General features: G+C 40.4%; 2 protein-coding genes and 1 long non-coding RNA gene across 3 annotated transcripts in view; 2 read left to right on the top strand and 1 right to left on the bottom strand.

Annotated features, from left to right (window-relative positions):
- The first annotated feature begins 2,567 nt into the window (after positions 1–2,567).
- On the top strand, positions 2,568–98,970 carry crppa (CDP-L-ribitol pyrophosphorylase A). Its single transcript, XM_048261434.1, has 10 exons — positions 2,568–2,907; positions 5,371–5,647; positions 25,525–25,674; positions 42,128–42,232; positions 53,556–53,601; positions 69,429–69,526; positions 75,210–75,281; positions 77,192–77,281; positions 92,114–92,245; positions 98,453–98,970. The coding sequence occupies exons 1-10, from the start codon at positions 2,678–2,680 to the stop codon at positions 98,555–98,557; spliced, it is 1,305 nt and encodes a 434-aa protein (XP_048117391.1). The 5' UTR covers positions 2,568–2,677; the 3' UTR covers positions 98,558–98,970.
- A 20,776-nt stretch (positions 98,971–119,746) lies between these two features.
- Positions 119,747–120,858, bottom strand: LOC125305496. Its single transcript, XR_007195425.1, has 3 exons — positions 120,655–120,858; positions 120,457–120,540; positions 119,747–120,113 (listed from the first exon to the last, which is right to left on the bottom strand). It is a non-coding gene; the product is annotated as an uncharacterized LOC125305496 (long non-coding RNA).
- An 8,884-nt stretch (positions 120,859–129,742) lies between these two features.
- agmo (alkylglycerol monooxygenase) overlaps positions 129,743–144,179 on the top strand; it is a 262,745-nt gene continuing 248,308 nt past the window's right edge. The window contains exon 1 of the mRNA XM_048260252.1: positions 129,743–129,899. Within this exon, the coding sequence (XP_048116209.1) occupies positions 129,780–129,899 (120 nt within the window). The 5' untranslated portion in view covers positions 129,743–129,779. The remainder of the gene's footprint in view (positions 129,900–144,179) is intronic.

Below are 144,179 nucleotides of genomic sequence, written 5' to 3' on the forward strand. Positions count from 1 at the left end.
ATGACTACCGCCCAGTAGCCCTGACGTCTACAGTGATGAAGTGTTTTGAGAAGCTTGTGAAAAACATTATCTGCTCATCCCTCCCTGCCTCCTTCGACCCCCTCCAATTTGCTCCAATAGAGCCAACAGGTCTACAGAGGATGCCATCTCAAACCTCATGCACACCACCTTAACTCACCTGGAGGAGGGGAATGGGAATTATGTGAGGATGCTGTTCATTGACTTTAGTTCAGCATTCAACACGATAGTACCTCTCACCTTGGTCACAAAGATGAAGGTCTTAGGACTGAACACCGCCCTGTGTCACTGGATATTTGACTTCCTCACCAACCGTTCACAAGTGGTTAGAGTGGGGGGTCTGACATCTGACTCATTAACCATCAGCACTGGTGCTCCCCAAGGCTGTGTTTTTGAGTCCACTGCTGTACAACATCTACACACATGACTGCAAAGCCAACAGTAGTCATACCTCCATCATCAAGTTTGCAGATGACACAGTGATCTTGGGCCTGATTAGTAACAACAATGAACAGCTCTACTTGGATCAGGTTGATGAGGTGGCACAGTGGTGTCAATCTAACAGCTTGACACTGAATATCATTAAAACCAAGGAAATGGTAGTGGATTACAGAAGGCAGCAGCAGAACTACAGTTACACCCCACTAATGATCAGCGGGCAACCTGTAGAGAGAGTCACAAGTTTTAAATACCTTGGTGTCCACATTACTGAAGACTTAACATGGACTGTTAACACTCAATATGTTCTGAAGAAGTCCAGACAACGACTCTACTTCCTTCGTCAGCTAAGGAAATTTAAAGTTTCTACATCCATCATGAAGGCCTTCTACACTTCAGCGGTTGAGAGTGTTCTAACTGGTAGCATCATCACCTGGTATGGGAACTCCACAGTTAGAGATTGTAGTACTCTGCAGAGAGCAGTGCTCAGCTGAACGCGTGCTATAAGAACTCAACTCCCTGCTCTACAAGATATCTATTCCAGAAGAGTACTCCTAAGAGCCCAAAAGATTCTGAAGGACTCTTCTCATCCTAACAATGGATTATTCCTACCGCTGAAATCAAGAAGACGCCTATGTAGTCACAAAGCCAGAACTGAGAGACTCAGGAGAAGTTTTTATCCCCAGGCCATCCGAACTCTGAACTCACACTATACTGACTTTGCACACATTCACTTCTCAGCACTCTCAAACATTTCCCAACTCTGAACTCACACTATACTGACTTTGCACACATTCACTTCTCAGCACTCTCAAACATTTCCCAACTCTGAACTCACACTATACTGACTTTGCACTCATTCACTCCTCAGCACTCCTCAGCCAAGACCCCTGGCAGTTGGGTTAGCAGACATCCCAAGTCTCCCGGAAGTTCCGGGAGTCTCCCGCATATTGATAGCGGCTCCCTGACGCCCGCAAATTAGATAAAATCTCCCGGAATCTAGAGTGAGCGATCAAGAGCGCGCATGCGAGACCGCGTGTGCATCTGAGTGTAGCGCGCACACGAGGGGAGAGAGAGAGAGAGAGGTGGTGCGTGTGTGTCTGAGCGCATCAAAGACAGAGAGCATCCTGATTGGCCTGTTTCGCTAAATCAACCAATCAGTTTTCAGTGTAGGCTGGCTTTTATGTCTTTTCTCCCGAACTTAATTAATCAGTTCAGTAGAAACAGGAGCGTCAAGGTAGAGTCAGTGCCTCAAAAAAAGGAGACCCATTTCAAAGTGTAGGCTACCCTTGTCTCATAAGAGTAAAACATAATGATGGACCTAGTCTTGCACGCTGCACTGTTTGTAAACAGTGACTTTAGCATTGCCCACAGCGGGTTAAATGATTTCAAAAGACATGTTGAGGTGAGTTTAACAAGTGTCAATTCATGTGCATATATTATTCAGGCCTATAGCCTACTAGATGGCTAGTTGCCAAGGCTACATGAAAAGACCAAACTACCAAAATCTACATATTTTATTTTCACAATTTCTATCTATAGGCCTTCCTTATTTGTTGTACTGACATACTGGGCTTCGTGATGCCTCCCTGAAATGACTTTTTGCAAGTTGGGATGTCTGGGTTAGCCCCTTGAGCCTTGGATCTGCCCAAGGTTTCTTCCTTGGTAAGGGAGTTTTTCCTTGCCCCTGTTGCTCTTGGGTGCTCCTTGTTGGTGCCCCCCCCCAATTCAATCCGTCCACCTTTCTTTTGCAGCCCACTTCATCTACTAAACCCCTCTTCTACTGCACTTTTTACCCCCCCCCCCACTTTGCACAAATAGACTGACACCAGACATAATTTCACTGCATTTCTTACTTCCAGTAACTATATGCATGTGACAATAAACGCCCTTGTATCCTTGTATCATAAACTAAACACATTTTTGAACATTTAGCCAGTCTTTTTCTAATAAATTATTTATTTTACATAGGTTTATGTTATAGGGTTAGTCAAATCAAAAGTTTGTTTCATTATTCTGAACGATCTCCATTAAACCCAACGTGGTTAGCGGGACTTTTATTTTGAAAGAAAAAGCTAACTTTTAGCGGCCATCCGGTACGAACATTCTATTTTCGCTAGGTTCACGGTGCTTCAGCATCTAGAGCCCGTAACACTGTTGTAAGCGTTAGATAGTTTCTCCCGTTGCTTTTGGATTTCTGCATAGAACATTGTCACGTGGAATGGAGGAACATGAAACATGTTCAGAGAGGACTGTCGAACGACAACGGGATGCGACAAATGAGGACTGTTTGAGCGAGCTCACGAAAGGACGCTGTCCAGTGAATTTCCCTGTAGCTGTAGTTCTGCCAGCCGCTGGCTCCGGCGAGAGAACTGGACTATCAACACCCAAACAATTCTGCAAGATTCTAGGAAGGCCTTTGATAAGTTACACAATTCATGCCTTTGAGAGGTAATTTAATTGTTTCACGGGCATATCATGGTGGTGTGTTGAAGGTGAAACACCCGATTTCGTTCCCTATTGGAATTTGTATTCCCCCTATCTTTAGGCTACGCAGAAACTATAGAGGTTTCCATAGCTGAAAATACGGAACACGTAATGCAGAACAGAGAATACGCACTGTAATCTAGCAACAACGCAAGCTTTTAAATACAGGGGCGTAAAGAAACAGGAATTCCGGGGCAACCAAATCAGGCGCTTCACCAGTCCGCGATTAGCACGTCTCTGGCGGTCCGCTGGCGGGTTGCAGACAAATTACCCAATATTTTGCCACTATTGGTCTAAAATAAGTTTTTCTAAATAACTTTTCTTAACATTCATGACAAGTTACATTTAAAGAGATGGTGGTCCAACGGTGGACCACAAGTACATAGAAGTAGCCTACTTCCTATTGAATTAAAAAATCCAATCAGATCAGACGTATCTTGTGTAATTTCCCTTCTGCAAAGCTCTGAAAATGGCTATGAATTCATTATGTGAAGACATCATCACCTTTGAGGGCTTCTCATTCAAAAAGTATGTGACACAAATTTGTTTCCCCCACTCATGTATTATAAGGTCATGTCCATGTATTAACTTTTTTTTTTTTTTCATCTTCTCATTTCACCACGTGGACAGTTAACAGGATTTTTTTTTTAATTTTTAAAAAGAGTTTCTTCATTCAGATAAGATTTTTGAAAAATCTTGTCTATAAATCCACTGAATTTGTACTGGATTTGCAGTACCACTTTGCACCATGTGGTGCTCTTTTAATACTGTAATGATTTGATAGCGACACACACAGTTGTCCACAGTTGGTTTATTCGTGGAAGCGGGAATCACACACATACCAAGACCAAGATACCATTACATAGGAAACACAAGGGAAGTCAATAAAACAAGCACGATACACGAACAGGGTTGTCACATACAATACACCGGGTAAATCACGTGAGGTAAAACCTAAAGAAAGACTACACAAGCTAACACATACATGACAAGAAAATCCTCTTGCTGCATGTGTGATGACCAGTCAGTCTTATGTGTTTATAATTTACTTGATCAGTTTATTTTCTCTAAATATTTATTTATGTGTAGTATGTTGTTAATGTTGCAATAATTATTTGGAGCGATTCAACTATGAACCATAAACTGTGTGTTTAGATTGGACATGTGCAGCAAACAAGTGACTTATTCTAGATTGACTTCCATTGTATTAAAAGAGCACCACATGTGGTGCAAAGTAGTACTGCAGATCCAGTACCACAGTACCCAAATCTTATCTCAATAAAGAAACTCCGCAACAAACCCAAATTTTGGGCAGATTATGCTCACATACAGAATGATATATGGTAAAATGTTTAATAATCCTGTTAACTGTCCACATTGTGAAATGAGAAGATGAAAACAGCTTTTTGAAAATCAAGCCCAATTTAAAATATGATGAATTTGTGTCACATACTTTTTGAATGAGAAGCCCTCAAAGGTGATGTCTTTTCACATAATGAATTTATAGCCATTTTCAGAGCTTTGCAGAGGGGAAATTACACGTCTGATCTGATTTGGATTTTGAAATTCAATAGGAAAATGTACTTCTATTCACATAGTTTCACTAATGTGTGTGAAATACCAAAAGAACCAATAATAAGTATAAGTATATATACTCTTTTGATCCCGTGAGGGAAATTTGGTCTCTGCATTTAACCCAATCCATGAATTAGTGAAACACAGCACACAGTGAGGTGAAGCACACACTAATCCCGGCGCAGTGAGCTGCCTGCACTCGGGGAGCAGTGAGGGGTTAGGTGCCTTGCTCAAGGGCACTTCAGCCGTGGCCCACTGGTCGGGGCTCGAACCGGCAACCCTCCGGTTACAAGTCCAGAGTGCTAACCAGTGGGCCACGGCTGCCCGTGAATGTTGGAAGTTGAACAAAAAGGATTGTTCACCACGATGCTTAAAATGACTTGAAACTTCAAAGGGCTGTAGTTTTGGAACCATTACTGATACAGATATAGTATTTAAGATCTATGCATAGATTTGGTCTACATCTGTGATTTTTTCAGATTTTTTTGGAGAGGGTGACCTGTCAGCCACTGGGTGATTTGACACAGAATGACCCATAGTTGAATGGAATTGGGTCCATAAAGGAGGTCATCGGAATATAATCTTACAATGGGCAATTTTCATGCACTGTAATAAAAACAAACATCACCAAATTACAATAAAGAAAGTAAATGTAATAAAAAATAAAAATGAATAGAAAATAAAAAAATAATGTAGGCCTATTCATGATCACACACTTTATGCAGATATTACACTTACACTTTATGTTACTATTAGATGAGGTCTGTGTAGTAGGTTGGTAACTTGTATAAGGCATGTATGGATGAATCTGAATTTTGAAATTAATAATACATTTGTTATTTCTTTTTTCAGAGTGTTTTGGATTGACAGTATTGTTGTTGTGGTTGCCAAGGAGAGTCATGACTTGATGACAGACATTATTCAGAAATACAACCACACTAAAGTCAAAATAGTTGAAGGAGGATCAACTAGACACCGGTCCATTTTTAATGGATTGCTGGCCTTCAGTGAACAAGGCTTTGGTCCAAAATTGCAAAAACCAAAGGTGGTAATCATCCATGATGCTGTCCGTCCCTTCCTTGAAGAGGACTTCCTCCTCAAGATAACACTGGCTGCCAACAAACAAGGGGTATACATATACATATATCATCTCTTCATGACCGCTAGCTGCCCATTCCTTTAGCAAACTGTAAAAAACCTGGTCTTTGTAGGCAGCCCAGGTTCCGAAAACTGGAAACAAAGTAGGGACAGCCCCAAACAAAAAATAGTGTTTCCTATGTTGACTTGTGACGGCTCTCCTTTCCTTGCCCCGCTCTCTCTCTCCCTTTCTTTCGCGACGAATCTACCCCTCATCTGCATGCACGTTTAAAGAACACATAAAACAGTTAAGCAAGGATTGTTGTTGGCATAGAAGATGAATGGCTAAATCATGCGTAAATCCGGTTAGATTCATAATCACGCCGCGCAAATTTGTTCAACTGTTGCATTCAAGTTAACTAAGCTCTTTTTTACAACATAGTCAATTGTGATTACCGATCACTGAAATCAGTATCTGCCTTATGCCTTCATGTAGTAAGGGGTGAGGGGCTTTTCATTTGAACCACACCTATAATGTTATATTTTGCATATTCCAGCCAATCCCTTAACTGGACTAAAATGCATATTACAGCCCTTGAATTTGATAACTAGCAACTGAGAAACTTCAGGTAACACAACTGCTGAAACTGCACACCCGGCGAAAAGTTTATTTTTTTATTTTGAACGTCTATTTTTTAAACAATGCACCCAGGGGTATGGTAATTAACAACCTAGGGAGTGGCCTAGCGCAGTGGTTCTCAAATGGGGGTACGTGAAGGCACTCCAGGGGGTACGTGAGATTTTAACCCTTTTAACCTAGAAGCCGATTGACGCAAAGTGCGTCAAAAACACACCCTTTCTTCTCTGTTAAATTGCTCCGCAACTGTTCATAACAGTGAGAAGCCTTTATTGTGTTACAGAGCAGAAGTGGGGCTTTCCAACGAGACCACGCACTTGTCTGTACGTTAACGTATGAAGATAAAAAAAAAATCATGAAATGAAATCAAATTGCATCATATTTACAGTCTCTGCGTCCCTGCGCACCTATTACTCACGTTTAAATTACTCGCAAACCTGTGAATGCATAGATATGGCAAGCATATCAGATGAAAGAGGAGACACAGGGCTATCCATTGGTACCAAGTATGTCGATCCTTCTGGCTTATGAAAACAGACAAAGTGACTGCAAAATAATGTCATGTACAAAAACCAATGCTGCACACCCATTACTCTCGTTTGAATTACTCGCGGACCTGTGATAGAAATGCCACGCATGTCAGATGAAAGAGGAGACACGGAGCTATCATTTGATAGCAAGTAAATCCTTCTGGGTTATGAAACAGACGAAGTGACGGCAAAATAATAACTTCATATAGCTCGACTTACCTCACTTTTTTGTCTGTTTTTGTGGCAAAGCATGTTTATAATCCAAGGCTATTGTGTGTTTCTCTATGGCAAAGTAATAGTAGGCCTAATAGTAAGGCATAATCCGGTTTTGAGATCCTAGCAAATTCCTGCATGGCATTCAATTCAAGGCTCACATTGCATCCCAATTTGTTCGACAAAGAAACACCTTTTTTGCCTTTACTTTGTTCATGGCAATGCAGTAAAAAGTTGTAGAGAATCATGAGTGCAGACAGGCACACACAGGCTAACACGTAAACTCGGGTCAAGTCAGGTCAGATCAGTTTGTGGTACAGATATGGAGCGCAGAAAGGTCATTTTTAATCACTAAATAAAAAAAGGCATTTATTTCTGTAAGGCGCACACCACATATGTCTGTAAATTGCTCAGCCCCAGAGAATCCCTCCACCGTGGCAATGATATTGCCAGATTCAGGACGGTTTGCCCTACACACACATGAAATGCATGTAGAGCTATTTTTTATAATACGCTTTTTATATTTTAATTCTTTAAAAATCAAAATAAAATCAATGCTAGTACTAATACATGAAAAAAATAAAGTATACATATATTTAAAAAGTAGACTCCATGCAAAAATACTTTAAAAACAATTATTTAATAAATATTTTAGGAAAATGTAAGTTCATAAAATGAATTTTATATTTCAGTAGGCTATTCAATTTAATTATCCTAAAAACCCAGAGTCACCCCCATACCAGGATGGTTCGAACCAACCTGTTACATGCAGTGGCGCAAAAAGTGGGTATGCGCTATATGCGGCGCATGGGGGCACCAAAGCGATGGTAAAAAAAATAAAATAATATATTTGGTATTTTCTATATGTACAGTTAAGAATTGACACTTCATTCACCATCAAGGTGATTCACGCAGCTGGGTGAAATGTAAGTACAACTGCAGCCGCAGGGGCAGCATAGTCCGCTGTATGCGTTCCACGGTCGAACCGACGGAGCATTCGACAGCAAGGGCTGTGATTGGCCGAAGTTTTCAGTGCGTTTCTCTGTGTTTTTAGCAGCCCCTGCAACATGCTAGTCCACTGTAGCCTATAAGCTTTGTACATAATGTTAAACATAGTTTTTGATTCAGTGGCAAGATGTCTTGATTGTACAGTGCCTGTCTCTCAGTAATGTTTTAAAATGAGAGCTTGGTCAGCTGGCAGTAGGCTACTTTGTCGGTAGTCATGAGAAGTCCGCTTGCTAACAGAACATAAATATGCTGCCCAGAAACCTTGTGAATAGTTCTGATTTGTTTTACTACACTAACGAGGTTAAATATAGCCTTTGCCTACAGCATCTCCTTAACAGTAATGTTAACAAAATGACAGCATTCATATGACAAAGGAAAACGAATTCGGTCACTCAAGACTGTGCCACAGCAACCAGTGTAGGCTACAGTCCTACCCAATAGGCCTACTCGAAGCAGACAGCGTTGTCTGGCGGTCGAGTGGGTTAATGCGTGTATTTCCAGAACAGGTCTGCAACTTTCAGGCAGTTCTGAGTTCGAATCTAGGCAGGAGCAGAGCCATAAAAAGGCCTATTTTCATCATTTTTTGCAAGTTGTTGCTCCTGGCAATACTTGTTATAAGACGTTTGGTGATTAGTTGATATCTGTTTTTGGGACACGTTAAACGTTCTTTATAATGGCGCTATCACGGGAGTAAAAACGACTGTTACGCGTTGTTACAACTGTAGGCTACAATGATTGCAATACAAAAATATGCGCATGTTAGTTTAGTTTAGTTAATTTTGTGATGTTTTGCACGTTTCCCCTCATGTGTTTTCAGGTTTGAGGGCTTTTTGGCAAGATTGACCTTGGTTAGACTCTGCATATGTTATTTCTCCGTATGGAAATAAAGTCAATTTTCGACACACGTCTGTTATTAGTTCAATAACAAGTGTTCCTTGTTAAAACATGTGACTAGTGAAACTCAAATGATTTTAGAAATATTTAGCCAAAGCCAAAAGTGTTAGAGAGAAGGCGCCCGGTGCAGCTCAGCTGTCTTCTTAATTTTCTTTATTCTTTAGTAAAAGGTGCAGAACATTATTAAACGTTGACTAACGTTTCGATGTTCGTTAGTCAAAAACATCGACACATCGAAACGTTAGTCAAAGTTTAATAATGTTCTGCACCTTTTACTAAAGAATAAAGAAAATTAAGAAGACATCTGAGCTGGCCTGGTTGCACCGGATTGTCGCCAAACGACTGAAGCGCGGAGAACCCTCCTTTGTCTACCAAAAAGTGTTACTTTGTGCCCCGTGCTCCCCCACTGCTTGTGAAAGAAGGGAGTGGGGGAGGGGGGCTTAACGTGAAAAAGCTTAATGTCCCAAAACGGCAACAAGTCATAATGGTAGGCTACAGGAAGTGGGGGGAGGGTATGGGATGACCAGAGCCGTCTTCGCTGTGCTATTCAGAAAGCATCTTCTATTGTCTTTCCAGGCGCACACAGCTCGTTACCAGGGCCGTTTCAAGGAATTTGGGGGCCCCAAACAAAATGGACATGGAGGCCCCCCCCCACCGCACGCAAAGCCTACAGGAACCACCGCATAGCCATACAGTTTAAGTTCACCCACAGTTTATATAAACACAAAATTTTGACAGTGCAATACTGCAGTTGCATATATATATACTGTGCATTAGTTTTGAACATTTGCAAAAACACCACAGTACCATAAAATCCAATATAAATGTAAAAAAGTGCACAATAACTAAATCCAACATACTTAAACACACACACACACACTCACATTAACATTTTTCAGTTCTAACAAAGCGAGAAAATAAAACACTGCCATCTTATGCAGAAAAAGGATGCATTGTTCAAACTATAAAGAGTGCAGGTTGTATAGCAATTTAAAAATCCAACATAAATACAAGTACACACACACACACACACACACACACACATAAGATTAACCTTTCAGGCCATCTTCATCAGTGGAGGTATCCTTAGGAAGAGCCTGAGGGCTGAGAAATTTAAGCAAAGCACCTTGAGGGAGAAAGAAAAGGTATGTTAGCATTTCCATATTTTGATATTTAGAAGGGATGCAGCTGTTTTCACAACTACCAATGCTTACTGTAAAAACATCCCAAGCTAATGTTATACATTGACCTAGGCCTACTTGTAGCTTAACATAGCATTTAAGCATTCTGCGGTTTGAGAATTAGACAGACGCACCTGATGCTTTAAAGACAGTAAACAGCTGGCGTGCATGAACTACTACTACTACTAGACATGAATGTTCCAGTCTGCTTTGATGCACGGAATTTATCGTGTGGTTTTCCTAACCCCCATTTGGTAAATAGATTATCACGGTCGAATAGTTAGTATAGCAGAGAAGCTATGCCACTTTCATCAAAACCTATTACAAAGCTATAGCAATGTTATGTCATTAAATACGATAAATAGTGATTCTGGAACAGATCTGCGTCTTCCTTATCCCGTTAATAAACATATTACAGTATGTAACCATATTCCATCCGTTCTAAAAAAAAAGTTGCGCTAACTGTTCTAGTTTGTTACAAGCAGCATGGGGCGTCAGCCAGGTAGTTAACATAAACATTTTTTGCTAGGCTAGCCTTCCTGCTGCGACATTACACCATTTGTACAAGACAAGTAGAGCTATTTTATCCAGTGTAATTTATAACTTACCACTATCTTGTTTTTTCTTGTATATTTTCCCCATATGGCCTATCGAGTGCCTTAACAGATAGGCTCTGCTCTTGGGTTTGGCCTCACAGCGAACTCAACCCTCTTGTTGCTCGCAGTTTGTTAAATAAAGCGATGCAGATTACATTATTTATTTCTGATTAATTGCGTCTTTTGATGTCTTTTGCAACATCTGCTTGTTAGGCTGGGCTACTGTCAATGTCCTGTACAGGTAAATGTTCAACAATTGCTGGTGTAGGCCTACAGGCTATAATCAATTAGGGACTGTTCGTTATTTATTTAAGGGGCTACCGGAGGAGTTTTGGGAGTGTTAGTCAAAAAAGACGTGACCCTCCCTCGACAGCAAGACATTTTTCTATGACCCTCCAAAGTGATTGAGAAAAAACGCATGACCTTCCCCAGTCCCAACAATTTATTGATGCCTTCTGTAGGCTACTGGGTCAATTTGGGAGCTTGCATGCTACTACACCTTCCTTGAAATGCCTTGAAAAGGCTGTCGTTTGCACAATGTCACAAATAATCACCGGGACCGAAATAAACAACTTTTCCCGGGTTTATCGCGTATTTTAACTTTTTCCTCACTGTCTTAGGAGGAGCTGCAGGGCCGTATAGCCATTAACATTAGCTGAGTCACTTATTTGGCCATATGGTGTATCATAGGCTACATCAAGAAACCAAATAGTGTAACAAAGGCGAACACTTTAACATGGGAAATTAATTGGGCATGAATCATTGTGCTGAACGGTATTTGTCAATGAGCAGAAACACACACGACATTCAAACTGTTGATAAGATGTGTACTATGGAAACTGGTCTGTAGGCTAACATCGCCATATCCTGACTCTGAAAAAACATTGTCTTGCTTTGCCGCAAACTCAGCAATGAAATAGGCCAGTTTGCAGGTAGCATAGCGTCTTTTTCAATTCATAGAAGGGAGAGCCCAGTCTCTCCTGTGACATTGAGGTGTAAAATAGTTTTTAATAGCCTGTTCAACCCGAAAAGCTTCACCCGATGCCAGTCACTGATCGCAATTTCAAATTTTCGGGGAAGCTTCGTTCAATCTTTTTAAGTTTTAAGTGCAGTAGGCCCCTATCTGCCCCCTTTGGAATTATATCTCGAGCCTATTATAAGGTCCAGTGCGTTATGTCCTGGAATTCGGACGTGCTCAAAAAGAAAAGAAAAAACACTTTTTTTATAGATGGTTATGAGGAGCAATATGAGTCTGAACTCCGTGTCATTCAGACTCAACCCTCTTGTTGCTTTGATATCTTTTTCGTTGTCATTTGAACGTCGGCAAGCAGGCATGTTGCGGTTGCAATTTAAGTGAAATTTCTACAGTAGGCCTACAACATGCATAATGCTTGTTAGGCTGGGCTACTGCCTTGTACAGGTAAATGTTCAACAATTGCTGGTGTGCAGGCTATAATCAATTAGCTAAATCATTTGTCCAGCTGTTTAAAACAAATGTAAATGCAATTCAAATTCAAATGCAAAAGGTGCTTTGATATCTTTTTCTTTTAAACCTCGGCAAGCAGGCATGCTGCGGTTGCAATGAATGAGGATAATTGGTTTTATCTGCGGATTTATTTTTTGCATTATTTTGAATATGACTCTCTCCAGTCTCAACAGCACGTCTACTTTTTCCACACGCATCTAAGTTCTAACACACATCCCCTCTCGTTTTCTCTCTTTCCATCCCTGCGCACAGGGGCTTTCTTAAAGGAGCTGCACCATTTTACAACAATTGCATCTACATTCTCATATTAGAATGTTTTGTCTGTTTAAGTGTACGCTTAAACTACCGTGATCAATTTAAGTTCCCGTGCCCCTGCTGAAAGTCTCATGCGCTTATCGTTACACTATCAAATCTATAAGTAACCGTGACAAATAGGGTATAAGATATATAAACTCACGCTATTGTATTATCATATATGTTTAGTAATGGCTCACTGCGTCATGGAAGCAGTTAAGTCGCATCAAAAATAGTAGTGGCAGAACTCCCAAGTGACACCTTGTGGTTGTTTGTGTCAACTGCAGTTTGTGCCATTTCTGCTGAGAAAATGGGGTGTGTGATTCATGAAGGAACCCATCCAAACTTAACTGGGACCCACTGTAGCTACTGCTGTCCGTTTCTAAATCCTTTCAACATTTTATCAATGTTCTATAACATTTTAGAGGACTAACAGGCTAGAGTAGGCGCCCTATAACATTTTAGAGGACTAACAGGCTAGAGTAGGCGCCCTATCTCATAAGATTCCATCATAGAATTTTGACATAGAAGAGAGAGAGGGGGATGTGAGTGGCTTAGGCGAGCTGATAGGCCGACAGTAGTGAGTTGCCGTCTATGGAAAAAAGGTGGATACAGCAAAAAAAAAAAAAAAATTGTTGACGACTAAAAATAGAAAAAGAAAGAGTGAAAAGGAGATGGCATGTCAAGGGATGCAGGTAAATAAGTGGACGGTGAAAGGCAACAGGTAGGATTTAAAGTGATGACGTCTGTACTTGGAGGCTTGCAAATATGAATGTTAACATACTAACTAGCGTTTGTTAAGGAATGCCGATTGAAACATAGCCTATTCCATTCAGATAGCTAGGTGGCTACCATGCTCATACTGCACTTTTAAAGGAATTATCCGGAGTAAAATGCACTTTAGATCGATTTACGGATGATTGGGAGTACATACGTTGAGTTGACATCCAAATCATGTCATTCGGATGTGTTTTGAGAAAGTTCGATGTTACCGTTTTTAGTCAAAGCTCGTTAGCGTGGAAGTGAGAAGGGCATATTATTGAAGTTGTGCTAATGTGACAAAAATGCATTTCCAGAATACCACAGACCCGACCTACATATTGTTAAAGGGATCACATATTAATCTTTACTGAAATTCAATCTTAAGTTACAATAACAAAGTGACACTAAAGGCTAAATATGTGTGTTGTTGTGTAATTGATATGTGATTTATATTGATACATCACCCCATCAATGACTATCCAAAACAGACCAAACCTGTGAGTAGAACTAGTGCTGACAGTTATAGACAGACACAGATCTGTATCTGGAAACCATACATACAGATACCCTGTCTCTGCTAAGTTACTGAAGCTATCTCTGCCAAGTCACTAAGGCTAAATGAGCTTGATTAGGATTTGTATGGGTGCTCTCCTTGCAACTTATGTTGCTACTAGAAGGATGTTAGTGGCTGTCCATTAAATGGCACTCTCCTTTCTGGTCAGGATATTAATATCAACCCCAATGCCTTCACAACATCATGGATACACTGAAAGGCAGAAATCAGGCCAAGTCCTGACTCACTGTGGACATCAAAGATTGAGGTTTCCCTGGCCCGCAGGACAAACCCAGGTGTGTGCCACATATTGGTAGTACATAGAGGAGCATCCCCTTCATTGTGCAGTACTTCCAGAGGGTAGTAACTTGCTGATGTTCTACCCACAACATTAGAGTGTTTTGGATAGTCATCTACTTGATGGTGCGATGCATCCACATAAATTACACACCAACAGTATATATAACAGGGTTCCCGCGGATCCTTAAAAAGTCTTAAATACAACTTTCGGTTTTTAAGGCCTAAAAAGTCTTAAATTGTCTGGGATGTCTTGAATTTTCGAAAGGGAGGTATTCAATTTGCGTATGGGACCACCAGCGAGTGCAAGAGAGCGAGTGAAATGTCTCCATCAGGTTTTGTGTATTTAGTAATTGTATAAGTGATATGAGGCTACGGGAAAAAGTGTAGTGGTTGCAGAGTGAAGATGTTTTTCACTGGTGTGGTTAAAGGTGTGAAAACGGTAATAATACAGTAGGCTATGAACAAATATGCCTGACGTTTTCGTGCAGAGGTAAGACAGTTGGTAAGCCAGTTCACATTTATTTATTAAATAATCGATTGCGACTGACTGTCCACAAGATCTGCCAGTCAGCTGGAAGGAGCTTGTGATTCACTCATAGGGACTCACAGCAGATACTGCGCAAAATTTTGGTTTATGGCTATCGTTTAGGTGTCCTTTCTATTCATTAACATGAACATGATGACTGACTAAATAAATGACTATGATGTTTAATAAACCATTGTAGGCATACAAGTTATCATTATATCACATCAATTAAGTGTTTTCTGTAGGCTAGGCTACTGTGTGACATGCTTTAGGTTACAGCATATAAATCAACAATAGGCTATCAACACGTTTGCAGTATCACTGTTGCAGAAATCACATACAAGAAGGCATCCTCTTGATTGTTTGTACATTTTTGCACATTCCAACATTAGGAAGCAGCACGAGGAAACTTGTCGTTTTTCTGCCTTATTTTCTAACTACTTTTACGAGTCTGCAGTATCACTGAGTACAGCTGTTACAAGAGGGTCTGGCGTCCCATTGTACCACGGACCAAGGAACCACGGACTGACATAAAAAGAAGACAAACGTTTTCGCAGTCAGGAGGAAATGTACATGTTAAGTTGATCTTTCCAGCGTGTGTTGCTGGCCTAGCCTAGGGAAGAAAATATCTGTCTAAGTTATAATACCTGTAATATCTGTCAGCAGCTTTCTTGCCAGCGTTTCCCAGTAGGCCTAGCCTACTTCGCAAAAGTTGTGAAATATAACATATTTTTTGAATGTCGGCGAATGAACGGCGACTGGCTACATAAAAAAAAAACATGCGTTCATAATACGTGCGTGTTTGAGATGAAACCAGCAGTTTTCAGCAGGATCATGCCAGGAGGACCTCTTAATTTAAAACAAGTCAATGGTTTTACAATGTTTCAGTCAAGCTTTGATTGGTTTAGATACAACTGGTTTGCAAAATGTAAAGTAGTGGATTAACTTTAATTTGCTGTGCTGCATGGGACAACAGATGCACATACTAAATTATATAAAGTAGGCCTATTAAAATATTTAAATAGCGTAGCCTAACTTTGAAAAAAATATTGAAGGGAATCCAGTCCAGTGTCTTTGGCAAGTAGCCTAGTCTACTACAGACACAGGTGAAGAACAGTCAGCCTCAGCCAGTAAGCACAACCAGATATGTACAGCCAGCTTCAAAAGCAAGCAGCCCAGACCCTAAAATTGGGCATTTATAGCTGTGAAGGTAATTCACACACAATTATTTATTTTTTCGCCAAAATATATTTGGTAACTTCTGTAGACATCCAAAATGGGGTGGGGGTTAAAATTAGTAGAAAAACTATTGCATAAAACAGTTTTAAGTTGTCGTATGTATCTTTTTGCCGTGGTATAGTCTTACTTTTTTCATTTAGATCTCTTGAAAAGGTCTAAAAAGTCTTTAAAATGTGCAGATACCCTGATATAACCGTTAGTGTCACTGTCACTTTATTGTAATTTCAGATTGAATTTCAGTAAGGATTAATATGTGATATCTTTACAAATATGTGGGCCAGGGAGGTGGCATTCTGGAAATGCACTGTAGGAAATGTAACATCAGTTAGCACACCTTGTGTTGTTTTGCTTTAGTTGTTTGTGTTTTTTTTGGGGGGGAGGGCGCCAATATTGTTGTTGCATACCCCTCAAAAATCTGTAGCTACGCCCCTGGTCACATGCCACCCGCCATCACCTGTCAATCACTGTCAAAACTCAAACGATGGAGTCGTGGTTGAAGCATATAGCGGTAATTCTTGTGCGCTGGTTAGGGGGTACTTGGCTGAAAAAATATTTCACAGGGGTACATCACTGAAAAAAGGTTGAGAACCACTGGCCTAGTGCATTGTTAAATCGCTATTGTACACCACCTAAAACACATTACACCACTGACCAAGAGAAACCTGGTCAGAAGTCTATGGTGAGTTGTTTATATGTTATTATGACCGCCGCGCAGAGAAGGTTTAGTCAGATTTTTTTCATTTTTTTCTTTTTTGCATGGCCAATTTTCTGTCAAGGGTTCCCAGGACACTGAAAGACCAGGGTGCACGAAACTTGGTGGGCATATAGCCCCACAAGGATAGCATGGAACCATTGTTTTTCGTTTTGATCTGTAGCCCCCCCGCTGGACTGGAAAGGAGGGTAGGGCGGACACAGTTTTCTGTGAATATCTTGAGAACCACAGGGTTTAGGAGGGCCACCTTTTTTTGTATGTTGATCTTAAGGGGCCATGTCAACCCATTCCATAACCACTCATTTCATGTATAGCGCCACCTAGTTAAAAATTAAAAAGCAAAAATATTAGGTGTTGTAATCACAATATCTCTGGCTGACATGGTCAAAACTGCACGAAATTGAAAGTGTAGGATCATTATGACACCCTCTGAATGCATGCCAAGTTTCGTGGACTTTCGTTCATGGGGGGGCCATACAATAAATAAATAAATAAAAAACATGAATAAATTTATGTGCACATTTAGTGACCGTACAACAACAGAGTTTTCTGTGAATATCTTGAGAACCATAGGGCCTAGGATGACCATTTTTTTGCATATGTTTGCCTCCAGGGGTCATGTTAACCCATTCCATATGCACACATGTGCATAAACAGATATTCACACTCTCACATACATTCGGTCCGACCGGTTGTGGATGCTGGCTGGTGTCTTGTTTGTGCGATACACTACAGACTGTACATTTAACAATTATTTATTAAACAGTTAGCAAAGTAATAACACCAAACAAACTATACAACAGTACACAAATATTTCAAAATATTTGTGTAATTTGTGCAATTTTAACAAAGACTATTACAAACTATAGAACAAATGCAAAAGAAAGTGCAACACAACAAAATGTGCAAATGTGATCAGTCACTACAAGCCATCCTCCTTGGCTTTACACTCACCTTCTTAAAAAGACGTGCAAGTCAACACTGCGCTAGGCACAGGTGGCCGTTTACTCGGCCGCTCTTTCGCTCAAATTCGTGTCAGGTCGCACCACCTGCTCCACTTAAAAATCATCCCACTGCAGTGAAATCACTCCATGCTCGCTCCAATTTAAAAGAGGGAGAAATAATCTACAAGCCGAATTACTGTTTTTTGCAGTAGCCTGCTAGTAGGCTACACATTATTTCTTAAAAGTTATTTCTCCACTACTGGCTCAGATGGATGTGATTGAAGCTAGGCGGAGCTAAGCAGAACGAAATTCATCTGGCTAGGGTCAGGTTAGTTCGGTAGAGCATTGGTTCTTAAAGTGGGGTCCGCAGCACATTGTCAGGGGGTCCCTGACAAAGTTTGCTACAAAATATGAAATTGTCTTATATGGCGAAAAATGCTACAGTATCAGTATTTGCCCAATTGATCTGCTGATACGTTACATCAATACGTCAAAACACTACTATTAATTAACCGCCAACAAAATTAAAGTTTTGTGAAGCAAACACTATGTGTTCAACACAATAGGCCTACATTTGACAAAGAAACAACAATCCTTAAAAAATCCTACATACCGTCAAAGTTTGCTAACATGACTATTGTGGTATTAGCACTCTATGAAATAATGTATCTAGGCTAATCTATATTTTAAATAAGCTATGGAAACAATAAGTCAATATATTAGAGATAGTGTGAGTAACACTGGAATGGACATTACAGTTATTTAGTAACTGTAACTAATTACTGAAATTTGAATTGTAGGCTAATGCGTTACCCCAAGAAAAATATATATACAAAACCTAACAGCAGCATTTACCTATCTAATTTAAACTTATTAAAGTTAATCAGAGTGCGAACTTTCAGAAGTAGTTCATGACTTTCCTTTTCACTAAGGTATGAAAATAAAGTGGCAGAAGCTAATCCTCTAGTCATTTTTCAACATCAGAAAGACAAGAGAATATACTCAAATTAAATAAAAAGAAAGTGAATGTCTATAAACACTACAGTAGGTACTTACCTAATGCCTATATTTACAGTTAAAACAATGATTAAAAGGTTCTAATCAACTGAAAATGTGACAAACATGCTTGGACAAATACTAGTGCTGGGCGGTATACCGGTTCACACCGTATACCAGTGTATATTTTCGTTATGATATGCGACAGTGTTTCAGACGGTACTTTTTTCGCACGCACGCATGGTGCCACTGCGAGGCATAGTGAGGGTAACACAAAACACCTTAAGTTTTTCCCTTGAAGTATGACCCTTAAGGCTTAATTTCTCCTGAGGTAAGGGGTTTATTTAAGGGTGTTGCACAGAATACCTTTAAATTGTTTCTTTAGTTAAGGAAAAACGTTAAGGGATACTGCATTGAAAGAGATTTACCGTCACAAAATTCTATTGAGATTGTTCAACAGCTGTAGCTAGCTAGTTGGTGATGTCGTTAGCAACCCACCGAACACAGTGAAGTTTAATGATCTTATCATTCATCTCACCTCATCTCATCCCGCTGAAATTATCCAGGTGGCAAGTAAAGCATGTTATAGACATGCACTGAGCAATAGCTGGCTAGTTAGAAATTATGCTGACTGTCATCAGTGCACCAAAACAAACTTTTTTGTTAATGTTTTGCCTAACGAACCGAATCGAAGCTCATGGCAGGCTAACAAGACATCACATCCACATGAAGTTAACGTTAGTCTACCACTAACGTCATGTAGGCTAAACCACACAAGGCATGTTTCTGATAGGCCTATTTGACAGCGTAAGCATATTAGCAGAGAGGTTTTATTTTAAATTGTATAATTTTCAAAAAATTATAATTATTGCAGGTTGCACTACTCTTTGTATTGGTTTTATACAAGATGTTTGTGAAATTTGCACAGTAAAAGTTCTGTATTTTGACTGCAATTGTCTTTGCATTCTGATTAGATTCTTCATTAGAATCATGAGTGGCTCTTTGTAAACAGCATCATTTTCTGGGGCCATGCAAAACTGCATTACCACTAGTGTGGAATTATTCTACATCATGACAGTACAATAGACCATAGTCAATGTACCATAGTTCCTCTCTCAACCTGTAGAAAATGCTGTGAACAATAAAAATACCGTCATATACCTTGAAACCGTAAGAATTTTGAAAAATACTATATATATATATATATATATATATATATATATACCTATAAAATATATATATATATAAATACCTATATATACATAATATACATTTTTGGTCATACCGCCCAGCACTAACAAAGACCCATGGTTTTTGCCCCCACGTACAGTATGGAGGATGGTAAGATAGGCAAAAAATTCCATAAGAACCACTGTTAGAGAGTTACAGACAAAGGTATCATCTTGGGGTCACCAAGTCCCCAAAATTGTTTTCAAAAGTGACCTCACTGCTAATAGATTATTTAGAGGCCATGCCAGGTAAAAGCCTTCCAGTCATTTAATTACCAATGTAAACAGTAGGAGTTACTGAGTGACAGTGAAAATTGCGCTCTTTGGCTAGAAACACTTTAAGGTGTGTTTGTTGTACATAGCCTTGGGAACCTAATTAAGGTGCATGGTGTCATGAACACCAAGAAAAAAACTGAAAATTTTTAAAGGAAATCTGTCATTCTCTGTCAAGACACCTGACGTACCACACGTACCAAACCCATCTTTTTTTTCCTCCGTCTTCCCTGGAACCGTATCAAGAATATTTGCGTCCAAACGAATCCATCTCAACACGACTCAACACGTTACTTCATACCCCAGGCCTATAGGTGGCACTGTGTCTACAGAAATTCACCAAAACTTGCAAAACTTGCGCTTTAAAAACAGACAGAATAGGCTCTGGCCGAAATGGCTAGTGCAAGGGAAACCAGAATTGGTTGTGTGGACTGATGGTGAACTGTCAACTGTAAAACTAATAAACTTTATTTTACGGTTTGTGAAGGGTGCAGTCCCGTCCTTTATTTGCCTAACGCAGGTAGGCCTACTAATCACCTTTACTTTCTTTGGTTGTAGGATAGTTTTGGCTATCACCGCAATTAGGCTACTAAACGCAAGGCTTACCCAAGTTCTAGGCTATTCTGTCGCCACATTTATAATATTGCTATAAAACCTTTGTTAGTAACAGTCAATACTTTTGCCTGCATCAAATTGTGCATTCGCATTCAGTGTGCTACCATCGGCTTAACGTGAGTTCTAAGCGTCTTTGTATGCTTATATCTGATTTTACTCGACTGTGAATGCATGTATATATGTTGTAAGACATGTAAAATAAATGAATGACACTGGCACTCACGCACAAATTAATGTAGCCTAAACTTACACCAAGACTTTCCTAATAACTTAAGTTCTCTCAGCGTCACTGACAGTAGCTAGAATGCATAAAAAAACACCGGGAAAAACAGTGTTCAGTCCACCAAGTCATAAGCTATCGGCGCTGCGCAGCATCAGTTGTGATATTTATCTTAACAGAGTGTAATCGTAGGTAATTGTTAGGCAATACTATAAGTGCAAGTCCAGGGCAGCTGAGGTGTGGCGATGACATCATCGATACGCAAGCAGGATGTGCGGTTTAAGCTGTCTAAACGAACTCAAAGCGGACTCACGGTTTCAGATTTCTCCACTCTGGGACCAGGTTTCAGAAAAGTGCGGTTTCGGGCAGTGCGTTTACAGGATTCGTTTGGACGCTCGGCCAAGACGAAGCAAAACCTCTGCGTTTAACCTAGAAAGCGTCTCCGTGTGGACAGTGGGTCATGAACAGTGTTGGGAGTAGCGCGTTACAAAGTAATTCCACTACTTTTAAGCATGTAACAAAGTAAAAAAAAGTAACACATTTTTTTTTTTTTGGGAGTAACACAATTACAATTACTGAAATTGAAATGAGTTTGTTACTTGTGTTAAGACAAGGGGTCCTATCATGACAGTCTAAAGCGCATTGTCACTCGTCAAAAGCTATTCAAATTTAGTAGGATGTCCAGTCCACATTGGGAGTGTTTTCGTTATCAAACATCGAGCGCATGGCGCAACAAGGTGTTCCTACAGTGTAGATTTCTTAATCAGTCATGGGTGTGAGTTGTAACATTATTTAAACCAATGAGAATGACATCTGTCATTCCCTTTAATGGTGCAATGCGTAATGTCAAAGAATGTATCGGTATTTTGACAGACAACGGCGCATTTGAAGGAGGCTGCTTGTGAGACCGTATGGAATAGTCATTCCACTAAACCATGCTTTACTGAAGCCTTCACGCATTTGCACTCGTCTATTTGAACTCATAGGCAAAGTGAAACTAACTTCACCATGGTGTCAGTCAACGGCAAGACAGTTATATGCAGTAACTTTCACTATTGACTGACAATGGGTTACCATCGAAAACATAGGCTGGAAAAAAGCAACACTTACCCTAATAACTACTTACTAGTTAGCTACTTACTAATAACTACTCATAATGAGATGTAATTCGTAATATCTTTATTCTAATTATGTTTCCCATTGTAATCGTGCAATTTGTAATGTTTTGCATGGACGTGTGCTGGTGTGTGTTCATGGATGATAGAAGGATGGTGCGTTGTGCACCCGCCAATATGACTGTTGACAATGCACTCTTAAAATAACATATAAACAACTCGCCACAGACTTCTGACCAGGTTTCTCTTGGTCAGTGGTAGGGCTGGGCGATATGGCTGAAAACTGTATCACAGTATAAGTATTTCATATCAGTCGATATCGATAATTATTGATTTTTTTTTAATTTTTTTATCTATTTCAGATAAGGACCAGAAGGGAAAAAAAAGTTTTTTTTTTTTTTTTTTTTTAAATTAAACACTTTTATTTTAAACTTAACCTTCCTCTGATTTTATTCACCTCAGTTATCAATCAAAGCAAACAGGGAAAAGAAATAGCAACACAATCATGAAAAACACTCAAATAAATAAATGTGCACATAAGTCTGAATGAAAAGCAGCACTGGTTGAAGCCTGGAAATATTGTAAACAAAGTAGCTTAATTTGCTAGTTTATCATAGTTTACTGGTAAGACTTTCCCCACGTGTGTTTAAGATTCAAATGAATACTTTTTCTCCTTGGGACAGGCCCGTTTGAGTCTTGGAAAATACTTTTCCATTTGCATCGGGATTGAGATGATTAACTTAGTAGTCAATTTGAATGCAACAGTTTTGAACAAATTCGTGCAGCGTGCTAATGATGCTAACCGGATTTAATAGCAATTTAGCCAGTTGTCTTGCACGATTGTGAATGTTTGAATTACATGTGCATGCTGAGGAGGGATGCGCCTGTTAAGAAGGGAGAGAGAGAGAGAGTGCACGGGGCAGGGACTCATTGAGAGTCTGTCTTGAGGTAGGCCTACTTCTATCGCCTACTCTGGCAGAGTTGCACATACAATGCAAGATATATTTAGCCTATTTATTTATTTATTTATTTATTTATTTATTCATTCATTCATTCAGGGTGCAAAATACTGCCCAAGATGACAGACGCACATTTGCTGCTTCTGATCTAACGTCTCCCGACCTTAGCTGTGTTTCCCATGATTGTATTTCATGTTTCGATTGCAGATGCATTCTTTACAGCAGCCTCCTCACAATCCTCCTTATTTCAGATTTAAAACACGGAAGAGTGCATTAGGTTACAATTTAAATGGACATGTTAAATGCCTTTTCCCTTTAGTTTCTATCTTAAGTCCCTGTAGTGGGGTAAGCCCCACTACAGTAACATTGCATTGTTGTTTATCTCTCTGCTCTTTTTCGCCTATTGCGCAAAAGCCTCGTTATATCAATTTCACATTCTTACAACATAGCCACAACACAACACCAATAGGCCTACATATATAGCCTTGGCACAGGGAAGCGCACGTTTAACTCACAACAGGTTGAGCACCGTAACCTTCTGCATAGTGTGCGACAATATCCCCAAACTCTCGGATGCACATTAGAACTTATTTTGGTAGGTCAGTCACTTGTGCAGCGCAGGCTTTTCCTAAACTGATGGTGCTTAAAATGCTATACAACTGTGTTCAAAGCAGGATGAGGACAACCTAAGGTTGTGTGTGTGTGTACAAAATTGAGCAGCAATAACCACTTTGAAAATAGGCCATTTAACATTGTTTCACATTGCATCCTCATTGAACTCATTCCATGTAGCCTATAGAAGGATTGCAATAATAATGATGATAATAATAACTTATTACTATATTGCAGAATTCAGTGTCAGTTAGGCCTGCACAATTCGGGGAAAAATATGAGCCTAGCCTAGAATTGATATCTTGATTCTCTGCCACGATTTCCCCCTCTCAAAGTGTAATATTTATAGCACACATGAACCATGACAAAACAAAACAATGTGGCAGTACCAAACATAGATTTTGGCACCTATAGCACATTGTGCATCATCACCACAAGCCTGTAAACATAGAGGCTTCAATGAATAAAAAAAATACTGGCCATTTAAGTACAGTGGGCTACCAAAAATAGTAAATATAACACATTGAACTAAATATGGTCCTGATACAGGCTCTATCTTAACTCCTTGACCATGTCTTTACATAACTAAAACATGCCAATCAACATACTGCAGCTACAGCTTAACTCTCTAGCGCAATGGAGCTTGTCAATTGTCAATTTAAGTACACCTACAGTATCAAAAACAGAATGATTTCTTAGCACACTCTTGAACCGCTTGTCTTTTAGAGAATTAACATTCAACTGGCCATTTAGTTCGGTTTGAGTGGTTGGCTGATTCTCGTCACTAGTAGCCTACCCAAAGTTTTTTGCAGTAGTCTACTCTAGGCCTCAGATTGTTTCTTAAAAGTTATATTTCCACTACTGGTTCATTTATCAAACTGGTGCTTTCTCTACTATGTCCTTTGCCAATTAAGCCACGTAGTTCGGTAGGGAGACGTTTGAATAAATTAACGTTTGCGATTGACAACGCGATTGACAATGTTGTGATAAGTAGGCTATACAATTTTGAACAAAATTGTCTAGGCTACACCGCGGCAGTTGTAGTCTGCATGAAAAGTCCTTGCACAAGCGGTGCGGGCTGTAGCGGTTTGAGGGAGAGCAGTACAGGGAGAGAATGCATGCTCTCTCTACAATGAAAGAATGCATCTAGGCTAATATATATTTTAAATAAGCAATCACTGCGTTTTCAGTATCTTGCCCAACACTGGTCATGATCGGATCATTCATCAGGTCAATTAAACAAAACAAACATCCAGATCAAAGCAAAAATGGTTTACTGAACACAAAATCAAGCTGCGACCATTGCCATCTCAGCCCCCTGTTCAAAACTCCAAAGATAAACAGTGGGGGTGAATTAAAGAGGAGAATGCACAAGTGTGAACCTTTGAATCTGGACGATCTGGGGAGATTTTGTAAAGACGAATGGTCTTAAATCCCTTGCTTTGTATTCTCCAACTTTATGAGGCGTCATAGGAGAATATTACAAGCTGTTTTATTGGCAAAGGGAGGCTTAAGAAGGTATTACAAGCAGGGATGCCAATAATTGTGAGCGACGTGTTTTTGTAAAAAATATTTCTTTCTTTATGAGATTGTCCTTTTTCTCAAAATAAATGTACTTCCCATCAGGGTTGCTTTTTTCCTCATTGTTTTCATTGTGAGAGTACAATAGATCAACTAGTTTTTAAGTCAACTTTAGCAGAGGTGCCAATAATTCTGGAGGGTACTGTAAACTGGCATGACCAACGTCATCTCAGCAACCTGGAAGGATACCTGAACCTGGAAGGATACCTGAACCATTTGATTAGTCAGGGCAAAGAGAAAACATACACAATTTTACAAAATATTTCATGAAGGGGAATGCAAACATTTGCACTGGATAATTTCATTATTTTCTATCACTTTGTCGTTATACACCCTTTAGCCATTTTTATTTCTTTTGATTTGTGTGGCATAAAGGTTGTCTGGCCATAGTAAATGTTAATGATGCATGACTTCTTGTTGGATTTTTACTGATGGGGATATGCATTTCAATTAGGCCTCAGGAGCTGTCCGACCACTTGTCTCCACAGTGGTTGCAGCAACTACTGGGGGATACCTTGACCACTCCCTGGAGAGGGCCAGATACAGAGCCAGTGAAATGCCACAAGGATTTATTTATGATATAATCTACCAGGCTTATCAGCATGTAAGTAATCTACAATCTTCATCCCTTTTTCACAGGTTGAAATGAGCTAGTGCATGTTTGGTCATGTCCGAAAAGTGAGTATTGGTTCTAAATGGCAGTTGCATTAACATGTTGTCCCCAAGTTTGAAGACATTTGAATGCCACTTTTGAATCACAAAATACCACTGCCCATATCACATCCCATATCATATCCCTAGACCTTCCTATAGTACACCAATTTTTTTTTTCAGGATGTGTCTGCTTAAAACCGATGTACACAGGCCCTTACTTTGACGATCTAAAAGGCATGGTCAGAAACGTTTGGTTTCAGACACATGGTTCCAAAGGGTTGCTCTTATGTTTCTTAATGGGTGTGTTTTGGGCATAATATCCATTAAACCAATGAAAGTGACATCTGCTAGCCTGACGAGCCAGACCCACATGAAGATGTAGGGTCTGGGAACTTTCCATAGCCACTGCTCAATTCGAGGGGCTGGATAAACAGTTCTCTTTCAGATTTTCTCTGCACGCAATAGGATAGCGCTACAACTCATGAGTCCCATGCATTTTCCAACCAGCGGCGCTAGTTGATCAAACTTCTGGCAATTTGAAAAAAGCTTAACTCGAGTCGCGATTCAAAGGCCGCTGTTCGCCAGCAGCAGCATCCATCATCTTTGTTTTCAAGTAGCAGGAAATTCATGCGGAACCGTCACCGACTCTATACGCAATGTGATTGGCCTGATAGAAGTTTCATTTTTCCAGCTCGCAAGCCAATGGAGAGTTGCTAGATTACCCTGGCTGCAAATTACATTTGCTGCCACTAGGGTGTGTCTAGATTTGTAGGCTAGACATCTGCCATTCCCTTTAAAAAAGAAGGAGCACAAAATCCCATAGCACAATGATATTTTAGAGATGAGCGCATCTCTGCAGAAAGAATCTGCTTGCACCCGCAACCATCTATGCAACAGCAGGATTCCACCAAAGCTTGCTTTGCTAAACATGTGTGTGTGTGACAAGCAGAGTATACACACATTTCTACTTGCCTAATTTAATTCGTAGGTGGTGAAAAATCAAAGTTACACTGACAAGGGGTTACAATCAGAAACATTGCCTTAAAAAAACACTTACCTCGATAACTGATTAAAAATCCTAAGAACATTTATTTCCCCAAGACAAACAGCAGCTTAGTCTATGCCTCCACCGAGCAGTGAGTTCAGGCTATAATGGAGCTAAATAGTAGATTGATAAGAGGAAGGACTTCCCTTTATGTCGGAATAGAGAGTGGAGAATGTTGACATAATAACACATGCCGTTGAGTGGAGGATGTGGACCACACACTGTTGATCACACACTTCTCCCAGTTGTTGTGCACACCGTGTCGGTTGTCCGCTTCCCCCAGCAGGATGTCTACTTCACTGCAACACAGCGGTAATCAGGACACAGTCTGCTATGCAGAGTGGCTCTTATAGGTACAGATACACAATATTAAAACACAAATACTTACTTAAAATATATACTTAGCTTGCATTGAATAGCATCCCGGCGTTGGCCACCCAGCCGTCTGTCCTCATTCAGCCTTCCGCATTGCACCTCCAGTCTAGACCTCCGCTCTCTACAGTCCATTATACACAGAACACAGTACAGCCCATATTTGTCCATAGATACCCACAACACATTCATCCAAACACACAAGCACAGTCTTTGCAATCACATTGCCAGGTTTTCTAAGGTCTTGCCATTAAGCAGTTAGTTTTCCTAACAGTCTGCCCTCAAAACAACTTAAATATTTTGCATTTGACTTCAGGCCATGTTTTCCTTGGTCAGTGGCGTTATCATTTTTAATGTTGTCGGAATAGTAATTTGTGATCATGCAAGGTGATCTCAAACAAGGAAAAACACTTGCATCATGCTTTGCGCTTCAATGCATTGGGTATAAGATGGGGTCTGGGCTATAATATTTTAGATCACTTACTCAGAAATCTAAGTTCAAATTCAATGTGTACTTTAAAAATCTACAGTAGATTATTTCACAGTGTAGTGTTTTCAAAACGGCTCTGGTCATCCCATCTTACCCTCCCCCCACCATTCAGGCAAGACCTGCGGGGAGTAAAACGACTTGTTGCTGTTTTGGGACATTAAGCTACGCTAAGCTTTTTCACGTTAAGCCCCCCTCCCCCACCCCATTCTTTCACAAGCAGTGCAGCTTTCTGAAGCGGTGCTTTCTGAAGCTAATGTAACAACAAATACCACCAATATTGTTGTGTGGCAATAAAAGTATCCAGGGTTTGCACAAGTAGCCTAAATATATAAATAAATGAATAAAATCCTTAACGTGGAAAAGCTTAACGTAGCTTAATGTCACAAAATGGCAACAAGTCGTTTTAGTCCCCGTATGCGCTCATTAGGCCCTATAAAGAAAGTTTAACGTGTCCCAAAACCAGCTATCAATTAATCACCAAACGTCTTATAAATAAGTCTTGCCAGGAGCAACACCTTGCAAAAAAAATGATAAAAAATAGGCCTAGGCCTAATAATGGTTGGAATGGAAAGATGCAAGTTATGTTTTAAAAACAAATGGTCCCGTTATCCCGCAGAAGTTTCAAAGTAGCCTACACCCAGCCTAAGCCTACTTCAGAACACCTCATTGACTGTCTGTAGTAGGCTCCAACTTCGATTCAATAAAAAGATTTCTAAAGAAAAACGTTGCATCATGGGTACAACCGGGACGATTGAAACGCGGGACGAATGAAACATTCCCGTTTTCTCCCGAGTGCAACGACGATAAACTGACATAATTTGGACAAAACATAGAGCATAATAACCTCCGTTGATCAGCCAAATGCCTTCCTGTTATGTCCTGTTATCACGGAATTACAGGCGATACCGATTTTTGATGGTCACAAGTTTACTTCATCAGCGGTTTCTTTTTTGATTATTAAAGAATGTTTTTCATTTAAAGGTTTGACTTCATGCTTATTCAGTAGAGAATTTAGTGCTCTCCCCAATCCCAGACATTCACATTGCATGTTTGTTTGTAATGGATGCAAAACAGCCTATAATGCCAAATGTCTATGGCGGGACGATTGAAACACCTGTTTCATTTGTCCCGACCAGGCAGTAAACCCCATTTATTCTAAGTCAATGCACATATATCTGTGTTTATACTATATTTTATGCAGGTGAGACATGGAAAAGCTGTTTTAGAAAGATGCAAATATATTTGGGGCTATCAGGTAGGGGGTCAAGTTTTGCCATGTTAACCTATGGAGACTAACGGCCTGTGGGTCACGAAGGGCATTTATTTGGATGTGTGGTGGCTTTAACCACGTGACAAGAGTGAAATTTTGCACTATAGAAACATTATATAATTCGAAACATGCATTATTCTAGCTATATTAATGGCATAGTGCATGGTATTTCCATAAATGCGAGATACAAGCTTCACCATGACGGCAATGAGTTGTTAACAGGCATGAACCAAGACATATAGCCCAGCAGAAATCTCTCTAAAATAACACATACTTGAAGTACCATTCATGATATGTTGTCAAATATTCAAGTTGTGGGAAGTTTACATGATCAAGCGTCACCAAGTAGCCCATTTGTTTACAACGAAAATTACATTTAATTAAACTGCTTGGATGCCGAAATAGATAGATAGATAGATAGATAGATAGATACTTTATTGATCCCCAAGGGGAAATTCAAGGGTCTCAGTAGCATACAGACATCACACACAACATGCACTTACAGCAGAAATGGTAAACATAAGTATAAGTATAAACATATAACTAAACTCCACTGTACAATAAAGACAGTAAAAGATAAGAAAACTAACAAAACTAAATACTGAATACACTATATAAATTAAATTTAGAAAGTCCATTGTGCTTGAGGGTGATCAAGCATAAGACGCTTGTAGGCAGGGCCGGGACTGGTAAGGTGCTAAAGGGAGTGAGTGTCATATGAAGGTGCAAAAAGTAGTCCAACCATAGTCCTTTAGTTATGTGTGCATGGCAAGGTGCTCAAGAGAGTGAGTGTCATGGTGAAGGTGCAAAAAGTAGTCCAACATTAGTCCAACAGTGCAAGAGTAAGGTCTACAGATCAGCATAAATAATATGGACAAATAGGAGAGTAAAGTATAATGTAGACAAGGTAAAATAAAAAAAAAAAACTATTTCAGTGCAAGAAGGTTGAGGTAATAGGGTTATAGCCATTCATTCATTCAGTATTGTAGCGGAAGCCTGACCACAGCCATTGATCATGTGTGCTAATATAGCATGAAAAACAGTGAAGCAGTAAAACAGTAGTGAAAACATTGGGCTGTGTGCATTAGTAAAACAGTAGTAAAACAGTAGTAAAGCAGTAGTGGGGCAGCCAGTACTCAAACATGGAGAGGGTGGAGAGGCAGACAGACTAAGCAGAGAAGTCTATCTCTCCTTTTCCCTTTAGTGAGGCATTGAACAGTTCAATGGCCCTAGGAACAAATGACTTCCTCAGCCTTTCAGTTGTGCATGGCAGTGGCTGAGAAGTCTCCAGCTGATCAAGCTCTTTTGCTTTTTGATAGTGCTGTAGAGTGGATGACATTCATTGTCCAAGATGTTGATCAGTTTGTTTAGGGTCCTTTTGTCAGATATTGAAGTGATGCACTCCAGTTCAGCTCCCACTACAGAGCCAGCCTTCCTCACCAGCCTGTCAAGTCGCCCAGCATCCTTCTTCTTCGTGCTTCCTCCCCAGCATACCACTGCATAGAAGAGGGCGCAGATGGACATGGAGCCCAACCCCCCCCCAAACCGCACGCAAAGCCTACAGGAACCACCGCATAGCCATACAGTTTAAGTTCACCCACAGTTTATATAAATACAAAATTTTGACAGTGCAAATACTGCAGTTGCATATATATACTGTGCACTAGTTTTGAACATTTTGAACATTTGAACATTTCCAAAAACACCAGCGTACCATAAAATCCAATAATATTTAAAAAAGTGCACAATAACTAAATCCAACATACTTAAACACACACACACACACTCACATTAACATTTTTCAGTTCTCACAAAGTGAGAAAATAAAAAACTGCCATCTTATGCAGAAAAAGGATGCATTGTTCAAACTATAAAGAGTGCAGGTTGTATAGCAATTTAAAAATCCAACATAGTACACACACACACACACACACACACACACACACACACACACACATAAGATTAACCTTTCAGGCCATCTTCATCAGTGGAGGTATCCTTAGGAAGAGCCTGAGGGCTGAGAAATTTAAGCAAAGCACCTTGAGGGAGAAAGAAAAGATATGTTAGCATTTCCATATTTTGATATTTAGAAGGGATGCAGCTGCTTTCACAACTACCAATGCTTACTGTAAAAACATCCCAAGCTAATGTTATACATTGACCTAGGCCTACTTGTAGCTTAACATAGCATTTAAGCATTCTGCTGTTTGAGAATTAGACAGAGGCACCTGGTGCTTTAAAGACAGTAATGAGTACTACTAGACATGAATGTTCCAGTCTGCTTTGACGCACGGAATTTATCGTATGGTTTTCCTAACCCCCATTTGGTAAATAGATTATCACGGTCGAATAGCTATAGCGGAGAAGCTATGCCACTTTCATCAAAACCTATTACAAAGCTATAGCAATGTTATGTCATTAAATATGATAAACAGTGATTCTGGAACAGATCTGCGTCTTCCTTATCCCGTTAATAAACATATTACAGTATGCAACCATATTCCGTCCGTTCGGAGAAAAAAAAATTGCGCTAACTAGTTTGTTACAAGCAGCATGGGCCGTCAGACAGGTAGTTAACATAAACATTTTTTGCTAGGCTAGCCTTCCTGCTGCGACATTACACCATTTGTACAAGACAAGTAGAGCTATTTTATCCAGTGTAATTTATCACTTACCACTATCTTGTGTTTTTTATTGTCATCCTCTTCCTTTCTCTTCTAGCTTCCGGACGCATAACTCTGCTTCATTATGACTGCCGAGGTTTTATATTTTTGCGGCAGCAGCAGAGACCATAAACCTGGCTGGCTGGCTGCTGTCAGCGACTACTGAGAGGGGCCCCCTTGAGGGGGATCCCGGTATTGCCGGTAACAGTGTTGTTGCACTTTATTGCATTGACAATCAAAGGGGCGCTCACAGTTTGTCGTTGCATTTTATTCTTAACCAGTCGTTGTCTTGGGGCCCCTGGCCAGCTCGGGGCCCCAAGCAATCGCTTGGTTTGCTTGCCTTCTAACGACGGGCCTGAGTACAGCCTGCTCTGTCGTTTCTTGTAGAGTGCATCAGTGTTGGCTGACCAGTCCAGTTTATTGTCCAGATGGAGACCCAGATACTTGTAGGTGCTTACCACCTCCACATTGACCCCATCAATGGAGACTGGTAGCAGAGCGGGCTTAGACCTGCGGAAATCCACCACCATCTCCTTGGTCTTTGAAGTGTTGAGTTGAAGGTGATTGAGTTTGCACCACTGCACAAAGTCCTCCACCAGGCTCCTGTACTCCTCCTCTTGCAAACTGTAACGGGTCTAGTGTATGGCGTACCTGGGGTCTGAGCATACCTAAGACCAGTCGCCCCATTGTTTTCATCACATGTGATGTTAGAGCGACAGGCCTGAAGTTATTAAGCTCACTGGGGTGTGGTTTCTTGGGGGACGGGTGAGACATGATGTCTTCCACAGTGTTGGAACTTGTCCGAGACGTAGACTCCAGTTGAAGATGTGCTTCAGTGGCTCCCCCAGTTCAGCAGCACAGGCCTTGAGCAGCCTTGGACACAGTCTGTCAGGCCCGGCTGCCTTACGAGGATGAAGTTTTTTTAAAAGATAACTTACTTGATCAGCTGTAATGATGGGGGGGATGAGGGGAGTGGAGGGTGAGGAGGAGGAGGGGTGCTTCTGAGAGGGTTGTCGTGTGGCTAGAGACTGATGGCCATTGGCTGAAGCCATTGTTTTGCCGCACTACTCGTGGTCACCATGTGGGGGAGAGGTGCGATAGCCTGATCAGCAGTGATGATGGGGGAGGGAGGGGGCAGTATCTGGGGTCTGTGTGTCTGATGGCTGTTGACTGAGGTTGTTGTCACCTCGTTGTTCGTGGTCGCCATGTGGGGGAGGGGTGCAATATCCAGTGATGGTGGGGGTGAGTGTTACAAGGATACAAGGAAGTTTATTGTCACATGCATATAGTTACTGGAAGTAAGAAATGCAGTGAAATTATGTCTGGTGTCAGCCTATTTGTGCATTAATGGGGGGTAAAAAGTGCAGTAGAAGAGGGGTTTAGTAGATTAAGTGGCAAGGGCTGCATAAAAAAAGGTGGGGGAGGATTGGGATTGGGTGGGGGGCACCAACAAGGAGCACCCAAGAGCAACAGGGCAGGAAAAACTACCAAGGAAGAAACCTTGGGCAGATCCACGGCTCAAGGGGCTACCCAACTGCCAGGGTCTTGGTGTGTGTGTTGGGGGATGACAGGGGAGATGGGATAGTGTGCTGTGTATGTGGGGAGAGGGCAGTGTGCAATATGTGTGTTGGAGAAGCTTCCTCATGAGACAATGTGCTGTGTATTGGGGGCAGTGTGCTGTAAGTATGTTGGGGATGTGTGTTGGAGAAGCTTCCTGATGAAATAATGTACTGTGTATGTGGGAGGGGGGCAGGGACTTAATATTGCAAGCAGAGTACTGTATGTAATGTATGTGAGTGATGACAGTGAAGATGTGTGTGTGTGGTAGGGGGGAGTGGAGCAGTGACTGTGTGTGTGTGTGTGTGTAGTGTGTGTGTGGGTAGGTGGGGGCAGTGTGCTGTAAGTATGTAGAGGATGTGTGTTGGAGAAGATCCTGAAGACAATGTGCTGTGTATGTGGGGTGGGGGGGCAGTGTGCAGCAAGTATGTAGAGGAGGCTTACTGTAGCAAGCAGTGTGCTGTATGTATGTGAAGTGATGACAGTGATGATGTAAGTGTGTGTGTTGGGGTGGGGGGCAGAAAGGCTAGGCAATCAAGGACATGGGTAGATGGAGGAGAAATCAAAAATAATAAATAAAAAGTGTGCAAAATTTGGAGAAAGTCAGATATGTGTGTGTGTGTGTGTGTGTTTTTGGCGTGTGATGAAATAAGAAAATAAATAAAAAGGTCTGTAGCATAGGAGAGGGATGTAAAAGTGCTAAAAAGTCTTGTAGGTGTGTGTGGGTATGTGTGTGGGTGTGGGGGGGGGGTCATGAGTGCTGAGGAGTGAATGAGTGCAAAGTCAGTATAGTGTGAGTTCAGAGTTGGGAAATGTTTGAGAGTGCTGAGGAGTGAATGTGTGCAAAGTCAGTATAGTGTGAGTTCAGAGTTCGGATGGCCTGGGGATAAAAACTTCTCCTGAGTCTCTCAGTTCTGGCTTTGTGACTACATAGGCGTCTTCTTGATTTCAGCGGTAGGAATAATCCATTGTTAGGATGAGAAGAGTCCTTCAGAATCTTTTGGGCTCTTAGGAGTACTCTTCTGGAATAGATATCTTGTAGAGCAGGGAGTTGAGTTCTTATAGTACGTTCAGCTGAGCGCACTACTCTCTGCAGAGTACTACAATCTCTAACTGTGGAGTTCCCATACCAGGTGATGATGCTACCAGTTAGAACACTCTCAACCGCTGAAGTGTAGAAGGCCTTCATGATGGATGTAGAAACTTTGAATTTCCTTAGCTGACGAAGGAAGTAGAGTCGTTGTCTGGACTTCTTCAGAACATATTGAGTGTTAACAGTCCATGTTAAGTCTTCAGTAATGTGGACACCAAGGTATTTAAAACTTGTGACTCTCTCTACAGGTTGCCCGCTGATCATTAGTGGGGTGTAACTGTAGTTCTGCTGCTGCCTTCTGTAATCCACTACCATTTCCTTGGTTTTATTGATATTCAGTGTCAAGCTATTAGATTGACACCACTGTGCCACCTCATCAAAACACTTCATCACTGTAGATGTCAGAGCTACTGGGCGGTTGTCATTCAGACATGATGGACTTGATGATGGAGTGTTGCACTGGTAATGAGGTAGGCTGGGGGATGGGCAATCGAACCTGTTGTAAAAGTGGTTCAGCTGGTTTGCCCTGTCCAGGTCTCCCTCCACAGAGCTGCTGCTCTTCTTAAGGCCAGTGATTTCATACAGTCCCACACCTCCTTCATGTTGTTTTCTTGCAGCTTCTGTTCCATCTTCCTTCTGTAGTCCTCCTTTGCTTCTTTCAGCTTATTCTTGAGTTCCCCCTGTATAGTCCGGTGGACAGCCCATAGAGCCCCATTGTGGACCCGGAAATGTTGAGTACACCAACGTTTTATGATGGAAATATATAGTATGGGTTCCCAGCATGCAGAAACTGCCGGATGCTAATGTTGGGCAATTTGTGTAATTGAGCTAATTAGCATAAATTAGCATAATAGTCTATATTGATCATATTATAAGAGCTGCTTGGCCAAAATGGACAATGTTCGTATGTTTTTAGGGGTTACTGGAGATGCTGAGTCCATATCTGACATTTTCAAGATTCAAAATCACTATTTAAACTTGGTTTGGTCACATTTTACTCTCATTAAGCTGAGTTTTTTGGAACAATTTAGACAGATTTTTGGAGGATAGGGCTGTAACGATACACCAACCTAACAATTCGATTCGTATCACTATTTTTGACCCACGGTTTGATACGAACCTCGATTTTTCTTTTTTTGGAGGAGGGGGCGGGTGGGCTAGACATTTCAATAGCCTACCTTAGAATACCAGAGGATTACAATGTAATATATCTGTATTATTTTATATCCTGATATAAAAAGAGAGAATACTGAATGTCTGATATTTATGACAGCACACTTTATGCAGATTAGCCTATAGCTTAGGCCTACTATTTCTATTACAACTCTACCACATTCAGCTGTCTGGTTGAAGCCTGGAAATATTGTAAACAAAGTAGCATAGTTTGCTAGCTTATCCTAGTCTACTGATTGGACTGTTCAGTTTCCTTATGTGTGTTTAAGGTAATACTGTTCTCCTTGGGACAAGCCTTTTGGGAAACATTGGTATTGAGATGATCAATCAGTTCTCCAAGAATCCCCAGCGCAAAACATCGTGGGAATCTCAAGCACAGTCCAGCACGCTGGCGTTGCACAGCTCCCCCAGCAAGCCATTGCCATCCTCGACGCGGGCGTTCCCACATTCAGTCCAGCAATTAGTCTCTGGCACTGCCACACAGCAGGTGGGGTGCACACACCGCAAGAGCCCTACTCACCCTGGGGAACCACAACCACCAGCGGCCCAATGCCGGGCGTGCTAGCAGTCACCTGGTCTGTCGCCTCTCGTTCCCAGCTACCTTCAGAGAACGCCCTCAGGTCGCACTTTCGCAGTGTGCACCACCCCAACGTTCCTCCAACACCTGGCGGGGCCTAGCCTCCACTGCCACAGACTCCCCGGCGCTGAGCACCGTAACTGGCACTGCACCTCCGATGCTCCACTCCGTCGTCTCGCCAGTCGGGGCAGCAGACTCCAGTTCCATCGCGAGCCGGACCACGCTGCATAATCAGGCTACAGCTACCGACGTTGGCGTCCCTCCTCTGCTGCCTTGTCGCAGAGCTGTCCTCCGCTGTTCCGGCCGCTCCACACCGCCATGATCGCGTCAAGGCCTAGACCTTCTCTCTGGCTCGTGCCAACCGTCCGTCCTCAAGGCACCACCTCCTTGCCGCTCCACCTCTGCTCTGCTCCGCAGCCAGGGCCACCGCCAACTCTAGCCTAAAGCTGTCCGACCGGGGCAGGGGCTCAAGGTCTGAAGGCCTCTGTAAGCTTTTAAGCTTTTTCGGTAGGCCCGTGCAGTAATTCATCCCTGGCAGTGAGGTCTTGCTCCTCCATGGAAAACGTGCCCATCTACAGGTGCTGCTTTGGAAAGCAGCAGACCGTCCTGATCCACCGGCTGTGGATATAACCGCGTTTGGAGGGAGTATGAAGAAAGAAGAGGAACTTGCCCACCCTCGATTCAAGTCCTGTGCTCCTCCTGATTTGTTAGATGTTATCAGCTGTAACTGCAAACATCTGCAAATTAGCATCCGGCAGTTTCTGCATGCTGGGAACCCATACTATATATTTCCATCATAAAACTTTGGTGTACTCAACATTTCCGGGTTCACCTTTCTGTCCACTGGACTAGTACTCGCCTCAGCTCTGCCATGTCCCCCTCCTTAAACGCCATCTTTTTCCTATTGAGAAGGGTCTTGACATTACTGGTGTTATTTGGATAGCAGCGTACAGTCCTTGTGGGAACAACAATGTCCATACAGAAGTTCAGATAGTCAGTAGTGCAATGTGTGACCTCCTCTAAGTTCTCTCCATTCAGTAGCACACTCCAGTCAGTGGACTCAAAGCCTCATCCGCTTCCGGTGTCCTCTTCCTGAAGGTGCGCGTGGCAACTGGTAGCCTCTGAACTTTTGGCTTGTACATTGGCTGAAGATGAATGAGGTTATGGTCCGACTTCCCCAGTGGGGGAAGGGGGGTGGCACTGTAAGCATCCCTCACGTTTGCATACATGAGATCTATTGTCCTGTTTTTCCTAGTTGGGCAGTCAACAAACTGGTAAAAGTTTGTGAGGGTAGAATCCAGTGTAATGTGGTTGAAGTCACCAGAGATCGCAAAAAAGGCATCACTGTGCTGAGTTTGGAGCCTAGCGACTGTAGAGTGAATGACGTCACACGCTGTGTCCGGGAGGGCTTGAGGCGGAACATAGACACAACAACAATGGCGTGCGAGAACTCCCTCGGCATGTAGTATGGTCGTAGACTGACCGCTAGTAACTCCACATCCTTACAGCATACAGTCTCCTTCACTGTAACATGTCCGGGATTGCACCATCTGTTGTTAATGTATAGCACCAGTCCGCCTCCCTTCTTTTTGCCAGAAAGTTTATTGTCTCTGTCCAAACGAGCTACACTGAAGCCGGGCAGCTCAACGTTAGCTAGGGGGATATGGCTTGTTAGCCACGTCTCCGTAAAGCATAGCAAACTACAATCCCTGTACAGCTTCTGATTTCTTACCAGGGCAGCCAGTTCGTCAGTCTTGTTGGCCAGTGAGTTCACGTTTCCCATAACCATCGAAGGAACTGAGGGCTTGTGACGGTAGAAAAACACAAAGACACAGAGCTACCTCAACAGGCTGCCTCTCTCGTCGGCACCGGAACCGGAAATAGTTTTCAACATTTTGAATATCAGTGCCGGGTGAATTAGGAAATGTTCTCAAAGTAGCCTTATGGCTGAAAGCTGCTTGTGATCTCCCCCCTGTCAACAAGGGCGTAGGTTTGGTCTCAGCTTTGGTGGGGACACATCCCCAACTCCTGTTGTCACGATACCAACATTATTCTTTCAATACCAATAATAAGTGAAGAATCTCGCTGAGAATCTTCTTGAGAACTTTTGTGATTTTTTAACATTTGATTTAGTTTGTGTGATTTGTGAGATCATTCCCATAGAATTTGATTGACCCTCCACACACATAGACACACACACACACACACATAGAAAGTGATGGTTGTCATAGGTTTCTATTTCATATTTTGGAATTGATAAAAACTTTATATTGTTAATTATTTATAGTATTTTATGATCTGCATAATTACTAATAGCAAAACATATTTAGTAATTTGAATACTAGGCTACACTTGTCTTTTAATATCACATCTGTGGTGTGTAGGCTAAATCTAATTGAGTGATAGAAAGATAGATAGATAGATACTTTATTGATACTTTGATGATTTATTTGAACGTTTATTTTGAAGTGTTTCAGTTGATTTGATGTCAGATTTACATGATTCAAACGTCCCTACCAAGCCAGGGTACTTGCTGTAGGGTTTAAGATTTTTTTTTTTTTTTTTGCTTCCTAAGCCCAAGTAATGTATCCATAGCCTACCATTCAAATATGTGTTTCGGAAACCCAAACTGACTTTTTTAATATAATTTTTTAATCATTAGTAAAACAAAAGCACACAGTTTATGTCTATGAGCACAGTTTGTAATAATTAATTCTGAGCTGCATGACATCTGCTGCAGCTCTAATTATGAAAAGCCAAGTGGATTGTATGTGATTCGTCTGTTCTGAAAACCTATAACCCTTATGAAAAACAATTGGTCTATTTTAAGGAGCTCTGAAATCTGCTAAAGAGGTGCCGTCACTTGTCTGAAAATAGTATTGCCAATATTTAGAGGATGAATAGCCTACAGTACGTACCGTAAATCCTCAAATTATGGCCGGGATTCAGGGACGTGGGAAGTATTTTCTGAGAGGGGGTGCAGATGATGTAACCAGGGGTCCGGGGGTTTGACCCCCTGAAAAGAAATACATTTTGACTGCTAAAAACACCATTTTAACACAGTTTTCTGAGGGACAGAAATACCAACAGCGAAAGCAGTGCCCGTCATATGTCTGAACATTGCCTAATAGGCTATCACTTCACTGCTTGACACTACCCCACATGGAGAAATGTCGCACGTTAACAATGAACCTTTCATAAATTATTTATTGTGCGAATGGGTTAGCAAAACTATAGCGTTTGGTGAACGGAGATGCAGATCACCCTAATTGATTTGTTTGCGCAACAGCCCGTTCTGCCTTCACTCCAGCGAGAGTGAAATACCGTTAGGCTAAATGTTTAAAGGCTGTGTCATCACCATATACCCTGGAAATCCAGAGTTCTCGCGAGAGCACAATGGAATTGTCTCTGCAAGACACTCTGGCAAAGAGCAATGATGCACGTTACTTTTTCCCCAATATTCCGGGGAACCTGCTGAACTGATGAAGACAGCGCTGAAACATTGGAGGACAGTACACATTGGTCGTAGTGTTATCCGATTTCGTCGAAGTCCCAAATTATTCAGAGTAAATATGGTCTAGTGTTATCCAATTGCGTGCAATGTGATTTTTAAATGCATGCTTGTTGCCGCCCCTCGAGTTGGACCATTACATTGCTCTTTGCCAGACCCTTAATCTTTCTAGATTATCAGGGTCTGGATTTTCCAGGCTAATCACCATAGGCTATTTGCTACGATATTTAGCTCTGTTTCAACAAGTCGTGACTTATGCCCATTCAACTTTTAACTTAGGCTATAGCCTACAGCGGTCTAATTTCGTGTGTCAATTCAAAGACCTGTCATTTCCATTTTTGGATTAGACTAGCCAGTCTCTATGCTGTTTTCATGGACAGCAAGACCCGCTTCATTTTAAATAACGTTGTTTGTTGCTTACACAAGCCACCTCCAGTGGTTCACTTTTACTTGCGCAGCAGACTCGCAGATTGGATGAGCGCTGACACCACTACCCCCTAATTGCATGTATCTTTATTTGAGAACACTTTGTATGGGACCGGGGAACATAGGACCCTTTTTTAAAACCCTAACCATTAACCCTAACCCTGAGCGGGGAACATAGGACCCGGGGAACATAGGACCTGGGGAACATAGGGATGACCCCGAATTTTGTAGTTAGGCTACTGCAAATGTACCACCCTCGTTTCTATGAAACTGGACACATTTGAACCAGGAGACTTTGTCACAAGACAAAGCAGATGTCTTAAAGCCCATTAGATTAACATGAGCCTAATGTGCTTTAGATTTGTATGGCAGTAAGACAAATATTTGGTTAGACTAGGCTAGCTAACTTTACACTGACACAACGTAACTTAATGCTCTGAAGTCGCGGTCAACATGAAATCCAAAACTTTTTGATTACCAAGTTGAAATTTCCAGGTCAACCACAAATAATTCCGATTCTTTTTAATATCATCCAATAACTAATTCAATGTTGATTTAACTCGCTTTAACTCTTAGCAACACCACTTAAAACTTCAACGAAGAGTTGCCATTGCTGCTGCTGTGCTGAAGAGATGTGGACGGCACGGCAGGGCACGCTTAATGAAAATAAATTAACGCAACACAACACAGACCCTGCTTCTCTCACGTCAGTCACTGAAATGAACGCAACACAGAACCCGCTTCTCTCGCGTCAGTCACTGACGGTAGAATAAATGCATGGGGAAAAACACTTGTGATAAGTGTGATAAGCGCAGCGCAGCAGCAGTTTGTGACGTTGTTTATTGGTGTAACCCTTATGTATGAAAACTAGTATTGCCAGGCAATACTAGCCTACTTTGAAAAGTAGTATTGCCGTGGCAATACTGGCAATACTGGTGAGGCTAATGATTCCTAAAACATACCTATCAAGTTAACTGTAACCCACCCTCAGAAGCCTTTCGTGACACATAGAAAATACTTTTTAATGAACCTGACGTGTTCTTCATTTTCTGATTCTAAAAATATAATTTTTGAGTCATTAAAACTTAATACAAAGTGGTTTTAAGCCATTTTAAATCGCTGAGCTGCAGCTTCGCGCGTTTGTAGACTGTGCGCTCCTCCTCCGTCTACTGACAGCCAGGGTGTATACATTTCTTCTACGGCTGCAAACGGGATTCACTCGCAGTTAACCAAATATTTCTTTATTAGGGCAGGGCAGGGATATTTCTGGCTATTAAATTATTTCTAAACCAGTCTGCTAAAGTCTATAGTGAAGTCTGTGTAGGGTTTTCCAGGCTGCATTTCTTTTTACGAGACACCCTGCTCACAAGAGCCATCTGGTGGTTGTTTGGGTTGTTTCAGTGTCGTTGCAGCGTCACTGGAGAAATACAAATTAAAGTCACGTGATCGCGCGTAAGGTCACTGGAGCGGGATGATTTTTAAGTGGAGCGGGGAGTGAAATTGAGCGGAGCGACCTGACACGAATTTAAGCGGCCAGCTGAGCGAGGAGCGGGATATTTGCACCGCTCAGCTCCGCTCACTAGCTCTGATTAGGAGGCATATCACATGTAAAGATTATAAAAACGGATTATTTTTTGATTCATGGCACGTTTTTTATTATTTTTTAATGCGTTCTGCTGAGAAGGGAGACGGGCGTTGGTCACGGTTTGGAATGAAAGGGAGAAAACAAGACAGAGTAACTTGGCGGACTACTTTTTTTTTTGACGACGTACTTAAGGCGGCAGGCGTGTTTTGCCAAGGCAGCTGCCTTGACTGTAAAGTGCTGCGGGAAACCCTGGGGATATGTGTAGACAACTGCCATATTGGCATTACAAACTATGGAAGATTTTTTAAGTGCTGTGTCTCCTCATTAGAAAGTCTCTGGTTCAATCACCTCACTGGTAGGAAAAATGTTGGTGGGAGGAGTGATTGAACAGTACACATCCAAGGCACCCCCAACTGTTCCCTGTGCACTGCAGCAATGGTTGGTCACTGCTCTGGGTTTGTGTCCAATGGATTATCAGACAATCCTAGAATAGCCTTGTATCCAGACATTTATTTTGACCACCCTATAATGGACAAATGTGTAAGAGAAAGTCACTTATGCAATGTTGCTATGAATAATCTAGATAATAATGGCCAATTGTAATGAGAAGCTATGCTGATTTTTCTTTTTTCTCCGAACAGTGCAGTGAGGCAGAATTTAAGTTTGGCACAGAATGTTTGGAATTGGCTCTGCAGCACTGTGGCACCAGTGCTGTACTGATTGAGGGTCCATCATCTCTGTGGAAGGTAAGATCATAACCATTATGGTTCTCACAGTTCCAATGCATGATCCGAATAATGTTTTCATATTTGTTAGTCAACTTTGCAAAAAACATTCGCGGCAAACTGTCAACTGTCTCTGATTGTTCTACTGATTTGGAAACTGGATGCGTCATGGAAGCAGTAAGTCAAGTCGCATCAAAAATAGTACAGAAATCCCAAGAGCCACCTGGTGGTTGTTTGGGTCAACTGCAGTTTGTGCCATTTCTGCCGAGAAAATCGGGTGCGTGATTCATGCAGGAACCCGTCCAAACTTAACTGATACCCACTGTAGCTCAGTCTGCCTACGTTGCTGCTTCTCAGCATTAGACTGAGCTACAGCCATGGCCTCCCGTAAGTCCCTCCCCAAGGATGAAACATAGGCGTCAATGTCCACTGTATCCCCGTTCATCAGGACACTACCAAACATTAAATCCACGGGTAACCTAGGAGTGCGGCCATACATTAAAAAGAAAGGGGGGGAACCCTGTGGTCTCGTGGACAGTACAGTTGTATGCAAAGGTGAGATTGTTGACTAGCTTGGTGGTAGAGCTCTAATCATACTTCCCAGAGTGCGGTTCATCCTCTCTGCCTGACCATTCCCCATGGGGTGGTAGAGTGGTGTGAGATTTCTCCACCCCAGCTAACAGGAGCAGCTCTGCTATTAAAGAGAAACCTCTTTATGTGAGACCCAGCCTCTCATCCTGAACAACATGTGTGGCCCCAACACACACGCTGTCAGACAAGGAGACCGCTGACCGCCCTCTCGTCAGCAGGTTCTCTGCCTCATCCTGAACAACATGCGTGGCCCCAACACACACGCCGTCAGTCATGGAGGCTGCCCGCTGTTCCCGTGCCTCAGAAAGCTCAGACGACAGGCGAAACATGTCTTGGACTGAGTCCACCTGCAGGTTCTGTGCATAATCTTGGGCCTCACAAAAGGTTCTCTAAGGGCATCTGCCACCACATTCTTAGGGCCTGGAATATACAGGATGTCAAAATCAAAAGGGGCCAACCTAGCCACCCAACGCTGCTCACACGCGTCCAGCTTTGGCTTCGTCAAGACATACTTAAGGGGGTTATTGTCAGTCCACACAGGGAACCTGTGTCCCCGCAACCAGTGACTGAATTTATCACAAATAGCTCACTTCATAGCGAAGAACTCAAGCCAATGAGCATGATACTTGGACTGAGCATGATTCAACGACTTACTAGCAAAAGCAATGGGCCTAGCTTTGTCCTCATTGGGCTGCACCTGAGACAGAATAGCTCCAAGACCAATATTAGATGCATCAACAGACAAAAGGAAAGGCTTTGTGTAGTCTGGATGAGCCATGAAAAAATCTTCAAAATTTCAATAAAATCACCATGCCAAGAAAGGAGCGGATTTTACGCCATCAGCCTCCATTAGGTCTGACTGCATAACATTCACAATAGCCTCAACTTTAGATCACTAGTGACACCTTGCTTGATATGCTGTGAATAATCCTGTGAATAACTCAAAATGTCTCTGGGGAGACATGTGCCTGGTTTTGCCATGCCTGGTCACATATGACCCAGAAATTTCACTGACCTCCTAAGAAAGTTGCACTTAGCTGGAGACAGCTTCAGGTTGTGCTCCTTCAAACCCTCAAACACCATGCGCAAGCGTTGCAAACTCTCTGCCTCAGATCTCCCAAATACTAGCACATCATCCAAATAGCAGAGGAGACTTAACCCTTAGAACCCGATTGACGCAAAGTGCGTCAAAAAAGACACCCTTTCTTCTCTGTTACATTGCTCCGGAACTGTTCATCGTAGCGAGATAAAACCTTTATTGCATGACAGAGCAGAAGTGGGGCTTTCCAAAGAGACTACACACGAGACCGTACGATCAAGTATGAAAATTAAAAAAAATCATGAAATTAAATCAAATTGCATCATATTTACAGTCTATACTTCTCTGCGTTCACCTGCGCACCCATTACTCTCGTTTGAATTACTCGCTGACCATGTTTATCGATCCTTCTGGCTTATAAAAACAGACGAAGTGACTGCAAAATAATAACGTCATGTACACAAACCAAGCTGCACACCCATTACTCTCGTTTGAATTACTCGCTGACCCGTGATCGGATAGATATGCCACACATGTCAGATGAAAGAGGAGACTCCGAGCTATCATTTGATACCAAGTACATCCTTCTGGGTTATAAAACAGACGAAGTGACAGCAAAATAATAACTTCATATAGCTGGACTTACCCCACGTTTGTCTGTTCTTGTGGTAAAGCATGTTTATAATCCAACGCTATCGTGTGTTTCTCTATGGCAGAGCATGTTCATAATCCGGTTTTGAAATCCTAGCAAATTCCTGCATGGCATCCAATTCAAGACTCACATTGCATCCCAATTTGTTCAACAAAGAAACACCTTTTTTGCCTTTACTTTGTTCATGGCAATGCAGTAAAAAGTTGAGAATCATTATGAGTGCATTCACCATAGCCACGCAGGCTAACACGCAACATCGGGTCAAATCAGGTCAGATCAGTTCGTGTCTCAGATATGGAGTGCAGAAAGGTCATTTTTCATCACTAAATAAAAAATGGCATTTATTTCCGTAAATTACACACCACATATTTCTGTAAATTGCTCAGCCCCAGAGTATCCCTCCAACATGGCAATTATATTGCCCGATTCAGGACAGTCTGCCCTACACACACATGAAATGCATGTAGAGCTATGAGCTTGCTGTGGTGAGATACATGTCAAAATATAACAATTTTTATAATACGCTTTTTCTATTTTAATTCTTTAAAAATCAAAATAAAATTAATGCTAGTACTAATACATGAAATGATGGCAGATCTGAATAGCCTAGACTCTGCTGAAAAGAACATTATATAATATGTGTGTGTGGCACTTACAATGACCAGAATAAATCCTTATGAATAAAGGTAGTGAAAATGCCCTAAAAACAGCTTAGGGTTCTAAGGGTTAAGAAATTCTGATCACCAAAGATAGAGAGCATCATCCTCATGAAAGTGGCTGGGCTATTACAAAGGCCTTGACGAAGCCTGTTATATTCATGCAACCCTAGTGGAGATGAGAAAGCTGTATATTTCTTATCATCCTCATGCAACGGAACATTGTAATAGCCAGATGTCAGATCCAACCACAACCACCCAGAGCAGCCAGAACATCTGCTTGGTGGGGAAGTGGGTGGGCGTCCTTGACCGTGCGCGCATTAAGCCACCTAGTCACCATTCCCATACAGCTGCCAGAATCACTCTTAACAGATAAGCTGCCATGAGGAACTGCCTGAGCTCACCTTAGCCACATGCTGCGAGACAAAATGTTGATCAAAATCTTCTAATGCAATGGTGGGATATACGTCAGCTACTTTTGCATTCCGGCGTAGGGTTACTGCCACCGACGTCGAATTAACAATCTTGACCGGAAGCCACCCGTCCCCCCACATAGGAGAGACAACTCGTCCAACTAGCATCTGTCTATTACTACAGCACGAAGTGCTGGGCTCCACAACAACTGTGCTGCCAACAGAGATGTGTGTCTTAGGTGGTAACCTACCCCACACGAGATGCTCAGCCATGGGCTGGAGCGTGACTGTGCTCTTCAGCCTCAGAGTTCCCACTTTATCTGGGATGGACCCACCTCTCCATCTCTCCAGACTGGACAAAAGACGTAGGAACTGACTGCTATCCTCCTGACCTATAACAGGTTGGCTCACAACCCGCCAGAAAGCATCACTGGACTTGAACTGTCTGATTAATGGCTTTAAGACATTTGTTCCAACAATCAATGGATCCACCTGCCTCTCAACAATCAACACCGGGACTTCAAAACTGAATCCATACATTTCAATGGCCGTCACACACGCCCAGAGGACTAGTCTGTTTACCTCCAAAGCCAACCAGAACAATATAAACAGGGGCTGGAAACTCACCTGGCAACACACCTGCTTCCTTCAGACACAGCACAGCATCTGCATTGACCCAGTATCCAACATCCCCTTTAACTCAACTTTGCCCTGCACTAATACAGAGGTGTAAAACAGACCATCACTCTGTGCAGTTCTCATGGTGTTTTGCATGACAACCTTACTTGACTTTGGCAATGTCTCACAAAAATATGAATAAACCGACTCAATGTCATCGTTCAAATTGGACTCCTCAATGTCCCAAAGACTGTTCTGCTACCTCAGCTGCCTTATTCAACCTGATCCAGTAGTCAAGAGGTTGCTCATTGACATACGGCGTAGTGGAGTAAAAATCAGCAAGAGGCATACCCGAATGCACCGCACTGTCGAAATGCTGCCTGAGAATGCAAAAGACAGCATCCACGTTACCTGAATCAGACACCTGCACATTATTACGGAGCCAAATCCGATTTACATCCCTGGCGCTGCCATCAGTCTGCTAAGCAGCTCATCCACACAGTCCCTCCCAGTGTAGCCACCCTAATTCAGATACAATCTCATTAATCCCTCCCACTCACACAGAGAGAACTTATCACTACCATCACCTCTAAAGAAAGGTGACTCTTTCCTTTCAGACTTGAGAACGAGATTCAATAAGAGTACCACCCCCCAGGGAATGGCCGGCAGAAAGAGCTGGTGAACCTAGACAGACATTATGCGCAAGGTTTGCGCTAACAGACTGACTAACGTTAGAACTGAGTTCCCTAACCTGCTCTCTAGTCAGTTTAACAGGGATAGCCGACTCGGTGAACTCCAGTGGTGGCAAATCCTGATGTACAGGCGTGGAAAATGTTACCCTATCTCTAACTACGCCACCACTGGCAAAACCAGGGCTACCCGGAGTACTAAATGTCAGAAGGCCCCTTCCTCTCCCCACACTAAAGTACCCATGACTCTCACCAGTGAAATTCATGTTAATTCAAATATGTAAAAATGCAGGGAAAATAAATAACACAAATCATATAATGCTATTTACACATATATACAATGCTCATTTGCAACACACACACATTAAAACACCCTTGAAAATGTGTGATATCAGAGTCCATGCAAAAGATACACGTCAGACGACACTGACGTTCCTGACGATAAAAGCAGAAGAGGCGGCGACAGTAGACTGAGGCAGCACAGCAGCAACAGATCCGGTCCAGTGGAGACGTCACATCATCACACACAGCTGGAGACTTCGCTCACAACTGATAGACTGAGAAAGTCATTTGTCCCCAGGGCCATTGAACTGTTCACCGCTTCACTTAAGGGTAGAGGAGAGATAGACTTCTCTGCATAGTCTGTTTACATGCTATATTAGCACATTTGCACAGCCCCTCCCTCCCTCTTGGACTGTGGCCGTACTTGATGCTTAATACCTTATACTCAATACTTGACCAATGGCTGTAACCCTTTTACCTCAACCTATTCTTGCACTGACATAGTTGTGTTATATTATCTTGTCTACATTATACATTATTCTCTTGTATGTCCATATCACTATCCCCACCCTTTCAACTGTATATTGCATCTTTCTTGTGTCTGTTGAGGGGTCCACGACCATGGCACCCTTGACAGGGACAACAAGGAAGCGATCATCCTCTTGAATATCCCCTGGGGATCAATAAAGTATCTATCTATCTATCTATCTATTTATCTATCATCCTCAGCTGCACTACAGGCTCAGTCCCTGCCCTGTCATGCTTGATCATCCTTAAGCACACTTTGTTGATATTTAATATTTGATTTAGTTTTTGTAGTATATTTAGTATTTCATATTTTAGTATCATGTTTATCTTCTGTCTACTGTGATGTCTACAGTGAAGTTTTCTTATATGTATATTACTTTTTCTGCTGTAAGTGCATGTTGTGTGTGATGTCTGTGCTACTGAGACCTTGAATTTCCCCTTGGGGATCAATAAAGTATCTATCTGTCTATCTATCTATCTAGTTATATATTACTAATATATTAATTCCTCATTCCTCCATATATACTTGTACTTATACTTAATTAAGCTTAAACAACTTTATTATAAGGGGCCCTACGCTGATAGCTATATATACCTAATATATTAATTAAGCTTAACCAACTTTATTGTAAGGGCCCTATGGGGAGTGGTTCATATTGGGATAGGCAGAAGCACAGTTTAATAACAATTAGTTAAATAATAATGTCATTAACTTTTATATTAACATATAGTTTGTAAATACACATTTAACATTTAACCCATTTAAGCCCAAATTTTTCCCAGACATGCAAATATGCAAATCATGTGTTATTAGCAACCCTTTGAAGTAATCAATAATTTTTTTTTTTTTTAAATGTAGAAACGTAGATGAAAAAGTGAGTTTTATTATGCGTATACTCAATTAAAGGTTGCCAAATTGCTTTTTTTGTTAAAATAAAGGTATTGTGACAGGACTTTTCAAACTGATATGAACACTGAGACCAATGGCAATAATAAATATGAAAAATATGTAAACATTGTTTATTTACCAGGAGCATCGGCTCGTTAAAATAGAACCCTGAATGTGTATGTCTGTGCGTGCGTGTTGTCGAAGCTCCTGGTAAATAAACAACACACAGACACAAACACACACACAGACATACACACTCACACACACAGATACACACTTACACACACACAAAATACACACACACACACACACACACACACACACACAGATATACACTCACACACACAGATCTACACACTCACACATACACACAGACATACACACTAACACATACACACACATATATGTGTGTGTGTGTGTATCTGCAGGTGGGTGTGTGAGAGCAGCAGGCAAAGTGCATGTCGCATGCAATGTGAAGTCCCCTTGAGTGTGTGTGTTTGTGTCTGTGAGTGTATATGTCTCTGTGTGTATGTCTGAGTGTGTATATGTATGTGTGTGAGTGTATATCTGTGTGTGTGTGAGTGTGTATATCTGTGTGTGTGAGTGTGTATGTCTGTGTGTGTGAGTGTGTATGTCTGTGTGTGTCTTTGTGTGAGTGTGTATGTCTGAGTGTGTATATCTGTGTATGTGAGTGTACTTGTATATCTGTGTGTGTGTGTGTATTTGTGTGTGTGTATGTGTATCTGTGTGAGTGTGTATGTGAGTGTGTGTGTGCCTGTGTGTGTGAGTGTGTATGTCTGAGTGTGTATATCTGTATGTGTGTGTGTGTATGTGAGTGTGTGTGTATGCCTGTGTGTGTGTGTGTGTGTGTGTGTGTGTGTGTGTGAGAATATGTGTGTGTATGTCTGTGAGTGTGTGTATGTGTGTGTGTATGTCTCTGTATGTGTATATGTATGAGAATGTGTGTGTGTGTGTGTTTGTAGGTGTAGAAGTATGTGTGCATCTAGATACAACATTCTATCCCACCGGTCACCATTGTTAACATTAACATGTTTACTCATTCTGTAAACACAAAAGACATTTGAATAATTATAAATGTATATATCATAACTAGACACCTTAAAGACCATGGGCCAGATGTACGTACATTTGCGAACGTAGCGTTATCAGCGCCATGGACACACCGCAGATTGCGAACGCTGTCAGACCCAAGTTTCCGTCATATTTATCAATCGTTCAATCCTTAGTGTAAACTGCGGCTTTCTCTGTCCTTCTCCGCCCATAAACGCAATTTTCTTAACGTCCACAACTGAATGGCAAGCCTACAAGCGCCAGTTGAATGAAGTTAACTGATGACAACATTAAAAAGAATCAAACGTTTAGTGATCATGAAATAATACCATACATGATGAGATGTCAACAAGCAGGGAGATAATGAAGATCAGTAGTTCTACTCAAACTACTTGTGCACGTAGGCTATGGAAGATTGGTCAAATCTAGTAAGTAGGAAAGTTTAAGTGAATGACGTGAAAGTGAAGGTAAGACATGCGAAAGGCCAACGAAAGTTAAGGTTGCTTTTGGTAGTACAAATACGCTAAAATTTTACGCTAAACTCCCACTTTCCCCTGGACCCTCCCATGAATGCATATGCATGACATGACAATCGCAATCTGCCACTTTCAGCTCCCGCGACAGGCAGTTTGCACTTTTACATCATTGCGGCCTGTTTGTACATACCTCGCAATAATTTTACACGCACATTGCGAAACAAATACGCCTGAAATGGGCGCAAAAGCGTTAGTACATCTGGCCCCATGTGTACAAAAAAATATTTGTCCTATGTTTATTTTAACATACTTTAAAAACCTTTTATTTGGGAGCTGTGAGGCCATAATCCTCTTCTCAAGGTGCAACCAGGAAGTAAACAGCTGCACACATTTCATTGAAACACTCTATTGTTTCAATATTTACTGAAAGAGTATTGGGATATTCCTCAGTTACAGTTTTAGAGGCTTATAAGTACATATTTTTTTTTCGGTCACAATTGTGACCCATGGGGTGAAATGGGTTAAATGATGTAAGAAATAACTGTTAATTAGTGCCAAAAACACATTTAGTTAACTATTACACAATATTAGTTAATAGATTGTTTTCTATTTGTTAAAACATTAACATACAGATTTTATGTAAACAACAACAATAATATTTAATTAACTCATTGAATGCCAAGCTGTTTTCGGAAGCTTTGTCCTAGAGTGCCAGCAATCTAGACCATTGTTGATGATTTTTGTACAGCCACAGCATATTCTGTGTTATAGCTATGAACACATACAATGGCTCGTTTGAAAGGTGAGACTTTAAGCTCTCAGTGGGTGCAAACCGTGTATTTCTATTTCCTGAGAAATCGCAAGCTAAACAGTGGCTAATTTTCATCAAAATCACTGTTTTTTTTTCTAGAAATGGAGATATAACGTCTTTCATGAAATATGAAGTGTTGCCTGTAGTTTCCGGAAAGTGACCTAGCGAGACCTGGCGAGACTGCCACCTAGTGATAGACCCACTAAAAATGGCCTGGTTTTGAGCTGACGTGCCTGCGTCACTGATTCGACCCAAAGCGGCAACCGAGTTATGATTTAATGTCCAGATAAAATGTCCAGATTGTGCATTTTCATGAGTTTTCGATCGTCATAAATTTCATTTCCATTCATCACAGAGTTCCCAAAATCACATATAAGTTGTGTTAGAGTGTCTAGTTTCGTAATTTAAAAAAAAAGCTACAAACTTAATATTATGTTTTTGGCACTCAACGCATGGGAAGGAAAAACGTAATATTACATTTTTGGCACTCAATGAGTTAATGATGAAAAAACTATTAACTTGTGCCAAATATAAGTGTATATACTCTTTTGATCCCGTAAGGGAAATTTGGTCTCTGCATTTAACCCAATCCGTGAATTAGTGAAACACACTCAGCACACAGTGAACACACAGTGAGGGGAGCAGTGAGGGGTTAAAACGGGCTGCACGCCTTGCTCAAGGGCACTTCAGCCGTGGCCCACTGGTCGGGGCTCGAACCGGCAACCCTCCGGTTACTGGTCCAGAGTGCTACCCAGTGGGCCACGGCTGCCCAAATAGATATTTTAGTAACAATTAACTAATATTAACAAAGGGTTTGGTAATGACTAGTTTGCTATTTATTATGGCACCTTATTATAAAGTGTTCCTGAAAGGTGTCACAGCATATCTCAGTAAACTTTGATCTCAATTCATATTTAATTTTTTTTTTAATCAGCTTATTGAGCTTATAGCATAACCAAGACCTTAGATAATCACTTCAAATTACCAAAACAGTTTCTGAGGTTCAGTATATGTTGCTCTACATATCCCAATACAAAAAAACAAAACATTTTTACAGTATGATTATTATGACTGCCATGCCAGCGAAGTGGCGGTCATATATATTTTTTCTTTCGGATTTTATTTTTTTCCCCAGTAATTTTGAGTCAGTGATTACCGGAACACTGAAAGACCAGGCTGCACGAAACTTGGTGGGCATGTAGCCCCACAAGTATTACATAGAACCACTGATTTTCATTTTGATCTGTCAGCTATGCTTCAACTTGTCCTGAGTATGAAGATTAAAATTTTAGAAGAAGATTAAAAAGTTGTCGCACTTTTCTCTACGGAGCTCCCCCTACAGCTTTGGGGTGCATATTTCATAACTGTCTCTTTGGTCTTTTTGCTGGTTTTGCCGTCTACAAAATGAAGCCACCGCTGCTTATTCTTATTGCTGGCCAGCATGGTTTACCGTTGCTTGAGGTGTATGTGCAGAGAATTTTAAGCATTTTGTGTTTCTCGGTTGTTCTTGCTTCTCACGAGACTTCCTGATTCAGACTTTGCCGGGACGCTTGTGGAGATCTTGCAAGGCTGATTTTCCGCCAGTAGACGGTAGGGGGAACATGGAAAACCGCCATTTTTGCCATAACAGGTCATTTAACTATCACAATAATTTCTAAACTGTTTTATTAAGTTGAAATTGTTGCAGAGGGTGCCTTTAAAAGATGGGTACGTTTTCAAAAATAGATATCAGATATCAGAGTCACCAAAGTGCCTGAATCTAGCAGGGGTGTCAAACATAAGGCCCGGGGGCCAGATCAGGCCCACCAGCAGGTTTCAAATGGCAAAAGTAAAAAAAAACATATGGATACACATGATGTTCATTGAGCTCAATGTAAATCAAACTAGCTAATAGGCTAACTGAAATAAAACCATGCCAATCTCTAGGTATGGTGAGGGGTATGTGGTGATGTGGGGCTATTTTAATTCCAAAGGCCAAGGGAACTTTATCAGGATGCATAGTATCCTGGATCCATGAAATAACTGGCCTTTAAAAATAAAACAATCTGCCTGCCTCCTGGGAATTTAACATAGGGGTTCCAATACTAATGACCCCTGTATTTTAAGGAAGAACATTTATTTATTTATGATACATTATTCATTCACAAAGAAAATTGGTGAAAAGGTTAGATATTTCCTCATTTTACTTAAGGCATTAAGATCAATTTCCAAAAGATGATTTTATATTCCTCTTTTAGTCAACTTTAGCAGAGGTGCCAATAATTCTAGAGGGTACTTTGATACTGTTAACCATGTTAGCAAAAGTTTTTTTTTTACAGGTGTTGTTAAAGGTGTGAAGACTAAAAAATATACCCGTTGGTTTTGTGTAGACATGGTCTCAGTCTCATGGTTTTACACTAGTGGAAAATAGTTTTGGATTGTGCAAGGATATGTGGATGTCATTAGATAAAATAAATGTTCAAAAAACTAACAATTCAAAGAAAATCTTTCTGGGATCATAGTAGAGATAAGTGTCTCGGGAAGTTCATTTCTATGAATATGAGTGATTTTTTTAGAGAGTTTTTCATACATTTTAAGTCATTCTGTCCCTGGAATCAGATGATACTAACAGCCTAATGTTCTGTTTTAGGTTACACACAAACAAGACTTGGCCTCAGCAGAAGCTGTCATTAAAGGTATGTTTATGGAAACATGCTAGTGGTTGGTGTCTGACCCCTGACAAGGCTCAAAATATCATTACACTTCTATGATACTGTGCAGAGGGTCCGTGCAGCAGTGCTGCAGGGCGGGTCAGTTAAAATTAATTAAATATATATTTTCTACAAATAGGCCTAGGCCTACTTAAAATATCACAAGAAGGCTGGCATCAATACAGTAAAGCATCAATACAGTAAAGTCAACAGTAAAGAAGCTGAAGACGCGAGTTAAAAATAATAGACACCCCTTCAGGAAAAGCGATATACAGTGGGTCCCCGTTAAGCTTGGACGGGTTCCTTCATGAATCACGCACCCCATTTTCTCAGCAGAAATGGCACAAACTGCAGTTGCCACAAACAACCACAAGGTGCCACTACTATTTTGATGCGACTGACTTACTGCTTCCATGGCCTTGGCGGGGCCGCGGGAACTTAAATTGATCGCGGTAGTTTAAGCTTACACTTGACAAAACATTCTAATATGAAAATGTAGATGCAATTGTTGTAAAATGGTGCAGCTCCTTTAAGAAAGCACCGTGTGCAGGGATGGGAGAGAAAGCGAGAGGGATAGGCCTATGTGTGTTAGAACTTAGCGTGTGGAAAAAGTATGTGCTGTTGAGACTGGGCGAGTCATATTCAAAATAATGCAAAAAAAGCAATTATCCTCATTCATTTGCAACCAAAGCATGCCTGCTTGCCGACCCGTTCAAGCGAAAAATATATCAAAGCACCTTTTGCGTTTGAATGTATACGAAAAAATGTTTAAACAGCTGGACAAATGATTTAGCTAATTGATTATATAACCTGTACACCAGCAATTGTTGAACATTTACCTGTACAAATTACATTGACAGTAGCCCAGCCTAACAGCATGTTGTAGGCCTACTGTAGAAATTTTCTTAAATTGCAACCGCATCATGCCTGCCTGCCAGCGTTCAAAAGCGACAACGAAAAAGATAATAAAACAACAAGAGGGTTGAGTCTGAATGACACTGAGTTTTTAGACACTGAGTTTTTGTAGTTAAGAAATATTTTTCGTATAAAAAAAGGTCATTCTTCAATCTCCTTCACTGGCGCCTATGGAAAAGGCTTAGCGTCCCAAAACAACGATCAATGATCATCAAATTTCTCTCTCACATTGCTCCTCATAACCATCTATAAAAAGTGTTTTTCTTTTCTTTTGAGCACATCGAATCCCAGGACATAGCACTGGACCTTATAATAGGCTCGAGATATAATTCCAAAGGGGGCAGATAGGGGCCACTGCACTTAAAACTTAAAAAGATGAAGCTTTCCGAACTTTGAAATTGCAATCAGTGACTGCATCGGGTGAACGAAGCTTTTCGAAGTTGAACAGGCTATTAAAAACTATTTGCGCACCTCCATGTCACAGGAGAGACTGGGCTCTCCCTTCTATGAAAAAGACGTTAGGCTACCTGCAAACTATCGCATGATTTCATGCACGTAAGTGAAAAGGGCCTTGCATCTGTCAAGTTCGCACAGGGCCTCGCATCCCCTTGCGACGGCCCTGCAGCTCCTCCTAAGACAGCGAGGAAAAAGTTAAAATCTGCGATAAAACCGGGGAAAAGTTGACAGGTTTGTTTAGGTCCTGGTGATTATTTGTGAAATTGTGCAAACGACAGCCTTTTCAAGGCATTTCAAGGAAGGAGTCGTAGCATGCAAGCTCCCAAATTGACCCAGTAGCCTAAGGCATCAATAAATTGTTGGGACTGGGGAGGGTCATGCGTTTTTTCTCAATCACTTTGGAGGGTCATAGAAAAAATTCTTGCTGGCGAGGAGGGTCACGTCTTTTTGACTAAGCGCTCCCAAAACTCCTCCGGTAGCCCCTTAATTAAATAAATAACGAACAGTCCCTAATTGATTAATAGCCAAGGCCTACACAGCAATTGTTGAACATTGACCTGTACAGGACATTGACAGTAGCCCAGTCTAACAAGCAAATGTTGCAAAATACATCAAAAGCGCGAATTAATCAGAAATAAATAATGTAATCTGCATCGCTTTATTTAACAAACTGCAAGCAACAAGAGCATTGAGTTCGCTGTAAGGCCAAACCCAAGAGCAAAGCCTATCTGTTAAGGCAGTCGATAGGCTATATAACGAGCTGTGTGCCTGGAAAGGCGATAGATGGCGGCTCTGGTCATCCCATACCCTCCCCCACTTCCTGTAGCCTACCATTGTGAAGGCCTGTAGCCTAAAAGCGACTTCGTTGCCGTTTTGTGACATTAAGCTTTTTCGTTAAGCCCCCTCCCCATCCCCTTCTTTCACAAGCAGTGGGGGGGCGCGGGGCACAAAGTAACACTTTTGGTAGACAAAGGAGGGTTCTCAGCGCTTCTGTCGTTTTGGCCACAATCCGTTGCAACCAGGCCAGGACAGATATTTTAGGAGAGCGGTGCAGCTCAGATGTCTTCTTAATTTTCTTTATTCTTCAGTAAAAGGTGCAGAACATTATTAAACTTTGACTAACATTTCGATGTGTCGATGTTTTGACTAACGAACATCGAAGCGTTAGTCAAAGTTTAATAATGTTCTGCACCTTTACTAAAGAATAAAGAAAATTAAGAAGACATCTGAGCTGCACCGGCCTCTCCTCTCTCTAACACTTTTGGCTTTGGCTAAATATTTCTAAAATCATTTGAGTTTCACTAGTCACATGTTTTAACAAGCAACACTTGTTATTGAACTAATAACAGGCGTGTGTCGAAAATTTACTTTATTTTCCATGGAGAAATAACATATGCAGAGTCTAACCAAGGTCAATCTTGCCAAAAAAGCCCTCAAACCTGAAAAAACATGAGGCAAAAGTGCAAAACATCACAAAACTAACTAAACTAACACGCGCATATTTTTGTATTGCAATCATTGTGTAGCCTACAGTTGTAACAGCGTAACAGTCGTTTTACTCCCGGATCGCTCATTATAAAGAGCGTTTAGCGTGTCCCAAAAACAGCTATCAATCACCAAACGTCTTATAAACAAGTATTGCCAGGAGCAACGCCTTGCAAAAAATGATAACAATAGGCCTAGGCCTTTATATGGCTCTGCTCCTGCCTAGATTCGAACTCGAGCTCGCTATCTGCTTCGAGTAGGCCTATTGGGTAGGACTGTAGCCTACACTGGTTGCTGTGGCACAGTCTTGAGTGACCGAATTCGTTTTTCTTTGTCAAATGAATGCTGTCATTTTGTTAACATTACTGTTAAGGAGATGCTGTAGGCAAAGTCTATATTTCAACCTCATTAGTGTAGTAAAAAAAATCAGAACTATTCACAAGGTTTCTGGGCAGCATATTTATGTTCTGTTAGCAAGCGAACTTCTCATGACTACCGACAAAGTAGCCTACTGCCAGCTATCGAAGCTCTCATTTTAAAACATTACTGAGAGACAGACACTGTACAATCAAGAAATCTTGCCACTGAATCCAAAACTATGTTTAACATTATGTACAAGGCTTAGGCTACAGTGGACTAGCATGTTGCAGGGGCACAGAGAAACACACTGAAAACTCGGCCAATCACAGCCCTTGCTGTCGAATGCGCCATCTGGTTCGACCGTGGAACTCCACAGCGGACTATGCTGCCCCCAAGCGGCTGCAGTTGTACTTACATTTCACCATTCACCATGATCGTGAATGAAGTGTCAATTTTTAACTGGGACCCACTGTAGGCTATGGGAAATATTGGGAAAAGTTCTTAAAGAAGATGACAGTAAGTTATGGTCCATGTAGGCCTACTTCTTGCGAAGCCATTTAAAAGTATGACAGCCAAAACGGGCAGCCTGCAGGAATAAATGTTATGGCACAGACTACACATCCTATGTATAGGTTCGCGTATGCATAAAAATTACAGTTCGTTGTGTTTGTGACTTTAAACAGTGGATGTGCTTTTTTAAAGCTTTGTGCTTCATTCAGCATTATAAACCAGTTCTTACGCTAACGTTTTGACCAGCAATGTATCTCTCTAGCCTACCTTGCCTCACCATTTCTGGAAAGAAAGATGTATGTCCATGGCCTTCAAATCTTATCCTAGTGTTCTAATCCTTGGTGGTTGCGTGCGTGCTTGCGCTCTTATTCTCATTCTCTCTCCTACGCAAACATTATGTTCTGCATGCCTAAATAAATTAGTTTGTTTTACAGAAATGGCCTACTGTCACACTGCATGCAGACTATAACCAAAAGCACACATTTTGTAAATAAGCGGGTCGGATCGCGGGTCGGGTATAATATTCGCGGTCTGAGTTGCGGTCGGGTTGATTAAAATATCGGGCGACTACGGGCCGCTTGTGACCAAACCCGCGCAACACTGCCGTGCAGATAAACTATTAATTAAAGTATTTTTAACTTTGTAACTCAACGCATGGGATGAAATGAAAATAAACAACTACCGTAAATAAACAAACCATAACTCATAAGAACCACTTAATTAAGTGTAAGCTGAACAGATACGTCTTTAGACACCTCTTGAAAGACCCTAAAACTATTATGCTCACACCAACCACCTTATCTTTCAACTGTTAAATGTTCTAGCATGAAACATCATATTGGTAATCAAAGGTATCAGAAAACTCTGCATACACTGCAAACTTTTCTGTTCAACTAGAAATGTAATGCCAGAGGGATTACATTAGTGGATGGAAAGCTGCTGGCTTAATGTTGGTGGGGAGATTCCTGAAAAAAACCCCATTGAATCACGTAATCTTTGAGTTCATAGAAACCCTAAAAACCTTGTATGTCTGGCGTTCTTGAGATATCACACTCAAGGTGGGTTTGACCTTGACATTTGACTGCATCATTGAGTCCATACAAATGTTCACACCAAATTTGACGCATGTACGTCAAGCCGTTCTGAAGTTGTGACACAAGCACGAACGCTGGCCTTTGGAAAATGCAGTTCAGAGAAAGCCTAATTGGACGCAATGCAATAGGCTACCTGCATTGGTGTTGATGACTGCTCATTCTGCACCCAGATAACAATTAGTCATTGAATCGATGTTAAATCAACATTACTTTGTCAACGTTAAATCATTGATTCAGTCACACTGCAACATTGATTCTACATAACTTTTGCACCCTTAATTAATATTGAAGCAACGTTTCATAACTACAGATCAACGGGATTCTAATGGTATTTCAATTGATATTTAACCTCAGTAAACCACTATTAATCTGGCAAAATATTGTGAAATTCATATCCTGCTTTATCTACAGCCAGGATAAATGTGGCTAGGCCTAGGTATGTCTAGTTTAGGCTACACAAGCTTGCATAAATAACCATTGACAACTTATCAGTTTGAAAAGCAAGTGCATTTATTCACTCTTCTTCATCTAGAAATTCACGTGTGCTGTTCTTTCCTGCCATCCATTCAGTATAGCATCCATAGCAGTTGCAGTCATCCTGATCCCCCATCCAGTAGTAGAGTGAAGCGGTTCCAAACAGAAATAGAAGGGGGCCAGTTGTTAGATAAATATGTTCAACTGAACAATAAACTAGCCTACAAGCAAGTCATTTTACACCACAACCTACCACTCATACAAACGTAGTTCAAAACGAAGTTTTAGCCAGTGAAAAAGATGTTTCAGCCAAGGCTAAAGATGTTTTTGATTGTGACATCTGGTCAACCTGTCTTTTAATCATAGTTTTTTTCCTATGGCCTGGAAAACAGAAGCAATAACTCCTGTTTACAAGGCTGGTGATGGAACTGATGTTACCAACTACAGACCTATCAGTATATACTCCCTGTCATTTCTAAAGTGAGTGAAAGGATAGTGTGTGACCAGTTGATGGACCATTTGAATCAGGGCCATTCTCAACTGCACCCTATGCAATTTGGTTTTAGAAAGAACCACTCAACTGAGACAGCAAACTGTTACTTAATTGAGCAAGTTAAATCCAGCCTTGATAATGGGGGTGTAGTTGGTGCTGTTTTCCTTGATTTCAGAAAAGCTTTTGTCAAATCATAATGTTCTGTTGTCAAAGTTATCTAAGTTTATTTTTTCCACTAAAACTCTGACATGGATAGAGTCTTATTATGACCACCTTGAATTCCGTCAAGGATTCAACATGTGACTAGTGAAACTCAAATGATTTTAGAAATATTTAGCCAAAGCCAAAAAGTGTTAGAGAGAAGGAGAGACGCCGGTGCAGCTCAGATGTCTTCTTAATTTTCTTTATTCTTTAGTAAAAGGTGCAGAACATTATTAAACTTTGACTAACGTTTCGATGTTCGTTAGTCAAAAACATCGACACATCATTGGACAAATAAATGACACTGACTCGCCATATCCTGACTCAGGAAAAAAAAACATTTTCTTGCTTTGCCGCAAACTCAGCAATGAAATCATAGGCCAGTTTGCAGGTAGCCTAACGTCTTTTTCATAGAAGGGAGAGCCCAGTCTCTCCTGTGACATGGAGGTGCGCAAATAGTTTTTAATAGCCTGTTCAACTTCGAAAAGCTTCGTTCACCCGATCCCAGTCACTGATCGCAATTTCAAAGTTCTTTTTAAGTTTTAAGTGCAGTGGCCCCTATCTGCCCCCTTTGGAATTATATCTTGAGCCTATTATAAGGTCCAGTGCGTTATGTCCTGGGATTCGGATGTGCTCAAAAAATAAAAGAAAAACACTTTTTATAGATGGTTATGAGGAGCAATGTGAGAGAGAAATTTGATGATCATTGATCGTTGTTTTGGGACGTTAAGCCTTTTCCATAGGGCCAGTGAAGGAGATTGAAGAATGACCATTTTTATAACGAAAATATTTCTTAACTACAAAAACTCAGTGTCTAAAAACTCAGTGTCATTCAGACTCAACCCTCTTGTTGTTTTATTATCTTTTTTCGTTTGTTGTTTGAACGTTGGCAAGCAGGCATGTTGCGGTTGCAATTTAAGTGAAATTTCTACAGTAGGCCTACAACATGCTGTTAGGCTGGGCTAACTGTCAATGTACTTGTACGGGTAAATGTTCAACAATTGCTGGTGTACAGGTTATATAATCAATTAGCTAAATCATTTGTCCAGCTGTTTAAACATTTTTTTGTGCTACATTCAAACGCAAAAGGTGCTTTGATATATTTTTCGTTTGAGCGTCGGGCAAGCAGGCATGCTTTGGTTGCAATGAATGAGGATAATTGCTTTTTTTTGCATTATTTTGAATATGACTCGCTCCAGTCTCAACAGCACGTACTTTTTCCACACACTAAGTTCTAACACACATAGGCCTATCCCCTCTCGCTTTCTCTCTCTCCATCCCTGCACACGGTGCTTTCTTAAAGGAGCTGCACCATTTTACAACAATTGCATCTACATTTTTATATTAGAATGTTTTGTCAAGTGTAAGCTTAAACTACCGTGATCAATTTAAGTTACCGTGCCCCCGCTGCGTCATGGAAGCAGTAAGTCAGTCGCATCAAAAATAGTAGTGGCACCCAAGTGACACCTTGTGGTTGTTTGTGTCAACTGCAGTTTGTGCCATTTCTGCTGAGAAAATGGGGTGCGTGATTCATGATGGAACCCGTCCAAACTTAACGGGGACCCACTGTACATCGATACGTGAAGCCCCGTATCGGAAAAAAAACTGAAATGAATCGGTTAACAACCTTTTCTGCTCGCTCAGACTGTCAATTACGTTCCAAGCAGCGCGTTCATCCCACTTCCGGTTTTAAAACTATACTTGGTACGGAATTGTGGGTACTGCAGTTCGTTTTTGGTTACATTCACTGCCCAAAGTTGTCAAAATGACCTCATTACCCATACATCTACAGCAACTTAAGCATGTAGCAACTTAAGCATGTGACAACTCGGTCGGCTTTTGTTTTTCGAAATCCAGCGCGAAATTAAACACTTATAGCATTCCTAAACAGCAACGATAGTCTGTGGAGTAGCCTTACCTTTGATGAAGGGATTTCCTTAATGTAAAAGTTAAATAATAATTTGGCCCTTGCTGCTAAAACGATGCACAAATTATTAGCCAATGATTTTGTTCATATTCACTTAGACTTGTGGCATTATAGGTTTCTGCATTAGGTCTACTGTTAGAACAAAATAAGCCCAGAGAGTTCATTGATTTGTAGGCCTATTTTATTCTTGTAGGGTAGGCTATATGAGAAAAGGCCAAGAGTTTCTTAAGCACTTTTATTTCGGTATTGTTTTACCTCAGCAAGGCTACAGCTTCATGAAAACAATCAGATATAACTCTATAAAATCTGTAAAGTCTATAAAAATGTATTTTTATGTTGTATTTGGCTGCTGTGTTTGACTGAAATGTAGACTATTATTTTTTCATTTCAATACTGTATATGAAACAAACCTCAGTTTAGATAATCATATTCACAAATTTTTTTTTGCCTAATTGACAACCATGACCATGATAATTGATAATATAAAATTAATGTGCACCATGAGCAAATGATAAAAAATCTTTCAGAATGCTTTCCATTCTTGAACTGCATCGAATTGCATCGAATCGCATTGCATCGAATCGTACTGAATCGTTTTTTATAAACATGTATCTTTTCTTGTATCGAATCGTGCCCATGTATCTAGATGCGAATCGTATCGTCTTTTACATGAGAGATTCACACCCCTACATGGAACCATCGTTTTTCGTTTTGATCTGTAGGCCCCCCCGCTGGACTGGACCCCCCGAAAGGAGGGTAGGGCAGACACAGTTTTCTGTGAATATCTTGAGAACCGTAGGGCCTAGGATGACCTATTTTTTCTGTATGTTTGCCTCCAGGGGTCATGTTAACCCATTCCATGTGCACACATGTGCATAAACAGATACACACGCACACACATACATTCACAGTAATCATACGTATGACACATACTCACACAGTAGACATATTTACGCATGCATGCACATGCACATGCACAAACACACATACGCAGACAAACACACAAGCACACACAAGCACACACACACACACACACACACACCCACACACATAAATATAAACGTGTGCACGCACACATGCACACAATTCAAGAATTTCTCAGAATTATGAACAGGCAAGATGGGGGTGGGGTTGTATAAAATGAATTTTACATGTGAAATCTATGAACTAATCATGTTTTGGTACTTGTTGTTTAGCAGATACCAGTGAGAATTGAGTGTGGATAATGCAATTTAGTGAGACAGTTAGAATCATATAGGCCTTTTAGCGTGATTTATTTTTGTGGCAAAAATGTGCTGGACTGGGCGGCGGTCATATTTTGTACAGCTCTGCTTTTAGATTCAAGGAAGCAGTGCACCAGAATGAATGATGTATGCTCTTCCTTTGCTAACAGTTCCATTGGAGTCTCACAGGGATCAATTTTAGGACCAATTTTATTTAGTTTATATATTAATGACCTCCCTCTGATTTGCACAGATGTCAATATCCAAATGTATGCGGACGATACAGCAATCTATACGCATGCCAAAAATAGAGAACAGGCTACTTTAAAACTTACTGCAGTCCTAAATAAAGTGTCAGATTGGCTAACTAGTAGCTGTCTGACTCTCAATGTAAGTAAAACTGTTGCTATGTATTTCTTTAAAAAGGGAAATGCACAGCAACAACCTGACATCTTGGTCAAAGGAGAGGTGATCAAAATTGTTGACAACTTTAAATACCTGGGCATAATCATTGATTCCAATTTAAATTTCAGAAAGCATATTAAGAAGATATCTAGAAATGTTAGAGCGAGTTTGATTACTTTTAGACATATTAGACATCAATTACCCTTACATGCTGCTAAACTGTTTATGCACTCAATGATTTTCTGCCAGGTGTGACCCGTGTACTCCCTATACAAACAGGCTGTGAAAGTGCTTGATAAAAAACCAAGAAATTATCACCACTGTACTATTATAAAAAAACATAGCCTGTTAACATTTGACAGTTTTATTTGGTTCTCTGACATGTGCCTGATGTACAAATTGACCCATGATCTTGCACCACCACCACTTAAGCAATGTGTGTCATTCTGTAGAGACAATGTTAGGGTATCTAGGGCTGCAATGAGAGGAGACTGTTACACTACATTCAAAAAGACCACTTTTGGCCAATCAGCATTTTCATATCAAGCAACTAGAAAATGGAACTCAGTCCCCCTCCATATCAGAGACTCTTTAAGTTTTAAAAGGTCCCTGTCAAACAAAACTAATAAACTAAACTAAACTAAATTGACCCCTTAAGGGGAAATTCAAGAAATATACTTAATGATTCTTAATGCGAAGTTGCTTTGCCATTCATTTTGTTCTTACCTTCTTGTAACATCATCAGCATCTATATCTATCCACATCATGGGGCCAAGCAGAACGCTGCATAGGCATTCAGTGTTCTTGCACCATTCACTGTCCCAACTTCTTAAGTCAATAATAATCAAAATGCAAGTTAGAAAGGTAAAAACACTGCAGCTGTATTGCTTGGTCCCCAGTGAGAGAAGGCAGAAACAGAATGGATGGCAAAGCAACTTTGCATAGTTAGGGACCTGTCTGTCTAGCTTTGCTTGGCTCCTAGTAAAGGTGATGAATAATAAGTAAAGGTAGAATGTAAAGGGGGTACTGTAACATATAGACAAGTTTGTATACTAAAGGACACCGTAGTGTCACCAGGTCATGAACTCCCGCAAGGTTTGAATGTGTTGTGTGATCTAAGATGGTGGAATAAAGAAGGTAGCATTATATCCATGTCAGTCCGAGTAAATATATTAATAGTAATTAAACATATAGACAGAGGGCGAACATAACATAATGTCAGAGTAGAGGTTCATGAGAAACTGTTTAGCCACGGCGCAGATCTGACATTAGAGCAAGCCATCGATATAGCCCGCTCTCACAAGTAAAAGTAAAAGTACAACATCCACATCATCCACCGCCCTGGTAAGGAAATACTGGTGGCAGACACGCTGTCTCGCAAGTCCATTTAGCACTAGGACCAGAGCCTGATGGACACCATGGAGGCACAGGTGCACACCCTCATCAGCAGTGTTCCAGTGAGCAACAGAAAGCTGCAGGAGATCAGAGGCGACAGCACAAGACAGTCAGCTTGTTGCACTCAACCGAGTCATAAAGACATGATGACCTGATGAGAGGAAAAAATGCCCACCCAACATCCAGGTATATTGGAACCACAGGGACAAAATATCCGAAATCGATGATGTCATGTTCAAGGGTGAGAAAATCATAATCCCTCATAGTCTCAGAGCCGACATGATACAGTGCATTCACACTGGACACATGGGCAGAAAAGTAAACACAGAGCACGGGACTTCCTCCACCTTACCTCCTCCTCCTCTGGCCTGGCATGGGGAAACAGATTGAAGCAGCAGTGGATCAGTGCAACATATGTCAGGAAAGACGCAGTGCCAACCCCTAGCGCCCCTGCTAGACGGCAAAGCGCATCCTGGAAGAGGCAAAAGCCGTCAACAAAGACCCCTACCTCGGCCTACTGGAGTACAGGAACACTCCAGTAGACAACATGCAGTCACCTGCACAACTCCTGATGAGCCGACGAGTGCGCTCAGTCCTCCTCATGACTGCAAAACAACTGCACCCACGGGTAGCATCCTAGACCTCCGTTCACGAGAGGAGGAAAGCTTGCCAACACCGCCAGCAGACATACTACAACAGGTCTGCAAGGCCCTTGTCTCCCCTACCTCTGTCCGTTTTTGGCAGGAAGATGGATCCTGTAGACCTGCAATGGTAACACAGACTGCAGACACACAAAGGACTTCAATGCAACCACTGGCACCTCCGTGAAAGCAGAGAGAATCCCAGCACCAGGGATATCCAGCAGACATGCACACACAGACAACACACAGCCCCCACACCCCGAACCCGTGGACCACCCATGACCGGCCAGCCAGCCAGAACAGCCCTTCAGCCGCACCACCAGGCCAAGACAAGTCCCTGACTTGTAAACATTGTAAAGGGTGTAGGTGGATCGCTGCCCTAAAAAAAACCCTCAAAAACACTTACTTATAATTCACCTGTTGTTTCTTATCACTTGCCTCTTGCCTACCCTAAAAAAAAAAAAAATAAGAGAGAGAGAGAATGAGTTTACAGAACTGTTTTTACTTACCTGTTACCTCGAGAATACTTTGGAAATTACCACACGCATTATGATAACACAGACACAGCAGACCTAATACATTCCTCAATGTACCCTGGTGGCTGCATCGTCGATTCAACTTTTGAGTTCGAAGTTCGAGATTAAGATGTCATTTCGATCAATTTCGATATAAAATCGAAATCGTGACACCCCTAATTAACTCATTGAGTGCCAAAAACGTAATATTGCGTTTTTCCTTCCCATGCGTTGAGTGCCAAAAACGTAATATTACGTTTTTAGCTTTTTTTTTTTAATTACGAAACTAGACACTCTAACACACCTTTATATGTGATTTTGGGAACTCTGTGATGAATGGAAATGAAATATATGACGATCGAAAACTCATGAAAACGCACAATCTGGACATTTTATCTGGACATTTTATCATAACTCGGTTGCCACTTTGGGTCGAATCAGTGACGCATGCACGTCAGCTCAAAACCAGGCCATTTTCGTGGGTCTATCACTAGGTGGCAGTCTCGCCAGGTCACTTCCCGGAAACTTTCCAGGCAACACTTCATATTTCATGAAAGACATTATATCTCCATTTCTAGAAAAAAAACAGCGATTTTGATGAAAACTAGCCACTGTTTAGCTTGCGATTTCTCAGGAACCGAGGCGTGTAGAAATACACGGTTTGCACCCACTGAGAGCTTAAAGTCTCACCTTTCAAACGAGCCATTGTATGTAGGAGTGCAACGGATCAAAAAACTCACGGTTCGGATTGTTCCACGGATTGGATCATTTTTCGGATCAGCAAAAAAAACAAATAAAAAGAAGTTGTCTTTTTGTTTATTAACAATATAAAATCAACTTAAAGTGCACAATTAATATCTTCTTTTCAACATTATTAATGAAAAACAACTTAAAGTGCAACATAAAAAGGCACATCTCCTTTCTTTAAACATGGACCAATGACCATTAATAAAAAAAACAACTTAAAGTGCAACATAAAAAGGCACATCTCCTTCCTTTAAACATGGACCAATGACCATTAATAAAAAACAACTTAAAGTGCAACATAAGAATGCACATCATCTTCCTTGAAACAATAGCTTTATGAGAGTGACATAAAGCCTACGTCCACATCATCAAAGAAGAATTAAAGAAAGAAAACAAAGCATACATGAGCTTATAATTTAAAATTCTTTTTCAAAAAAACAAGGGTGTCTACATTGTCTGGGGAGAGTGTGGACCTCTTTGCAGTCAAGAGCTATGTTTGCTATGTCCCCTGCTGTTGAGAACACTCTCTCGGAAGGAACTGAAGAGCCTGGCACAGCGAGATAGCATCTTGCCATCTTAGCAATATGAGGGTATTTACACTCATTACTTTTCCACTGCAATGCAGCTTCCTGCCAGGTAGAATGCCACCTCCTCTTTGATGATGTCAGCAGGAGTCTTGCTTTCCATGTCTTTGCTGGCAAAGGTCTCTCCAAAAAGCTCTGCCATCGCCGACTTCTTTTGTGGTGGAGATGTGTCCAAGTTTGCTCCTGTTGGCTCTGCAGCTTGACTCTGCAGAAAAGAATAGATAATTAATTAAACCTATTATTTATTTTCATGTTTCATAGACATGAAAAATGAAAAACATTTAATGAATGCCATTATTACTGAAAATAAAAAATGTATGTAGATTTAAATTGATCATTTTTAAATAACATTTTTTTTCTTTACCTCATCACAGTCTTCAGTGGCCAGACTGCTCACAATCTAAGTGGTGAAGTCACTGTATGTCCTCTGGCGTAGGTCAGGGTCTATGTGAGACAGGGACTTGAACCTCGGATCCAGGGCAGTAGATCTGTGAAGGTAGTCCTGTAGAGTAGGGGGTGAAGTGTATCTAGGCTTCAGGTCCTCTCTAATGGCAGTTTTGACATCTTGAGTGATGACATCTTGACTGCTTGTGTCAGTACCTGCGCAAGATGACTACCTGTGTGACTTTCGTAGAGGGGGCGTGTCTGCAGCACCGGACTTCTCATCTCCCAGTCTGCTGTGATGAAGTGAGCTGTTATTGTCACATAGCTCACCATTCCCCTCGACGTCCACCCGTCTGTTGTGAGTGCAACAGAGGGTGCTACAGATAGTTCATCCACAACTTTTTTCTTCTCCTGCTTATAAAGATTTGGCACAATCTTTTCGCTGAAGTGGGTTCGTGACGCGATGTTGTAACGTGGCTCGAGCACGTTCACCATGTATTTAAAAACCCTTGTTTTGCACAACTGAATATGGCATCATGTCTGCAGCTATAAACACACCGATAGCGTTTGTGATAGCTTTAGCCCGGTCGGATTGTGCAGGAAGGGGCTGTTTAAATGCCGTGGTGATAAGCGGTTGTTGAGCCGCTTTCGGTTTCACTCCTGTCAGTGAAACACCGGGGTGATGTCGCTGCAAATGCGTGGCTATGGCAGATGTGTTTTCACTGTTGTATGGCTTTCTAGTGCCACAGTGCCTACACACCGTCACGGTTTTATCCACTAACCTCTTTCCTTCATCATTAAAGAGAAACCAAAATGCTCCCAAACAGGGGATTTAAATGACGCGGGGCGTTCAAGCTCCTCCGTTCCTCCGCTCGCCATGACCACGCTGTGTGTGGACTGAACATGCGCACAATTGTTTTTTCATAAATCAATCCGCGGATCGTGTGTGCCGAACCGAAATAATTGATCCTAACGGATCACGGATCAATGATGATCCGTTGCACCACTAATTGTATGTGTTCAGCTATAACTATAACTATAAGAATATGCTGTGGCTGTACAAAAATCATCAACAATGGTCTAGATTGCTGGCACTCTAGGACAAAGCTTCCGAAAACAGCTTGGCATTCAATGAGTTAAGATTATCGCCAAGAAACGGTGGTGTTTACATAGTTTTACATACGGTATGGTAAGTTTTGCACAGCTTTTGCAAAGTGGTTGGCTAGCCAAGAATTAATTAATGGCTCCAGTGTTTCCCATACATTGACTAATCTGTGGCAGGGCGCCACGAAATAAAAATCAGCTGCCACAGATGAATATTCTATGTTAAATTTAATTTAATTTAAATTAAATAAAAGGTTTAATCCTTGCATTGCCATTGAGCTGCGCTTTTTACGCACGCAGCCTTTCCTTGCCCCGCCCGCTCTCTCTCTCGTAGCCCGCTGCCACTCCTCTGCATGTGCATTTAACAAAACATTCACGATTGTTGAAGGATTGTTGTTGCCACATGGAAGCATTGCATAGAAGACGTCTGGCTAAATTGCTATTAAATCCACTTAGCATCGTGACCATGCTGCGCGAATTTGTTCAAAACTGCTGCATTGAAGTGAACTCTGCTAAGGTCTTATCACAACATAGTAGGCTACATTGAAGAGACTAAACTAAATGAAGTTATGCAATCATACAGTATCTCAAAGCTAACGTTAGATTTGGATGTCGAATTTAGCATGCTTAGTCTACTTACAGCTGCTTGTCAATTTCGTTGAAGGGCTCATTTTATTGACTCTGACACTGAATGTTTGCAAAATCCCGATGTAAATGGAAAAGTGTTTTCCAAAATTCAAAAGTGCTTGTCCCAAGGAAAGTACAAACCTTTATTTTAACCACAAATTTAATCCAATTCTGTGGGAAACACTGGGCTCATTTGATTCAAAACATTGGTACTACTTGTTGTACCTTAATATTTATCCTCCTCGACACTGACACTCAGGTTTTCCTTTCAGAGTCTCTATCTCAGTCTGCCTGTATCATCACAGGAGAGTGCACTGAAACACAGAATCTGTCCACCTGGATGAAGAACGGTCTCATGGCAGAAGGCATGGTAAATATAGTGTATTTAATGCAAGTCATTTCAAATATTAATTGGGGATTATATCTCTTTAAGGCAGGGATCACACTGGCCAGTGGCAAGTGTCAGATTTCCTATTGTTCTCTATGGTTCGTCAGCGGAAGAGTTGCAGTGCTAGCATAACTCTAGCACTGAACAAGCTGAGCGTTGAACAAGCTGAGCGCTGAACTTCAACTTTCAAAGCGCAACGCGAGGCTCATCAATGTCAGTTTAAAGCAACACCAAAGAGTTTTTGTACCTTAAAATAATGTTTCCAAAATCGTTTCAGTGGTTCATCAACTCGTAACAGGGTGAACGGCACTTTCTGCATTCGCTTCGCGGCCCTCTATCGGCTATAACCGCACTATGTAAGTTTGCCGGATCGGGTAGCGGGTCTGTAGTTCGATGGAATGAGACATGAGAAACTACAAATTTGACTTGCATCTGATGTCGCAATACATCGTACTTTCGTAAAATCATGCAACATATTCTACCTTGTCTGTGGACATTGTTATTTGCAAAGCTGGTGCTGGATAAACAAATAGTGTGTGCGACAGAGGAACAGTTCTTTGGTGTTGCTTTAAGAATGTTTAGGTAAATTGACCAATCACATTCGTCTAGGGGTGGGACATTTGAAACATTTGAGACTGTTCATTCACAACTATGGACACTGAAAAACTGATTGTCGCCATCTCAAACCACCCGGAATTGTTTGACATGTCCTCTAAGGACTATCACAACATCCTGAAAAAAGGCTGTGCATGGGAGTTTGTGAGCCATGTTGTGGGAATTCCTGGTAAGTGACTTTTTGTTCATTCTGTTGGTATAACCAATGTGTATACCTTGCTAAGCTGGCACAGTTAGCCTAGCTAACTAACAAACTTGTGTAATGAAAGTTAGCTGATGTTGTAAGCCTAGCAACTGTTATATATCTACTGTTTGGTAAGGTGTTATTCTGATGTATGTATGTTCATGATAGAAAAGGAGTGTACGACAAAATGGAAATCTCTCAGGGATCGCTATAAGAAAGGAAAAGTGTGGAGAAGGACTAAAAAAGAGTGGGTCAGGTGCCTGTTACAAGTGGCAGTTTATGAGTATCCTGTCATTTCTGGAACCTTATCTGCAGGCCAGGCAGACCACCTCTAATATGTTGGAGATCCAACCAAATAAAGTAGAAAGCCTTCTACTTCCCATCATCACACAAGAAAGAGAGGTTGATTTCTTTTGTTGTTACATTAATTACTTAACCTGTCCTTGTGTGGATGTTGTGCTATATATTACATTATTAATAACCACCCAATGCCATTTTTCCCCCCAACTTGACACAGAGTTGTGAAATGTTCAAGTGTACGTTAAAAAACCTACAGTCATAGGATGGCCCATTGGAGTCTTCAAGGGTAGGTCACACATCCAGTGAGACCCAGGACAGCAGCTGCTCCAGTCCTACCATGGTGGCTGAGCATCAGCATGGAAACATCGACAAAGCAAGCGCAAGAAACTACAGACGAGTCAAGACAATACTCCCTACCAGCAGGGCATCCTACTGTAACTGCACTTAAACCAAAAGATGATGATGAATTGTTTTTGTTGAGCTTGCTGCCCACATTTAAGAGGTTAACTCATCAGAAAAACGTGAAAGCACGCATCCAGTTTAAAAAAAAAAAATGTTTGAGCTTGAGTTTGACTCTTAAAGGAATGTTCCGTAGCAAAAACAACCTAGGGTCTATTTTCAGAAGCTAACAGGTTCAAAATGTTGTTTGAAAGCATAACAAGTGCTTAACAAGTCGATTAACAAATGCAGCGCAAAAACCACAGTTGATGACCGTGGTATGAGAGTAGCCGACTCTCCTCTAACAAGTCGATTTACAACAATAAAGTGTTTATTTTCAGATCATCTTGTTTTTCTCTGTTTGTTGTTGATAGTACAGACACATGCACACATATCATAGTTCTTAGATGTATATTTTATCGAGAGGTTTTAATTGTAATCTTGGCATTGTTGCTACCGACCCTTGAAATAGCCATGACAGCTGGTGGTAGCTCTGCAGAGACTGCCCTGGAAGTATCTGCAGATCCTGTCCATCTGAGTGCCATCAAAGGAAGTTGTGAAGCAGGCATGTTGCTTTCACTACTGCTTCAGCAACCTCTGGTGACACCCCTAGCATTCTTTTGTACACCCGCCACTGGTTTGCAAAAATACCAAATTCAACCATTCTCCTGGCCTTAGAGAGATGATAGTTGTATGCAGCTTTCTCTTGTAAGCTGTTTTGCAGGGAATGGTCTCATCAGATGTCGCTGAAGAGGGAAGGCTTTATCCCTATGAAGACAAATCGCATTGGTCCAAGTTTCTCAGAAGACTGCAGTGGACAGTTGGGGATGTATATCTTGATCATTGAATTAAGTTAGCAGGGAGCAAAAAAAAAAGAAGGCAAAACTGAATATCCTCCTGCACATCCTGCGTGCTTTTGCGGGTGGGAGTGAGACCTAATGTCACAGATGCGGGCGGGAGCAGGACAAAAAATTACAAGGGAGCGGGTGGGGGCGCGGGACTTTAAGCATTTAACAAATCTGGTTTGACAGAGGTAGTAATCCAACAAAATTCTGGATTTTCCTTATGTTTCTTCATCTACACTCCCTCGACAGATTATGCCGGATTCTAAGGGTGGATTGCACCAACAAGGATTAAATTAATCTCAGTTTAGGACTAATCAAGGATTTGTAGATCTAGGATTAAATTTTATTCGAGCTATGTTGCACCAATTAACTTTAAGCATGGTTTAACAAATCCACCTAAAACCTTAACTTGTGATTAAAAGCCTTAACCGGTTGGTTTCACCAACAAGTGTTAATATGCACCTAACTTTAAACCTAGTCTAAAGATCAGGTCACTGCCATGTTTAATTGCGTACATAATTGTTTGATTTAATCTTATTACAGATTCCTTGTTTAATCAGTACCTCCTTGAAAATTCCTCATCATCATGAAACTCCAAAAGATTGAGATGGTCTCTTATTTTCCTTTGTGGGACTTGATTTTCTTCAATCTATCTAATATATGCAGCTTTTTTCAGAAATTTAAACCACCTACAGTAATTAATCCAGGTTTATGTGAACATTTAAACCAATATTAAAAGGATGGTATAAATGTAAACCTGATTATCTTTTAACTAGGTTTAAAGTTTGGTGCAACTGGATTAATGGATAAACCTTGATTTAATCCAGGTTAAAAAGTAATCCTGGTTGGTGCAACCCACCTCAGATGTTAAATGACTAAATGTGATTTCTAATGCTTTTAAAAATCATGTTTTCAAATGTTGTACTCTGTTTGGTCAATGTGACCCTTGAGACTCAAGACCATGGTTCTAAGGAAAAGGATTTTAATGTCAATTAATTCAGACCAATAAACCAATCTGATAATATAGCTGCAAGCAGCAATGCGGGGGCCAAGCAGTGCGCTATAGCAGGAATGGCATTACCATGCCATGAGCAAGCACTCACAGCAAGTTTGATTGCCATTGGATAAAGAATGGCTGAGAAATAAGCTCATTTACTTTGTTACAGCGCCCCTAGAGGCCAAATTACACCAATGTCCTTGTGCGCTCTCACAATCAGCTACCATGTCCCTCTACCAAGTTTGGACTTCATAAACCAAAGTGTTGCTGAGATGTGAGCTCACTTTCTTTATTACAGCACCCTTAGAGGTCAAATGAGACCACTTTCCTTGCATGTCCTCACAATCAGCTAATATGTCCATGTATCAAGTTTGGACTTCATACAAACGGCGTTGCTGAGATATGAGCCCACTTCTTGTATTACAGCCCCTATAGAGGCCAAATGATGCCAATTTCCTACTGTGTCCTCACAATGAGGTACCAAGTCCCTGTACCAAGGTTGGACTTCATACATCAAAGCGTTGCTAAGATAGGAGCTCACTTCCAGTATTGCAGCGCCCCCTATAGAGGCCAAATGATTCCAATTTCCTAGTCGTCATCATAATCAGGTAACAGGTCCTTATACCAAGTTTGGACTTTTTACTCGAGCGTTGCTGAGATACAAGCTCACTTCCTGTATTACAGCCCCCTATAGAGGCCACATGATGCCAATTTAAGTAGTGCGTCCTCACAATCAGATACCAAGTCCCTGTACCAAGTTTGGACTTCATACATTAAAGCATGGCCGAGATGTTAGCCCACTTCCTGTAAGGCGGCATTGTCGCCATGTGTGATTGGCTGTCACGGGCAAATAAACTTGAAATTAAAAAATCTGACAAGTATCGTTTGTGCGGCTCGGTCTGAAGATCATCTCCGCCAAGTTTTGTGAAAATCGGATGAAATTTGTAACCGCTGAAACTTTTCGTAGTGTTTGGACCAAATCCAATATGGCGGAGGTCCAATATGGCGGAAAGTGATGGGATAGGGGTCGATGAACTCAGGATGTTCCAAGGATTAAGACGCTACCTCAATTGTGAAAATCAGACAAAAGAGTCAAGGATCACGTGCATGAACGCATGTCCAGCATTGAACTGGTGGTGGCGCTAGAGTGTTCAATGTATATGCATAAAAATTGCTGTGAGTGATTGGGACAGTGTCCTGACTAATGGTATCGAGTTTTGTTATGTTAAACTCAAAGCGTCACGGAGATGTTAGTCCACTTCCTGTTTGGCGGCTTCATCACCATATTTGATTGGCTGTCACGGGCAAACAAAAATCTAATTGAAAAATCTGACAAGTATCGTTTATTGCGGCTCGGGCAGAAGATCATCTCCGCCAAGTTCTGTGAAAATCGGATGAAATTTGTAACCTCTGAAACTTTTCGTAGAGTTTGGACTAAATCCAATATGGCGGAGGTCCAATATGGCGGAAAGTGACGTAATAGGAGTCATTGAACTTAGGTCAGTCCAGGGATTCCAACAGTGCCTGATTTGTGAAAATCGGATGCACCGTTCAATGGTCACATGCGTTAATGCAATCCAGTTTTGACCCATTGGTGGCGCTAGAGCGTTGGGCATAGAGTTCTGTAAATTGGTGAGAGTGATCATGGGACAGTGCTGAATCAGTGTACCAAATTTCATAACTTTAGACCCAGCGATTCAATTTTCGGCCAGATTTTGACCTGTTGGTGGCGCTAGATGGCTGGGTTTAGAGGTCTGTAAATAAGTGTGAGTGGTCAGTGGAGTGTCCCGAAACTTTCTGCCAAAAAATCTGAACTTTTTAGCCAGGCATTCTATGGGCTGCCATAGACTCCAATGGCAGACTAATAATAATAGGAAAAGCTAGTAACTCAATGGGTGCCTTCGCAGCTTCGCTGCTTGGCCCCCTAATAATATATATGCACTGTGCAATTCCATGTGTATGATAAGTCCACTGGTTGCAGATCAGTTAGACCCTCAACTCTTAAAGATTACAGCCCCTGTCATGGCTGAACCTTTGATTGCATTTTTAACACACACTCTTCTTTCATTATATTTATATTAATATAACGTTTGGTGTTGGATCCTGAAGTTTTTCTTGATTTTTTTCATCTGGAGTAAAGGAATAGTTAAAAAGATCTGAGGTATACTAAAATTCCCTGCATTTTCAGAGTCAATAATATGCAATATGATGTTAACTGTAAATTATATTTTACATGCAATATAATGTTATCTGTAAATTAACAACATCATATTTATGTGTTTAAAGTGGGTGGATGCAATACCAAACATAGAACAAGGCATGACTCTCTCAACCAACAGGAATTTGATCAAACTTTCTGTGAGTATTTCTATATTTTTTGTGTAACATTTTCTTAATTATTTTTTTGGTAAGTATTTGTTAAATTGTTTTAATTTTGATGTCTGTGTGTGGAGCGCTTTGGATTGCACTTTGTGCATCAAACAAGTGCTACAGTGGGCATTACTTAAAATTGGCCAGCTTCCCTCAAGGTCCGCCCGTGACATCACATGGGATCACGCGACTTTAATTTGTATTTCTCCAGTGACGCTGCAACAACCCAAACAACCGGCAGATGGCTCTTGTGAGCAGGTTGTCTCGTAAAAAGAAATGGAGCCTGGAAAACCCTACACAGACTTCACTACAGACTTTAGCAGACTGGTTTAGAAATAATTTAATAGCCAGAAATATGCCTGCCCTGCCCTAGTAAAGAAATATTTGGTGAATCCCGTTTGCAGCCGTAGAAGAAATGCAGGACGAATGAAACATTCCGGTTTTCTCCGAGTGCAATGACACTATTATCACACTACAGGTGAATGGGACTTTTTTTCCCTTTATAGATATCCCCATATATTTCTACCAGATTAATCTTCATATTAAGAGAAATATTTTTTGTATTACACTTTGCCTAAAAAATAAAATAAAATATGCAAATGAGGCAATATCTCATTAAATATGCGTGACATGCACTCAGGACCTTAAGATGCTTCTACTACTTGATTGGAGTCCACCTGTGCCTAATTAACTGGACATTATTAGAAAAGGCACACATCTCTTTATATAAGGTCTCACAGTTGATGGTGTATGTCAGAGTGAAAACCAAGCTCTGAGGTTGAAGAATTGTCCCTAGACCTGTGAGACAGGGTTGTGTGAAGACACAGATCTGGGGAAGGATACAATAACATTTCTGCAGCATTGGAAGTGCCCAAGAGCACAGTAGCCTCCATCATTCTCAAATGGAAAAGTTTGGAACAACCAACAGTCTTCCTAAATCTGGCCGCTCAGCCAAACTGAGTAATCCAGACAAGTAACCAAGGACATGGTCACTATGAATGAGATCCAGAGTTCCTTAGAGAAGATGAGAGAAGTGTAAAGAAGGACAAACATCATTTTTAATTTGTGATTTATTCAAAACCACCACGCAATATTTAAATAAATCAAGTACATTGTACCTGTAAGAAGGAAACAGAAGGAACTATACAGTTAAGAACAAAAGTATTCGGTAACACTTTATAATAACAACACACAATTCATAATTTGGTATTTGCTACTTAATAGTTTATGGTTTGTTCATCATTTGTAATTTATTGTTCATACATAATTTATCAGTAAAGCATTTGTTAACACAGTTATAAATGGTTTCTTCATAGTTAATAAGCCTATATCTAAAATATTGTTAATACTTAATAAATGATGCAATAATATGTTTTTGATTAAGTAATATTTCCATTATTAACAGTTATTACATACACATGCACTAATGATTAGTTAGGGTGAGGATACATATTTTATAAACCACTTCCTAATACTATAATTCATGATTAACTCAGGAGTTACAAGTGGTTAGTTAATGATATTTTGTGAGCTCATCTAAAGTGAGGATGTTTTATGCCTTTCTGTGAGTTTGTTCATTCACTCATTTATTCATTAATGCACTGCGTTAAACCACTGGTTTAATTGTACTTGTTACGGGCACAGATATTCCTCTATATCTACCCATCTTTGCAGTATGTTTCACTTAGTATTCATTACTAATCTAGGTGCAGAGGCCTGAATAATATATAATTAATATAAATGAGTAATATACGTATTGAAACAAGTATAGCTTAAGTTTTTTCACTGTATGGCATTTGGGTTGAGGCCCAAATCAATTATTTCAATGTGATTTTCTGTATGCCAATGTGTGACTGCAAATCCACTTTGCAGATGTAGTTCTCTTTTGCTATCAACAGGTGAACAGCCCTAAATCTGTAGAGATTGAGGAATTTATGAAAATGTGTGAAGAAACCAAGGATGTTCTGTATCCATTTGTCATTCTTTGGGTAGGTACATAAGCAATTGAAGCAAAACCATACTCAACCATGACCAATCTCATAAAGGTGTAGTCCAGTACACTTTTTGTTAAACTATTTAATCCAGAAATGGGTGGAGGAGAAGGGTGTTTTATATTATATTTATTTATAAGAAAAATCACCTCAAAGACCCAGTCCACAGTTTGTAGGTCTTTGAGGTGATTTTTCTAAAAGATGTAATGATATTGTATTGGCCAAAACATAAGATTTTTTCTCGAAAATAAAGACATTTCTAAATGACCCCTTTGAACTTTTAAACAGTGGTACGCATTTCATAATTTCCTAATTTTTGAGATACACTACCGTTCAAAAGTTGTAGAAAGAAATGGCTGATCTTTAATGCAATATCTACATTGCCCAGTATCAGCAACCATTAATCCAATGTTCCAAAGGCACATTCTGTTGACTTTTCTGATATAATTTTAAAAGGTTAACTGTGAAACCATTGGAGAACCCTTTTGCAATTATGTAAGCACATAATGTAATCTGAAAACTGCTGCCCTAATTAAAATAAACAATGCAACTGATCTCAGCTGGTATTCTGTCTATCATGGAGTGGAATGGACATTTCTAAGTGACCCCAAACTGAATGGTAGCGTATGTCTGTAAAGATGTCTGAATAATTTCTGTATCATCCTCAAATTACGTTTCTTTGTATATGGTCAGTTGAAGTGTGATGGCACCAAATAACTGACAATATTTCAGGTAGCAAGTTGCCTTGATTTTAATATTGTCTGTTCTGTTATTGACATTGACCTGACTAGTTTTAGAGGAACCTTACTTAATGCAATTTTTATTCTCCCCTGTGTAAGAATGTCTCCCATCTAGTGGTTAGATGTCCCAAGGTCTCAAGTCCTGCTTTGTTTATTGTATGTATTAGGGCTACGGTCATCATCGCACATCAAAAATTGGCACTAGTTCCAAACTCCTAAATAGGCATGTCAAAACATAAACTTTTCTCTGAATAAGCAATAACAAAATATTAATAAAACTTTCTGTACTACAGACATCCCAACCTGCAAAAAGTCTTTAGCCTACTTAAGATTAATATATAATGTCTAGTCAGTAGCCTACACCAAATAAGGAAGGCCTATAGATAGAAATTGTGAAAATATGTAGATTTTGGTAGTTTGGTCTTTTCATGTAGCCTTGGCAACTAGCCATCTAGTAGGCTATAGGCCTGAATAATATGCACATGAATTGACACTTGTAAACTCACCTCAACATGTCTTTTGCAATCATTTAACCCGCCATGGGCAAAGCTAAAGTCACTGTTACAAACAGTGCAGCGTGCAAGAGTAGGCCTATCATTATTTTTTACTCGAATGATAGAAGGGTAGCCTTGGGTCTTACATTTTCCTTTTTTTGAGGCACTGCCTCTGTTATGACGCTCCTGTTCCTATACACTTAACTGATTAATTAAATTCGGGAGAAAAGAGATAAAAGCCCGCCTACACTGAAAAACTGATTGGTTGATTTAGCGAAACAGTCCAATGAGGATGCTCTCTGTCTTGGATGTGCTCAGGCACACACGCACCACCAGCTCTCTCTCTCTCCTGTCGTGTGCGCGCTACACTCAGATGCACACGCGGTCTCGCATGCGCGCTCTTGATTGCTCACTCTAGATTCTGGGAGATTTTATCTAGTTTGCAGGCGTCAGGGAGCCGCTATCAATATGCGGGAGACTCCCGGAACTTCCCGGAGACTTGGGATGTGTGTGTACTATTTCATTGCTTGTGTCTGATGCATCATTCCAATGAAACACTCTTTTAGACAAGGAATTAATCATTTAATTTTGCCTGTTAACCGAGCTAGCTAGCTAACTAACGTTAGCACAGTAAATGGAAAGTGAATGGGAATGGCTAGTGATGTTCGCTAGCTAGGTAGCAGCTAAGGACTTTGGTTAAACTTGTATATTGTTGCAAACTAACCTGAAATAATACACGTTCAGCAACTTTGTTGTAGTCTACTAGTTCTAGCAAAACTATGTTAGTTAGTTGGCCAAAACTAAATTCAGATTCATAGCCTACATCCTGATTTGTTGATATTGAGGAAATGATTCCATGCAATGGCTTGGGCTTCAGGGCCCCTGGGCCTGGGCCCGGTAGGCCCATGCAGTAATCCATCCCTGTGTACATGGAGAGTTGACCTCAGCTATGTATATGTAAATGAGGATTTCTAAGCCAATAGGTTTGCTTCGAAGTGGTAGTGGTGGTGGTGGTAATTAACTCATTGAAAGCCAAGCTGTTTTCGGGAGCTTTGTCCTAGAGTGCCAGCAATCTAGACCATTGTTGATGATTTTTGTACAGCCACAGCATATTCTGTGTCATAGCTATGAACACATACAATGGCTCGTTTAAAAGGTGAGACTTTAAGCTCTCGGTGGGTGCAAACCGTGCACACCTCGGTTCCTGAGAAATTGCAAGCTAAACAGTGGCTAGTTTTCATCAAAATCGCTGTTTTTTTCTAGAAATGGATATATAACGTCTTTCATGAAATATGAAGTGTTGCCTGTTACTTACTTGTGTAAATTTTCCGGGAAGTGATCAGCTAGACCTGGCGAGACTGCCACCTAGTGATAGACCCACGAACATGGCCTGGTTTTGACCTGACGTGCATGCGTCACTGATTCGACCCAAAGCGGCAACCGAATTATGATAAAATGTCCAGATAAAATGTCCAGATTGAGTTTTTGATCGTCATATATTTCGTTTCCATTAATCACAGAGTTCCCAAAATCACATAAAAGGTGTGTTAGAGTGTCTAGTTTCGTAATTTAAAAAAAAAGCTAAAAACGTAATATTAAGTTTTTGGCACTCAATGAGTTAAACATTAATGGGGCCGCATTTATGAATGGGAAATGTTGATTTTGTTAACAAACAACTGAAAATCGTACACAGTGGATCTTTAAACCCAGAAAGACGGTGCAAACATTCTGACAACACATACAAATGGAATTCTTTGGGGTTGTATAGGGTATTGTTATGCCTGGATGTTAAAATGCCTATGGGGCATATAGCTGCGTAACTAGTTAACTTAAAGTAAAAGAGAAAAGTCAACACAAACAAGGAAGTAAACTAGGAATTACCAGTGCATGAAAATGCAAAACATATATTAACATAAAATTAGAGCTTGATCATCTGGAGACTTCGCTCACTGTCATGCACAACTGACAGACGGAGGAAGTCATTTGTCCCCAGGGCCACTGTTCAATGCTTCACTTTAGGGTAGAGGAGAGATAGACTTCTCTGCATAGTCTGTCTGCCTCTCCACCTTCTCCATGTTTGTGTACGTACTGTCCACTAGCATACTGTTTTACATGCTATATTAGCACATACTGTATGCATATCCCCTCCCTCCCACAGCCTGGATTGTGGCCATACTTAATACTTTTTTTTATTCAATACTTGACCAATGGCTGCAACCCTATTACTTCAACCTATTCTTGCACTGATATCGTTTTTATATTACTTGTCTACATTATTCTCTTATATGTATTTTATGCTGGTCTCTAGACTTTATTCTTGCACTGTTGCACTGTTGGACTTACTTATTTGCACCATCACCATGACCTTACCATGCATATGGAACTACGGGCTCAGTCCCTGCCCTATTTGATACCAGCAACATGTTTCAAAAAAAGTTGGGACAGGGGTAACAAAATTCTGGAAAGGTTGTGTAAACCTGTGTGCACAAATGATGCAACAATGTCATTTTAATGCTTCTTCACATAAAATTGTGACATATTTAGGGAGTTAATTATCTACAGGACATAACATTATTAAAACATTCAGAGAATCCAGAGAAATATTTGCAAACAAGGGAAATAGCTGAAAAACAAATTGGATGGCCGTGGTCTTTTGGACCTCAGATAGCACTGCATCAACACCAGACCTGTTTCCAGACCTGTCATTGTGTGGGCTCAGGAAAACCTCTGATAACCACTGTCTATGTGCCCAATTTGATACTCAATTCAAACACTGCAGTCAAAATTGTAACAGCAAAAATTGTATTGAGAAATGAGACAGAAAATACCACCCTCTTATCTGGGCCTGAGCTTGTTTAAAATGGACTGAGGTAACGTGGAAAAAAGGTCCTGTGGTTAGACCAATCAAAGTTTGCCATTCTTTTTTGAAATCATGGACTCATTTGGGCTTAAGAGGAGAGGGCCTATCCAAGTATTTAACCTATCCAACTTGTTATAGCGCTCAGTTCCAAACCCAACATCTATGACGGTGTGGAGGAGCATTAGTGCCTACAGCATGGGCATCTTGCACATTTGGCAAAGCATAATCAATTCTCAATAATGTATACAGGTTCTGAGCAACATATATTGCCATCCAGGTAATGTCTTTTCCAGGGACGACTTTGAATATTTCAGGAAAACAATGGCAAAATGAATTCTGCACATATTTAAATAGTATTTCTCCATAGAGGAAGAGTCCAGGTGCTAAGATGACCTGTCCGCAGTCCAGATTTGTCAAATTAGGTGCATAATGGAATGAAAAACATGACTAAGAATACCCCATACCAGAGGTGGGAGTAAGTCACACATGTGCAAGTCACAAGCAAGTCTCTAGTCTTAACCTACAAGTCTCAAGCAAGTCCAAGTCATTTTTTGTGACAGTCAAGCAAGTCAAGTCAAGTCATAGCTTGGGTCAAGCAAGTCAAGTCAAGTCATAGCCAAATAATTGAAATTCATGATGATTTACCCATGTTTTCATTCTAAAATAAGCTACAATAGGCTAGTTATGAACTGCTGGAGTTTTATTTGTAACAAACAAATAGACATTCATTCAAGCCACATAGCCTACATCTGAACGGTTTGATGAAATGTATATGAATAAAAATAAATGTATTTCAAGTAGACCTATTATAAAATAGCCTATTATTGTTTCAATATGCCTCAAATATTAGGTAGCCTAGCTACATCAAATCATGAAAATATATTCAAACAGTTCAAGTTACACCTGTCCTGACCTGTCACATCTCCAGGGAACCAATAATGTTGAAAAAGTGGACTAATCAATCAATCAAACGCTGCCACCGACGTCACTGCCAAACTTTGACAAGCGCGACAGCGCAATGGGTTTTAGGAGGGTTTAGGACCGCCAATGCTATATCATATTATACATACCGTAAAACTTCAAATAATAGCCGAGTCCCAAACTGACGTCTGTTTTTTTTTAAAAGCCTGGCGTGGCTACAGGTTTGGGTTAAAGGCCGGGCTCCAATAGAGGCCTGGTCTGTTTTTTAGCTTCGGGTTGTATTTAATCGTCTAAAAAAAAAAAAGCCCAATTCACACCAAAGATTTGCAATGACACGAAACCGTTGCAGAAAGGAGTTGCAGCAGTGTGAATTAGATGTTGCACGTTGTCGCAAGCCATAGCAAAGCATTCACCATGTCTGGTCACAGTTGCAAGGTTTTAGAATGCAGCATCAAGTTGCTGGTTAATAGTGTAGCGCACTAATAATGTTGCAGCTCATCTCGTCGCGAATCTTTGGTGTGATTTGGGCTTAAGCATGGTGCAGTCTGTGCACGTTATGAGATGGCATTAAAAGACTGCGTTGGGGAAAAGCTAGAGTTCCAAATTGTATAACTTTTTTCAATATGAACTATGCCCATACAGTATGTCCGACTTCGTCATCGTTCAATTCATCCCTTGTGTTTAAAATTTGCGGATAGGCCGATGGTAGTCTAAGCTTGTTTTTATGCTGGCAACAAAACAAAAGGGTTTGCAAACATTATTCTTTATTCTAAATGCGTACTGCCATGGCAATAACGAGAAAGAAATCAGAAAAGGAATTTACCTTAGTTAAATGATGTAAAGTCAAGTGCGCTTCTGTGGGTCTGGTGTGTGTGAGGGCAGTTTTGTCTGGTCACAGTTGCATGGTTTTAGAATGTTGCATCAAGTTGCTGGTTTAGAATGTTGTTTTTTATGTAAAAGTCAAGTCTTCTATGGGTCTGTATTGCAAAGCGCAGTTTTTATTGATAGTCAAATTGGCAAGTGCTGCGTAGTTGCAGTGGAATGTAAAACTTCTCACTCTTAGGCCTACTCATTTGCAGTGGAATGTAGAATTTTCCTGTCTATACTCTTAGGCCTACTCGCACGGCTGAAGTGCGTATTTGGCTGTCTACTGGTTTAGAATGTTGCAGCTCATCTCGTCGCAAATCTTTGGTGTGATTTCGGCTTAAGCATGGTGCAGTCTGTGCACGTTATGATTAGATGACATTAGGCTACTGCGTTGGGGAAAAGCTAGAGTTCCAAATTGTATGACTTTTTTCAATATGAATGATGCCCTTATGTCCGACTTCGTCATCGTTCAATTCACCCCTTGTGTTTAAAATTTGCGGATAGGCCGATGGTAGCCTATGCTTGTTTTTATGTAAAGTCAAGTGCGCTTCTATGGGTCTGGTGTGTGCAAGCGCAGTTTTTATTGATGAGTCGGAGTGGCAAGTGCTGCGTAGTTGCAGTGGAATGTAGAAACTTCTCACTCTTAGGCCTACTCATACACGGCGCTGAAATTGCGTATTTAGCTGTCTATATTCTAATCAGATGCTGGGGGAAAAATCGTTGGACATCATGCTCTCATGCTGTTTCATTCATGCCGAAAGAAAGGGAGAATGAAACATTATGCACGTTCCACTTTTGCATAAATAATTCCTTAATGGTTTTGGTCAGGGCTGAAAATGCAACTGTATTTGACCGATATAGGACCGATATAGACTATTTGCTAGTGACAAAATATGAGCTTTCAGTGTGATACGATCTCTTTATAAATTAATGATTAAAACGTGTTTCATCTGTTCTGGCTGTCCCCGCTATTTGGATCTTAGGCTACTATATCTCACTTAATGAACAACATCTCAACACTAAATGAATGATGATCCGTAATTGTCATCAGATAGCCTAGTCATATAGGTAGACATGCAGTGTGTTTGAAATAATTAATTTGAAAATATTTTCCATCTTTGCAGAGGAAGTTTTGTGTAAAGGGAATTAAAGGCCTGTCTCATATAGACGCCTGTCTCTAATACTAGCCGGTGCAGTTTGGTGATTTGGGAAAATAAAAGCCTGGGTTATTATTTGGAGTTTTACGGTAAGCCTAACATGTGAAATAAGCTACTTTTCTATGCTGATTGCTGGCAGTTAGCTAGGCCTACTTACTGTTGTTAGCCTACTACTAGGCTGTAACGTATGGAACAGGGACGTGTTTAAGAGGGAGGGAGAAAGAAAGGTGCTTACTTTAGTTTTTACAACATTTTCGCTATATATCAAGATTAAACTTAGACAAGAAAATGTTTCACTTTGCCATTTCACACATTTTAACCTAATATGGCGTTAACTAAAAAGCATAATAGATTCAAAGCCAACTCTTAACATGCCTCAAATTTGACGTTCTAACACGACTAACTTCGGATGAAAATCAACGTGGTGGTGGTTATGTCGCTATTTTGCACACTTGCAGACTGCTGTTTATTTTTTCTTTTGACTTGTCAGATACATGACTGTGAAGCTAAACATTATTATGTTTTGGTATAAACGTAGAGCCTTCCATATTTGCAAGTTAGCCTACCTCAGTCTGTCTCATTTGATCTGGCACTTGCTGTTGGTCTGTCGCGTCGCGTCACTTGGTACAATGACAGGTTCCCTCGAGTGACGAGTGACGCATGCAACAGCACCTAAGCAGATTTTCTAAAATCGTAAAGTTAACTCCTTAATATTTATAAAAAAAATAAAAAGTCAAGTCATTTCAAGTCATTTGTCTCAAGTCTAAGTCAAGTTTCAAGTCATGAATAGCAAGTCAAAGTCAAGTCGAGTCTTTTATACATGTTGATCAAGCAAGTCTCAAGTCTTAAAAAATGTGAATCGAGTCTGACTCGAGTCAAGTCATGTGACTCGAGTCCCCCATGTCTGCCCCATACTGTTGAGCCAAAATCCTATATCGGGGTGTAATGGGACAACATTTCATACTCAAAACTGTAGCAAATAGTCACCTCAGTTCCTAAACATTTACAGAATTGTGTTAAATGAAGAGGTGAAGCAGTACAGAGGTAAACATGCTCCCGTCCAAACTTTTTTTGAAACATGTTGCTGGCATCAAATTCAAAATGAACATATATTTTCCATGAAATAGTCCAAAGTTTCATTTTCAACATTTGATATGTTGTCTATGAGCTTTTTGCTGCTAAATATGGGTTTACGAGACTTGTATATTGTGACATTCTGTTTTTATTTGCATTTTACACAATGTCCCAACTTTTTTTCTGTTTTGAGGTTGTAGTTGAGGGAAGAGGAAACAGTTCACAGGAGTCATAGGTGATGACAACTGACAGTTGGAATGGCTGAACAGTTGAAAAAAAGTTGGATAATTTAGTTACATTATTTAATAGTGAGTTATTGTAGTGAGGACTTTTATTTTGAAACAGTTGTGGGCAGAGTAAACAGTTGAACAGGATCTGTAGTCTTAAGAGATTGTATGCTTAAAGCCCGAGACAGATTAGATAGTTTACAAGTTGAATGTAGCAGGCTTGTGCACAATTCAGAATTGAATTGAGAATGACTCTTAAATTCAAATTCAATTCTTGAATTTGAATTGAATTTGAATTAAGGTCAAAAACAGGATGTAGAATTACAATTTGAATTTGAATTAAAGGAAGTAGAATTGAAATTCAATGAAATTCGAAGAAATTGATATACATAATTTAAGGGTAGTGTTTAATCAATGAAGCTTCACAGTATATGTCTGATATGATTGTATTAAACACACAATTTGTAACTTAAGTAGAATTCAGGTTTTGTCTTTTGTTGAGATTACTTGCGTAAAATGAGTGTTACTTCATTTTGAGATAGAAAAGTAAACAATCAAGTAAACTATACTTGAATTGCTGAAGTTTGTGCTACACTGTAAAATTAGTTTATAACCTTACTTAAACCTGTTAGTTTTGAAAAGCATGCAAACTCATTGTCCTTGCAATTCCCATTCCAGATTTGTCTGTAATGTCAAGTTGTGCAAACAAACGCTCACTTAGTGTAGTGAACTTACAGTACACAGAATTGCTATTTCAACTAACTTGGTCGTTACAATTACAAGTTAAGTATACTGTATGTTTATTAAACACAACAGGTGTATTGAAGTTGTGCTAACTAATGTCACATTCAGCTAACTGATATGACAAAAATACATTTCCAGAATGCCACAGGCCCGACCTACATATTGTTAAAGGGATCAAATATTAATCTTTACTGAAATTCAATCTTAAGTTACAATAACACAGTGACACTAAAGGCTATATACTGTTTTTATTGATACACCACCCCATCAATGACTATCCAAAACAGACTGATCTCCTTGCAAACTTATGTTGCTTCTAGAAATGGTGGTGTTGGCTGTCTATTAAATGGCACTCTCCTTTCTGGTCAGGATATTAATATCAACCCCAATGCCTTCACAACATCATGGATACACTTAACTGCTTAGTTTTTTAAAACTAAGGTTAACTAACAGGTTAAGTACAGTTAACTGACTAACTAACTTCACAGTGTAGCAAAACGTAAGCATAGTTTCCTTGATTTAAATGATCATGTTCACTTTTCTACCTCAACATTATATTACTCCTTTTAGCCAAGTAATCTCAAAAAGCAAAATCATCATAATCAATAAAAGACAAAAACTGAGTTATACTAACTAAACATTTTAAGTAAGAATAGCTATTCAATTTTACAGTGCAAAATAACTTTCCCAAAACTGAATGCATGTGAGATTCAACACATTCTTCCTGTTGTGTGACTGTGGAATTGCTTTGAATTGCCATGAATTTAATTCCACTTCCTGCCATTCCAATTTCAATTCAAATTCAACTTCCTGTGGGGCAGAGCCAATTCAATTCAAATTCTAATTTGTGAATTGAATGGAGATCCATTCTAAAATTCGGAATTTTGCACAAGCCTGGAATGTAGATAGTGTAATGGATGTTGACAGACAGAAAGTTTAATGGATGTTGATAGGCAGATTGTTTAATGGATGTTGATAGATAGTTTAAAGGGTGGATGAGTGAATGATTTAAAAAAGATGGATGGATAGACAGTTGGATGGAATATGCCTTATATCCTTGTACAATGGAGAGACACAGAGAGAGTTGGCCTAGTTGAGCAGAAAGCAGTTGATACAGGTGCAATCAGTTTAATTGGCTCTTTAAAGGAGAATTCCGGTGTGATATTGACCTAAAGTGTGTTGAAACATGATACCGAGTGTGAACGTATGTCTCATAGCCCATCTCGGCTTGTCCCCTGCACTCCAAATCAGTTTCCAAAAATAATTCAGTGGAAATGCATGGATTCCAGTTTCTTCCAGTAGCAGCAACTGGAATCCAGGCATTTCCACGGAATTATTTTTGGAATCTGATCCCTTATCATACCTGTTCATTCTTACTCATCGCTCGACTTATCGTGACTTAATTCAAGATGGCTGCAAACGCTAAACTTTGTGAAGATACTGTCTGTATAAATCATCTTGTAAGTCAAAGTTCTCAATGTCTCGTTTTACATGTCAGGGCCCTCGGAAGTCTACCAATGAAGTGTGGAGATACATTGAGCCTCGTAAATGGTGTAAAACAGTGATTTATTTGCATGGTTAGCCCGATGCCGAAGCACCACCATTGAAAAAGCTGTTGGTAGCATCTGCTAACTAGCGCCAGATTTTGGAGTGCAGGGGACAAGCCGAGATGGGCTATGAGACATACGTTCACACTCGGTATCATGTTTCAACACACTTTAGGTCAATATCACACCGGAATTCTCCTTTAATGGGGGCCTAGTTGAGCAGCTGGCAGTTGATACAGGTGTAAATCACTTAAATTACCCCATTGTGATGTCATAGTGCCAATGCAAAGTCTATGGGGAAAATAACTTTGATTGTTAATATCTCAAAAAGTATAAAGTTTACAAAAACATTCCTCAAGTGTCCTTTTCAAGACATACGTTACAAAGTCTGAACGAAGTTTCTATGTTAAACGGTTGAAACTGAATTAATTGGTGGGGAAATTGGTGGGAAAAATAATAAGAACAAGTAAACTTCGGATAACAGAACAGTGCATTTTCATTACATTACATTACATTTGGCTGACACATAACCAAAGCGACTAACAACATGTTAACAGTTTAAGCTTTTTAAAGCAATTTTCTCAACAATTCTAGGACAATTAAAAAACTGCAATGACTATTCCCTGTACCAGGAGTTGGGTAGCATCTTGAGTCAAGTAAGTCCGGATTTTCCATATGTTGTAAAGTGCGAAACGGCACGACCAAGGCAACATGATCGGAGAAGGTTAGTTGGTTGTCTAGAACGACTCCTACATTTCTTGCAGTCCTGGTAGGTGCAACAGACAGGGAGTCAATTTTGATGCTGATGTCATGATTTATAGTAGGTTTAGCTGGGAGGACCAGCAGTTCAGTTTTTGAGAGGTTTAGCTGGAGAGGATGTGCCTTCATCCATGTAGATATGTGAGAGGCAATCCGAGATCCGTACCATGACCAGTGGGTCATCAGGTGGAACGGACAGATAGAGCTGTGTGTCGTCTGCATAGCAGTGGTGTGAGAAGCCATGCGAACGGATAATCTGTCCCAAAGAGGTGGGTAGATGGCAAAGAGAAGGGGGCCAGCACTGAGCCCTGGACCCCTGTGGTGAGATAGTGAGGTGCGGACAGCTGTCCAAGCCATGATAAGTTAAACGAGCGTCCTATGAGGTAGGATTCAAACCGGGAGAGAGCAGAGCCGGAGATTCCCATGTTTGAGAGTATAGAGAGAAGGATACGGTGATTAACCGTGTCGAAGGCAGCCGATAAGTCAAGCAGAATGAGTACTGATGACCGAGCTGTCGCCCTGGCTTCCTTTAAAACTTCTGTTACAGACAGTAGAGCTGTTTTGGTAGTGTGGCTGCTTTTAAACCCAGACTGATTTTGATCCAAAATGTTGTTCTGTGAAAGGAATTCAGAGACCTGTTTGGAGACTGCTCGTTTGATACCTTTGGATAGGAAAGGTAGAAGTGAGACAGGGCGGTAGTTCTCAACTTGAGCAGGATTGAAAGAAGTTTTCTAAAGTAACGGTGTTACCCGGGCTGTTTTAAACATTGTTGGAAATGTGCCAGAGGTTAGCGAAGCATTGATCACATGCGTGATAGCTGGTATGATGGTCGGGCTGATGGATTGAAGGGTCCAACGAGCATGTGGTAGGACGGCTACATGTCAGGAGTCTAGATACCTCGCTCTCGGAGAGAGGCGCGAATGCTGAAAAAGATGTTCCAGCAACCGCTAGAGTTTGTAGGAGTGCAATATCTGAGTCTGTTGTGTCTTGTGGCATGTAGAAAATTGAGTGCTGATTGCCGCCACTTTGTTTGTAAAAAATGAGGCGAGGGTATCCGCAGTAAGGCTGGACGAAGGAGGAAGCAGCTGAGGGTTGAGTAGTGGTTTGAAGGTTGAACATTTGAACATTTTTCGAGTGTCTGTGGCTTTGTTGATTTTGTCATTGTAGAAAGCTGTCTTAGCAGCAGTGATGCTGGCTGAAAGGAGGATAGGAGTGTCTGGTAGTTTTTGAGGTCATCAGTTAGTTTAGATTTGTGCCATTTCCTCTCCGCAGCTCTGAGTTTGGTGCGCTGCGATCAGAGGATATCAGAGGATGGATGAGAGTGTTTGGATCGAGCTGACCTTGTAGTAAGAGGGCACAGTTTGTCCAGAGTTCAGTGTGGAGCAGAACGAGTCAATGGCTTGGTGGAGTTTAGTTATATGTTTATACTTATACTTATGTTTACCATTTCTGCTGTAAGTGCATGTTGTGTGTGATGTCTGTATGCTACTGAGACCCTTGAATTTCCCCTTGGGGATCAATAAAGTATCTATCTATCTGACCATCGGCTGAGGAGCAGGAAACAGTTCTGTCAGGCTGACGTTGATCCGGATGAAGAAGTGGTCGGAAAGATGGAGAGGCGTCACCATGAGGGTGTCTGTGGTGCAGTTCCGAGTGAGGATCAAATCAAGCTCTTTGCCAGCTTTGTGAGTAGATGGGCTGCAAACCAGTTTGAGGTCAAAAGGGTCCGCTGAGCCTGAGGCGTCTAAGTGGATGTTCATATCGCAGAGGACGAGTAGCGGACAGTCATGCTCAGGGATGGAGGACAGCAGAGTGTCTAGCTCGTCCATAAAGTCGCCTAGTTGGCCTGGTGGGCGTTAGATGACCAGCACATAGAGTTTTGCTGGGGCGATCACTGTGATGGCATGATATTGGAGATGTTGGAGATGAGCAGGCCCGTTCCACCTCCTCGTCCAGATGGGCGAGAGGTGTGGGAGAGCATAAAGTTACTGGAGAGTGCAGCCGGGGTGGCAGAGTTCTCTGTTTGATCCAGGTCTCAGTGAGAGCAAGTTCCAAAGAAAGGTGGTTGGCATAGCCAGCTATGAAATCTGTTTTGTTGACTGCGGATTGGCAGTTCCACAAGCCCATGGAGGAGGAGGTTTCTGTAGGTGAGGACCGTTACTGGAGGTTAAGTAGATTTTTGCCCATTTTGGCATGATGCCGCTTTCTGCGATGGCCGGTGATAATATGGTGGAACGGCACATTTTTTTGCCTTTGTCAGCGCCTGTGCTTGCACAGGTAAATTTGCTCATCTTGACCGTGTCCGTCTTAAACGAGGACGGCTGAAAAGAGGGGGGGGGGGATTCTCACTATATTTTTCTGAAAGCGACATATCTCTAGAGAATAAAATGGTATGATAGCAAGTTGGATCTTGTAGCCTTGTGGCTGTACAGGCCTTCAAAGTTGACCTCTGATTTGAAAAAAAAGGAAATTCCGCCTATTGGCTTTTTTTTGTTAAAACACTCATAAGAGCCCAAAAAATAAATAATCCAAACCTTATTATTACTGATGCATATGTGGTGTTTGATGTTGGCATACATATTTTGACTCATTATGTGATTTTGCTCTTCATTTTGGTTGCTAAAATTCAAGATTTATGTGCACAAAAAAGCTAATTTGAGTTTTCAGAGCAACGTGTTACGGCAATACCTGAATGCAGACCTTATTGATCATTACTATTCTAACTTCCTTACTTTCAATTGCGAGTTGAAATTAATGTTAAATGATGACATACTAGGTCTGCAGTACAAATGTTTTTAAATTGTAGCTGAACCGAGTACAAAGGATCTTTAGAAGGCTACAAACAAACACATAAACATACAAACACACACTACCTCCCCACTGGGAGTAGTTTTGCCGAATCCGGCACACCCTGGCCACACAAGGCCAGTATTTGCTACTGAGAGTAATTGCTGCACTTGGCACACACTACCACTGTAGTAACTTCAAATGAGCATGTCAAGATTACACAGCAAGATAACAGCTCAGGACAAGACTCAACATAAAACATACACACGCAACACACAGCCATCCACGGCTCTCACTCAACCGTGGAGGCTGGCGGGAACAAAGGGGCCTGCTCTGACACCATCTTGAGCCTTTTAATGGCTAACCAATCAGACCCAAGCAGGAACTCCACTTTGGCAATCAGAGGTGGACGGGACCTGAAAACAGGAAAGGCAGAAGCACACAGACAGATGGCCAGAACACACTAGGGCCGTAACAGTATGAAGGTTACTTAACATTTTCTAATTTCTAGAGCTTTGCCTTGTTTCTCCTTGTGACTAGACTAGCCTTTATCCACATTTCAGGTCATAACTTGCTCCTCAGTTGTCCATCATCAAAATTAATGCTGAAATAAAATGTTTGTATCGATCTCCTCCCTTTGGTGTTTTTACAGGTGTACCTGAATGTGTCGGGTCAAGCCTCCTTCAGCCAAGAAAATGATGAAGCCTCTGCCATCATGACTTTAGCAGAGGATGCCCAGAAAAGAAATATTTTTCTATATTGTGTCCGACTCAGTTACAGTAAGGTATGTGCTGAATAATTAAAAATATGAAAGGGGAAATATTGTTTATTGCTATATTCTACTTTATATGACTAATGGGCTTGTAGATGCCCATTACTCAAAACCTTGTTGGATGCACAGACAAAAAATGTAAAAAATCACCAAAGAACATTTTTATTAGATTAGACCAGGGGTGGTTTTTCATATGGGCAGTATGGGAAGCATCTTTCCAAGGGCCTTAAGTATTTTTTTAGCTTTCATTTGCGCTAATCAGTTTTCTGTTGCACATTTGCACATCGGGGCACCCCGATTTAGGCTACTTTTCAGGCACCCGTGCTTGCTGCTTAGAAGGTCTCTCACACAGAAGTTCAGAAGGGAAAAGAGGAGTGGCGGCCGGGGGATTAACTTTTTGACCATTGGTTGGCGGTGTTGAGGGATAGGGGATTTGATTCTGAAGGTCCCAATAAACCAGGCTTGTGCAAAATTCTCAACTAGGCCAACTCTCTCTGTGTCTCTCCATTGTACAAGGATATAAGGCATATTCCATCCAACTGTCTATCCATCCATCTTTTTTAAATCATTCACTCATCCACCCTTTAAACTATCTATCAACATCCATTAAACAATCTGCCTATCAACATCCATTAAACTTTCTGTCTGTCAACATCCATTACACTATCTACATTCCAGGCTTGTGCAAAATTCCGAATTTTAGAATGGATCTCCATTCAATTCACGAATTAGAATTTGAATTGAATTGGCTCCGCCCCACAGGAAGTTGAATTTGAATTGGAATTGGAATGGCAGGAAGTGGAATTAAATTCATGGCAATTCAAAGCAATTCCACCATAGACATAATATACATAGACACCGCATTGGCTGCTGGAAACAAGAAATGCGGCCACCATCTTGGACTGGTCATACTCCTCGTTGCGTTGCAGCAGAAAACACAAGATGACAGCACTGTGCAGCATGTTCCTGCTTAAATCGGCGGACCATATTAGGGGGATTTACTTTTCACAAGTAAGATTTAACATTACCGTACTATTGGTTGTATTTTGTATCTTCGAACAATGTGGCCTGTATCATAGCTACATGTATGACCTTTGCAGCAAAAAAAAAACGTGTGAAAATCTGTTTGGTATTCAGTGAGGTATGATTAATTTAATGCGTTGACAGCTCATTGCACCAGCCAAAGAGATTACACTGAGTGGAGTGGATGACCGATCCAAGATGGCGGCCCCACGTCTCGTCAGCGCTAGTAGGGAGTAGCGGTCGATGCGGCGTCTATGTATATTATGTCTATGAATTCCACAGTCACACAACAGGAAGAATGTGTTGAATCTCACATGCATTCAGTTTTGGGAAAGTTACTTTGCACTGTAAAATCGAATAGCTATTCTTACTTAAAATGTTTAGTTAGTATAACTTAGCTTTTTGAGATTACTTGGCTAAAAGGAGTAATTTAATGTTGAGGTAAAAAAGTGAACATGATCATTTAAATCAAGTAAACTATGCGGTAACACTTTATAATAACTACACACACTTCATCATTTATTAAGCCTTTGTTACTTATTAATTAATGGTTTGTTCATCATTAGTAATTTCTAATTTATCATCAGTAAAGCATTTGTTCACACAGTTATAAATAGTTTGTTCATAGTAAATAAGCCTATATCTAAAATATGTTTATACATTATTATTAATACTTAATAAATGATGCAATAATATGTTGTTGATTAAGTAATATTTCCATTATTTAACATTGTTACATACACATGCACTAATGATTAGTTGTGAGGGTGAGGATACATATTTTATAAACCACTTCATAATTAACTCAGGAGTTACGAGTGGTTAGTTAATGATATTTTGTGAGCTCATCTAAAGTGAGGACATTTTATGCCTTGCAACACATTTACAAATGAGTTATGAAGTTTACACTTGCATTTATTAATTTAGCCGACACTTTTACCCAAAGCGACTTACACATGTCAATGAAATTAAAGGGCAAGGCCAAATTGGTGGACGCCGGGGTTTGAACCCCCAACTTTATGGGTTACTGCATGTTAACCCGGCTCCCTATCCACTACACTACCTCTGCCCAGTGGTATTACAACAGTCAATTCAAAAATATAATATAGATATGTGTGTTTACTATGAACAACTGTGTGTAAACATGATTTACAGATGAGAATTAGGAATAATGCTTTACAAACGAAGAATACAGCATTTAAAAATAGTTTACAGCTGTCAGTGTGTAGTAGAAGAAAACAGAAACTCTTGCATAGTTGTGGGGGGTTTCTATCCGGGGCAAGGTAGTGTAGTGGATAAGGAGTTGGACCAGCATGCAGTAGCCTGAAAAGTTGGGGGTTCGATTCCCAGCTTTCCCTGTTATGTCAATGTGTACGTCGCTTGTCTGCTAAATGAATGAATGTAAATGTAATCTTTACAACTCATTTGAAAATGTGTTGCAAGGCATAGAAAGACACTTTAGATAAGCTCACAAAATATCATTAACTAACCACTTGTAACTCCTGAGTTAATCATGAATTATAGTATTAGGAAGTGGTTTATAAAATATGTATCCTCATCCTAACTAATCATTAGTGCATGTGTATGTAACAACTGTTAAATACTAGAAATATTACTTCATCAACAAAATAATACTGCATAATTTATTAAGTATTAACAATAATTCATAAACATATTTTAGATATAGGCATATTTACTATGAGCAAACCATTTATAACTGTGTGTACAAATACTTTATTTATGAGAATTAACATAGGAACAATGCTTTACAAATGATGAACAAAGCATTTTGTAATAGTTTGCAACTGGTTTATAATAAGAAAATGATTTAATTATAAGTGGTTGTTTCATTACTTATTAAGTATAAATCATGTACTTACAAACTTATTTTTTGGATAGGCTTATTTACCTTATAATCCGTGTCCCACTGGTTAGCACTCTGGACTTGTAACCGGAGGGTTGCCGGTTCGAGCCCCGACCAGTGGGCCGCGGCTGAAGTGCCCTTGAGCAAGGCACCTAACCTCTCACTGCTCCCCGAGCGCCACCATTGTAGCAGGCAGCTCACTGCGCCGGGATTAGTGTGTGCTTCACCTCACTGTGTATTCACTGTGTGCTGTTTGTGTTTCACTAATTCACCGATTGGGTTAAATGCAGAGACCAAATTTCCCTCACGGGATCAAAAAAGTATATATACTTATACTTACTTATAAATTATGTATGAACAAGAAATTGCTAATGATGAACAAACCATTAACTAATAAGTAACAAAGGCTTAATAAATGATGAATTGTGTGTAGTTATTATAAAGTGTTACCACCCCCTTCAGAGTAGCTCGCCAAATAGTCTACATTTAAACACAAATTTTCATAATATGCCAATTTCATTTGTCACTTGCTAAGCCAATTCTAATTTCCATTCAATTGGATTCACACATATCCTGCCCTCTAATGAAATGAAATTATTATTTGCCAATAATTTAAAGAAGTTATGCTGCTGTCTAATTTGGTTGGTCGTTGATATTAGCAGAATTCAGTGACGTTAGCAGAGACATTGGGCTAGTTTTATGATGTTAGCAGGCTAACGACCATGGCCGCAGAATGTAAGAGGCGGAAAACATACATTTTTCACGAGAATTGGGAAATAGACTTGTGCTTCACAAGTGTAAAGGACAAGTGTGTTTGTTTGATCTGTGGAGTAAGCCTGGCAGTCGGTAAAAAATGCAATGTGGAGCGCCATTTCACCACCATCCACATCACGTTCTCACAGGACTTTCCAGTCGGCAGCAATCTACGGAAAGAAAAGATCAAGGAGCTGAAAACACAGCTACGACAGCAGTGTCTTTTTACCAAACTAGCACAGAAGGCTACTGCTTGTACAGAGGCTTTGTTTAAAGTAGCGCACATCCTGACAAAACGCAAAAGAGGCCTTCACTGATGGCAGTGTTGTAAAGGAGGCCATGACCGCAATAGCTGAAACGTTATTCAAGGACCATAAACTGGACTATGCAAACAAGCTGTCTGATCACTTCGCAGACAACTCAAGCCAGGTACCTGTATTGAGGGGACTGAAACACATCACAAGCTACAAAGGCAACGGGACAAACACAGAAATAGCCTTCTCTCTAGCAAAAGAGCTTAACCACTTCTTTGCTTGCTTTGAGAAAACAAGCCGTGGCCTACTGGTTAGCGCTTCGGACTTGTAACCGGAGGGTTGCCGGTTCAAACCCCGACCAGTAGGCACGGCTGAAGTTCCCTTGAGCAAGGCATCTAACCCCTCACTGCTCCCTGAGTGCCGCTGTTGTTGCAGGCAGCTCACTGCGCCGGGATTAGTGTGTGCTTCACCTCACTGTGTGTTCACTGTGAACTGAGTGTGTTTCACTAATTCACGTTCAACGTTTCAGCTATTGCGGACAAGCCGTGGCCTACTGGTTAGCGCTTCGGACTTGTAACCGGAGGGTTGCCGGTTCAAACCCCGACCAGTAGGCACGGCTGAAGTGCCCTTGAGCAAGGCATCTAACCCCTCACTGCTCCCTGAGCGGCGCTGTTGTTGCAGGCTGCGCCGGGATTAGTGTGTGCTCACTGTGTGTTCACTGTGAACTGAGTGTGTTTCACTAATTCACGGATTGGGATAAATGCAGAGACCAAATTTCCCTCACGGGATCAAAAGTGTATCTATACTTATACTTACTTATACAAACATCACCACCACACATACACCCTTGACTGCTCAAGGCCTGCGCTGACCAGCTGTCTACTGTGTTCACTGAATTATTCAACCTGTCCTTGTCTCAAGCCATAGTCCCACACTGCCTGAAATCGGCAACAATAGTCCCCATCCCTAAGTCCACCACCATCAGTAGTCTCAATGACTACAGACCCATTGCACTAACACCTGTGGTGGTAAAATGCTTTGAGAAGCTGGTCCTAAAACACATCAAGCACCACCTGGAGAATCATTTAATGAAAATTTTAATTTGCATAATGTAACTGCAATATCCCACCTAAAAACATACTTTTGTATGATCATTTGTTATATTTGATTTATTACACAGCTCTTCACAAGGCAAGTAGAACGCTCCATTGACTTCAATGGGATTTCCCAAAGTGGCAACGGAGTTTGTGCTTCTAATTCATATCACTACCCAAGGACTGGAACTTCGTTCAAAAGTGAAAGCAGACGGTTGATCAGCTGTGTTCTAAAGAATGTTTGATTCAAGTTCAGCGTGTGTTGTTGCGAACTTGTTTCTCAGCAAATGCCACGATGAACGGTAACAAAATAGGCTAGGCTATGTAGGCTAAAGTCATGTCGTGGGGAGTTTATCATTTCGTTTTGGCAAGTAGCCGTGTAATAAGCGGGATAATGTATAGAACGCCGGTCATTATTGGGAAAATAAGTCCCTTCAGGGCAGAACCGGTTCACCCTGTCGGGACTTATTTTCCTAATAATGACCGGCGTTCTATACATTATCCCTTACATAATTTGAATAAAGCCATTAACTTATCTACTTACAGCCATATTATCAATACATTTCTTTATTATGCATTTATATTCACTAATATATTCAAATATGCAAATTATCTAATTAACTATGCGTGATATAAAAATGTCCCAAGCAGAAATGGATTTGTATACGAAAAAGTACTATAGACTCAATTGAGAAAAGTTTAGTAGTGACCTTAATCAGATTGTTCTGGGTTTTGCCCTGTCTATAACTACATGCCCTGGGCACTGTGCTGATGCATTATAACAACTTATACTTAATGGTTTCAAATGATGGAATAATATCTTATAATGATTTTTAATGTGACATAGTTAAGTATGTATTTGCTTGCTTTAAGTAAAGTGTAGAACTGTGCATACCAGTATAAAACATCATAGGCAGGCATAAAGCAGTATAGACCGATAAAGTACTGAAGCCATGACATGCCGTTGTCAAGGCAGCAATTTCACTGGATTTAAACAAATCAATCTAACCATGGTGGTGAACATAGTGGTGTCTTCCTTAATCTATTTAGATTATTTAACGTTTCTATGATAGTATAATTTTTTTTTACATTGCAGGAATCACATACTCAATGTCAATGTCAATTTAGCACTTTGGTCAGTGTAAGCTGTGTTTAAATGTGCTATAAGAATAAATTGTACTTACTTACTTTTACTTACTCTGTGTTTGTCTGTGTATGCTTCTTTGTTTAGGACTCTACAGAGTGTGAGAGAACAATGAATAAACTATGTCAAATTACTGTGGCCCTCATCAGAGACCGAAGCGCTGCCTTCTCTGGACAAATGTTGTATGCATGAGCATACACACACTTACAGAACACTTACTCTGACAAAAATGTCAGTCTATAATAATAATAAAATAATATTAACTATATAATTTTATAATGGGATTAATGTATGGAAAATGTGTATGTAGGTTGTTCATAACTACTTCCTTAGAATGAATGTAAATTTACATTTACTAACTTTTCAATGAATCTTGAGACATATACCTTTACCTTTAACATCAAAAGGTGTCAATAAACTGTGGAACCAAAAAAAAATGTTTCGCTGTCATGAACAGTATGTAGCCTATGGTAGTTATCACTCACATTCCAGCAAACCCTCCACCATATCAGGCATAACTGTAGGTGAAGTAAGTAAAGGGCCGTTCACACCGACTAAAACGATAAAGGCAAATCAAGTATTGTCCTAGCTAATATAAATGATGACATCGAAACATAAACTATAACGATAATGACATAAAGAATGATTTTGTTAGGGATCACTTTCAGTTAAGTTAATGAAGCCCCCCCCCACCCACCCACCCCCTGCCTGTCTCCCCTTGAGTCAAGCTAGCGACAAGTATATAGTTATAGAAACAGCGTCTCATACATTAAGAAGATGATCATGAAACTGAATTACCCTTCATGGCAGAAACGTAAGAAGGAACTTCACAAGAATGAATAGCGGAACAGCAGTCAGGTAAACTTGTGTTCGTTCCTTGGTGTCAACAAATGATCTGAGTAGCCTATAACATTAAAGGAGAATTCCGGTGTGACATTGACCTAAAGTGTGTTGAAACATGATACCGAGTGTGAACGTATGCCTCATAGCTCATCTCGGCTTGTCCCCTGCACTCCGAAATCTGGTGCTAGTTAGCCGATGCTACCAACAGGTTTTCAAAGGGGGGTACCTCAGGCATCAGCCTAGCCATGCAAATAAATCACTGTTTTACACCATTTACAAGGCTCAAAGTAGCTCCACACTTGGTAGACTTCCGAGGGCCCTGACATTTAAAATGAGACATTGAGAACTTTGAAAATGCACTGGTAGTTTATTTACAAGACGATTTATACAGACAGTACCTTCAGGAAGTTTTACCGTTCGCTGCCATCTTGAATTTAGTCACGATAAGTTGAGCGATGAGTACGAATGAACAGGTATGATAAGGGATCAGATTCCAAAAACAATTCCATGGAAATGCATGGATTCCAGTTGCTGCTACTGGAAGCAACTGGAATCCATGCATTTCCACAGAATTATTTTTGGAATCTGATCCCTTATCATACAGTGGGCATTACTTCAAATTGCCCAGCTTCACGCATGATTCGCAGGTGACCTCACGCACGATCACGCGACTTTAATTTGTATTTCTCCAGTGACGCTGCAACAACCCAAACAACCACCAGATGGCTCTTGTGAGCAGGGTGTCTCATAAAAAGAAATGGAGCCTGGAAAACCATACACAGACTTCACTACAGACTTTAGCAGACTGGTTTAGAAATAATTTAATAGCCAGAAATATGCATGCCCTGCCCTAATAAAGAAATATTTGGTTAACTGCGAGTGAATCCCATTTGCAGCCGGAGAAGAAATGTATACGCCCTGGCTGTCAGTAGACGGGAGAGGAGCGCACAGTCTACAAACGCGCGATGCTGCAGCTCAGCGATTTAAAATGGCTCAAAACCACTTTGTATTTGTATTTTCATGAATCAAAAATTACATTTTTAGTCAGATAATGAAGAACACGTCAGGTTCATTAAAAAGTATTTTCTATGCGTCACGAAAGGCTTCAGAGGGTGGGTTACAGTTAACACGATAGTACCCAAATGTCAATGGCCACAGAATGGACTTCGTTTGGTATGTTTTAGGAATCATTAGCCTATATGCTTTAGGTTACTTCAGGACATGGCCGCCGTCACCAGTATTGCCACGGCAATACTACTTTTCAAAGTAGGCTAGTATTGCCTGGCAATACTAGTTTTCATACATGAGGTTACAACATTGATCGATTAACTAATCAACATTAATTAGTTATTGGATGATATTAAAAAGAATCGGAATTATTTGTGGTTGACCTGGAAATTTTAAGTTGGTGATCAAAAAGTTTTGGATTTCATGTTGACCGCGACTTCAGAGCATTGTTACGTTGTGTCAATGTAAAGTTAGCTAGCCTAGTCTAACCACAGTAGGCTCACGTTAATTTAATGGGCTTTGAGACATCTGTTTTGTCTTGTGACAAAGTCTCCTGGTTCAGTTGTTTCCAGTTTCATAGAAACAAGGGTGTTACATCCGAAGCGCACTAACACATTTTCCTTGTAGACCAAGGGCGCGGGAAGGGGGGTGCTGAGGGTGCTGCAGCACCCCCTGCTGGCAGGAGATAGATTTTTAGAAAATATTATATATATTTTTAAATAATTACTAATTCGCTGTCTGACATTATTTATATTTTTGTATGTGAAATGATGAGTCAAATAGCAAAAAAGGGTTATGGATAGGTTTGAATATAGGCTACTAAAAATTAACAGTTATAGTTAATTATATCAATGTGAACGTGAGTCATTTACTGTAAGCACCGTAGCGTGGTTTCATCTATGTGATAGCTATCAAGTGTGTAGGCCTACGGTTGATATAGGCCTACATATTCTATGAGATTTACACGTTCAAAAAAACCATTGATAAGCTGAAAGAAACTTTAATTGTGTTTTACAGTTTTGCAAAAATAATAAATGCATAGCTAGTGAAATCATTTCACTATCCTAGTCGCTAGGATAGAAATTATTAGGACACATAGGCCTACTTGCTGTGGAGACGACACACTCTATAGGCTATTATTAATAGAAATTATTTGCGAGATCATTGCCTGGTTATTAGCCTATATTTAAATCCTAACATATCTGGTGTGGTTTTGACGATCAGAAAAGTAATTTTCCTTAGCTATACTAAAATAGGCTAACGATGTCAAGTGCGCTTCTGTGGGGTTAGGGTGGGTGCAGTGGACTCGGAGTGCTGTCGCGGAACATTGGAATTTGAGGCTGCCCAGGACTTTTCTAAAACTTTTCGCTATCACCCGCACACCGCACTAAAATTACGTATTTAGCAGTCAAAATCCTAAACATGTCCAGGGGAGGGGGGGAGAAATCGTCGGACATCCATTATTTTTGTTATTCAGCACCCCTGGTCAAAAATAGGTTCCCGCGCGCCTGTTGTAGACATACCCATGATTACTACACTAGGCAGGCAACTGTGCTCAGTTCCCAAAGCATGCTTTCTCTGTCTATGATCTGCAGGCTTATAGGGCCTCCTCGACGAGGAGATTGCTAGTCCACGGATAATGTGCGGCAATTGAATGGTAGCCTATGGAACCGCGGACTAGGGATGTGCATTTCTGGCAAAAATACCATTCGATATTCGCTGATACAAATATTATTAGAAAATCGGTCAGTCAAGAACTCCCCCGCGCACGCACGCACACACAAATCTCGGATACACGCACACACAATGACACAGGGAGAGGTTTTTATGATTTGTATGAAATCGATCTGTTTAATACAACAGCTGTGCCATGAACATCAATTTATTTCAACATAGGCTTAGGCAGATAGGCCTAGTACATGCTCGAAAACAGATCGCTTTTTTTTTTTCTGAACGCATGCATGACTGAACTAGACACATAGGCCTATATGGAAACGATGGCCTATCGGAAACTGTTCATAACATTTTCAATATTTAACCTGTTGAGGAGTACGGTCACAAATATGTGATCAGATGCAGCTGGGCCCCTGGGAGTACGATCACAAATATGTGATTAGAACGTTTTAAAAAAAGGTTCTATAATATGACGCAACAATTACCCTCAGGGACTTTTCTGCCATTAAACAATTTTAAGAACACTGAAACCAGGAGCCAGGAAAATAATTCACTCTCTGGGGAATGGCATTGTCTTAAAGAATTCACTCCTCAACAGGTTAAAAACTGCGAAATCATCTTCAGATCTTCAACACTGATAATTTCATAATGTTGCCTCAAGCATAAATGATTTTAGGCTGCAGGAATGACGTTTTTTTTTTTTTACAGGAATGACGGTCAGACTAGGCTACAACATAAATTTGACGTCAAACTCATAAAAAAAAACAAATAAAAAAAACAATCACTATTTATAGATGTATATTTGAAGAGTTCAGATGCAAAACCCTCTAAATCCGTCTGACCACATTTCTTTTAAATGAGCATTTAAAATCCTATAGGTTTTTGCATAGAAATCGATATTTCAGACCAGGACGAGAGTGTTATTTGGTGTGTTTTGAAGTTAAATTATTTGATTAACGTATACTATGTGAGGAGAGCATTCACTCACCATCTTTATCTCATTTTTGACGTAGGTGGCATTTAGAGGCTTTTGCATCTGAACCCTTCATTTACACCCATAGTTTTGTTATCAAAATTAAATGTTCATTTGAAAATGTGCTATCTATGCCATAATGATTTTAGACTTATAGGTTCAACGATCATTGCCCATCCCTACCGCAGACCGAAAGAAAAATAAACATTTTCTTGATTAGAAAATATTTCTTAATTTAGTGTTATCAAACAAAGAGACATGCAATTAGGGGGTAGTAATAATAATAATAAAAATAAGCTGCGCAAGTTAAAGTGAACCTCTGGAGATGGCGTGTGCAACAAACAACGTTATTTAAAAATATGAATGAAGCGGGTTTTGCTGTCCATGAAAACAGCATAGAGACTGGTTAGTCTAATCCAAAAATGGAAATAACAGGTCTTTGAATTGACAAGCGAAATTAGACTGTTGTAAGTTAAAAGTCAAATGGGCATAAGTCACGACTTGTTGAAACAGAGGTAAATATCGTAGCAAATAGCCTATGGTGATGACACAGCCTTTAAACATTTAGCCTACCGGTATTTCACTCTCGCTGGAGTGAAGGCAGAACAGGCTGTTGCGCAAACAAATGAATTAGGGTGATCTGCATCTCCGTTCACCAAACGCTATGGTTTTGCTAACCCATTCGCACAATAAATAATTTCTTAAAGGTTCATTGTTAACATGTGACATTTCTCCGGGGTAGTGTCAATCAGTGAAGTCAAAGTCAAAGTCAGCTTTATTGTCAATTTCTTCACATGTTCCAGACATACAAAGAGATCGAAATTACGTTTCTCACTATCCCACGGTGAAGACAAGACATATTTTACCAATTTAGGTCCACAGACAAACATAACATTCAAGTAAACAAAAAAGTAAGTAAATAAGTAAATAAGAGGGCACATATAATAATGAAAAAAAATAAGAGCAGCAAAATGTGGTTGAAATTGTGCATAGACAGTCAATAAAAATACTAGTGCAAATTCAGGCCAATAAAAGGCTTGGGTAGTTCTGTTTGACCTAAGTAAGAAGAAAGTGGCATAGTGGTGCAAGTTATGTAAGAGCAGCAGAAGTGTTGTGTTTCAGGACAACAACACCAGTTGTAAAGTGTACAAGTGTGCAAGTGTGCAAGTGGAGTAGTGCAGGCGGCCATTTTGGGTCCAATGTCCAGGATGTTATGTAGCTGAGGGTGGAGGGGGAGAGGAGGGGAGAGTTCAGCATCCTTACGGCTTGGTGTATGAAGCTGTTGGTGAGTCTGGTAGTGCGGGGCGCAGGCTTCTGTACCTCTTCCCAGAGGGCAGTAGATCAAACAGATTGTGGCGGGGTGACTTGCATCACTCACAATTTTGGTCGCCTTCTTGGTGAGGTGGGTGGTGTAAATGTCCTTCAGGGAGGGAGTGAAGCACCAATAATCCTTCCAGCTTTGTTCACTATGCGCTGCAGGGCTTTCCTGTTGTATTCAGTGCAGCTTCCGCCCCACACAGCGATACAGCTGGAGAGGATGCTCTCGATGGTGCCTCGGTAGAATGTGGTCATGATGGCTGGTGGAGCACTTGCTCGCCTGAGTTTCAAGAGGAAGTACAGGCGGCGCTGAGCTCTCTTCGCCAGTGATGCAGTGTTGGTGGTCCAGGAGAGGTCTTCACTGATGTGCACCCCCAGGAATTTGGTGCTGCTCGCTCTCTCCACCACAGCACCGTCGATGGTCAGTGGCAGGTGTTGGGTGTGACCTCTCCGGAAGTGATAGCCTATTGCAGGTAGCCCATGTTCAGACAGATGACATGCACTGCTTTCTCTGTTTGTATTTCTGTCCCTCAAAAAACTGTGTTAAAATGGTGTTTTTAGCAGTCAAAATGTTTTTTTTTCAGGGGGTGAAATCAACGGACCCCCGCTCACATCATCCGCACCCCCTCTCAGAAAATGCTTCCCACGTCCCTAAATCCCGGCCATAATTTGAGGATTTACGGTATCTACTGTAGGCTATTCATCCTCTATTGATGTCGACCCCCCCCCCCTCCAAATTGGGCAAAAAAATTGTCAATACTACTTTCAGACAAGTGATGGCACCTCTTTAGCAGATTTCGTTAGTTTATTTGGAGCTCCTTAAAATCACATACAATCCACTTGGCTTCATAATTAGAGCTGCAGCAGATGTCACACAGCTCAGAATTGATAATTACAAACTGTGTTTATAGACATAAACTGTTTGCTTTTGTTTTACTAATGATTAAAAAATAATATAAAAAAAGTCAGTTTGGGTTTTCGAAACACATATTTGAATGGTAGGCTATGGATACATTACTTGAGCTTAGGAAGCAAAAAAATATATTAAACCCTACAGCAAGTAGCCTGCCATGGTAGGGACGTTTGAATCATGTAAATCTGGCATCAAATCAACTGAAACACTTCAAAATAAACGTTCAAATAAATCCCAGAATTCGGTTTCGTTAAGGTTGCATTATTTACCTAATTTACATCTGCATTGGATGACCTTTTTTACTGCAAGGGACCGAAATCCTATTTTTAATCTATTTCCGTTTCTATCTGTTTCGGGCCTACCCGCGCTTTTCCTCCTCTCTCAAGTGTAAGGATTTTAAGGCTATTACGCATAGGCTACTCAGTTGGTGCTATTTCACACACATTATAGCGACCCCCACTCACCGGGGCTAGGTGGAAGGTGTTAATAGCCGACTGGCGTAGCCAACAGCGGACCAGGGCTGTCAAAATTGCTCAAAAATGACGTTCGAATTTTCCCTCTAAAATAAACACATGTATTCGAATATATTCAAATATCTAGACTATATTATTGGCGCATTATGTCAATGACACGCATCACTTCATCTGTTTTTAACTTTTTGGAAACTTTTGAATTAACTGAAAGAAGATAAATATTTTTCGTTAGTTTTGGAAGTTTATTTTTACATAGCCTACAATGACCAGTTCCGACAAAGCCGTAATTAGCCTACTCCTTTTGAAACAATGAGTGAGCAGGCCGCACGTTTGTATGGTTATATTGCTTGACAAGGGGGGGATCCCAAGCAGCTTTCATCCATAAGGCTACTTTGAGAACATTTCCTAATTCACCCAGCACTGATATTCAAAATGTTGAAAACTATTTTGGCATACAAGCAGTTTAATTAAATGTAATTTTCGTTGTAAACAAACGGCTACTTATTTGAGGCTTGGCCTCACAGATGCGCTTGTGCCTTAGATGGCAAGAAAAATCTTTACGTTATCTTCACGTTATAGGCCTATTAACTGACCGCCCGATTCATTTTGCCTTACTTTTGATTAATTTAGGCTAGGCCTGTTTATTCATTTATTCATCATCTTCCGTCCTTGTGTAGCGCACGCATTCTCAGACCTGTCACCTGTCACTCATCATCGTAAGGGAGGTGTTTGAAATCATTCCCGCGTTACAATCATCAGCCAATCAAGGTGGTCACTTCAGTCAAGCTCGAGTAATGACGTCATCCAGCAACGAAGACTCACTCTTCAACGTGATCACAAAGCTATGGTAGCAAACCCATGTACGAAAAGTTGTGTCACAATAGATTTAATGCGTTGACACAATAGTACGATTTAATGCGTTGTTAACTCATTGAATGCCAAGCTGTTTTCGGGAGCTTTGTCACAGAGTGCCAGCAATCTAGACCATTGTTGATGATTTTTGTACAGCCACAGCATATTCTGTGGTATAGCTATGAACACATACAATAGCTCGATTAAAAGGTGAGACTTAAGTTCTAGGTGGGAGCAAACCGTCTATTTCTACACGCCTCTGATCCTGAGAAATCCCAAGCTAAACAGTGGCTAGTTTTCATCAAAATCGCTGTTTTTTTCTAGAAATGGAGATATAACGTCTTTCATGAAATATGAAGTGTTGCCTGTTACTTACTTGTGTAAACTTTCCAGGAAGTGATCAGCGAGACCTGGCGAGACTGCCACCTAGTGATAGACCCACGAAAATGGCCTGGTTTTGACCTGACGTGCATGCGTCACTGATTCGACCCAAAGCGGCAACCGATAACCGATAAAATGTCCAGATAAAATGTCTAGATTGTGCGTTTTCATGAGTTTCACGATCGTCATATATTTAATTTCCATTAATCACAGAGTTCCCAAAATCACATAGAAGGTGTGTTAGAGTGTGTAGTTTCGCAATTTAAAATTACGTTTTTGGCACTCAACGCATGGGAAGGAAAAACGTAATATTACATTTTTGGCACTCAATGAGTTAACCACACCCCCATTCTCTGCGGTCTTTCAGCCATATTGGATCTCTAAGGCATTTTTTTCTAAATGAGATTTACTATTGATTTAATTGTACTGATAGTGGATCATTTACTGTGTTTCATGTTATGAATGACTACAATTTTGAAACGAAGATCAATTATATCATAGGTTTCTCATGGTAAATGAAATCATGAGTCATGACTCATCATAGTTTGTGTTTGCGAAGGTGTTTCTCCGGCAGATTTATTAGCACTAAAAGCTAGCAACTGGATTATGTTATGTACGTCAATGCGTAAAACGACTAGAATCACACGAATTTAGTGCAATTTTCCTATTACAATTCAATGTTTTATAAGGTTAAAAGACGTGGACAAATACGTGATAATTAGCCAAATAAATCATTGTTCACGACACGTTATGGTTAAATTATCGAAATTAGTGCGATGGTGATACAATCCTGCTTTTCAATTAGTTGACATGGTGTTTGACATTAAATTATAAGCAGGTCAGTTTCACGTAATAAGCTATTTGTTTCTTTGGGTCTTGGTAATTCATGCGACAAATTCTGTTATAGGCTACTACCGTTTTTCTGAAAAACAAAGCAGTACAACAACATTTCTATCTCCAAAATAGTGCATTTCTGCAGTGTACTACGTAGTGCAATGCAGCTTTTAATGTCCAAAGTAGCCTATACTGTATTTTCCTGCATAAGAACTACAAATACTCCTCCAAAACTACAGTGTTGACACTTGAAGTTGTGGAGTTATAGTTTAGTAGCCTATTCTAGTATTTGAATAAATACCCACACCAGTGTTACCCTTGTCTCACCTATATACAACATATGTCTATGAATTGCAGTAGTGATAAAATGAAAAAGGAAAGAAAGGTGTCCTGATGTGTTGTTTAGCAGTGTTGGGAGTAATGCATTAAAAAAGTAATGTAATTGCAGTAATGCATTGCTTTTCGCTGTAATGCAGTAATGTAAGGCATTACCAATACAATTTCAGTAATATTTTACTCGGTACAATTCTCAGTAACTGAAGTTACTTTTTTTTTTTAATCCAAAATTGAGAAATGCTCAATTGGCACCAGAGAAGATTATCCAAGAATTAAAAAAGTCATCTATGCTGGTCCTGGAATTTGATTGCCTTGTTTAGATGACTGTAGAAAGGGAATTTGAGTTATCTCTGCCATTCATGCAACAGATCTAACATGGTTAGGATATACTTCTCATTTCAAGCAGTGAGAATAACTAAAATGTTGCTTTTACAGACAAAGATCGTAGCCATTATTCTCAAACTATTTGCATTAAGTCTACACCACTGTAAGTGGAAGGAAAGGCAACCAGCAATGATGAGAACCATTTAAAGTCAACATACAATTTCACTATGGCTATATTTTACTATATTAAGTTGTGAGTGACCTTTGGCCTTTGGGGCCTACATTGTCCCATAAGCCATAACTGCAACCATTATATTGTTCTTTTGTTAGCCTTAAGCCTAGCTCAGTCATTATGCCATACCACATCACCTCCTGCTGTGTAATGAGTAATAAATAATATTGTAATGTAACAAATTACTTTGAGATGACAGTAACAAGTAATAAATAATGCATTACGCTTTTGAAGTAACTTGAAGGTCGAGTCCATTTCACACATATGTTTTGTGTCATCCAAGGATGTTACATGTCAAATTTAATCAGTCATATTAGTTTTAAATGCGAAACAAATGTGTACATGTCCATGAATTGCAAAGGTCAGACAGGTCAGATAAGCTTACACCAGTAATGTTCAACTAATAACATGTGGCACAAATTGATAAAGGGCATAGAAATCAACTGGTTTACTGTATTTGAGACCTGTAGCTGAGTTTGTATTGCTGTAGCTTGCTGGATGTGTGAGGTCATTTCACTTTGAGGTTAAATTAAGCCTTGACCTTGCTGATGATAACCAGAGTGCAGTCAATTAGTGGTCCGAACATATAGAACTAGTACAAGTGAAAGACAATTCAAGTAATTATTTACATGGAGACTCCTTTAGTATCAAAGATGCTTTAATGTACATTGTACATTGATACATGAAGGGGATATTGAAGTACTCAAGTCCCAAAGAAGACTATAGGTTTTCAGAAAATATATGGTTTAGGTGGTCAATTCAGTTGTCCCTTAATAGTGTAGGCCAAAATGTATCAGCTGCACAGTTGGTTCCTCAATCTGCAACCTAGCAGCCATTACCATAGCAACCGCTATGTTTAGCATAGCAACAACCTAGCAACCATCTCAATTACCCTACCAACAACTTAACAACCACCACCATCATGTCAACCTAGCAACCACTGCAGAAACCAACATGATTAACCTAGCAACCAGCATAGTCAACCTAGAAACAACCTAACAACAACCCTAGCAACCACTACCATAGCAACCGCTATGTTTAACATAGCAACCACCATATTGACCCATAGCAACAACCTAGCAACCACTTTGATATTGTCAACCAATGTGACTACGCTAGCAACCAGCATAGCAACCACTTTATTTAGCATAACAACCACCATAGCTACCCTAGCAACAACCTAGCAACCGCCACTACAATGCCAACATAGCAACACCAAAGTAACCTTCTCAGTTAGCCTAGCAACAACCTAGCAATCGCTATGTTTAAAATAACAATCAACATATCTAGCATAGCAACAGCCTAGCAACCACTATAGCAACCAACATGATTACCCTAACAACCAGCATAGTAACTGCTTTATTTAGCATAACCGCCACCATATCAACCCTAGCAACTAGGGATCGACCAATATAGTTTTTTGAGGGCTGATACCGATATCAATTATTACCAAAACAGGAGGCCGATAACTGATATGTAAAACCGATATGTCAGTTGTCAAAAAGGGGGGTAGATAGTAAAGGCGATATGCTGCAAAAATGTAATTCAAAAGCATTTAAATTATGCAAACTTTTCTTTCTTCTTTTAATACACAATTGTCTATCAACTTGCATCACTTGCAAGTGTAAATCCTGTGTATCATGTTAATCCAAGAGCTGATGGCAATTATTTTCATAGAGTAGGCCTACACAATGGGCTATGTGCTTGTTAAAGGACCTGTCACAAAGAGGATGCTTTGCCATCATATGTATGAGTGCACGAGAGAGGGAGAGGGAGAGGAAGAGGCTCTCTAGTAAGGCTAACTAGTAAACAGCATCAGTAACGTGCATCAATCGGGAATTCGCTAAATGAAGGAAGTGGGTGCTTTACTTATTGAACCGGATCAAAGAGACAATAGCTTACAAAGTGGTTTTTTGTAACTTCAGTGTAGATTATTGTGATTCATTGCAACTTCAGCAATGTAAGGTAGGCTCTTCCTTACTTTCGAAAAATAGCTCCGTACAGCTGAAGTCCAGTCTACAGTCTGCCTCAGTGAGAAACTTTCTCTATGTTCAGTCTTCGCTCCTGATTGGCTGCATTCGTGCTAACTAACCAATCAGACGGTGTAGTGGGCGGGACAATGCTCTTGACCACAGAGTAGCAAATGCAGGGAGTGAGAGACGCTTTACAGACAAAGTAGCGCGTTTCATTGTTTATCCATTTCAATATCGGCTTATCGGTGGAAAAAATGGCCGATACCGATTATTATAAAAATGCTAAATATCGGCCCTAATAACCGGCCTGGCCGATAATTGGTCGACCCCTACTTAGGGGTGCTATATAGAACCATGGGGGTTCTTAGCCAAGGAGATAGAACCTTTTGTCTAAAAAGGGTGCTATTTCATACTCGCGAGGGTTATTTGAACTTCAACAACCATTTATGGAACCATTCTGAAGACGCTCATTCTGCACTGGATTTAACAGTAAGTGACACAAAACTTTATTTTCCTGTCGTTCATTAATACCATAATCATTGCCTGTGTTGTCTACAAGTGCCCTTTAAATAAAATAAATAAATGAACAAGGGGCGTCGATGGGCGTAAACTGACTGTTGACTGCCGACCAGCTGTTAAAGTCAGCAACAAGTAACGTTAGCTGCAACTACAGGTTCGTTGAATAACATTAATGTGACTAGGAAGCTACTAAAAACTCTCCTAAACAGTCACCCTACTCCAGCTCCAGCATTAAGATAAGTTTTCTACTTCCTTGTCAGGCTAACAATACAATCAACTATCGATTATATGGTTTCTAGCTTTTATCCACTGGTGTTAATCTATTCAATGATAGCAGATAATTAATACCGCTAACGTTAACTTTACTAACGCTAGCTGTAGCTTCCTTAGCTTTCTAGAAGCTACTAACGTCAGCCAACATCGACAGATTTGGCAACTAACGTTAGTTCATTTTCTGGCTATGTAGTTATTTTGGCAGCCGTGGCCTACTGGTTAGCGCTTCAGACTTGTCACCGGAGGGTTGACGGTTCGAACCCCAACCAGTAGGCACGGCTGAAGTGCCCTTGAGCAAGGCACCTAACCCCTCACTGCTCCCCGAGCGCCGCTGTTGTGCAGGCAGCTCACTGTGCCGGGATTAGTGTGTGCTTCACCTCACTGTGTGTTCACTGTGTGCTGAGTGTGTTTCACTAATTCACGGATTGGGATAAATGCAGAGACCAAATTTCCCATATCTATGCGATCACGGGTTCGCTAGTAATTCAAACGAGAGTAATGGGTGCGCAGGTGAACGCAGAGAAGTATAGACTGAAAATATGATGCAATTTGATTTAATTTCTTGATTTTTTTACATTTTCATACTTAATCGTACAGACAAGTGTGTAGTCTCTTTGGAAAGCCCCACTTCTGCTCTGTCATGCAATAAAGGTTTCATCTCGCTGCGATGAACAGTTCCGGAGCATTGAGATTAAAAGGTAGGTCAATGACGTTTTCAGACTAATGCTATACTTTCTACAAACTTCATTACCAAGTCGAGGTGACAACTCGCATGAAATGATGTCAGTTTTTTAACGTCAACTGTTTTTTTTTAGGCATGCTGAATAATGCTGCTGTGTTGCTGCTGCCTACATTGTTGAAACAAACTTTTGTACTGTATCAATGAGGTAAAGAGCTTTTTCATATCTTCAACAATTAGTTAGTTGACTGTTCAATAGCATGTATGCAGTGAAAAAGTAATGATATGAAGGAAATTAATGGATTTTGTAATGTACCATGTTTATACAAGAACCATCAGCAGCTACTCCCACGATGATGATCCGCTGCGAAAACACAGCACTGGATCCAGATATGGTCTCCATCAAGATGGATGGCAATTTTGTCATCGGCCCATCCATAAGCGGATTATGAACTTTCGGGCCCCTGGGCCCAGACGTATTAAGGGCCCCCCACTAATTGTCGTATACAGTATGTGGGAGGGGGGGTTTGGGGGTCCTCCCCCAGAACATTTTTAATTTGTTTGATGTGATTTCCTGTATTCTGGTGCATTTTGGGGATGGCCAATACTAAATTCAATCAGATTCATAGCCTACATCCTGATTTGTTGATATTGAGGCAATGATTCCATGCAAAGGCTTGGGCTTCAGGGCCCCTTGGGCCCCTGGGCCTGGGCCCGGTAGGCCCGTGCAGTAATCCATACCTGGGCCCATCCCCGGATATTGATGTCTCCCTGGGGCTTACCTAATGCCTACATTTTTTGTTTATTTTCTTTTTAATGTTGAGTATCCCAAAGGGGCTCGTCACACTCTGCATTTTTTTAAAGACGCCTCAATCTTTCTGTGTCTAAGCCCTCCACCTCAGTGTTGCGTGTTGAGAAAATGTTGCAACCCAATCTGTAAATATTTTAATTCTTTTCCGAATCATTTGTAAATTGATTTGCTGGAATATTGAATACAATTTATTGAGGATTTCAACTGATGTGTTGTCTATTTGTATTTATCATATTTGTTCTAGTTCAACTGGTACATAATGCATTAATTATACCATTTACACCACCATAAATAAACAAACACAAAATAATGATAATGAAAAAAATAATGATAATAATAATAATAATAATAGTTTTAGTGGAAGTAGTAGTATAGATCCATATAGAACCATATTCGTTTTAGCGAATATTTATAATAAAGTAGGCTACTTTTATATTGGCACCGCCAGCCGTAATCCTGTATGCACTGTGCGTACAATTTTCAACGCTTTATTCATGAAATCATTCAATGTTACAACAATAAAAATAGCTTGTGTACTATCTTAATTGAAAGATGCTTCACGCACAAACATTTAATGATAGCCTATGTTTAGGGCAAAGAGAATGGACATCTCAACATAAGGATACATTAGAAGATGATTGGTGTAAACTTTGTCACAACGTGATGAGCAGTTCTGGCGCTTAAAAACGCAAAGCATTGCATCCTACAGTCACTCTGTTTGGAACATCGCAGTTTGATTCAGTTAATGCGTAGAGTATGGATCATCTCAAAGTTTGGGACAACCAAACAGCAGTGTAAGCAAATGCTTATTGTTAGGTGACTATAGCTGTCTTCTCTCTAGGCCTATCCTATTGCAAATTGCGACATAAGCTCATTGGTTTCTTCTTTTCTCTTCTTTCCCTTATCCGCGTTGGATAGTGAAGCGATAATGCATTTAAAGCAATGTTCACGTCATGTGAGCCAGAGCCGAAATGGTGTGTTTAGCAGCTAGAATTGAAAAAAAATTCCCGGGGGTGAAATCTCCCTCATCCCACAACTTTTTAAAAGCTTAAAACACCTCTATGTGTAAGGTAGCCATGCACCGTTCCTTTTTTTTGTGGGGCGGGCGTAATTAGTGTCCTGGGCCCTGGTGCGTACTATGGAATACAACCCTAGCGGCGCCCCTAAGCCTACTATTGATTTGTGTCCCCTGGGATTTTTAATATGGAAAGGAAAATATTCACGACACTTGAAGTGTTTTTTGACTCAATTTACCCCTGTACTGTTCGATGCAAATTATGGGCACTGCACTCCGAGGGAGATTGTTGGCCCACTGTGAAGATTTTCATTGTTGAATAAGTGTCAGGAATTTTGCTGGCCTGTCTCTGCTGGCTACTGTCATGGAAATAAGCTGAGGGAGGGGAGCTAGTGGCGTAGCACGTCTTATGAAGCGCAGAAGTCAGCCTCATATGAGGGGGGATGGTAGGCTACAGCACTGGGGTGAAAAAGGAATATGGAAAGTTGCCTTCCTCGAAAAAATACTTTTTTACTCATGTGCATTACTTGTAACAAGTTACTACCCACCCCTGATAAATTGTCACTATATGCTATGCTGGAGGCCCAAATAAAATCTCCTTTGGGAACCAGTAGGCCTATCAATTGCACTGCCGCTTCCAACGCCTCTGAATGCAGACCACTGCCCTGTTTACCGGCAATGCTTACGTGTCAAGGGCAACGCTTCGACTTATTCCTTCCAAAACGCTTCACACAGGAATTGAACCCCGGATTCCCATGTCTTAGTACGTAACTCTAACCATTAAGCCATCTACTTTGGTCCCACGCCACACTTTACCGTGAAGTCTCAAAACGGAAACTCGTAGGTAACTGAGTAGCCTATATCGTCAAATATTGTCCCCGGGTCAAAGTCAAAGTCAAAGTCAAAGTCAGCTTTATTGTCAATTTCTTCACATGTTCCAGACATACAAAGAGATCGAAATTACGTTTCTCACTATCCCACGGTGAAGACAAGACATATTTTACCAATTTAAGTCCACAGACAAACATAACATTCAAGTAAACAAAAAAGTAAGTAAATAAGAGGGCACATATAATAATGAAAAAATAAGAGCAGCAAAATGTGGTTGAAATTGTGCATAGACAGTCAATAAAATACTAGTGCAAAGTCAGCCAATAAAAGGCTTGGGTAGTTCTGTTTGACCTAAGTAAGAAAGAAAGTGGCATAGTGGTGCAAGTTATGTAAGAGCAGCAGAAGTGTTGTGTTTTCAGGACAACAACAACAAGTTGTAAAGTGTACAAGTGTGCAAGTGGAGTAGTGCAGGCGGCCATTGTGGGTCCAATGTCCAGGATGTTATGTAGCTGAGGGTGGAGGGGGGAGAGGAGGGAGAGAGTTCAGCATCCTTACAGCTTGGTGGTATAATGTTTAATTGCTGCCACACAGTGATTCATTTAATTGCTTCAAGACACACTATATAACGCAACCTGCATTAGTTTAATCGACAACAAATTAACATGATCGGCGAAATTCTTAATGATCAACTATCGATCTGCGATTAATTATGCCCATCCCTAGTTCGCAACAACACATGCTGAACTTGAATCAAACATTCTTTAGAACACAGCTGATCAACCGTCTGCTTTCACTTTTGAATGAAGTTCCAGTCCTTGCGTGGTGATATGAAATACCTGAATTAGAAGCACAAACTCCGATGCCATTGACAGCGGTCATTTTTTTTCCAGAGGTCCTTTCCTCGGAAATAATGCCTGCTAGAACTTTGGGAAATCCCATTCAAGTCAATGGAGCATTCTACTTGCCTTGTGAAGAGCCATGTAATAAATTGGGTTAGACACCAGGGGCCATATTCACAAGGCCTTTTATCTTACCACTAGGAGTACTCCTAAATAGCACTAAAATATTTTAGCTAGGAGTTTTCTCTTAAGAGTTATTCACAAAGCCTTTCAGACCTAACCTGACTCTCGCCAGATGAATTTCGTTCCGCCTAGCTCCACTCACATCCATCTGGGATCAGTTCCGTTGAGAGTGATTTCGGCACCAGATTGTATGGTAGAGCCAATCAGGACGCAAGGCGGGAGTTTCATAGATGTGACATAGCTTAGAAGCGACTGTGAGACTGTTCTCAGTGTCATGGGTTGGCTTCGATGTGAGTGGTTGAAGTAGCACGTCAATAGATGACGGACAAGTGGCTTATCCAATCATATGCAAGGATTTTTTGATAAGGCCCAGCCTTCTGAAGCACCACTTCAATGGATCGATCCCAGATGGATGAGTGGAGCTAGGCGGAACGAAATTCATCTGGTGAGAGTCAGGTTATTTCAGACCTACTCAGAAAAATGACAACTCCTACACTAAGAGTGCAGCCTGATCTCAAAACAAGTGTAGTACATATGTGTACGAAATGTCAGTGCACGTTAATTCATAAAACCTTGTAGCCTAAATAGAGACTGGGCCTAAATAGTGGTCGGTTTTGAGGGGGGAGGAGGGTTCTGGTCATTTTGAATTTTCCCAGCCCCAGCCCAATAAACGGGCGATTTATTTACAAAATTACATTAATTTCAGTCTGGGATTTCCATGATGCGCTATAGGCTATATTCTTCTATTATTATTATCATTATCTTAATCTGAAATATACAGCCTTTTTAACGGTTCGCCTACACCAAAACTGCATTTAGGCTAACCAAAATATCCAAAACCTACTCGTCAAAATAGTTAATCTAATTAGTGATAGCCTATTAAATGTGTTAATATCATCCTGTAATTTACAGTCAATTCCTTAGTTCTCAGTCTGGAGTTGGAGGTCTATTTTGCTGCAGCTATCTTCTGCAATATCAATATCCGTTGCTAGGGTAGTCACATTGGTTGACAATATCAAAGTGGTTGCTAGGTTGTTGCTAGGGTAATTGAGATGGTTGCTAGGGTCGATATGGTGGTTGTTATGCTATGGTAGTGGTTGCTAGGTTGTTGCTAGGGTAACTGAGAAGGTTGCTATGGTGTTGCTAGGGTAGCTATGGTGATTGTTATGCTGAATAAAGTGGTTGCTATGCAGGTTTCTAGGGTAGTCACAGTGGTTGACAATATCAAAGTGGTTGCTAGGGTAATTAAGATGGTTGCTATGGTGGTTGCTAGGTCATGTTGCTATGCTAGATATGTTGATTGCTATTTTAAACATAGCGGTTGCTAGGTTATTGCTAGAGTAACTGAGAAGGTTGCTATGGTGTTGCTAAGGTACATATGGTGGTTGCTATGCTAAATAAAGTGGTTGCTAGGTTGTTGCTAGGGCAATTGAGATGGTTGCTAGGGTCGATATGGTGATTGCTATGTTAAACATAGCAGTTGCTATAGTAGTGGTTGCTAGGTTGTTGCTAGGGTAACTGAGAAGGTTGCTATGGTGTTGCTGGGGGGTAGGTAAGAGGGTTAAGGCTGCCAGTCTTATGACATGTCATTTTCTATATTTTTGATATGTTGCTGAGTGGATCATAAACGGCCCCTAGCAATGAAGAAAAGTGATTGATAATGACTGACTGACTATTATTGTGTTACATGCTTCAAATGTAAAGCACTTTGAGCTGCATTCTGTGTATGAAAGGTGCTATACAAATAAAGCTTATTATTATTGTTATTATTATTATTATTATTATTAGGGTATGTATGGTGGTTGCTATGCTAAATAAAGTGGTTGCTATACCGGTTGCTAGTCACATTGGTTGACAGTATCAAAGTTGTTGCTAGGGTAATTGAGATGGTTGCTAGGGTCGATATGGTAGTTGCTATGCTATGGTAGTGGTTGCTAGGATGTTGCTAGGGTAACTGAGAAGGTTGCTATGGTGTTGCTATGTTGGCATTGTAGTGGCGGTAGAGGGTGACTCCCGCGGGTTATGGTATTCCTGCGGGAGCCCTGCGGTACGGGAGTCAATTTCACTGTTGGTAACGTGATAGGGACGGGACAGGCAGAAATCAACGGGAGTGGACGGGAGGGGAACGGAGCCGGAGATTAAATTAAAACATGCGGTGAGTGCACCCAAAGATTGCAAGGCATTTCTAGAAAAGAGAACCACTTACAACTCACAATACGTTTGTTGATTGGCTACTGCTAGCCGCAGAGTAGCCTATCAGAGCAATACAAAGCAGCTGCCCTGTTCACCAAGCCAATCAATCAGCGTCAGCGACTACACCGAACTGAAGGTGTTTTCTATTGCCATATCAACGTGAGCTAATCGCTAACGTTATCTGAGATGCTAGTTTTTGTAACGGCAGGAATAAACACACATGGTAACAAAATCAATCTAAACATGTGTAGCTTTACTTAACACATTAACACTATGATACAGTGTAATTGTCAAGTTGTATGGCTCACTGTGTTCATAGTCGATCTTAATAACCCTCATCACCTCGACTAGCCTATGTGGTGGTTGTTATGTGAAACTAGCTAATAAATGGCAATGCAGCTTTACTGTATTGAAGTTCGCAAGATTGGAAAGAGGAAATAACGTTTACATGTCCATTTAAATTATAGCCTTTCTAATGCACTTTTGTGCGTTTTAAATCCAAAATAAGACGGAATGTGAGGAGACTGCTATTAACTTTAAAGAGGCTGATCTACAATTGAAACTATCTGTAGCGTATGACGCAAATAAACCTCATGTCTGCTTTAGCTTATTGTTGACAGCAGGGTTTTTTACGATTTAAAATTATACCTTCTAGATTTTAATGGGCCATGTTGAAGAGCTGATAAATATAAACTGATTCATGTCCCTTGCATTTTGCAACTGTGAGGTCCATGGTAGGCGTCCGGCAGAAATATTGTTTCATTTTACGACTAATATCCACGTTCTGGCGGTTTTCTAAATGTGCACAGAAGGAGTTCCTAAGCTATATAAGGTATAAGCTAGGCCTATTACACAACATAAATTGTCACTATGCTGGCGACCCAAATAAAATCTCCTACGACCAACCCTTTGGGAACCAATGCTTTAGACAACAGGGAACGAAACAGGAGTGGGACGGGATTCGGGAGCCTTTCTCTCGGGATTTTGCAGGACAGGGTTTTTTGGGGGGGGCAGTCACGTGATCGGGATATGACGGGAGTATTTGTGTGGGCTCGGGATGGGACGGGAGTGAAAATTGATTCCCGTGTCACCCTCTAAGTGGCGGTTGCTGGGTTGTTGCTAGGGTAACTGAGAAGGTTGCTATGGTGTTGCTAGGGTAGCTATGGTGGTTGTTATGCTGAATAAAGTGGTTGCTATGCGGGTTTCTAGGGTAGTCACAGTGGTTGACAATATCAAAGTGGTTGCTAGATTGTTGCTAGGGTAATTAAGATGGTTGCTATGGTGGTTGCTAGGTTGACATTATGGTAGTGGTTGCTAGGTTATTGCTAGGGTAACTGACAAGGTCGGTATCGGCTATTTTTTCCATTGAGATTAAAAGGTAGGTCAATGATGTTTTCAGACTAATGCTATACTTTCTACAAACTTCATTACCAAGTCGAGGTGACAACTCGCATTAAATTATGTCAGTTTTTTAATGTCAACTGTTTTTTTTTTAGGCATGCTGAATAATGCTGCTGTGTTGCTGCTGCCTACATTGTTGAAAGAAACTCCCAAACTTTTGTACTGTATCAATGAGGTAAAGAGCTTTTTCATATCTTCAACAATTAGTTAGTTGACTGTTCAATAGCATGTATGCAGTGAAAAAGTAATGATATGAAGGAAATTAATGGATTTTGTAATGTACCATGTTTATATATATATATATTTTTTTTTATGTTTTATATTTTTATTTTAGTTCTTTAAAAATCAAAATAAAATCAATGCTAGTACTAATACATAAAATATATAATATGTGTGTGTGGCACTTACAATGACCAGAATAAATCCTTATGAATAAAGGTAGTGAAAATGCCCCAAAAACAGCTTAGGGTTCTAAGGGTTAATGAATCCTGAAGTGCCCCCTTGGAGACGCTCAAAATCTGCTCTGCAGTGTTGTGTAGGTAACTGCTGAGCACAGATCCTGCCCAAATCTCAGCTCCATTTCATAAAGTATTGTCAATTGTATGCCCCTGCATTGCCTGAATATGTGCATTGATTTACATCGATTTTTTTTACTGCTTAGTAGAAGAGGGTCTTTAAGGAAGGGACAATGTTCAAACAGTCCTGTGGTGGTTGCAGTGTTGTATAGAGGAGTCTGTGCATGAAGAGTTCTTTCCATCCTCCACTTTATATTATCAAAATTTGGCCTGTTTTTTTCCAGCTCTGCACTGATGGCCTTCATGTGTTCACAGATGATTTGAACGTCTTCCCCTTTCACTGACTCTGTAGTGAGCTGAGGAAAATGGACAAGGGGAGAGGAATAGATAAACAGAAAATAAAGTTAATCTACGTATTAATTAAAGTACAGCATGAAGGTTGAAAGACTACAAAAAGGAGCATTGCATGCACCAGCCTACTGTACAAATCACAATTCATTTATCTTACTTGCTGTCTCCTTTTTGGACTTGTATGTTAAGTATAAGTATAGTATTAAGTATATATACTTTTTTGATCCCGTGAGGGAAATTTGGTCTCTGCATTTAACCTAATCAATGTAGAAGTTGTCAATGCAACTTCAAAACAAAGGCAGAGCAACTTGTTGAACTACAAGTGTGAATAACAATACTTTTACAAACCCAGAGAGGCTTCCATCCATAAGAAATTGATGCCGGGTTATTAGTGTTCCCAGGACATCACTGTACATTTAATGGTTTGGATACCTACATTTGGGAAGAAATGTTGGGTAGTTTAGCCCATATGTCATGTGATGTGCACTTGACAATATAAGGTTAAAGATAAACAACTCACAGATATTATCTTAACACCAGACTTACCAGGCATACCGGGTCATGTCATCAAAAAGAAGGCTGATCAGTCCAGATGTGTGACTTGTCCTTCTTATAAAACGCTGGGTCTTTTTTTAATAGGGCTTCCCTGACCTCTGTGCTGAATGATGGTAGTGTATAATTTGTTGGCCAGGCAGTTGTTGTTGTGTTGATAGGGGTTGTTTGGGTTGGTGGTAGGGATACTAGGAGATTATTACCATATTTTCCGGACTATAAGTCGCACTTTTTTTCATAGTTTGGCTGGTCCTGCGACTTATAGTCAGGTGCGACTTATATATGAAAAAAATTATATAATTGAACATGTTTTTAAATGTTATTTTATATTAACTGACATGAACCCTACATGAAACATTACCGTCTACAGCCTCGAGAGAGCGCTCTCAAATGCACAAGTCCTGTGCACTTTCAGTCAGATTAGTGCTTGTGCTATGCCTGAAACACGTGCATACTTAAATCCTCAAATGGCCGGGATTCTATTTATAGCTGGGCCTCAGATTCGGACAAATAAAAGCCAGTATAATTTTGTTTCAATTTAACTGATAAAAAAGCTCTTCTTAATAATTTATATTGTTGGTTGGTTTAATATTGTTGCCAATGAAAAGTCATCATCCTACACCATGAGTCTCCAACGTTGCTCTCAAGCTACCAGTCGCATGCAGCCCCTTTCTGAGCTAGAGGCTGAAGCAATAACCTACATTTAAACACAGTTGTTGCTACCAGGCACCAGCCTACGAATTTTATAAAAAAAGTAAATCATGCATAATTTAAAAAATAACTAAATGTAGGCTATCTTAGACCTCTTTGGCTATACGGAATACGGTTTCCCTTGCAGCACAGCACACGTTCCATGAATGAATGAAAGCGGATGCCTTATCTCGCAATAAGCGGATGGAAATCCCGACACTCTTTCATACATTAAACTTAATAGTGAACCATTAAATACCCCACAGATTTCAGTGGTCACCCGATATTTAGCAATATAATCAAACAGTCCAAACGTAAATCAAATCTCAAATTGAACATCATCTGCTTTTGATAGCCTACCGGTATGCCGCTCTAAACGAAAAGTAGGCCTATGTCTCACAATAAAACGCAAGAAATAAAGGCCTATAGCTGATCGCTGTTTTGCTACTAATTATCTTTCACGTAATGAATATGCACAGAAAGTGAAAGTAGGCCTACTATGCGCTCCGTGTCTGTAGCTGTCTGTTCACGTCCGAAATCGATTATAACGTTCCTCAAATGGAGAACACATCCATGTTCTCTCGCGTTATAGGCTGTCATGCTTCCTGACGGTTCCTGATCGCTAAACGTTTGTCGATAGCGTTTGATGCAGAAGCACCTATAATCTGACTTCAGCGGTGACAAATCCTGCTGAGAGAGAGAGAGCAACGATAGACAGCCCCAAAGTGGTCCCGCGCGCGTGTGTGTGTCTCTGCATGGGGTTCAATTGAAGTTAGAGTTGGTCCGTCCAGTCAATAGTCCCGCATTCAGGCCGCTCCATTATTAGATTAATGTCAGACAGCGCTGTAAAATCTGTGGGAATTTCTCGCATTATGATGGCTAGAGTTGCGGGACTTTCATTAGTATGCGTAATACTTAGTAATAATTTATGCGCAATACCCGCAATCCCGCCTGAAATTTAGGCCCTGGATAAATGCGCATCTTTTTTTCGTGTTAAATGCGCATCTAAATTTTAATTTACCACATCAGCATTTTTGTTCAGTGAATCTTTTGTAAATTGCTTTACAATAGCTGCGTCGCCCTTGTCAGCAGCCTTCGCTTGCCTCTTGCCACTATTCTCTCCTTCGTCTTCAACATTCCCTGTAGAATTCTCAATATTTTTGGCCTCAATGTGTCCAGTTACATAGTCTGTCTGTTCTTAGTCTTAGATTTTGTGAAATAAATTTCTAAATATCACCTGCTTGCTACAGCTTCGGGTCTGCCACGTCCTTTTAAACCGTGATCTTTTTCTCTCTCAAGCATTTAATCTGCTGCCGGCTTGTCTCTCCACATCGTCCAAAATGCTTGATTGCATCGCATTCTCCACATTTTTAAATACATTTTCATGTACCACATCAGCATTTCTGTTCAGTGAATCTTTTGTAAATTGCTTTACAATTACCGTCGGGCCTAGGCCTATGGACTGGCTTGCTTCAGTTACGTCTAAAACTGCATCTTTTTCTCTCTCATGAGCATTTAATCTGCTGCCAGCTTGTGACTCCACATCTCCAAAATGCTTGATTGCATTGTATTCTCCACATTTTAGATATATACCACATGGCATTTTCTTTCAGTGAATCTTTTACTTTGCAATTACCTTCCTGCCCTCCTCTTGGCTGCCTTCACTCCTTAGTCTTCATTGACATGAATCTTTTTGGCCTCAATAATCCAGTTACATAGTCTCTGTTTTTGGTTTTGGATTTTGTTAAATACATTTCTAAATAAATGCGACTTATAGTCCGGTGCGACTTATATATGTTTTTTTCTTGTTCATGATGCATTTTTTGACTGATGCGACTTATACTCAGGAGCACTTATAGTCCGGAAAATACGTATTTCTAAGAAAACAAACAGACAGACAGACAGAAGATTAAACACAGACCAACTGAAAACATTTAAATATGACATGTTCATGAAAAAGCTCCAAATAACCTAGACATAATCAAAACTTTAGGATGCTTACATTTTTTTTTAAAGCAAAACATGGGAACACCTTTCTACTAATGGAGTGATAAAACAAATTATTCCAAGAACTGTTGTACCATGGTATTAGCAAAATGACAAAGTTCATTGATTGATTTGATTTGATTTCAATATAGTACATACTTAGCTGGCGGAAGTTTTTTTTATTTTCATTTTTCTAATTCAGAAAGAAATTTCACTTGTTGCTTCATGCGGGTAAAGAGGTGTGCCACCATCGTCTCAGTCAAACCAAGCAGTGTCTCCATCAGTTTCTTCATCTAAATACAAAAACATTGACAAAATGCAAAGTATAACACAAGAACTGTGTTAGTAACCGTGAACTTTATGACACTGCAAAATCCACATCTAAAAAAGCGTTCCATTACAAAAAAAGATGGAAATATTTACCAAGGAAGGTTTGTTCAGCCTCTTTTAAATTATGCTGTTCCAGCCAAAAGCAGACCTGATGGGAAGACCAAGTCTCAACCATGTTTCCTGAAAAATAAAAAAGCAAATTTTAGTACACGTTTAACTAGCCTATTTTCATAAAACTAACTCAAATGGTCATAGTCCAATCTGCGTGTGGACTCTTTACGATGGTCAGTAGATGCCAGTAGCTAGGCTATCGCCTTACAGACGGATGTAAACAGACTCATAGCCAAACAGCTGTCAAATAGCTATCATACATGATACAAGGAGACTCAACTGGTATCTGTACCATCTGTACACAGTCTGTTAGACACATTGAAGCTAAAGCCTCCTTAATGTTCCTGCTACCATGATTAATGTTGTTACCGACTAGCAAATGATTAACGTTAGGGACCACTTTGCACTAGCTACTCAATACCGTTAACTACTTATTAAGAGGCAACAGGCTGAACAACTTGTGTTGGCAATGATACAAATCAATAACATTTATTTGATGGCTGTTTTCCCTTCAAAAGTATAAGTATAAATACTCTTTTGATCCCGTGGGAAATTTGGTCTCTGCATTTATCCCAATCCGTGAATTAGTGAAACACACTCAGCACACAGTGAACACACAGTGAGGTGAAGCATGAGCTGCCTGCACAACCCGGCGCAGTGAGCTGCCTGCACAACAGCGGCGCTCGGGGAGCAGTGAGGGGTTAGGTGCCTTGCTCAAGGGCACTTCAGCCGTGCCTACTGGTTGGGGTTCGAACCGGCAACCTTACAAGTCTGAAGCGCTAACCAGTAGGCCACGGCTGCCAAAATAACTACATAGCCAGAAAATTAACTAACGTTAGTTGCCAAATCTGTCGATGTTGGCTGACGTTAGTAGCTTCTAGAAAGCTAAGGAAGCTACAGCTAGTGTTAGTAAAGTTAACGTTAGCGGTATTAATTATCTGCTATCATTGAATAGATTAACACCAGTGGATAAAAGCTAGAAACCATATAATCGATAGTTGATTGTATTGTTAGCCTGACAAGGAAGTAGAAAACTTATCTTAATGCTGGAGCTGGAGTAGGGTGACTGTTTAGGAGAGTTTTAGTACCTTCCTAGTCACATTAATGTTATTCAACGAACTTGTAGTTGCAGCTAACGTTAGTTGTAACGTTACTTGTTGCTGACTTTAACAGCTGGTCGGCAGTCAACAGTCAGTTTACGCCCATCGACGCCCCTTGTTCATTTATTTATTTTATTTAAAGGGCACTTGTAGCCTGGGTGTTCCCATGCTGCCTTGCGCGCGATTTGATTCACGCTGCTAAGGCAGCCTGGAGACCATGGAGCAAATTTTCGCCTGAGATAGGGAACCAATCACAGAACAGGGGGGAAAGCAAGACGATGATGAGCTATGCACAGACGAATTGGATAGACATCCGTGGCACCCAATAAACGGATCTGGGCATTTTTTTCAAATACGAGAAAATGAACGTTTGGTTCCCAGACCACGTCTCATTGAGAAGTGGTGGCGCTAGCCAGGCTAGGGCACTTGTAGACAACACAGGCAATGATTATATTAATGAATGACAGGAAAATAAAGTTTTGTGTCACTTACTAAATCCAGTGCAGAATGAGCGTCTTCAGAATGGTTCCATAAATGGTCGTTGAAGTTCAAATAACCCTCGCGAGTATGAAGTAGCACCCTTTTTAGACAAAAGGTTCTATCTCCTTGGCTAAGAACCCCCATGATTCTATATAGCACCCCCAAGAACCTTTTTTTCTTAGAGAGTAATGGATACCTACAAGAATTGTTTCGAATAAGACAAAAAAAAGATGTAGGCAACAAATAAGTATAGTATATATACTTTTTTGATCCCGTGAGGGAAATTTGGTCTCTGCATTTAACCCAATCGGTGAATTAGTGAAACACAAACAGCACACAGTGAACACACAGTGAGGTGAAGCACACACTAATCCCGGCGCAGTGAGCTGCCTGCATCAACGGCGGCGCTCGGGGAGCAGTGAGGGGTTAGGTGCCTTGCTCAAGGGCACTTCAGCTGCGGCCCACTGGTCGGGGCTCGAACCGGCAACCCTCCGGTTACAAGTCCAGAGTGCTAAACCAGTGGGCCACGGCTGCCCAAATGAAATGTTAGGCATCCGTGCGCAGGGGGTTTGGACAGCGGGTTAAGTGAAATGTTCTCATGCTCTGTTCCCAGAGCATGCTTCTCTGATCTACAGGCTTAGGGCCTCCTCAACGAGGAGATTGCTCACGGAATTTGCGGCACAATTGAAAAAAAACAAAACATTTTCCTGATTAGAAAATTCAATGTAGCCTATGTGCGCGTCTGCGCAAAACTGAACCTGGAGATGACGTGTGTAGAAGCAACAAGCAATTCAAGTTATTCAAAACAACGAACAAAGCGTATCCTTGCTGTCCATTAAAACAGCATAGAGTCTCGTCTAGTCTAATCAAAAAATGGAAATAATAGGTCTTTAAATTGGCACGCAAAATTAGACTGTTGTAGGCCTATAGCAGTAAATATCGTAGCAAATAGCCTTGTGATGAAACAGCTTTTAAAACATTTATTACAGCTTTTAAAACATTTGTCCATATGAATGTGGGGTAGTGTCAAGCAGTGAAGTGATGGTGTTTTTAGCAGTCAAAATGTAATTTTCATGAGCTTGAAAGTAAAACAAACATAAACAAAACAGCCAGATGCCTCTTCATAAAATAACAAAGACACCTTCAAAAACAATAAGTTCTATCGTGAGACTGCATGTCGTTTGGAGCAGCGTATCGGTAGGCTAGCCTATATTAACAGAAGATTTTACGTTTGCTTTGGGATATAGGCCTACCAGTAATTCACTTTTGGATTGTTTGATTATGTGCTAACTGTTGGGACTGTCGCACGAGACGTAGTGTAAGCCTATCAGCCATCGAAATGAAAGCTCATCAGGGGGTAATATTGTGGAAACAAACGTTGGGTAGGCTAAATTTATGGTCCATACTGTAGCATACTGGTGCGTTTAAACTCAAAGCGGCAAAAGCCGACATTCCTAACCCTGCTCACAAGTGCTGCCTGGTGGTTGTTTGGGTCATTGCAGCTTCACTGGGGAAATATAAATAAAAGACGTGTGATTCACGCGAGAATCACGCGTGAAGCCGGACAATTACTGTAGGCCCATCACTTGAGTGGATCATTAAAACACACATCATTAATTCCTGTAGACATCCCTTTGACCCTCTACAATTTGCCTACAGATTTGGGAGGGGGACGGACAAAGCCATTGTAGTGCTTTTAAATTATCTGTATACACACCTGGAGAGTTGTAAAACACATGCTCGCTTTTTATTTGCAGACTTCATCAGCATTCAATACAATTCACCCTCAAATTTTAGCAAACAGACTTAGAGATAACTTCCAGCTAAACTCAACACTAATTAAATGGATCTTGGACTTCCTGAGTGTGCGGCCACAAAGAGTAAGGGTGAGGAACACATTATCTGGGGTCCGCTTCACTTCAATTGGGACACCACAAGGTAGTGTCTTGTCACCACTGCTATATACAGTATATTGTACACTGATTGTTGTCGCAGTAGTTACCCTGGGCGTCATATAATTAAATTTGCAGATGATACTGCTGTGATTAGTTTACTGGAGCGAGATGAAACTAACATGGTCCAGTGTTGCAGGAATTTGCTGACTGGTGTGAAGCCTCCCAGTTGCATTTGAATACGTCGAAGACCAAAGAGCTGGTCTTTGATTTTAGCTGAGGGACTCCCTCACCCACTCCAACTCTGATAAGAGGAGAGGAGATAAAGATGGTTACAGAGTACAAATATCTCGGTCTTTGTGTGGAGGGGTATGACAGGAGGAATATATGTGAAGTACTGTGCAGTAGTTTTAGTTTTATTTATTTATGACATTAGGCCTTTTAGGGAAATGCAATATACTCATTTTACTGTATTCTATTTATTGATGTGTGTATGTTATGTGTTAGATAAACTAGTGCAGTGCCCGTTCAAGGTACAAGGTACAAGGTACAACGAAGTTTATTGTCACATGCATATAGTTACTGGAAGTAAGAAATGCAGTGAAATTATGTCTGGTGTCAGCCTATTTGTGCATTTATGGGGGGGTAAAAAGTGCAGTAGAAGAGGGGTTTAGTAGATTAAGTGGCAAGGGCTGCATGCCTGTAGGTAGGCCTGCTTTAATAATAGGATGATAGGGAAAAACATAATTCCAAGTAAGTAGTCAATAATGAATACAGATAATATAATAATATAATAAATGAGTGAGCATGGCTGCATGTGACATTTTTTACAAATCAAAATTACATAATCCTAATAGCTGTTTTGAGTCAAGGCTATATGCTTAGCCTATTGAATAACTTAATGATAGAGAAAACAAACCATTTTGTGGAATGATGCATCATCATAAGAAATTTGCAACGGTGTGACTCTTTGGTGGCCTATAAGTGACATCACACTCTGTCTGCCACTCGTTGCTTGTCGCTGCTTATGCTTTGCATGTGTGGCATTCTGAGATGTTCTTTAATTCGGGACCATTATCGCTTGTTTCAATTTAGGACCTTGCAGTTGGAATTGTCGTTTGCTTATTGAAAGTCTAAAGACAGTCCAAAGTAGCCTGGGCTATTCAAAGTGTCCATTTATTGCACATAATTTTTTGCATCATTTTGAAGAGCCTCACTGATAGCTTACAGTACAGTGCTGTGTGGAAGGGGGAGTGGCTAGCGGCGAACGCCAATGTGTGCTTCTTTTACCGATATATTTAACGATATCTTTTGCATTTCTTATTCAAACAACGTCAAATTTGGCACTGCACTTACTCATGCCCGTAGCAAGGCACCTGCCAAGTTTGAAAAACGGTCAGCGAGATATGCGTGCCACAGACATCCGGACAGGCAGACACACAGACGCTTCTTGCTTTATAGATAGATAGTGCTGTAGATGTCTGGTTCAATGTTTGTGTTGTGGATTATGTGTCAACATGCCTGTATTGTACAACAAATTGCCTCTCATGGACATTGACGTTTTCTAAGTCTAAGTACATACAGTAGTGTCACTGACCCCCTCCCTTTCTCTCTCTCTATTTATCTCTATCTCACTTACACGATGCATTTCCCATAAATCAGCATTTACAAAGCCTATTTCCTGGCCGAGGCTAAATGTCCATCATCATCTCTCTCTAACTCTCATTCACACAATGCTTCCTTTTGTCTTTGCATTATCTCCATAATGCTGTTGTCCACCAGTTTTGTATCAGCACTGCACAGCACTAGGCTGCTTGATTAGTGTTTTTCTATCATCCCATTTCCCCGAAATTATGAATTCTATTTCTTTGTAATGTTATTCTGTTCTCTCATGAAAGACATTTAAAATATAATGTAATATTGATTCCTATGATATGCAATTTTGCACAAGTACACATACTTTTGGATTTCACATTCTCTTGTTTGAAATGTAATAGTTTTTGAGTTTTGTGCAAATACATAGCATTGTTGAAATTGTGTTTAGTGTGTGTTTTGGGGAGGAACAGGAAAATGGCATGCTCTATAACTGTAAATACACCTGTTGTAATTTACAGAAACCGAACGGTAGGCTACTGTAATTTCGATTATAACAATAGCACTATAAATATACAGTATCATGCTGACATTTTACGGGAAAAGACGGATAATACACTGTAATTCCACAAAGCCATACTGTAATTTTACAGCTGACTATTGGGATATAGCACACAGTGTTATGTGTAGCCTATAGTCTGATATTCTGAAAATAGGCTAATACTTGAAACTTGTTCTACTTAGCCTACAAACAGGCTTCAACAGGCTTACACTTTATTGACTGCCCATAGCCGAGGTTATACTGTAAATAGCCTACACACATTGACCAAGAGTTCAAAAGTCAGTTCTATCCAGAGTCTAGCCTACATAGCAGACCTACAGCTGTTGAAACAACACTTTTCAAAGTATCGCCGCACTCGAACATCAGCTTAGAGCGATGGGACAGCCTAACGACCATGCATCCACATGCCAAAGCATTAGAATAATGTTTTATCTTGTTACACCAAATGAATCTTCCTTCTCCCATGAAGACGAAGTGCCCCAGTACATTCAACAGGTGAGTTTAACATGACCAAGTATTAGGCTGACATAAATGCGGATAACTACCTCCTTAGGCAGGGCGGGCAGAAGGCAATCCTGCTCCTTGGGCAAAAAAGGAATATGTCGCCCCCATGTTCATAGACTGCAGGCTTGTGCACAATTCAGACTCCTAAATTCCAATTAAATTCTTGAATTTGAATTGAATTTGAATGAAGGTCAAAAACAGGATGTAGAATTACAATTCGAATTTGAATTAAAGGAAGTAGAATTGAAATTCAATGAAATTCGAAGAAATTCATATACATAATTTAAGGGTAGTGTTTTACAATGAACCCTCACAGTATACATGTATGTCAGATATGAAAGCATTAAACACACAACTTGTAACTTAAACAGTAACAAATTATATTTCTACACATAATAGTTTTACTTACTTAAAATGTTATAGTAAGTAGAATTCAGGTTTTGTCTTTTGTTGAGATTACTTGCGTAAAATGAGTGTTACTTCATTTTGAGGTAGAAAAGTAAACAGTCAAGTAAACTATACTTGAATTGCTGAAGTTTGTGCAACACTGTAAAATTAGTTTATAATCTTAGTTAACCTGTTAAGAAAAGCATGCAAACTGATTGTCTATGCAATTCCCATTCCAGATTTGTCTGTAATGTCAAGTTGTGCAAACGAATGCTCACTTAGTGTAGTGCACTTACAGTACAGTACACAGAATTGCTATTTCAACTAACTTGGTCATTACAATTACAAGTAAAGTATACTGTATGTTTATTTAACACAAAAGGTATATTGAAGTTGTGCTAACTAATGTCAAAGCTCAGCTAACTGATATGATAAAAATGCATTTCCAGAATACCACAGACCCGGCCTACATATTGTTTAAGGGATCACATATTAATCTTTCCTGAAATTCAATCTTAAGTTACAATAACAAAGTGACAGTGACACTAAAGGCTATATATATATATATATATATATATATATATATATATATATATATATATATATATATTGTGTAATTGATACGTGATTTATATTGATACATCACCCCATCAATGACTATCCAAAACAGACCAAACCTGTGAGTAGAACTAGTGCTGACAGTTATAGACAGACACAGATCTGTAGCTGGAAACCATACATACAGGTACCCTGTCTCTGCTAAGTTACTGAGGCTAAATGTGAGCTTGATTAGGATTTTTATGGGTGCTCTCCTTGCAAACTTATGTTGCTATTAGACACGGTGGTGTTAGTGGCTGTCCATTACATGCACTCTCCTCTCTGGTCAGGATAATAATATCAACCCCAATGCCTTTACAACATCATAGATACACTGAAATGCCAAAATCAGGCCTTTGAATGAAGTGGTAAAACAAAGTCCTGACTCACTGTGGACATCAAAGATTGGGGGGTTCCCTGAACCGCTGGACAAACCCAGGTGTGTGCCACATATTGGTGGTACATAGTGAGGTCTCCCCTTCATTGTGCAGTACTTTCAGAGTGTAGTAATATACAAAATACAAAATACCAATGTAACTTGTTGCTGAAGTTCTACCCACAGCATTAGAGTGTTTTGGATAGTCATCCACATAAATTACACACCAACAGTATATATATTTGTATATTTGTCACTGTCACTTGTAATTTAAGATTGAATTTCAGTAAGGATTAATATGTGATATCTTTACAAATATGTGGGCCAGGGCAGTGGCATTCTGGAAGTGCAGAATGTAACATCAGTTAGCACACCTTGTGTTTACACAATATACTTTACTTGTAATGACCAAGTTAGGTTAAATAGGAATTCTCCTTAGTGTAAGTGTACTACACAAAGTAAGCATTTGTTTGCACAACTTGGAATTCCTATCCCAGATTAGTCTGTAATTTCAAGGCAATCGGTTTGCATGTTTTACAGGTTAACTAAGGTTAACTAACTAACTAACTTCACAGTGTAGCAAAACTTAAGCAATTCAAGTATAGTTTACTCGATTTAAATGATCATGTTCACTTAAATTACTCCTTTTAGCCAAGTCAAAGCAAAATCAACATAATCAACAAAAGACAAAAACTGAGTTATACTAACTAAACATTTTAAGTAAGAATAGCTATTCCATTTTACAATCCAAAGTAACTTTCCCAAAACTGAAAGCATGTGAGATTCAACACATTCTTCCTGTTGTTTGACTGTGGAATTGCATTGAATTGCCATGAATTTAATTCCACTTCCTGTCATTCCAATTCAAATTCAACTTCCTGTGGGGCTGAGCCAATTCAATTCAAATTCCAATTAGTGAATTGAATGGAGATCCATTCTAAAATTCGGAATTTTGCACAAGCCTGATAGACTGTGAGCCACTTTCAATTGTGTGCTACCTTTGCAGAAGCCCCAATGTCTGGGGGAGTTGAATGTTGCAACCGTCCAGTGCTACTGGACAGCATAGAAAAATAATACAATTTTGCGGTACAATTGCAACCGGGCCTCATGGAAAAAACGATAGCCTTCAATTAGGCTTTTTTTTAACAAACATATTATTGCAGGTTATTATACAGAAATCAGACTACCTATTGAATATGATGCTGTCTGTTAGGTGTACATTTAAACGTGACATTAGGAACAGGGGCGTTATTAGGGGGTAGACAGGGGGGACCACCCCCAACTTCCAAAACGGTGGTGTTTGTCCCCCCCAACATTGGCATCTAAAAGATATAGTCCAGCAGCATCTTGCACAAAATAAAGTCCCGTGAGAATTTTGGTATGAAAGCAAGCCACCATGCTAGATGCCTCAAGGGAACACTGATGGTTCATAAAAAGCATGGTGGCACTCTGGGAAATGGTGTGGTCATATAGTTTTGACTATGCAACTACGTCCTAGCAACCATCTCAACCAACAACCCCTAACAACCATCACATCACTATAATTACCCTAGCAACACCCTAGCAACTACCTTAAGTACCCTAGCAACAACCTAGCAACTACTTCCTTAATGACACCCTAGCAACCAACATGATTACCCTAGCAACCACTTTTTATAGCATACTAACCACTGTAATTACCCTAGCAACAGCCTAGCAACCATCTCAAGTACCCTAGCAACCAACCTAGCAACCACTTTTTATAGCATACTATCTACTATAATTAGCCTAGCAACCACCTTAGCAACTACCATGCCAAAATTTAAATAAATAAATAAATACATATTTGGATGTTTTTTGCTTATGTTTGTTTATGTAGTTGGTTGAAATTAAATGACACTAGTTTAATCATATTGCTTAGGTTGTGCTAAAAAAAGTCAGTATTGCACTTTCTTGAGACCTCTATAAAGTCATTAAAACATACTAATGCAAAAACCTGCAAAAAATAGCTGGCGTTCTTAGGGTTAAAGAAATATTTGGTTAACTGCAAGTGAATCCCGTTTGCAGCCGTAGAAGAAACGCAGGACAAATTAAACATTCTGGGTTTCTCCGACTGCAACGATGATAGACAGACATCATTTGGAAAAAATATAGAGCATATTAACCTCCGTTGCTCAGCCAAATGCCTTCCTGTTACGTCCTGTTATCACGGAGTTACAGGCGATAAACGATTTATGATGGTCACAAGTTTACTTCATTAGCGGTTTATTTATAAGCGGATTATTAAAGAGTGTTTTTCATTTAAAGGTTTGACTTTGTGCTTATTCAGTAGAGCATTTAGTGCTCTTCCCAATCCCAGACGTTCACATTGCATGTTTGTTTGTAATGGATGCAACCGTGAGATAGGCTACGCGTTTGACGGCAATGAGTTGTTAACAGACATGAACCAAGACATATAGCCCAGCAGCAATCTAGGGACTGTTCGTTATTTATTGAAGGGGCCACCGGAGGAATTTTGAGTGCTTCAGTCAAAAGTTGCATGACCCTCCCTTGCCTGCTAGAAATTGTTCAATGACCCTCCGACAGAATTGTTAAAAAAGACATGACCCTCCCCTGCCAATTGTCGCTGTCTTCCACCCGCACTGCGTTGCGCCACAGCCACACACTGTGATAACGTTCTTAAATCAATCTTTCCCGTGAGCTTGCATGCTACCAGTCCTTCCTTTTCAAATGTGTTGCGCCTGTTTGCACAATTTCACAAATAATCATATGTGATTAATAATATGACAAATAATCCCATCAATGCATGCCAACTTTTTCCGTGTTTCTCACGTATTTTAACTTCCCCCCGCTGTCTTGTCGTTTTAATGTTTTCCCGTAGAATATCCCATATTTTAATACTCTCATAACAGCCCTGCCATCGGGCCTGTCTCTGTGTCGCCCTGTTGCTACCCCTTGCCCTTCCAACGAAACAGATGTCTTCAAATCATCGTTTTCCTTGCTTGAAGGCGAACTTAGAGTGATGTTAACCTATTTAAGTTTAACGGCGTGATTGTCGTGAGAGCACGATTCATTGGCGCTTGCATGTTCGGCCTTATGTCTACGTGCGCACCTGAGGCTACTCAGCTACTAGAGAAAGAATTTCCCCTGTTTGTATGTTCACTCCAAGTTGGCCTACTATAACTTACCAACTCTGCACTGTAGACCCTAACTGGCTATTTATATTTTTCTGTGAAATAAGCAAATGTATTTGTTCAACTTCATGAAGCAGAATTACGCACTAGGCTACTTGGAACATAACACATTTGACAAAGGACAGATGTATGTTATAGTGACAAAATATTAACTTTCAGTGTTTTACGATGTCTTTGTCATGGGGAAGTTTTTTTTCCCCATGCATTTATTCTAGGCTACTGTCAGTGACTGCCGTGAGAGAAGCGGGTTCTGTGTTTCGTGCATGTCAATGACCGACGCGAGAGAAGCGGGGTCTGTGTTGCGTTGCGTTATTTTATTTTTAATTGGGCATGCCGTGCCGTGTCGTCCACAGCTCAGTTCTGACAAAGCCGAATTTACTCCTTTTGAAACAATGAGTGCACGCGTTTGTATGGTTATATTGCTTGACAGGGGGGATCCCAAGCAGCTTTCAGCCGTAAGGCTACTTTGAGAACATTTCCTAATTCACCCGACACTAATATTCAAAATGTTTAAAACTATTCCGGCATAGCCTATTAACTGACCACCCAATTCACGTTGACTGGGGGGCAGGGGGGGTCATCAGACATTTGTGCCCAGTTAATCTGGCCCTGCCCCCAACAAATCACACCTTCCCACCAGCTGTGACAGCTTAAAAGAAGTCAAGAGGACTCCTAACTCACAGACCTATTCACAAACCGGTTTTGTGGCATTTCGCCTGTTTTGAAATCCTATGCGGCTACAGGAGCTTCCAATCGTGAGGAAGCAATTTTGCATTGTAGGCATAACTAACATGCAATAACGCCACCAACAACAACCAAAACTAGGCTACTCATTGTCAACATGTAAATTAAATGTAACATTATTGTGAATCAAATTAAAATGTTCTCTTTTGCAAACGTAGGCATAGGCATAGTAGCCTACAGATCAATTTAATAATGTTACAAAAATACTACATCAATCCATATGTTTCATTAGGCTACTAGGCTATTTGTTTTGCCTTACTCTTGATTCAGGCTAGGCCTTTTTATTCAGTTATTCATCATCTTCTGTCCTTGTGTAGCGCACGCATTCTCAGACCTGTCACCTGCCACTCATCGTAAGGGAGGTGTTTGGAATCAATTCCGCGTTACAATCATCAGCCAATCAAGGTGGTCACTTCAGTCAAACTCATGCATGAGTAATAACGTCATCCATAGCAACGAAGACTCACTCACTCTTAGACTGTTAGTCAAAGATTCTAGAGCGCTCAGCTCCAGAATCTGTTCAGGAGTTGTCATTTTCCCTTACTAAGAGTAGCCTAGGTCTGAAAGGCTTTGTGAATAACTTAATAAGAGAAACTCCTATAGCTAAAGGGCTGTATTTTGGGTCACCAGCGCATGGCGTAATACTCGTTATTCACCCGCGCAAAGTTGAATTCGGTATTTTGCACGTTTATTTTTTAAGCATTGCGCAAATTGCACGATTACAATGGGAAACATAAATAGAACAAAGATATTACGAAATGCTGTACATCTCATAATGAGTAGTTATTCACCGTCATTTGCAAATTGGTAATGGCGGTTAAAAGTGATTAGGGGAGAGGCGAGAGACACGTATGGAGCACAGCTGAAGACGCACTGTCACGAGATATAAGCAACTCCTCTGCAGGATAAATGTTGTTTTATTCAGTCATTTGAGCAATATTAGGGTAAGTGTTGCTTTTTCCAGCCTATGTTTTCGGTGGTAACCCATTGTCAGTCAGTGAAAGTAACTGCATATAACTGTCTTGTCGTTGACTGACTCCTTGGTGAAGTTAGTTTCACTTTGCCAATGAGTTCAAATAGACGAGTGCAAATGCGTGAAGGCTATGCTAGGTTTTAGTAAAGCATGGTTTAAGAATGACTATTCTATACGGTCTCGCAAGCAGCCTCCTTCAAATGCGCCTTTGAATGCCAAAATACAGATGCATTTATTTGACATATCGCGCGTTGCGCCGTTAAAGGGAATGACAGATGTCATTCTAATTGGTTTAAAACGATGTTACGCCCCAAACACATCCATATGTCTGATTAAAAGACCTAGGAACACCTTGTTACGCCATGCGCTCCACTTTTGATAGCGAAACCCTTCCCAATGTGAACTGGACATCCTACTAAATTTGAATAGACTTTTGACGAGTGACGATGCACTTTAGAATGTCATGATAGGGCCCAAAATCTTTTATTGCTATTTAGGAGTAGCCTACTCCTAGTGGTAAGATAAAAGGCTTTGTGAATATGGCCCCTGGTGTCTAACCCAATGCATAGCCCATTTACACAAAATAATGGTCGAATATTAGGCTACTGATGATCATTATTTAAGAACATGCAGAGCACCAAAAACATCTTGCTCGTAAAAAATCATCATACCGCACATTTTGGCGGGTCTGTTATTTAACCTACTTACTGTAGGCTGCGCAAACCACAGGCCTTTATTTTGGGCAAGCCTGCATTCGAGGCAGGCCTTCTGTTGAAGAATTTTATATAAAGCCTGCGCTAACAGTAATTCTCCTGCCCCCGATACCACAGCTGTGGATAGTGTGGATAGTGTGGAATGCAAGTAAAATAACACAATCCAATGTGTGTCTCAATTGTCCCCTGCTGACCACCTCACACATTTCTCTAGATTTTGCAACGACCTTACATGACACAATGCCATAAAATGCCAGTGTTTAGGACACCAAATAATGTTTGTAATGATACCAGTTAGGCCTACGTTCAACAGTAACATAAGTGTAATGAGCTATTCATTGTCGAAGGTGCATGGTGAGGTGACTTTGGAAAACAAACATTTGCCGATATCATTGGATAGGGAATAGGCCTACTTGTTTATTTTTTACGTAGCCTACAATGGCCAGTTCAGACAAAGCCGAAATTACTAATTTTGAAACATTTGTATGGTTATATTGCTTGACTTAAATCCCAGAGAGTAGGCTAGGCTACTGCACCCCACAGTGATGGGCCTAGCGGTCTTACGCGTTCAGTGTGGGGTATAAACAAGCTGAGAATTTAGCGGTGTCAAGTCTGCCTGTCACAGACGTGGGGAGCTGAAGCTTGGGATACAGTTACTACAGTAACAGTATTTTATTTTACTTCTTATGGAATATATTTTTTTTCACTTTTATAAAGCTTTTGTTTGAATGCTGTTGGAACAAATAGTTGATTATAAAGGCAACTTTCTGTTGCAATATTATGTGTGTTCTGGACTGCAGGTAACTTGTTAAGCCAGTGGTTCTCAAACTTTTTCTTTCATTCCCCACTTTGATCAAAGAGGCATTGACTGATGATAGTGGAGATAACGTGTTATCCCGAGGCCTTTGCAAGTCAGCATCTCCGACGGTAGTCTACCCTATTAAAAATATAAGTTTTCGATGTCCCAAACGGAGAGCCATACTTTATTGTTTTAACGATCTCTATGCTACTCACCAAAATGTAGGCATGGGAACATGGTGAAGTATCCAACTGTCGTGTGTTAAATTATTGTGATTACGAGCCAGTGGTTTTCAAACATTATGCGTGACTCGGACATCTATGCAACAGACTCATATCGCCCCTCGATTCGCAAAATGAGGACATACAGACTGCTCAGATAACAGGTGTACCTCCAGTTATGCACGGTTTTAGTCAAGTCATTTAAATGTGCTGGTGAAACAGTTGTGTACTCTGGGCACAGTTCTGGGCACAGTTCTTCCAGAGCTTCATGTCAAGTAATAAGCGTTGAGTCGAGATGTTTGTGTGAATGAAACAAAGCGTATAGGCCATAGTGTGACATGCGTAAACCAATGGTGTAGAGATGACGCCACAGGGTTTTATTTAGAGAGCCTACGTTTGTATGTAGGCAATTTATATTCACAATACTTAGGCCTACTAAAATAAATAGTATTTTATTTGTATTGGTTGTTTAGAGTAAAAAAAAAATCTGTCGGTCTTAACGCAAGTTTACAACCGGCAAGTCGGTCGGACTAAAAGGGGAAAAAAATAAATATTTGGGTCGGTTCTAAATTGACAGGGTCGGTCGGGTTACGCAAACTAAAAATATTTTTAAGGATGGCCTGGCAGTGTTTTTTTGCGCGTCTGCAGAAGTCAGCCAAATATGAATGTAATTCTGCGGCATAAAGCAGATGTATTTTTTTATTGTACAGAAAAATAACAATGACATGTCAAGCAGTCAATTGACTACATTGCAGTCAAGAAGTAGGGCAAATTAAATTACGAAACCAAAACGTGGGTCATAGTTGCCTAAGCCTCTATTGCGTAGCCTGTTAAAAACGTCGCCAGATAGTATTACATCGGCAACAACATTGTTTTCTGCAGAAGCTTACCCAAGGCTACAGATTAATTCTGAACAGTTATTTCTCTACTGGCTCAATTATCACACCACTGTTTTGATTTTATGTGAGCTGCGTTACCCCCAACACTGACAATAATCTAGACAGCAAATTTCGATTTTCGTTACCACCGTGTAGTCAAGCCTTAAGACATACCCAAGTAGCCTAAATCGAGGTAATGTTTAATTATGCATGATTTATTTTGTTATTGAATTCGTAGGCTGGGATTACTCTCGGCAAGTCTCCTGCTTATTCAGTAGGGGCGGCAGGCAGAGCGATGTACAGTGGCAGAGGGACGCACAGTGGCTGAAAGTGGTACTAAAGCTTCACGCAGCTTCACGCCTCGTAATGCGCGACTGAAGTGGTCATTTGAAAGCGATGCCCACTGTATATCTACTGTATCTATCTATCTAGCTTGATTTAGCTACTTTTTGGGGGTTGAATGATGGACGTCTCACTTCCCCCTAGCAGGAGCGGACTGGCCATCTGGCATACCGGGCATTTTCCCGGTGGGCCGACACACCTTTTGGGCCGATAGAATAGGCTATATAGTCATATTTTGGCCAGCGATCGGCCCAAAGGAAGGACAATCAGCGGCCCATTGGTTACATTTCCATATTGACACTGGACTGAACATCTCACGTCAGGCCCCACCCCTCCCATTTTGGCTTAGAGCCAGGATTCTGTGAGCAAAAGTTAATCGAAGTAGCCTACACAAAATTGCGACGGGTGCCGGTAGTGACAATTGTGCAAAAATAACACCAATGTAAAAGCTTGCAAAATTCAATATTGCAAGTAGGCTAGCATATGTCAGCAGCATGTTGAAGTTCGTTGTACATGATAAGAACTCAGTGGTGGAGCAGGTATGCTATGTATGACATGCCATGCTGACGATGATGATTATGATGACTTATTAATTGCAATTATGTAATGATATGGTAATGATAACATAGTAAGGCCATGCTGTGATTATAATAACAAATAACTTTTTCTAAATTAATGATTTGCAAACCCGGACAGCAAAAGAGTGTCAAATCGACATTAAAGGAGAATTCCGGTGTGATATTGACCTAAAGTGTATTGAAACATGATACCGAGTGTGAACGTATGTCTCATAGCCCATCTCGGCTTGTCCCCTGCACTCCAAAATCTGGCGCTAGTTAGCCGATGCTACCAACAGCTTTTTCAATAGTGGTGCTTCGGCATCGGGCTAGCCATGCAAATAAATAACTGTTTTACACCCATTTACGAGGCTCAATGTATCTCCACACTTCATTGGTAGACTTCCGAGGGCCCTGACATTTAAAACGAGACATTGAGAACTTTGAAAAAGCACTGGTAGTTTACTTACAAGACGATTTATACAGACAGTATCTTCACGGTTCAGCGTTTGCAGCCATCTTGAATTTAGTCACGATAAGTCGAGCAACGAGAAAGAATGAACAGGTATGATAAGGGATCAGATTCCAAAAATAATTCAGTGGAAATGCATGGATTCCAGTTGCTGCTAGTGTGGAGATACATTGAGTAGTGTAATGAAGTGTGGAGATACATTGAGCCTCGTAAATGGGTGTAAAACAGTGATTTATTTGCATGGTTAGCCCGATGCGGGCACCACTACTGAAAAGCTGTTGGTAGCATCGGCTAACTAGCGCCAGATTTTGGAGTGCAGGGGACAAGTCGAGATGGGCTATGAGACATACGTTCACACTCGGTATCATGTTTCAATACACTTTAGGTCAATATCACACCGGAATTCTCCTTTAATTGCTGGTCAGCTTGATCAGTTTCCGTCAGACGCCCAAAATTCAACATCGATGGCATGAGTGGTGGTTGGTCTCATAGTAGAGCGTCGAAAGGTTCTATCTTGGAAGGGTTCTTATGGTAAAGATGGGCTAAAAGACTGTAGACTGACACTGCATGAAAAGTGGGATTTTCGTCCCCGTAAACGCCCAAAAAGTTCCCTAATTTTCGGCAGTTTAAGACAATTTACAGCCTGCGAACGTCGCGTTGTCTGCGAACGTCGTGTATGTTATATATTCATATTCCTATGATATGCTATTATGTATTCATGTCATTATTATCCTATGTAGGCTACTACACTATAAGCACTATTACCATCAAGGACATGAATTAATTTATTGAGGAAAGGAAAATTTGCCATGTTTCATTTGAACATGTATATTCAATGAAAGAGCTTTATTAGCACAGACACACAACTACAAAGCGAAATCTGCCCACTGAACAAATGGGAAGCTCACGAGAAGCCCAAAATCCTACAGCACCGTGAAGTGGCTGTTTGCCGCCTTGGAGCAGTAGGTAGCTGGCTCTATTCTGTCTGAATTCGGTCCGTTTTAGGCTAGGCTAGGCTACTTCGGAGTCTGTCTCGCTTCCAGCATCTGTAAAAACAATCAATAAAGACAATCAGTACTGCGCGATGCACTGTGTAGGCTATGGAAACAAAACATCTAATGCACCTGAAAAATAGTCCCCAAAAACGGATCTGGCCTTCTTTCTTCTCGATCGACTCCGAGCTGAACTCTTCACTGCTTCCGCCTTCAAAGGTCTGGTTGTTTAAGCTACCTGAAGCTCCTGCATAGGCTACTGTCTCGTAATAGGTCTTACAAGCAGCTGGAAAACAATCAAACGAGAGTGGTATGCAGGCTTATTTGGCCGGGGGCACAAAGGCCACACATCAGGGCACCAAGGCCAAAGTTAACTATACAGTATTCTACATAAAAATGATCAAAGCTTTATTTAGCCTATTCACAGCAGTAGACCTGCATCACTATGAAACATGACAAAAACATGAAACATCACATATTACATAGAATATGATCAGAATCATCTGATTTTAATATTTACAGATATCTAAGCTATATTTAACATTTATTTTCTATTTGGCCTGTTATGAAATCATGTAATGAACAATTTAAGCACAGCTCAGATTTAAGAAACTCGAATAGCCTACATGCATGCTTAACATTTTGTAAACATTGGCTACTTTGACAAACTCTTAGTCAGCTGTATAACCTCTGATTTTAATATTTACAGATACTATCTAGGCGAAATTTGTAACATTTGTTTTGTATTTGGCCTGTTATGGAATGTATTGAACAATTTAACAATTATGTATCATGTATTGAACAATTTAAACACATTGTGAAATTTAAAGCCCAAAGTTGGAGACATGCATAGAAATTTGCTGCAAATTAAAAAATGGATTACTTTGGAATGGCTAAACTGTACAGAGGAATGCTTTACACCTTTGAGTTCGGTAACGTCTGCTGTTTATTCTGATATATGGTTTTGTCATGTGTTGGGGGAAGTATTCCACCGAGATGAATGGGTAGGGAGATGGGCGCAGAACTGTATGTTAAATAATATGATTAAATTAAAGTTACTTTTCGCGGAACCGTTTACTACAGCAGTAATGTCTGTGTGATGAGTAGGCTACTTCGTGAGTAGTTCAACAGAGAAGAATGGGTGAATTTGGACGCACTTTCTTTCTTGCCGTGCACTGTCACTTTCTCCACTGCGTAAAAGACTAAATTAATTTGCACTGCGAATGCTAAGATTATTTTGACAGGCCATAGGCTAAATAAGAATGAGTCTTTTAGCTATTAATCGGATGCAAAGCAGAATATTGAAAGAAGGGGGCACCAAGGCCACATTGACCTGTGAACCTCCGATTTTCAAAGGGGCATCATGGCCAATGCAAAGGCCAATAACGGCCATGGCCGTCGTGGCCACCGTGAAATTCCAACCCTGGTGGTATGAATAAAAAATGTAAATCACAGTAAAATTAAACAAGGAAGGAGAAAACAGTAAAAGTTACAGTAACGCTTTAGAATATGTGCTGATTAGGTATTAACAGTGCATAATAAGCAGTTAACAATTCATTACGTTAGTTAACTGTTGTTATCCTTTAATAACATTAACTAACTGTTAACATGCAGCTTGTAAGTGTTAATAAGCAGCCTTTTAAGTAACTTACAAGCATATTTAGCCTATGCACAGCAGTAGACCTGCATCAAGGTATGAAACAGAACATGAAACATGACATATTACATAAAACTGTAAACTGATTTTAATATTTACAGATATCTAGGCTATGGTTAACATTTATTTTCTATTTGGCCTGTTATGAAATCATGTATTGTTGAACAATTTAAGCACAGAACCAGCCTTGCAACTTTGGTCTGGCAGGCTGCCAGCCTCAACGTCAGAGTCTTGTGGTCTTGCAAAGTAACTTGTTTTACGGCACTACACACATACACATCAGGCACCGGCTAGAACAAGGTAGAAATGAAGTTTTCGCAGACATTCGCCAGTGAAAAGAAGCAGAAAGCGAGTAAATCATTGGCGGAGGAACAGGAAAAGAGGAAACGGCATATTGACCAAGCGAGGATTGTTGTAAAATGCTCTGCTGTAGGGGGAACTCTGCAGAAAAAAACTCTCTATTTTCCTATAATCAATTCAGATCTGTAATCACAAACCTTCCTATGTCAAACTGTACCTTTTTTTAAATGTTATTTTATGATTATTATTGTGAGTATGATGATTATTATGTAAAAGCAGCACAATTGTTCTTCGAACAGTGGTCGGCAGCACTCCATACGTATTAATATGAATAGGTGTTTCTGTAAACCTAGGGACAATAAACAGCTATCTCTGTTACAAAAACGAGCTGTTAATTGCTCATTGAAGAGGGAACTATGATAAAAAGATTGTTTTCCTAAAAGCATGGAGTTGACGAAAGAATAAGCAGGAAATGTCACGTTAATGTTAAATAGCGCTAGGTGGCAAAGTTGTATTACATTTCACTAAATGCGGGAATTAGTGTGAGCTTCACAAGTAAGGAAGGTGCAAATATTATGTAATTTATCATGGAAAATTTTTGGAAATGTTATTTCTTGTTTATTCTAATTGCAAACCACACACATCCATTCGTAATCACCCGTACACTTTTAATACCTGGAAGACGCTCATTTCGTTTATTTGATGTTGCCTAGCAACGCTGCGAACGGACTTCAGAGCAAAGATTCTAGAACAGAGCTTCAGAGAGACACGTTTTGAGTTCGTGGCCAAGTACCTAAAATATCGGTTTCCATGTGTATGTGCTGGATGGTGTGCGTCCTTTATGAAAGTAAGTGTTTTATAGAGTTACAGACATAATGAGTCATGTTATAGTGGTCAACATAAATGTGCCCCTTCTGTTATTAGAATGCTAAGCAGAGATTCAACATCATTCATTTCTTGTGTGGCTAGAAGTTAGCTAGCTATGTCATAGGAAAGAGATGTTGCTATATGGGATTTATGTTGCTTAGTGTAATGCCATGGTCATTACAGTGCATGAAAATGCACTGTACTGTTATTCCAAGGCTTTTTA

This window comes from Alosa alosa, chromosome 13, assembly GCF_017589495.1.
Source record: "Alosa alosa isolate M-15738 ecotype Scorff River chromosome 13, AALO_Geno_1.1, whole genome shotgun sequence".
NCBI classification, from domain to species: Eukaryota; Metazoa; Chordata; class Actinopteri; order Clupeiformes; family Clupeidae; genus Alosa; species Alosa alosa.

What these genes read in the sequence shown, in the direction of transcription:
- crppa (XM_048261434.1), top strand. Translation starts at nt 2,678, where the DNA reads ATGGAGGAACATGAAACATGTTCAGAGAGGACTGTCGAACGACAACGG. An exon ending in AGCAGAAGCTGTCATTAAAG is followed by an intron (nt 53,602 to 69,428) that starts GTATGTTTATGG and finishes TTTTCCTTTCAG; the next exon opens with AGTCTCTATCTCAGTCTGCC. An exon ending in GTCTCATGGCAGAAGGCATG is followed by an intron (nt 69,527 to 75,209) that starts GTAAATATAGTG and finishes ATGTGTTTAAAG; the next exon opens with TGGGTGGATGCAATACCAAA.